At 48.9% G+C, this 122,657-nt stretch overlaps 3 protein-coding genes across 7 annotated transcripts in view; 2 read left to right on the top strand and 1 right to left on the bottom strand.

The window, feature by feature from the left end:
• The first annotated feature begins 5,105 nt into the window (after positions 1–5,105).
• Positions 5,106–64,005, top strand: TOGARAM2 (TOG array regulator of axonemal microtubules 2). The gene is made up of 21 exons (XM_032845855.1): positions 5,106–5,233; positions 20,095–20,249; positions 23,629–23,768; positions 25,647–25,760; positions 27,265–27,546; positions 30,507–30,718; positions 31,745–31,935; positions 34,926–34,972; positions 36,910–37,076; positions 39,511–39,661; positions 39,868–40,029; positions 42,163–42,313; positions 42,456–42,561; positions 43,391–43,626; positions 45,374–45,532; positions 49,615–49,732; positions 50,088–50,182; positions 51,654–51,846; positions 52,691–52,907; positions 59,929–60,015; positions 63,544–64,005. The coding sequence occupies exons 3-21, from the start codon at positions 23,741–23,743 to the stop codon at positions 63,798–63,800; spliced, it is 2,973 nt and encodes a 990-aa protein (XP_032701746.1). The 5' UTR covers positions 5,106–5,233; positions 20,095–20,249; positions 23,629–23,740; the 3' UTR covers positions 63,801–64,005.
• Positions 64,006–73,367: 9,362 nt separating this feature from the next.
• PCARE (photoreceptor cilium actin regulator) lies at positions 73,368–81,892 on the bottom strand. The gene is given in 2 exon segments (XM_032845873.1): positions 73,368–73,684; positions 78,050–81,892. Coding segments are annotated over 2 exon segments (4,026 nt in total). The 5' UTR covers positions 81,778–81,892; the 3' UTR covers positions 73,368–73,386.
• Positions 81,893–92,218: 10,326 nt separating this feature from the next.
• The window catches only part of CLIP4 (CAP-Gly domain containing linker protein family member 4), a 91,561-nt gene continuing 61,122 nt past the window's right edge, over positions 92,219–122,657 (top strand). For 2 of the 5 annotated variants that reach the window (XM_032845879.1, XM_032845875.1), the window contains exons 1-2: positions 109,162–109,313; positions 115,779–115,926. In XM_032845879.1, the coding sequence (XP_032701770.1) occupies positions 115,794–115,926 (133 nt within the window). In that variant the 5' untranslated portion in view covers positions 109,162–109,313; positions 115,779–115,793. Of the gene's footprint in view, positions 92,366–107,605; positions 107,692–109,161; positions 109,314–115,778; positions 115,927–122,657 lie in introns of those variants that run through there. The other 3 variants (XM_032845876.1, XM_032845878.1, XM_032845880.1) reach the window with 3 other exon arrangements.

Raw genomic sequence — 122,657 nt, 5'->3', positions numbered from 1 at the left:
GCATGACCCAGATAGAGGAAATTTCCATCAACCCAAAAATTTCCCTGGTGCATCTTCTTAGTTAATCCCAAATGTCTCCCTCCCTGTAGTCTGAGGCCACCAGTGACAGGCTCTGTGTCACTGTGGAATAGATACCTTTCCAAGAGCTTCATGTAAGTAAAATCATGTAAATGTTCTCTTTCGGTTCTGAGTCTCCAATGAAGGCTACTCAACACAATGTTTTTGAGATTCATTGATGTTGCATGAATCTATAGTTTGTTTCCTTTATTGCTGAGTGCTGTGCCATTGCATGGGTACACGACAATTTGTTTTTCTCTTCTGTTAATAGAGATTTGGGTTGTTTCTGGTTTAGCATTAAAAGCCAAACTTTCCCTTTACTGCAACCCACAAATTTTGGTAGGCTGTGTTTTCATTTTTATTCAGTATAAAACATTCTCTAATTTTTCTTTTCTCTTGTGAGTTCTCCTTTGACTCATGGATAATTTAGATGTATGATTTTTAATTTCCATATATTTGGGGCTTTCCTGAGGATCTTTCAACTTTCAACTATTGCTTTCTTTTTTTTTTTTTTTAGGATTTTATTTATTTATTTGACAGAGATCACAAGTAGGCAGAGTGACAGGCAGAGAGATGAAGGGAAGCAGGGCTCCCTGCTGAGCAGAGAGCCCGATGCAGGGCTTGATCCCAGGATCCTGGGATCATGACCTGAGCCAAAGGCAGAGGCTTTAACCCACTGAGCCACCCAGGCACCTCTCTACTATTACTTTCTGATTTAATTCTGTTGTGGTAAGAGAACACTTACTGAGGCTTATTTTATGGCCCAGTACAAAATTTATCTATCTCAGTGAAATTTTCTTATGCATTTGAAAAGAATGGGTTTTTGCTATTCTTGGGTAGAGTGTTCTGTAAATATCAGTTAGGCTGGGACACCTCAGTGGCGCAGTCAGCTAAGCGCCAAACTCAGCTCAGGTCATGATCTCAAGTTCATGAAGTCAAGGTCGTGAGATTGAACCCTGCATCAGTCTCCCCACTCAGCATGGAGGCCGCTTGAGATTCTCCCTCTCCCTCTGCCCCTCCCACTGATGCACCCTCTCTTCCAAATAAATAAATAAATCTTTAAAAAATATATCAATTAGGTCAAGTTGTTTGATGGTATTGTTCAGGTTTTCTACTTTTTGAGTCTACTTATCCTATCAATTATTGAAAGAAGTCTATTCAACTAAGTATTTAACTATAAATGTGATTATGTTCTCCCAGTTTTTGCTTCATGTATTTTGAGCTTTGTTATTGGGTACATACACATTTAAGATTGCTATACCTTCTGGATGAATGGACCGCTTTGTCATTGTGAAATGTCTCTCCGTATAGCTGGTGACATTTCTTGTCCTAATGTCTATTTTGTCTGATTTTAACATAGCCCCTCCAGTTTCCTTATGCTTATTCTGTGCATGATAGAAAACTTTTCGCATCCTTTTACTTTTCACCTACCTATGTCTTGAAGTATTTTTCTAAAAGATTCATTTATTTATTTTAGACGGACAGAGCAAGCAGGGGAAGGGGCAAAGGGAGAGGGAGCGAGATACTCCCGAAGCAGACTCCCTGCGGAGTGCACAGCCCAACTTGGCTCCAACTCAGGACCCTGAGATCATGACCTGAGCTGAAACAAAGAGCCAGCCACTTAACCAACTGAGCCACCCTGGAGCCCCACAACTATCTGTGCTTTAAATTTTGAAAATGTATGTCTTCAAGGCAGCGTGTAGTTGGGTCTTGTTTTTGCCCAGTCTCTCTCTTCCTTTTGATCTCAGTGTTTAGACGATGCCCATTTACCATGGTAATCCGTATGACCGGGGTTAACTATACCATTTTGCTAGTAGTTTTCTATTTATTTCCTTTGCTCTTTGTTCTCTCTTTCTCCCCCTTTTGTGACTTTTGGTTGAATAGTTTTAAAAATAACACTTCATCTGCTCTACTTCTTTCTTTGTTTTCTTTACTGATGGCTCTAGGTTTCCATGTGCATCACAATTGTGTGACCTTTAGGATTCCCAACTGAATGCTCCTGAGTTACCAACAAAGACTCTCCTTGTTGACGAGGTGGAACTTAAATGCTGTGTAAGTTCTGGGACCTGCTCTGCTCGCTGTTTCTTGGTAGCTCTCCATCTGACCTCCTGGGATTGCACTCTACACCTGAGCCTCTTGGTATTCAATAGACTCAAGGGCATGCCTGGGCAGAGTTTGAAGCTGCTTTTCTACCTACATCTCTCTCCACCAGAACTCTGTCTTGCAACTTCCGGCTGCCTCATCTTCTCTGAACCCCCATCTCCATAACCACAACACGGCCAGATTGGGGTTCCCTTTCCCCACTCTGTGGTCTCAAGGTGCCTCCAAGCAGAAAGCTAGGTTTCCTTCAGGCCTGCCTACTTCCATTTCCTTTCCCGGAGGATTCACAGTGCTGCCTGTTGTCCAGTGTCTGAAAATAATTGTTTCATATATTTTGTCTGTTTTTCTAATTATTTACTGTGGGAGGATAAATCTGGTCTATGTTAGTCCATCATGTTAGAAGGAGAAGTCTTATTTAACCTTTGATTATTGATCTTTTTTATGTGGCTACATAGTCTTTATTATAGTAATTTAAAAATGCATATAAATAATCTGTGTTCATTTGTAGAAAACCTTGAAATACCAATTGAAGTAAAAATCATCCATAATCCCTCCATCATGGAGGAAGCAGAAGTAATGTTTAGCATATATCCTTCCAGACTTTTCTATGTGCATATGTATCTATAAATATAAAAATAAGACCCTACTATCCCCACCACAGCTATGGTTTATAACAGCTGCTTACTCCCCAAGAGTGCCAGAGAAATGGCGTCCATTTCTCGTCTGCTTTATGACAGCTCATGAGTTTCACAGGAGAGCCCTAGTGCATCTCGGAGGCATTTGCAAGACTCTGGACTTGAGAAATTTCACGTGTAGAAGAAAACCATCTTTGTTTTTTAAAGTCTGCAAGTTTGCAAATGTAAAATTTTACAAGAGGAAGACTTATTTAATGGAGCTGGGGGGAGAGAAGTCATAGGTTTGATGTTGCACTGTTAGGCCCCTATGGGGCTTGTCCTCAAATGTATTGTTTGAGTAGGCAAAGGCAGAGAACAATTTTTTAGGGATTGTCAGATTTCAAGAAACTTGTCCAAGTCTGGACTGTTTATCAATCTGGATTATTTATTTATTTATTTTTATAGTACATCATTATTTTGTGATGTAGTGTTCAATGATTCATTAGTTGTATACAACACCCAGTGCTCATCACCACACACACCCTCCTTAGTACCCATGACCCAGTTACCCCATCCCCTCACCCCCTCCCTTCTGTAACCCTCAGTTTGGTTCCCAGAGTCCAGAGTCTCTCATGGTTTTTCTCCCTCCCTGATTTCTTCCCCTTCAGTTTTCCCTCCCTTCCCCTGTGGTGCTCCGCACTTTTCCTTATGGTCCAGAAATAAGTGAAACCATATGATAATTGACTTTCTCTGCTTGACTTACTTCACTCAGCATAATCCCCTCCAGTCCCATCCATGTTGATGCAAATGGTGGGTATTCCTCCTTTCTGATGGCTGCGTAATATTCTATTGTATTTATGGACAGCATCTTCTTTATCCATTCATCTAGTGGAGGGCATTTCCACTCCTACCTCAATGTAGATCTTTTAAAGTTAGAAAGAAAGAAGCAAATAGGTCCCGCTGCTTAAGAACTGTATGCATGAATTCTCTGTGGCCTATGCTGGCCGTCTCCGAGGCAGCCATTGCCTGGCCTGGCATGCCTTTTCCTCTAGAGAAATCGAGTCCAGCAAAAGCTCTGGAGTAGTGCAGAGGACCCAGGCCCCTGGCAAGCCCTTACCTTCCCCGAGTATCGTGTCCTCATCCACAAAGGGAAGGTTAGTGCAGTTCCGAAGGCAGCAGAGAAGATGTAGTAAAATAAAGTTGCTAGTGTGTCCCATGGCCCCGTGTTCAATAAACCCTCAGGGAGGTTATAAAACTCTTCGGACCATAGAGCAGCAGGGAGTCAAGTACCACATCACTTCTTCTGACCCAGAGTACGTTTGTTCCCCCATCTTCATCTGTGGTCCAGTTAGAGACTCTCTTTTCAAAGAGTTAAATTGTTATTTTTGCCCATAAGGCTGCAGATGTCCTACGTGGTCCCGGGCAACCCCCAAAAGCTGGTTTTTGATCCTGGCCCTTCTGCTGCTTGCTGGGTGATGCTTCTGGGCCTTAGTTCCCTTGTCTGCAAAGTGGAGGTGCCTAGAGTACTTACCCCCAAGGAGTGTTGTGGGGATAAAGGAGCTAGAGTCTATAAAGCCCTTGGGCTGGTGACTGAGGGCTGGCTGTGGTTATTAAATGCACCATTACGGGGGCACCTGGGTGGTTCAGTGGGTTAAGCCGCTGCCTTCGGCTCAGGTCATGATCTCAGGGTCCTGGGATCGAGTCCCACATCGGGCTCTTTGCTCAGCAGGGAGCCTGCTTCCTCCTCCTCTCTCTCTCTGCCTGCCTCTCCGTCTACTTGTGATCTCTCTCTGTCAAATAAATAAATAAAAAATCTTTTAAAAAAAATGCACCATTACGGGGCCTACTCCCTGGGGCTTGGTTTCAGGTATTTTCTTCAGGCATTCTGGGAGGGTGTCCTTACAATTCTGGGTGTCCTGCCTATTAAGGAGGGGTAAAGGGAGTTAGTCAGTACCCATCCATGTCACAGTGCTTCTCCACGAGGGCCCGGGTGCACATATGGGCACCGTGTCAGGCCCTGGGCTGCGCTCCCCAAGCAGCTGCCCGCAGGCGCCCCCTCCATCTGTGGACCCGAGCTCGCGTCACGCTGTCCGGCGGATGTGTCCTTGCGTGACTGTGGTTCAGGGCGAATTCGTTCTTTAGAGTCAACGGGCAACTGACAGGCGCCCCAAATTGATTCATATCCATGGTAACCGTCACCCAGGGGAACAGTGAGAAACAAGAGGCTTTTCTTTCCATCCTCATCAGACAGAGCCGGTGCCCAGAGACCAGCAGGCCTGGTTCTCCCTCCAGCCGGCACTGGCTCCACTCTTGGAAGAGGATGTGGGTGTCTCCTCCTCCTCTCTCCCTACCAGGGTGCCCTGGCTGACTGCTCGAGGCTGCTAGGGACCAGGCCTGGACACTGCAGGACGGGGCCTGGGACTTCCTGCCTTTGAAAACACCCCTGAAGCCTGGCACTCCAGGTAATGGGTGGGAGGCTTAGGGAAGTGTTTGTCAGTCGTGGTCTGCGGCGGGCCGAGATTACCCAAAAAAGCTTGCATTTGTGGTACTTTAGAGTCTTGAGAGGAGGTTGGTGGTGATTGTGGGGGAAATCCTCCATTGACTTTATGATGGTAGGAAGGCACATCCTAGCTCTCTTTCATATCTGCTCTGAGGTATCTTTTTCTCTGAAGGTTTTTCCTCCTTTTCGGCTTCTGATGACTTTTCTGGAGGGGAGTATTGGTGTTCTGGTACCAGCTGGTGAGGGAGATACATGCCTTGACTGATCTGAACAACTTTCTACAGCTCTAATGTGTCTTGATGGTCCTGAGGGGTAAAATATGATTCGTATTGAATTACAAATTTGTTATTCAGTTGGGTTCAAGTTCTGGGCTAGTTGCCCTGGAAACTTTGAGACAGATTAGAACCTTGTTTGTAACATGTGTTCTTCAAAATGCTGGTGCTAAGAAATACTTCATAAGTAAATAGATATAAGTTCACATAGATCTAGAAATTGCTTCATACAAGTCTATGGTCATATATATTTAAAAATCACCTCATACTCTACCCCTTATTGGAACATTACAATACATAGAACACATGACAAGTCCTGAGACATAGTCTAGTTAAGAAACGAGTTTGGCATTATTTGAATTCATGTTTCCCAAACTTCCTTTACTGGGATTTAAAAAAAAAAATTTTTTTTTGGGGTATTCACATTTGTTCCACAAAACACAACTGGGGTATAGCTGGGCTGGAATTCCTTATACATTTCAGGCTCATTCTATATTCCAGAATGTAGCTAGAAGGAAACAGAATTTACCTGAAATGCAGGGGGGCTGTGTCTCCCATTTCCCCCACATTCCAGAGTGATGGCGCTATAAGTGTTCTTAGTGGGGTTGGGGTATGGGAGGCCAGGTCGTGGGGAGGCTAGATCCCTACTAGATCCTGAAAGGATGCGGTCTGACTTCTCCTCACACATCTCTAAGGATAGAGAGTTCACTGCTTCCTGGGAAGCCATTTGGTAGATGGTCCAGTAAGTAGCACCCTGGTCTCTGGGGCTATGCAGCCAAGCCCAGTTTACTATGACCTGTTATTCCTTCAGTGGCTCAACGGAGCCCTCATATTCCCCCAAGTTCATTTTTCCTATGTCTTCACAGTTCCTTATATGACGTCATAGCTTCACTGTCATGTTCATGTTCACTCACACGTCATGTGGATGGAGTGTGGTTTGTTGATATCCTTCCCACAGTGTGTAAGGAGAAGCAGATCCGAACGCAGACTGAACAATTCCCTTCAGAGCCTGGAGCTGCACTTGCCCCTAATCTCTGGTCTGGAAGAGGTCAAGCTCTCACCTGCTTGCCTTTCTCCTACGGCAGCAACTTTTTGGTGTCGGATCTTTGATTAGACTGTTCATGCCACATGGTCCACACCACAGATGAGATCTGTGGTCATATGGGTTAAATTAGGTGTCACCCTGATGAGGAGGACTTATCAAGACTGTCCATTTTAGTCATTATGTTCTTAGCACAAGAGTCTTTGGATAGAAAGTCTCAGCAAGCAAGTTGCCTTGTCATTTAGGAAACTGTCAGCTTCAAGTAAGAGAAAACCCTCCTCAAAATGTCTTAACAAAAGAACTTCACACACACACTAGTTGGCATTTGGTAGTAAGGCTTGTGGCTGCTTGACCCATAGCTTAAAGTGCCTCAAACATACCCTTTCACTTCGTCCCTTAATGGTGTCCAATTGTGTGAGCATGTGTGAGGATTTTCAAGGCTTTGGGACACTCTGTTTCACCCCATGTATTTGCCCTGCCCCAGGGAGAATAAGCATTTACCCATATTTTCCTTCTTCTTTCCTTATTCCTGATGTCTCCAGTTTCCTTCTTTTGTCATTTCCGTTCTTTTTGAAGAACTTCCCTTAGCCATTCTTTTAGGGTAGGCTTGATGGTGACAAATTCTCTTAGTTTCTTTTGTCTGAGGATATCTTGATTTCAGTTTCATTCCTGAAGGATATTTTTGCTGGGTATAGAATTCTTGGCTCACAGCTTTTTTCTTTCAAGATTTTTTTTTTTTTATTTGTCTTTAGCGTTTTGAACTTTGATTGTGATATGTCCTGGAGTGGATTTCTTCAGGTTTATTGCATTTGGAATTTGCTCAGTTCCTGAATCTGTAGATTAAAGTCTTTCACTATATTTGGAAAGCTTTCAGGCATTATTTCTTTGAATACTTTTCTAGCCCCACCCTCTTTCTCCTCTCCACTCCAACAGTACAAGCATTAGAGCTCTGGTTATAGGGCCACACATCTCCAAGCTTCTGTTCCTTTCTTTTCAGTCTGTTTTCTCTCTGTCATATGCATTGGGTAGTTTCTATTGTTCTCTCTTCAAGTTTACTGATTCTGCCCTCCATCAGTCATATTCATGTTGAGTGATTTCAGTTGTATTTTTCAGTTCTAAAATTTCCAGTTGGTTCTTCTTTTTATCATCTATTTCATTGCTGAGACTTTCTACTTTTTTATGTGTTTCAAGCATGTTCATCAAAGCGTTTTATTATGGTTGCTCTCAAATCCTTGTTAGATAATCTAACATCCGTATCATTTGGGTGTTGCATCCCTGATTGTCTTCTCTCAGTTAAGTTGATATTTTCCTTGTTCTTGGTATGATCAGTAATTTTCAGTTGTATCTTAGACATTTGGGTGTTAGAGGTGAGACTCTATATCCTACCTAGTCTCCTTTTTTTCAGGCCATCATGCTGTCTAGGTAGCCCACAGATCTAGGTGGGAATGGATTTTTCCTACTGAACCCCGCTGGCAGCATCCAAGCAAAAGTAGGGCCCTGCCCCACACTGCCATGCCTTGCCTCATTGCCCTGGAAGTTCCATTCCCCATTGGACCCTGCTGGGTAGAGCCTTAAAAAACCAAACAAACATATAGAAATGTATACATATCATGTGATGAGTTTTCACAAACTGGAAACATGGGGACATTTTAGGAATTTTCTGATTTCTTTGTATGTTCTTATAAAAATGTATCAAATCATTTTTCTCTATTAGCACCCAGTAAAGGAAGTTTGGGAAACATGAATTCAAATAATGTCCAGAATTATTCATTCACTTACTGATTTCTTTTACCCCTTATCTCTTTTTCTTTACATTCCTTCTTTCATTTCATTTATTTATTTAATTTATTCACATATTGGTTTTCCTCCCTCCCTTCCTTCCCATCCATTATTGAAGGAACAGCTTTCCTCTCTCCTGTGCTTTATGTGGCTGTGGGGCAGTGAGCTTCTCTTCTCTAACAGTCTTTTTTTTTTTTATATATTTTTATTTATTTATTTGACAGACAGAGATCACAAGCAGGCAGAGAGGCAGGCAGAGAGAGAGAGATGGGGAAGCAGGCTTCCTGGTGAGCAGAGAGCCCGATGTGGGGCTCGATCCCAGGACCCTGAGATCATGACCCGAGCCGAAGGCAGAGGCTTTAACCCACTGAGCCTCCCAGGCGCCCCCTTCTCTAACAGTTTTCTGTGGGGTTAAGGAAGGAGGGGTACATCCCATGTGGGGTAAGGGGCTGGCTTTTCTTGGGAGAAGTCCCTGAGGGGCAGCTGGGCAAGAAGCAGCATAATTAGAAAGCTTCAGTCTTGCCTTGTCACTACCACTGATTTGCTTTGAGACCCTCTGGGCCTCAGTTTCCCTCATCTGTAACATGAAGGGCTTGGCTTGGTCCTCTCTTGCACCCTGTGACTCAGGTCCCCTATATGATGTTGGAGTTTCCCAGGGGATGAGCCTGCTCACAGGGGGATATGGATTGAGGGGGGCCCATTCTGAGCCCTTGGTGGTATCTGAGCAGCTGCGCCCAGCCTGCACTGCCGTCAGTACCTCCCAGGTGCTCACGGGCTGGGCTCTGAGGGGCGGACTGGGGTAAGAAGGAACAGGACTGATATTTTGGGAGGATGAGTCAGCCCAAGTGTCAATCTAGAAACAGCACCAGCTTGCCTTCATTGTTCTACTTCCTCGTGTGGGTGGGTGTGTCATGTGCAAGGCAGGGACTTCCAGTTCTTCTCCTCAGCCTGGGGAAGGACCCAGGATACACAAAAATCCCAATGTGAAGGGACCTGGATGTCACTCAGTGCCTGACCCCCTTGTTTCACAAATGACAGTTTGGAAGCCCAGGAAGGATGGGGACTCACCAGAAGCCACACAATGAAGTTGATGACAGAGTCAGGACTGGGACCAATCCACTTGTTTCCTTATCTTGAACCCTTCATCTGGTCATATGCTAATCATCAGTAACCTGGACTTGCTTTATCTTGAGAGTTGGGAACCCAAGGCCCAGTCTGGACATTTGCCTCCCTGGCATTTCCATTAGGAGGGCCTTGCCCCACCTGCTGCATGTAAGCTAACTTCTCTTTGTGGCTAGGACAGTGCTGGTTTTTAATGGGGCAATGCTGCCAAGAGGTCACCCCACAACCCCCTTCCCATCTTCCATACAATGTGTGGTTCTCAGACTCTGGTCTGTGGCCTGGAGATACTATTTCCAATGTCCACTCCTGGGAAAAGCAGTGAATGTTGCAGGGAATGGGAGCTCTTTACCACTAATGGTCCCCTGTCATCATGTCATCAGGGCTTGTGGTACTCCCACCACATGAACTGAGTGTCTACCGTGTACTCTGGTGCTAGGATCTCGGGAACTCACAGACTAGTGTATGTGTGTGGCTGGCTGGGGCAGGGGTGGGCCAGGCGGACCGTCGCAGCTCCATGTCCTGAATGGAGTTTTGATGGGGACGGGCTGGGCTAGGGAAGCAGAGGAGGTCCTGGGGAGACAAGGAGGGCTCCCCGAAGGAGAGCGGGATTTGGCCAGGGGCAATATGTACATACAGGGGGAGGAAGAGATTTGAGAGAGGCTTTTTTTCTCAGTTATGTACGTAGACGTTTCTTTGCATATTTTAATCAGACATCTGGATATTTTGCAATGAGAAGTGTGTTCAGGATACCCAGTCCTTTACATTACTGGAAATAGAGCAGTTTGGTTCATTTTACAGGTCACTAAGGGCCAAGAGGACCCTCGGGGACATTTCCATGGAGGGAATAGGGTCAAAATGTAATCATCCATTTACTGAATCACGCGTTGCAAGTTTCCGGTTATCAGTTTTTGAGATCTTGAGCCGCTTGCTGGGTGGACAAGAGCTGTCGTCCGTGGATGTGATGAGGACTACTTCCGTGGTGCGCACGAGCGCCCTTCTCCCGGCCTGTGATTCTGCACGGTCAGTCCGCTGAAGTCATCGTTTCAAGTATTTACTCAGTGCCTTCTGGGGCGGGCCGAGCCTTGGGCCGTGTCGGGTGTATAGAAATCCTCACTCGTGGTCCTTGTGCTCAGGGAGTTCACAGAACGGGGGGAGGACACAGACCCGGAGTCATCAAGCTTGCATGAGAATTAGTGGGATGATGGGGAACTTAGGGACTGGCAGAGAGAGCCTCATACTTAAATAGGGTGATTGGAGGCAAGTTTTGTGGGAGGGGTTTATACAGATAATGGGCAGGATGTTGAGAAATCACCTCCTCAGGCAGGCTGGTCGTGCTGGGCAACCTCACCTTCTTTGGGCTTGAAGGGAGTAGTTATAGGACCTCAGAAACACAGAGGGCTGCCTGTCAGGAGCCCTGACCTTTGTGTGAAGAGCGGTGACCTTCAGGTGAGGGGGGCAGCCAGCCCAGCAGGACGGACGGGGGAAGCTGGGGGAATGGAACCCTGGCCTCTCTCCTCTGTCTTCCACTGGCCAAGCCTAAGGGAGCCAGAAGGCAGAGGGCCTGAAAGATGGGCACAGAGCAGAGTGAAGGGGAAGGAGAGAGGACGGGTTGTGGGGGGAGTGGGAGAGAGCCTGCACTCAGATTCTTTCTGGAAGGAGCAGGGAGCTTCTCCAGGAAAGGATGCTTGAGCTCTCTACCAGTTTCCTGGGCCCGCTGTAAAACCTACCACACACTGGGTGGGTTAGAATGGCAGAAATGCGTGGGCTTATAGTGCTGAAGCCCACAAGGCTGAAGTCAGCCCTGAGGGCTGGGCCGTGCTCCCTCTGAAGGTGCCAGGGAAAGATGCTCCCGGCCTTGCTCCCAGCCTCTGGTAAGTCGCTTGGCTGTGGCAGCATAACTCCAATCTTCCCGCAGCATTCTCCGTGTATGTGTGTGTGTGTGTGTGTGTGTGCGCGCGTGTGTGAGTGTGCATGCGCTCACGTGTTCAAATTTCCCCTTTTTAGATGAAACCAGAGAAAGAGAGACAAACCATAGGAGACTCTCAATCATAGGAAACAAACAGGATTGCTGGAGGGGAGGGAGATGGAGGGATGTGGTAACTAGGTGATGGGCATTGAGGAGGGCATGTGGTATAACGAGCACTGGGTGTTACATAAGACTGAGGAATCACTGACCTCTACCTCTGAAACTAATATACTTTATGTTAATTAATTGAATTTAAATTTAAAAAAAATTTCCCCTTTTGGTAAAGGCCCCAGGCATGTTGTTTAGGGCCCCCCGCCCCGACTCCAGTAGGACCTCTTCTTGACGGAGCCAGCTACAGCTGCAAGACCTTATGGCCAAACAAGGTCCCATTCTGGGTTATGGGCGCCTGAAACTTCAACGTATGAATTTTTAGGAAACACAATTGAACCCATAACGGAATTGTGTCTTGAAAGATGTGTAGGGATTTACCAGGCACACAAGCATGGGTGTGTGTTTGTGGGTGTGCATGTGTGTATATGCACGTGCGCATGTGTGTGAGTGTATGTGTACATGTACGTGTGTATGCGTGTGTGGGTTCATGCATGTGTACACGCACACATGTGTGAGTGCGTGCGTGTGCAGGTGTGGGCATGTGGGTGCATGCTTGTGTGTGGTGCTCTGTAGGGGGAGCTATTAGGCAGATTCCCCGGGGGGCCTGAGAGCCCTGTGTTTGGGGTCTTCCCGGTGGCTTGGATGACGTTGAGACCAGGTCTCTCCTCCCTCACCGCCTTCTCCTGTGCCCTGCGGGGTCCCATCCCCTGGAGTTCCTCTGCCCGTGCCCTGGGCACCCTTCCCTCAGGGCTTGATCTGGGCTTTGCAGGGCCTGAAGCTTAAACAATGTGGGGGCTTCTCTAAGAAAGAAGACAAAATGCGATCTGGAAGTATTTAGGATGACAACAGAAATCACAGCGAACTGGTGAGACAGGAGATTCAAGTCCCTCCCTCCTGGGATCTCTTCAGGTGAAGGACTAGAAAGCTTCCAGACGGCAGGCTGCCCCTTCAGGCCCCCCACTCTCCCATATAGGAAACTCCCTGGCTTCCGGGGCCCTGGGCTGGGGCTCAGCAATTCCAGCTTTGGAGGCCTCCACCCCTGCCTGCACGTGGCTGGCTCCTTAGCTTTCAGGCTTCAGGCTCATGCCACACCTCCTGGCCCCAGGCTCACTCTGGTCACGTGGTCCCCGACCTGGGGAGCAGGTGACTCACCAAGTGAGTGCCTGCTCCGCACCGGCCTGGCAGAGTGCCTTCTGAGGGTCAAACACCCAGGGGTGGGGTGGGGTGGGGAGGGCTGCGTGTTGTTCCCTGCTTGGCACGCGGGGGATCTGGGGCTCCAAACAGCTTGTGTCTTGCCGGAGGTCAGGCTGTGGCTGGGATCAGATCCCATCTGTCCCCAAGCCATGCTTCTCCGGGGTTGTAAGAAGGGTCCCTGCCTTATTGTAGGTAACACAGTAAAGCACAGGGAGTCTGGGTGGGGGGGTCTCTCTCCATTACTCAGCTCCTAAGGGCAAACCGCCACCTTTCCATGTTTCCAGCATCTGGCAGAGAATGTGATGCATGAAGTCCCCTGGAGAGCAGGCCAGCAGGGTCAGGCAGAGAGCAGGAGGCACAGGGAGAGACGGGGCTGAAGGAGGACAGGCCGCCGGCTGGGTTGGAGGGACTTGTCAGATGTGGTGTCCAGTGTAGCCTTTACCCAAGGACACTGGGAGCCATGTGGGTGTCTGGCTGGAGAGTGATCATTGGATCTGTATTTTCAAAGCTCTGACTCGGGCTGTGATGTAAGGATGGGGTTGGGGGGCGGTGCAGGGACATGAAGGCTGGCCTCATCCTGTCCCCACACTGTCTGGCATTGCCACTGATCATTCTCACTGATAAGCTATGAAACTTGGCCAGGGGCTCGCCTTGCTGGGCCTCCATTATCCCGTCTGTAACCTCAGGTTTCCTCGTGCCAACCTTGATGGGGGGAGTCCAGCGCAAGACACATGGAAGTTTCTTCCTGCTCTTAGCTGGTCCTGGTTTGGAGGAAATGCCTCCTTCCTGGGGCCTCTGCTAAAGGGAGCTCAGGAGCTCAGCTCACCTTGCCATCTTGCCCACTGAGGAGCGATGGAGGGCAGCAGCCTCCCCGTGGGCCCAGCAGGCCTGTGGCATTCTGGCCCCGGGGCCAGTGCCTGCCTTGTGGGATCTTGTCAGTGCTTATGGGCTGGCCCTCCTGGTCCCCTCGGGGAGGGTGGTTGCTGTTCCTTCCATGGTCTCCGGGGAGGCTCCACGGGCCTGCTCTTCGTGTCTCAGAGAAGAGGTGAGAACCCAGGAAGGTGCTGGCAGGGCCAGGAGAGGGTTCAGTCAGTAAGCCCTGGGCATGTATGACTCAGTCGGCCAGGCCTCCTGGATGTGCGACCAGCCTCCTGCCAGCTTTCCCTGCTCTGTGTTATGTCTGTCTGCCTGTTCCCTTGTAAACAGCTTGGGGATCTGCCTAGAAAACTTCATAGCGTCTTTGGGCGAGCAGTTCTTTGCAAGGCTGCGTAAAATCAACGAGGCCCCTGGCTCCCACTGCCCCCACCTTGTGGCCCTTGGATAGTGAGAGTTAGAACGGTTTGGCATGAGGGAGCAGTTGTCACAATGTCAGCCTGGTGCTTCTGCTAGGGGCCTGGGCTCCGTGAGGAAGCACATATGGGCTATTAGTATTCACATTTTCTAAAAGCTGGGATAGTGAAATCTGGCTCAGGAGGAGGCCACAGGCTTCTTGCTATGCCTGTGTTTCTGCTGGGGATGGGCGCTAACAGAGATGTGCAGCCTGACGACAGGCTGGACATAATGACATGCCCGTTACCTGCCCTATTTAATCCCCACAGCTACCCTCTCAAGTCAGTATTGTTATCCCCATTTTATAGATGAGGAAACAGAAGTTGAGAAAAGTTAAGGACTGGCCAGAGGTCACAGCTGGAAGAAACTGGATCAGGATTCAAAGTCAGTTCTGCCTGTTGCCAAGGCCCGGGTGCTCACCCTCCCTGCCCCATCTGCATCTAGAAACAGCTTGGGAGCTGAACCAGATTTGGGCCCACAGCCCCCTGCCGCAAAACCAGGGGTTCACTGCCAACGACATCCCTGCCCCGAGCCTGCCATCCACTCCCTTGCTCTGTGGTCACTGTGCAGCGAGGCCCAGCTGTCTCTCACCAGCAGTCCCACAGGACAGGTTGGCCACTTGGGAGTGCCCCATGCCTGGCGGGACCCCAGAGGAAACAAGGCCAAGGGGAAATGTCTCCTGGTTCCCTCTCTCCCTCATGCAGGAGCTACGGGCTCCTTCGGAGCAGTGGTTGCTATGCAGCCTTGTTTATCCAGGGAGAGCCTGGCAGAGGCCGGCAGCACACTCAAAGCTGGGCCAGGGGCCTGTTCAGCAGCCTGGGGCCGGCCAGGCCTGGGGCCACCTCGTCCTTGTCCCTCTGGGCCCATGAGCCGCATTCTCTGTGGAGAGACACCAGCGCCTGGCTTCCTCCAGTGACAGGGTTGGCCTCTGGACAGAGAGGTAAGGTGGATATGCAGCGGGGGAGGGAGCGGGAGGTCAGGGTCAGGCTGCCTGGAGCCCTTGGAGGGGTGTGGAAGAGCTGATCTGGAGCAAGGACACAGGGCTCCGAGGGAGGAGGCCGTGGGACTGTGGAGCCGTCCCTTCCTCTCTCGGGAGCCTGTTGCTCTCTGAGCCTATGAGCTATGGAAGGGGGCTTCCCTCTCCTCCTGGCCATGGCCTCCAGCAGAGCTCCCTGTTTGGGGGTAAGCTCCACTCCCTGGGGTGCTGAGGGTGATGGTGCCAGAGAAATAAGGAAGGCTCTGTGTTAGGGGCGCTGGGGCGCAGGCCTTGGACAGGCTGGAAGAAGCAGGATTCAAAGCCAGTTCTGCCTGCTGCAAGGCCTAGCTGCTCCCACTACCGGCTCTCCTGGGTCCGGGTTTGAATTCGGGCTCCACCTTTCTCTAGGTGTGCGGACTTAGGCCCTTTTCATTCTGAGCCTCAGTTTCCTTGTCTGTAAAGTGGGGGTTAAGTGACATTTCCCTTGGGACTGCTCGTGAAAGGTGAAGATGGTAAGGAGAGAGAGAAGTGTGTTGGGCCCCGTACTCAACGGAAGTTACTTTTCGTGGTGCCATTATTATTACAGCAGAGGTGATTGTGTTCCTTTCCAGAGCAGATCTGGGGCTCCCCAAACAAGAGGTTTTGTGAACCACTTCTCCAGGACAAGGGCTTACTTTGGCTAGGGACCTTGAAGGGCTGGGTGTTCCCTCTAGAGCCCCAGAAGGGACTGTAGGGCCTGTGCTGGGGGTGGGGGGTGGGGGTTTGTCCATGGCTGCAGAGGGTCATGGAGCACAGTGGTGCCCAGCCCCACTGAGGCGGGCCATGCAGGGGTGTAGGCGGACAGGTCCTTTCCAACTGCAGGTGGGCCAACTCAGCCCCTGCAGCCTTGGCCTGGCTGATATGAAGGAGGGGGAAGGTCATGGAAGCAAATGACGGGGAGGTATCAGGCTGAGCTCAGGAGCATCAAGGTCAGCCAAGGTCACCTGTTGCCCCAATGCCACCTCACAGGCACCTGACTCTGCTCACCGGCATGATGAGAAGTTTATTGCTTGTTTTATATTCAACCTCTTGCCGACAGAAAAATGTATAAAACTCACCAACCATTTAAAGTAGAATTAATGTGTAGCCACCACTGTCCAGGGCAGGAAAGAGACGCTCTCTAGGGCAGCCCCCAATGCCTCCTCCACAGGCCCCTTCCTATCACAGCTGCCTCCTTGCCCCCCAGGGTTGACCACACTCCTCATTTCCCCTGGCTTTTCCATAAAGTCTTACCATCTTTGTGTGTATGTCTAAGCTGTTGAATTTCGTCTTTGAAATGCACACAAACAGAACGGCAGCCTCTGGTCTCTTTCGTGCCTAGCGTCTGTCACTAAACATTGCGCACGGTGCTGAGCAGAGTGGTGTTGAGTAGCTTTGCTCATTTTCATTGCCATGGAATATTCTGTGGCATGAATACTTGTAACGTTTTCTCCAGGTTCCTGTTGGGTGTTTGGGTTATTTCCAGATTTGGGCCATTGCCAACAGGGCTGCTATGAACGCTCTCGTACTTCTGTCTTGGTTCACAACATGCAAAGTTTTCTCGAAGGTAGACCCCTAGAGGTGGTCTTGCTGGGTATAGGGCTTGCATATCTTTAACTTTAGTAGATGAGCCAGAACACTCTCCCCTGTGGCCTTGCCCACGTCCCCCTCACCAGCCCTGCATCGCGTCTCTCTGATACTTGGTATTGTCCAGAGTCTTCATTTTTGGCAATCTTCACAGACTGGTGACAGTGGTCTAATTAGCATTTCTCTGATCAGCACGGGGTCAGGGCCTGCGTTGCCTTTCTTCCTCCTGGCTTTCCTCCTTGGGGAAGCCCCTTTCCCCTGGTTTCCTGGCTCAGCCCCCTCATCATGCTGTTTCCCAACCTCCATGTTCCTCTCTGCCCTCCAGGCTCCTCTGTCCCTAGGCCCCATTCTCTTTCTTAGGGGACAGTCACTCATCCACATGATTCCTCTGTCATTGATCTTGGAGCAGCAGTCCTGGGCTCCAGAGCAGCTCTCCAGAGGTCTGAGCTTCCCATGTGTCTATGCGTTAAAACCTCTGGATTTGGGCTCTCCTTGCATCCCCTCCTGGGTCTTGGCTTTCCCTTCAATAAAATAAGGACAGAAGAAATGACCCTCCACAGAAGCCCTTTCCATTTTCTGGGCAAAACCTGGCATATGTCCTGGAGAAGCCCATGGAAGATTCTAGCTTTTGGTCAAGCAGAGTCAGTTTTCTCCTGGGGCCATTGGAAAAGGACAGAGCTAGTGGTCTGAAGTCTGCTGAGCTTCTTACAGGGAAACCTTTGTCAAGAGCCATTTCCTGGAACGGGACAGGCATTTAGATGCCAGGGGCCGCCACCACAAGTTTCCTGAGATGTTGATTGGAAGGGCTGTTTCTTTCTTTTCAGCCCCTCTGGTCCTGTCGCACCTGTAAATTGCTCCCAGAGTGCAGTTTGATGACCGGAGCTCCAGCTCCTTGGGTGAGGGTCCCCGAGCGGGGAAACCATGCAGAAATCTTTCATGGGGCTGTGGACCAGGCCTCTCTGTGTCAGACTCCAGGACTAGACTCAAGATCTTAGACAAGTCAGCCCTTGATGGTGAAAATGTCAGGGGGGATGGGCAGAAGGTTTCCAAGTGCCAGCCAGTGCTGTGTGATTTCAGGCAGGATTGACACAATGGCGCCCAGCCCCACCAAGAAACGACGTCCTCAGAAACGCATTGTCATGGCTCTGACCAGGCCTGGCAGTCTGAGGCACTGCCCCGCCCAGTGCTGAGGTGACCATTTGGGGGAAACCTTAATGGGAAGGGGAAGGAGGGAGCTGAGGACCTTGTCCCCACAGTACCCTTTGGCTCTTGAAGGCCCTGGGTATGTCCTGTAGCCTCTCCAGGCCCCACATTAACCCCTCAGTTACCAGCCAGGAGACTAGCTGACCTTTGGGGTCTCTTACAGCTGAAAATTCAGTGACAGAGGGAATAGATGAAGGTGTCTCTTGTCCCCACCATGTGAAGCTTTGTTGAGTTACTAGCACATATTCTGACTTCTAATTTATATTTGCACCAAGATGATACACAAAAGTAGGGCAGGCTCAGAGGATTTTGAATTTTGGAAATTTATGGGTATGTCACATACCCTTTTCACTAGGGCTCATCCAGTGCCTCTGTGTGAGTTAGAAAAAGACACCTTTTTATCAAGGCACTTTACTTCTGTTCATTAGAGAAGGGCAATAAAAATGCAAATCTGTAGTGCCTGCAGTGTGAATGTTGTCTCCTTAATTACAAGGCCTTGTGCAGTGCCCAACCTAAGCAATCACACAGGGTGGCTGTGCTGGTCACTTATGGTCATCGTTTTCCAAACAGAGCTTAAATAAGACTTTTTCTCAACCATAGGCCTTCCCATGTCTCATATCAGAATTCCTGGCAGGTAGGGGGGCTGTTTTGAATGTCACAGCCCTAGACATAGAGGCAGCTCTCTCCTTCCTCTCTCTATACCTGCTCTCCTCAACCAACACCCACACTGAACTATTGCAAATGGAAACCTTCCTCAGCTGTGTTGGAAATGAAAAGGGTTGAGAAGTTCCGCTTTGGGCTCTTGACCATGAGATCCACCCTGTCCCAGAAAGTCATTAAGATGCAGGCACTAACTGCCTTCTTAACAGACTCTGCCAGTTCTGGTAAGAAGGGATCACTTGGAGCATTTCCCAGCAAGGTGATACTTGAGCTGCTCTTCTAAGGGTCCTGCCCCAGCCTGTCTGCTGCCTCCTGCTCACCCCGGAAACTTCCGCATTGAAGGTCATCGGCCAGAGGGCACCTCCTTTTGCCACCCAGCCTTGGTCAGGCCTCTAGAGCTTCTTGCCCCAAAAGCTTTCAAAAAGGACACTTTCCTTCTTCTTGCCCATCTTAACACACACGCTAAGATCATTATTAAAGAATAATGTTAATAGCTCCTGTTTGTTGAATTCTTGCTTAGGGGCCAGACGATTTGAGATGCTTTTCATATTTTATTGAATATGCTCAGTAACCTCGTGAGAAAGACATTCTTCTTTCCCTTTTGCAGTTAAACGGAAGCTCAGAGAGGTTTAGTACCGCACCCCGTGGGAAGTCTCCTAGCTGGTAGGTGGATGGACTTGAACGCGGGGCTGTTGCTGGCTATGTAGTACCGCATTCTTCTGCTTCCAGCAGCATCAGGGCACGCCAGACCAGAAGCCTCCGCTGGCCTGCTCTGTGGCCTCCATCCAGCTACCTAGCCTCTCTGAGCCTCAGTCTTCTTAGGCACAACAGGAGGACAATAACATGTGCCTTGTTGCTCTATTTCAAAAGCTAAACGGCATGAAACTAAGAAATGTTAGTCTCATTGCCTTGTTTCTTCTCAACAAGACTGCAAGATGGGCTACGATTTTGTTTTTTACATTCATGCACGCTGCCATGGAGCTCCTACTAGGTGCGGGGCCCCATGTTTGGTACTCTGGGTTTCTTTACCGTCCCAGGGGCCTGCTAGCAGATGCACGTCTTGCTGTCTGGAACCCAGACGGTTCCAGGGACATTGACCCCACCTGACCCCATTACGGCAGGGAGGTGGCATCTGCAGCAGTGGGTGTGGCTCCAGAGGGGGTGAAGGCCCCGCCCCCCAAAGGGGGGGTTTATGGTGGGCGGGGCAAGTCTTCCGTGAGCAGTCGTCAGGCCAACCAGCCTGCCTGTCAGTCACCTACGCAGCCAGGAGCCTGAGTGGGGAGCCTTGGGTGCCTCTTCTGGGGGCGTCTGGTGGGTGTGGGGATCAGTCTCCTGGTTTGGGTGGGGACAGCTCCTAGGGCTACCAGCCCCAGGGGTCAGATAATGTTATTTCTTTCCTCAAAAAGTCTTTAGAGTTGCCTTCCCTCCCCACACCGGCTCTCCGCCGTCTCAGCCTCGGGGCCTCCGGCCAAACCCCAACCTCACAGCCTGTTTGTTCTTCCGCGTCTCTGCGCACCCTGTTTCCTCAGCCTGCGAGGCCTTTCCCGTTTCCTTCCCCATCTAGACCCCGCTTCCCTCCGGGCCCAGCGAGGATGCCGCTCTCCTGTGGAGCGTCTCCAGGCGCCTAGTCAGACAGCACTGCGGGTCCCGCGTGTGTCCATCTCCGCCCGGGGCCCTCTGCGCTCAGCCTGGCGTTCGCTTCACAGCACAGCATCCCGGGTGAGAGCTGCAGGAGGGCCCGCCCCGCCCGTTTGGGCCTCTCACTCTGCAGACACGTCTGTCTCTCCCACGTGAGGGGCACCCGTGTCACCCGGGTCTGTCTCATAGGGACGGAGGGCTCTGGCCCATCAGAACTTTAAAGATGGCGCTTGGGTGGGGACAGGGAGAGGAAGAGTTCTTACGTGATCTATTGACTGTCTACCAGCAAAGGTGCTGACATTTTTGCACATGACTTCACTTCATCTTGACCAAACCCTTTGGTAGGACTTTTTTTTTTTCTTTTTCTTTTCTTTTTTTTTTTTCAGATGAAGAAACCAAAGCTCAGAGGAATTAAAGTTAATATGAGAGGGGCAAGTGGGAGCGGTGCCTATCTGAAACCTCTCTTCAGAGAAGGTTTCAGTCGGGGACATTTTGGGGTTCAAAACCTAGGTTTCTCCACTCTACCATCTTTGCCCTAGTCCCCTTCTCTACCCACCTTGACATCGCACCTCTGTTCCCACTCAGTGGGTCTGAGGAGGCGTGAACTCTGACTTCTTGGAACCCATGTCCTCAGAGGCCTCTAAAAGGAGGAATGGGTAGTGTCACGGTCACACGAGGGGAGCTGCACGTGTGGCAGCCCCTGGGAGGGGGGCAGGTGAGGATGCATCTTGGGATCAGGGGCCTGTCCCCTCCAAGGCCTCTCTGCAGGCACAGGGTGACTGGGATCTTGTCCCTGGGGCTGACGTCCTTTATGGGGCCAGTTCTAGTTTTGTGTCCTTTCCACTTGAAACCTGAGTCCCTTCCGTCACCTTTCCCATTCCTGTGGTGCCAGTCACCATGGAGCCTCTGTAGCCGTAGCTTTAGTGAAAGGGGTGGGTGGACAGCGGTCAGTTAGCTTGGGCCACTCCACTCCCAAAGCTGGAAAACCAAGGCCAAGGGTGGGGGAGCCAGCTACCTTGGGCAGTGCCTCAGGGAAAGAGGACACAATCCTGGTCCCCAGCCCTTTCGGTCAGGGGTAGGCTGTTCCAATAGGGGACAGTCACACCTCCATGCCTAGAACAGAAAAGGGCCAGGTGCAAATGGGGGCTCAATGGATTGTGTCTTGGACGTCGGGTGCTAAGTCCGATTGATGCTAAACCTCAAAGTTCTATCTGCATTGGGGCTGGAATTTCTGATCTTGATTTTTAGAGTTTGTACATGGATTTTTAAGTTCCTACCAGGTCATGGGCCCCCGGGATCTCCCTGGGGAGGTGCTGCCCATGGTTCTCACATACAATATAAGACGTGGTTGTTGGTCCATATGCAGCTGTGGCCGCCTCCCCTGGGGCAGGTTCCCAGGAACTCCTGCACGCAGACCCTGAGGGCCTAAGGGGTCAGAAGTGTTGACACAGTCAGGAGCAGGCCCAAGAGGGGGTCTGCCTGCTGGGTTGCCCTGGCAAGCTGTGACATGGATGAGGGTCTCTTTTCTGTACAGTGGGTGTCCCCAGGGCATGGAGTCACATCGGCTGTCTTGACCAGTGGCTATTCTGCCATTTGACCTGCTGAAGAGCTTGTGGCAAATGGGGAGGGGGCTGTCTTATTCAGAAGACCCTTTCCAGTAGAGCTGGCCACTGAGACTTATGTCATCTGTACTCTCAGGCAGCTCCAAATCTTCTCTTTAGCCTCCTAAAAAGCAATCACTTTGGGGAAACTGAGGCAGCAATAACTACTTTGACAGTGAAAGGTGAGAAGCAAGGCTGAGATCTCATTAGAAAGTGAACCTGAACTGTAACCCATTGGTTCTCAGTCCTTTTTGAACACTGAAATCACACAGGAGTTAAGAAAAAGAAACAAAAAAGATCCCCATGGCCTGCTTCCTAGAAGACTCTAATTCAGTAGGGGCCAGAGGTGGGGCCTTGCAATCTGCCATTTTTATCAGTTCCCGGGTGGTTCTGATCCGCAGCCACAGTCGAGAACGATTCTCAAGAAGGGTTCTCAAGAAGGGCTCTGGCTAACCATCCTTCTCTGTCTATAATTCGCATAGAAAATCGATGCTCTGGTTAGCTGTGGTAGCAGGAGTCTGTGGAGCCTACGGCTCTCACTGTCTACAAAGCCTAGACTCCAGTTTGTTTGCCTTAATTCAGCTGTGGGTGGCCTGTCCCCACCTGGAACATTCGTGCTGGGCTTTGCCAGAAGCAGCAGCCTTGCCAATCTCTTGAGTCTCTTTGCCGGCTCACTGGAGCTTGGGATGGGGTGTTAAGACCTGTGGAGTCATCTTCTGCCGCCTTGCTCAGGAGAAGTGCTGTGTCTCACTGACATTCCCCTGTGGCCAAATACTTATCCTAGTAGTCAGCACACAGGGAGTTGTGAGGAAAATTCTCTTTGGACAGAGAACCCGAGTGCTTGAGGATGTAAGCAGAGAGACCGGGTGGAGGCTGGGCGGGAACCTCTGTGGGGGCCAGGAGTGTTGCTAGGAGCTGCTCTGCCTTCTGGGGCCAGGGTGGGGACGGTGGCAGGCTGCCTTCCAGATGGAAGGCAGGTTTTCTCAGTTTCTGAGTTGGGATTTGGTGCTCAGCACAAGGAAGTTGGCACTTCGTCTTGCCCTGTCCCCAGATGATATCTTGAGGGAGCTACGCCAGAGTAGAGGTTGGGAGATGTGGCCTTTATCCCTGATTTTGTCACCGATGGGCTCTGGCCATCCACCTCACTGTCAGGGTGAAAATGGTTCACCTTTATCCTGGCAAAGACTCTAAAACTGTGTGAGGTCGCAGAGTCTGGGTGAGACACTTGTCACATGGAAAGAGAAGTTAGGTCCTGAGCAAGAGCTGATGACTGAGCCTAGAGGTTTAAGGGAGACCAGGACGAGGCTTGATGTGGTCCCGTAGCTCACCACAGGACAATGAAATGACTCTCTGACGGGGGGAGTGCAGGCCAAGCACGGTGTGTGGATAGAGCCTGGCACATCCTGAGAGGAAACTGGAGAGCTGGTTTCTGGGGAGACCCTGCCACCTACCCGAGTGAGAAGCAGAGTCACAAAGCTTGACATTCTTCAAGAGCTTCTGGGCCAGTGGGCAGAGAAAATGGGGTTTTGAAGAAAATAGAAACTCATGGGGAAAGAAGCCGTCAGACTCCGCCTCGATAAATTCCACCTTCCCCAGAGACCCTAAGGTGTCCTTGTCAAAGCCACAAGAGAAGTCAGCTTCGTGGGTTCGGTGACGGTCTTCACAAATTTCTCTGCCCACCGTGGTGCAGGCTTGGCACCCGGAAGGCTTCAAGCGTCTCAGAGAGGCAGAATGTCAGAAAAGAGATGTCCTTTGGTCCAGCAGCAGATTTCCTCACTCCAAGAATACCTGGGCTCCTGATGGGCTTCCTGCAAAGCCATTTACTTGTACTGACATCCCTCTGCCGCTCCCCACCGTAGGACCGTGGATGATACGGGCTGCCGCCTTCTGGATCCCCAAGGACTGTGCTTACGGCCCAGGAAGTAGCTGCTGCCTCTGGACAACCTCTCAGGCTCCTTTCCCACCCAGGGCATGAGCACCCATGATGCTGTCCCCCCAGGTAAGGGGCTGCCCTCATCCTGGGAGATGGAGCCAGGCAGGTGACAAGGCCTTTCTGCCCTGGTCCAGATCTCTGCTGGCTGATGCTGGCCCTCCATGCTCAGCTTCTTGTCTGGGGGCTCCCGGGCCCAGGGAAAGGCTCAGAGTGTTCTAGAAACTCAGTGGAGCATTGCCTCCACTCTCTGTGCTGGTGGGCCGGCCGAGAAGCTGGCCTGTTTTGTAGTCAGAGGACAAAGGGCTGGGCCCTCAGGGACAGCTGGGTGTCTCTGTCTCCTCAGCGGATGGGGCAGGAGAAGAGGAACAGTGTGGCTAGCTCAGGGTCAGGAGATGGAGTTCCAGGCCTGATGCTCTGCTCTGGGACCAACTGTGTGAACTTCAGTTTCCTCTGGCAAGTGAGGGGATCCACAGGCCCTGCCACAGATGGAGGGGGTGCTGGTGAGGTGGAGACCTGCTTTTCCCTGGCGGGGCTGGAGCCGGGGCCCTGGGACCAGAGTAGATCCAGACATGGGTCATCACCTAGGGACAGAGCACCTGGGGCTTTGCCATATTAATGTGAGGACAGTTGTGTAATTTAATGCCACATCAGGTTCCTGCCGGGCATTAGATTCTTACAGGGAAGTGGGAAGTACTGAAAGCTTAAGAAAAACCTAAAAGTCTAGAAATAGGATGAAGGTATGACCGTATGAACCCCTAATCCTGTCCAATTCCTTTGTTTTACTGACCTGGGAACCGAGACTCAGAGAGGCTAACTTACTTCCTCAGGGTCACACAGCTGATAGAAACAGGAAGGGAACAGACTCCTTTTTGCCTCCTGTCTGGGGACCTTCTACCCTGGGAGTGGGCGTGCTGGGTCCAGGTGGAGGCTTCTCCAGGTGGTGGGGCGGGTCCCTGTGCATAGTCCTGAGCTGTGCTTTGGATGGGGATAATACTAATACTAAAGTGCCCCCCGAGTACAGGTCCTGCAAAAATGGATGGGATGAGGTCCCTGTGCCAGGATGGGGCAGGGCAAGGAGGGAAGAGGCCAGGAGAGGGGAGGGTAAGATGGGGTATGCTTGGGCTGCTGTGGGGGCACAGAGGAGAGGCAAGGCTTCTCAAAACAGCAGGTGCTTTGCTGAAGCTCCCCCTCCCACTTCCCCCGGCTCAGGGCCCCTCCCCCGAGCCACCCTCCCCCTGAGCTCCTCACAATGTCACTGCTTGTTATTCATCGTCTCCCCACACTAACCTTCTGGGTCTCATCAGGGGCTGGGAGGCCGAGTCTCTGACAGGAAGCCTTTGGTAAATATCCAGGGTAGGGATCAATCAAATTGATGTGCTGAGCCAGGGAGGTTTAGGACAAGGTGAAGGTTCAGTGAGGGTCACGCTGATGAGGGGCTAGAGGACTCCCAGGAGAGGGTTGTTGGGCCAGTAATTGGATGCTCTGCTCTGTGGCCGTGGGGCGAGGTCAGGGCCAAAGCCACAGGTCAGGGGGTTACTGCATGAGGGTGACAATGAAAGGCATGGCAGTGAGAAGCAGCCCGTGAGATGAGCAGAGGACAGAAGCAGGGTGAGGGGGTGTGTGTGGAGGAGGGGAGCCCATGAAGGAGGCTAAGAAGAGGTGGCCAGGTGGGGGTGGGGGCGCCTGGAGAAAAGCCGGATGGAAAAGGCAGGTGAGTGTGGGGAGAAGTGGGAAGCCAGGCCGAGAGGGCTGAGAAGAGCGGGGTGGTGGGCCTTGGTGGGGATTGTGGTGCCCTGACTGGCTGGGCTGTGGGGTGGTGGGCCCCCATCCATGAGCTGGGCTCTGGTTTGGGGGTGGGCTACAGAGACCCCCAAGGGGAAGAGTACTGGGGCAGCCTATTCCCTAGTCCTGGTCTCAGTGGGCTTCCGGTGCTTCTGTCCCCAGCCAAGGTTCTGGCTCCAGTGGCCGTATACTGTGGGAGTGTCCCTCGGACCAGTACGGGGCCCCGCGCAGTCCCGGGAGGAAGAAGTGACTCCAGGCTGCAGACTTATGGAGAAGGTGAGGTGGGTGGGACTTGGCCTGCTGACTTGGTCACACCAAATGGCCTTCCAGTGTCCTTGGTGGCCTCCCTGGGGACTGGGGGCAGAGAATCAGGGTTCCGCCGGCAGCTGCCCAATTGGGGCCAGGGACCAGAGAGCAGACCTGGGGCTCCCTCCTGGAGAGAGGATGTGAGTTGTTCTAGAAGCCTGGCTGTGCGGTCCAGCTAGGGCACATGCTATTTTTACTGCAGTCTGCTGCTGAAATCCCTTTTGGTTTTAGGTGGTTCCTTTCAGTTCCATCAGGGGATGGAGGTACACAGAGGAAGAGCCCCAGGAACAAGGAAGTGGGGATCCCAGCACGCCCCTCGCTCTCATCAGAACCCAGGGAAGGCCCCCATGAAGATGGGGTCTGCTGTCCCTCGCTTGGGCGTCTGGGTGGGCCTTCAGCAGCCAGGGCGGTGGTGGGGGCAGGGACACCTGTAGTGGGACAGCTGCTGGTGTGGTGAATTGCAAGCCAGCCATTCAGCTTCTACTTTCCGCTCTGACTTCCAGCTACAGACCCTCTTCTCTGCAGAACCCCGGTTCCCGTGTTCTCGAGGGAGAATATGATTGTTCTAGCTCCTTGCCCTCTTCTGGCTACTCCCCTTATAGGCCTGTGGCCAGCACCTAGGTCAGCTTTTGCCGGGCCTGGTGCCACCCAGGATCTGTGGCCTCCTTTGTGGGTCACATGGCTTAGGTCAAGGCCCTCCAAAAACGCTGTGTGTGTGGCAGATTCTAAAAGCTGGTCTCTGTATTTGTTTTCCCTGGCCCTCCCACAGTCTAGACTCCTTCAAGGACCAGTTCAAACACCACCACTTCATGAAGGCCTTCCAGATCCTTCTCTTCCTCCTCTATGTGCACAAAACATTTTGTTGGCATCTCTCTCAGGGCGTATCTCCCAGTTGACCTTGTAATGAACCCATTGAGAGATGAATCTTTTTCTGTAGTAGATTGAAAGTCCTTTCTTGGTAAAGACTGTGTCTCACCCATCTCTGGGTCTCCACTGCCTGGACAGTGCTGGGCACAGAGGTGATGCTCTCTGAATGTTTATTGAATGTGCGATTGGATAAGCTGGTGTCCGAGTGGAAGCATGATTGAGTCACCTCAACTTCTCTTTTCAATCTGCATTTGGTCTTGTCAGGTATGTTGAATGGATTGGTTGGGACCCTGGAGGTGGCTGGATGGTGGTCCCTGGGCAGAAGACCTTCCCTGAGGATTTACGGCTCATGTCTGTGCTGTCATAGGGCTGCATATCGACTCCCATTTTCTTCCCTTGAGTAGCTCAGGACACACCTTGTTAAGGTCAGGCTTCCCAGAGACTGTTGAATGAATGGATTGACCCAAGATCGATGGTAACATCGAATGACCAGGATTCGTGGGGCAAGGCCCGACTGTTCTAAGGAAGCAGCACCGGAGAGTTCGCTGGGGCCTGGTGCCACCGAGGGTTCTGGGTGCCTAGCCACTTTCGCCTCTGTCTCCCTCAGCCTCCCTCCGGCCAACTCCGAGTGTCCTGCTAGAGAAGCCACTGCAGCTGTTGCCTGGACAAGGGGACCCCCGCAGCCTCAAGCTGGATGCCCCCCTGAAAGGCTGGCAGGCCAGGAATGGCCACCCCAGGGGCCTTGCAGCCCTGTCTCTGGGGTCCAACCACCTGGCACCCTTCTCCTCTCTGGAAGGTGAGGCCAACAGTGTGGCTCGGGACACCACCCAGATCAAGGACAAGCTCAAGAAAAGAAGGCTCTCGGAGGGCTTGGCAGCATCCTCCCGAGGTGAGCCCTGGGCCCTGCCCACCCACCTCCCACACACCCTGAGGCCAGGGACCCCCACTACCCGGCTCTGAGGGTCAGGAGCTGCTCAGGATGCCCCCACGCAGGGCGCTGTCAGCCGCCCTCCTGGGAATGCCCCTCCAGCCTGGGCTCTGCAGTGGCCTTCCAGCTCACCTCCCCATTCCCACCCTGGCCTCCTTCTCCTCCTTCTAGTCTTCTCTCCAGGGGGATCCTTCTAAATCGCCAGTCAGATCATAGTCTCCTTCCTGCTCCCACTAACCATGCTTAGAACCACCCTGAGGTTTTGGGATGTGCTTAGAGTAAGCTCCTGAACGGAGTCCCCAGTGTGTGAGGCCGGCTGCCTTCACCATGTGCCTGTGCCACACCCTCTCCTCTGCTTTCTGCTCCTCTCCCTCCAGCTCTGCTCACTCTCCCCTGCACTCTGCTCACTCTCTCCCCTGCTCTCTGTTGTCAGACACACCGACCCTCTAGTCCTAGAGCAGGTGGGCTCTGTCTGGCCTCAGGCTCTGACAGGCTGTCCCCCCACCTCCCTCCTTTCCTCACGGGGCTAGCACTCATCCTTCCTGCTTGGCTCAGAAGCCCTCCTCAGAGAGGTCTCCTTGACTCCCCCAGTCGGCATCCATCCCGGTGACATTCTCTAATGGAACCCTCTAGTTTTCTCTTTTAGCTCTTCTCACGGTTTGCGTTTGTGTGTTTGCTTGTGTGATTATTTGTCTTCCATGGGGATTCTGCACTTGGCGGAACCTCCACGAGGGCGGCTGCGGAGGCTTCAGTGTGAGGCAGAGTTGCCTGGCAAAGGAGATTCTCCTGAAATCCTTGTTAAATAGATGAGCCAAGAATTGAACAGTGGGCATTTAAAAAAAAAAGAGTTTATTTATTTATTTGACAGAGAGAGACAGCAAGAGGGGGAACACAAGCAGGGGGAGTAGGAGAGGGAGAAACAGGCTTCCTGCTAAGCGGAGAGCCGGAGGTGGGGCTTGATCCCAGGATAGAGCTGAAGGCAGACTCTTAAGGACTGAGCCCCCCAGGCGCCCCTAACAGCGGCACTTTATATTTCTTTCTCATCTGAGTAGTGGATAAACCGGGAAAACAGGCCATGTTCCAATCTTAGCTCTGATACTGACCAGCTCTGGGACTTTGGGCAAGTCAGTTACCCCCTCAACCTCAGTTTCCCCTCAGTGTAATGGAGATACTTATACTTCTGTGTACCTGAGTGTGATGAAAATATCGTGCACAGAATTCTCAGCACCTGGCATTGTGGGTAGAACTTAATAAATTTTCATTTCCTTTTCTCTCTCCTCTTCTCCTGGACCAATCATGTAACTGGGTCCTTTCTGTAGCTCAGTGAATGTTTGAGTAACACCAGGAATAAGAAGGCTCGAGGTCTTTGGAAGGGTGGGGACATTGGGGACATGCTCTCCATTGAGTAAGATACTCCCCCTGCTGAGGTCTCCCTGGGGCTGTGACCATGCCCAGGATGACACGGGGAGGCCCTGTAAGGAGTCCCCCTGTGGCTGGACAGTATGGAGGCAGTAGGTAGGGTGTCAGCATGCTGGAGAAGCTTGCTTAGAATTTCTAAGTGGTACAACTTCTGGAGTTCCTAGACCAAAGGGAGTTCACGGACTCCCTCCCTGAGAGGTCCGAAGTATTTCTCTAGACACGTCATCTCTTTGTACAAAGTTCTAGTGCAGGAGAAAAGGAATAGGAGTTGTTCTGTGCAAGGTGCGGATGGGAAATGATCTTGACTTACCGGGTCCCTCAGCAAGTATGGCAGGACGGGGATCTCTGGTCCCCAGGGCAGGGCTGTGGCTGCCCTCTGCACCCTGAATGGAGGCTGTGTTGGCCTCTTGGTGCCACTACCCAGACAGCTCCACCTGGCTTGTGACCCCTCCTTTCCTCCCTTCCCTCAACACCCCGACAGGACTGACCAGAGGGCAAAGGGGAGCCAGGCTCACCAGGAGAGCAGAAAAGCTATTTGGGACTTTGTGTTTTTTTTTTTTTTTTAAGATTTTATTTATTTATTTGACAGACAGAGATCACAAGCAGGCAAAGAGGCAGGCAGAGAGAGAGGGAGGGAAGCAGGCTCCCCGCTGAGCAGAGAGCGCAACATGGGGCTCGATCCCAGGACCCTGGGAACCTGACCTGAGCTGAAGGCAGAGGCTTTAACCCACTGAGCCACACAGGCGTCCTGACTTGGTGGTTTTCATGCGACCACTTAGGTGTAGCTGGAACAGAAAGGCCTAAGTCTAAGTTTTTTTTCACTGCCACCAATCATTGCAAAGATAATCCTGAGCTCTTTACTGTGGGGATGGCAGGGCGCATGGCACTATTCCAGAGGGCGTGGGCAGGGGGCACCGAATGCCTGTTGGGTGCAGACAGAGCTCCATGTGTCGTGGTCTGCTTTTAGACTAGGTCAGGGTGTCCCCTGTGCCGAAAGAGCAGTACCCCTGTATCATTAGCTGGAAAGGAAGAGGGAACAGAAATAATTTATGGGCACCTGCCATGTGCCCAGTACTTTCTTGGCATTTTACGTAAGTCACCGATCTTTGGAAAAACCCCATGACATAATTACATTCATTTTACAGAAGAGCAAGTGTGGATTCAAAGACTTGCTCAAGGTCCCACAGCTTCTAGCCAGGACCCACTGTCCTGACTCCTACTCTAGGACTGGTGTCCTTCCTGCCCAGCCTGCCTCTGACTTTTAAATAGATGACTTTGATTGGCCCTTTTTGCCAAATTTTATAGGAATGGGAACGGGTCCTTGGCGCTGTCTGCTGCTCAGCCTAGTGGTGGGGTTGGGGCCCGGGGGTGGTGGTGGATCTCTTTCTGTTCTCGCAGTCCCAGCCTCCCCTGGAACCTATGGCCCTGTTGCCAGTTTCTGAATTGCCCCCTTCCCCGTACTCCTGGGACTAACTTATTCCTCACCCCACCCCCCTACACAGCCTCCCTGGATCCTGTGGGAGGCCCCAAAGGGGTTCCTCTGAGGAGCACCATCCCCCGGGCCACCTCTCAGAGGCTGCTGAGGGTGCCCAGGCCAATGCCTCCCATCCAGAGCATCCCCACCACCCCTGAGGCTAGCGGAGCCAAGGAAAAGGGCCTGGACCCACCTGGGAGCAGTCAGGGTCCCCAGGAGCTGAGACCTGGTGCCCAGGAGGTAAGGTGGTTTGTTCTGTGTTGTGCCTTTCTGTCTTATCTTTGTTTCCACTCTTTTTTTTTTTGTAAAGATTTTATTTATTTATTAGAGAGAGAGAGCGAGTGCATGCACGTGAGTGCATGAGCTGGGGGAGGGGCAGAGGAAGAGGGAGAAGCAGACTCCCCGCTGAGCAGGGAGCCCTACCCAGGGCTTGAACCCAGGACCTGGGGAGCATGACCTGAGCTGAAGGCAGGTGTTTAACCAATGGAGCCAACCAGGGGTCCCTCTTTGTTTCCATTTCTTCCTACCCTGGTTCCTGAGCCTGGAGCTTCTCCCAAAGTGTGTGAGCAGCTGCCCTCAGGGATAAGGGGGCCACGGAGGGGAGCATCTTTCCCACAGCACCCAAAACCTTGGCAGATGGCCTGGGAGCTCTGGCAGGCTGCCCCAGAGGGGCTGAGCACAGCTGTGTGACCACCAGTCCCACACTTGGGGGTTCCCTAGGCCTTCTCTGGTCTAAATGTTCTGGAACTCCTCATGCTTCTGACCCTCCCCATTATAGGCAAGGGAGTGTGACAGAAGGGAAAGCTGACTGGGCTAAAACTCAGGAGATCTGAGTTTGCACTCTGCCCCTCGCTGGCTGTGTGACCTTGGGCCAGTCCCCCTCCTCTCTGGGCCTAGTTTGCACATCTATAAAAAGAAGGTATTAGACCAGATGTTTTTGAAGATTGCTTTCAGCTCTGATCTGTAGAAGTTTCTGAAATGAGAAGAATAGAAAAACAAATAATAATAACAAAAATGAGTAGGGACGAGCCTCTCCCCTCCCCCACCCCGCCTGCTGCAGGTCTTCTGTCTTGGAGTGGGAAGGAAACGATGAGCTTTCGTGGGGTGGGGGGGGCGGGTTCCAGGGTGGTGTGGCTGAGAAGAAAAACCAGAGGACACTTCCCAGCACTGCCTGCCACCCCAGTGGCTCCTGATAAAAGGGACCACCCTGTGTAAGGGCCCAGGGACGTGGGCCTCCAGAACTTCCCCCGCAACCTCCACTCCCAGGTGCAGATCTCCAGACAATACTTGCATTGCAATGATGAGAAGATGCACAAGTCTCTGGGGGGCGTTGTGATCCCGCCCATCCCGAAGGCCGCTGTGTCCGCTGGGGCCTCCTCCTGTACTCCTGGCTCCCTGCCCAGCCACTTGCCTCCAGGCCAGGGTCTCCTCACGGGCCTGAGGGCCCCCCGCGCACGGTAAGCAGCCCCCTCTCCATCTAGCTGAGCCTCCGTGTCAGGGCGGAGCTCTGGGGGGCCGGGCACATGGAGAGCCTGGCTCACCCATGGGCCACAGGCCTGGGGACCGCACGGGGCTGATCCTTGAGCCCAGCGGGCTGGGTGTCTGGGCTCAGAAGACAGTGTCTCGGCCTCCGGAGTCCACCAGTTTGCGGATGTCTGTGGTTGTCTCAGTGATGAATAAAATAGGAGCTCTGTTCAGGCTAGCTCTTTGTTATTATGTATTTTCTTAATTAATAGATACTAAAAATACGAGCATTAGCAGGTACAGGTATGGAAGTGGGAGGGAGTGGTCCACAAAAGTTTTGGGCATAATAAGGGGCTTTCATACTTAAAGATGTTTACGAACCATGGGGGTAGAGGGTTGCCGTGCTGTAATGAATCTTGATTTATGGCATGTAAGGAAGACAGATCTCTTCAGATGGCCCAGAACACCCCCACGGTCAGTCCAAACTGATGCTGGAATGTGTGTGTGTGTGCGTATGTGTGTGAGAGAGAGACAGAGACGCAGACACAGAGACAGACAGACAGAGGGAGGATGAGAGAGGCCTCACTTCTCCAATCCTTGGGGGCCTGCTGGACTGAATTCTCCCATTTCTCTCATGCTTCCTCACCTCTCCATCTCCCATGCTACCTTCCCCCCTATTTGTACACATGTCTACCTCCTTCCCAGACCTGCAGGGCGTGGACCTGGGCCTGGATCTGAGTGGCCGCTCCATTGGCCTCTGCTTCCTTATATTGGGCCCTTCCTCCCTTCAGAGGTGGTCCTGGTGGCTGGGGGAATTCTCCAGCCCCAGACCAGCGGCCTTCACTCCACCCTCGTTGCGCTTGACTTCACATCCTGTGAGGTGTTGACGTGCTTGTCGCCTTCTCCTTCCTTCCCTCCTGACTTGAAACCTGCTTCTTGACCTTCGGTGGCAGAACCTTCTAGACAGTGCCCCCCGTGCCCTCCTTCATCCATCTCTTAGATGTGGCTGTTCCTGCGGTTTGGTCCCAGCCTTCTGTGCCCGCTCCGTGTTCTCCCCGGGGGAGTCTTGTCTGTGCCGGTAGCTTCCGACAATGGGTGTCTTCCTCATCCCCTCATCCCCTGCTTTGGCCCGAGGTCTCCCTAGGGTCAGGCTCCACGTGTCCATCCCACTGGTGGACCTCTTCAGTGTCCTCATGGCCGATGTGGATCTGGGGTCAGAAGGAGACAGCGATGCTGTGCCACCATCACGGCCACACCTATGGGCCACCTCACGTTTCCCCAAACCGCCTCCTTCCCACAATCCCCCGACGCCCCCCACGGTGTGTGCATTCTCTTCCATCTTCCAATCTCAGCATCGTCTTCTGCTCTTGCTCCCGTGGCCCCATGGCCCAGCAGACTGCCACATCCCATCAGGTTTTCCGTAAGCAAGAGAAAATACAAAGGCTGCCACCCCTCTCTTGCCCCTGCCTTCTCCGTTTCCACTCACAGGCTCCCTCTTGAGCACCCCGACAGCTCCTAGCCCGGCACCTTGCCGTGTGGGCTCTGCGTTCTCATTTTCCCTTCTTGTGCGCTGCCCTGTGTACCTCTCCTCCATGCGATCCACATTTTCTGACACCCTGTGTCAGCAGCTTAAAGACGAGTCTCGCCGGTCTGACATTCAGGGCCCATCCCTGGCCCGCCACCCCGCACACCTCCTGTGCTACCCTCGGGAGCAGCACCTCCAGAACCTCCCTGCCCCATCTGCATAGCCCCAACACCAGCCTTCAACCCGGGGCCCCCATTCAGCTCCTACTGTTCCTCAAGCCCCAGTTGCACACAGTCCCTGCCCTCCCTGGGGAGGCGATTCCGGAAGAGCCTCCTTTGTGCTGTCTACACAGCATCTAGCCCACAGACCGCCTGACCACACTTTTATTTAAAGCCCCATCTGTTCTTCGACTGCGAGCCCTGCAGGGCAGAGCCCATGCCTCGAAATCTCTGTGGCTCCCACGGTGCCAAGCTTGTACCTGGTGTGGTTTAGTCACACAATAAATACCTCCCCGTTTGTCAACTTGTTGTGACACGATTCCTCTCCATTAACTCAGGGAGGCTAGCACGGAGGTGGGAAGGAGCCTCCGTCAGCATTTCTTTCATCCCTTCACTATTCACCCATCCGTCCACGAGTCCATTTACTTACTCAAGAGCTATTAAGCACCTGCTACGTGCCAGTTTCCTTAGAAACAAAGCCAAACAAGACAGTCTCTGTGTCCTAGGAGCTCATGAGAGAGATTTATTAGTAAACCATTGGTCTGAAGTCCAGTGAGGTAAGTGCTAAGATAGGAGGCTCCCCATCATTCTGGGGAGCCTGCTGGGAAATGATCTCAATCAGGCTGGGAAGCCTTCTTGGAGGAGGTGAGACCGGAACCAAGTTTTGAAGGCTGAGGGAGAGTCTGGGAAATGAGGAGGGAGAGACAGGAGGCATTCCCGGAGCTATAAGGGGTGTGCACTGGTTTTGGTGTGAGACAGGTAGGCGAGGTTAGTAGGACTGCATGGCCCCGTGGGCTAAACTGAGAACCGTGATCTTTATCCTGAACTAGCCAGGTGCCACTGAAGGCCTTTGGCGTGGAAGTGCCATCAGATCTGCATTAGAAAGGCCACTTCAGTGACCAGAGAAGGCTGTGCACGCTGGGGCAGAGACTCCTGCAGGAATGGCGGGGAGAAGCTACGGACCCCTGAGCAGGGCAGAGACAGTGACGTGTGGTGTGTGTCTGGACCCAGCCTGGTCTGGTCTGGTCTCCTGTCAGCCTGCCCTTGACTTTGCAGATGGAGCTGCATCTCCTGCAGCTTTGAGCTCCGAGCTGAGAGCCTCCTTACAGAGCCGCCCACAGCCCCTCCGTGATTGCCCCTATCTCGCCTGTTGTCCCATCCAGGAACCCCCCTGCTCCTCGATGAAGTGCTTCCTACTTGCCATCTCTCATGGTTCTTTTCTCTCCTCCATTCTTTTAAGATTGGCTCGGGAGAGTGGGCCTCGGGAGAAGACCCCTGAATCTCTGGGTACGTACTCCCCACAAGCACCCCCACTTGCTTTCTTCCTGGACTGGGTAGGGGATCAGAACTAGGGTTGGAGTAGGTGTGAGCACCCTCGGACCTGAGCTCCTCATTTCACGGATGGGGAAGCTGAGGCCATGGACCCTGCCACCTCGGAGGGCAGCGGCCCCTGCTCTGGGCCAGGCGTGCGGAGGTGTCCCGGCACACGGAGCCTCCCGGTAACCCAGCTGCGAGAGGGGCCTGACGACCTAACTGTGGGGAGGAGGGAAGCTGAGCCCTGGGTTGGGTGAGGGGATCTGGATGGAGCACCCCAAGGCTGGGGAGGAGGATACCTCAGTGGCCGTGCAGACCGGCAGGCGGGGGCCCACGCCCAGTCCAGCTTTCCAGCAGGTCCCTCTGGCTTAGCAAGTGGGCTGGTTGGTGAGGGGGAGGCGGTGGCCCAGGAAGCCCCAGGCTCAGCACTTGAGCTGAGCTCAAGAGGCAGGCCTGGCATAGAAACCTCGGGGGCGGCCGCTTCCCCTGCTGCTGTCTGGCTGGGCTGCAGTGGGGTGACCTCGGGCGGTCTGGTGTGACCCATGCTGACAACCACAGTGTCCCTAACGGCTACCCCTGAGTGTGCCAAGAGACCCCAGTTTGTAACTGTTCCCTTGTTTGCATCACCTTGTTTGCATCTCATCATGCTGCTTGAGAACCAGGTCCCTGGGGGCTTGGGGGCAGGGGCCAGGCTGCTCAGACAAGGCTTTCCAGGATGTCTCATGGAGTTGGGGGTGAGGAGAGGGGATGCACAATAGTGAAGTCCTTAAAGGGCTCTCTGATCTTCCAGCCATTAACTGGGGATAACATGGCCCAGTACGTGTAACACGCCTACCACACAGAAGGAGCTCACGTGGTATTTTCTGAAGCTGGGGGCTTCCTCAGTCTTGTGGCATTCCTGCAGTCCTTGTCCTCATTAGCTGGCACCTGAGCACCTGTGTCCTCTGCCCTGCCCCCTTATTTTTGAGCAAACGAGGCCTTTACCCCTCCTCTATCTTGGCCCTCCATCTTTCTCCAGCGATCGAAGCAGAGGGATCCTTGGCAGAAGGCATGGGCTGGGCAGAGGTCAGAGTAACCTGGGAGCCCTCCTGGAAGTCCCAGATTCGAGGTGTCCCTTCCAACCTCACGCAGCCCCAGAGGTTGACCCCCATTCCAGCGGACCCCTTATTTGCAGGTTCACCCAAGAGCAGTGTGCTCCAAACACTGTGAACAGGAGAACCCAGTTAACACTTTTTTCATTGAAAGAAAGCTGATCTACCCCTTTCCTGCCTCCATAATAAGAGAAGCTGCTTTTGAAGTCTATTGATTAGGAAAATCTAGAGTGACTAAGAGATACTATTGATTTTATGTCACTTGGAAATGAATACTGTACCAGTTACAAGAGCGTGTGAAGGTTGCTGGGTCTTCTCTATCAGTAAAACGAGGGGATGGGACCAGCATTGATTAGTTCTCTGGTCCTTCCATACTGTGTGATGATGGGGCTTGGTTTATTTTCTCTCTTCCTGAGGTGCACGCCTCTCAGGTAAGACAGACTGACATCCTCAGGAGCTATCTTAAACTTCTAGGTAACAGCCCACCCCCTGTTTCTTGCCCAGTCTCCTCCCTTCCCTATCTTACGATAAGGTGTGCAGTAATTGTTGAACGAATGGGTATATGGGTGGATGGATGGGTGCACACATGAGAAGAAGAGAACGCTGGTCCTCGCGCAGCCCGCTCTATGCCCAGCAGTGTTGTTCTGTAGACTTCTGCCACCAAGCACGCACTGGGCAGAACAGCAGAGGATGGCAGGCTTAGTAGTAAAATGTTACACCAGCCGCAGGGTCACAGAGCCCCAGGGGCAGCCCAGAAGGGTGAGAGCTGCTTCAGAGTGCTGGGTGTCCTCAGCTCCATTCTTGTTCTTGACTCCTCAGAGCCAAGACCTTCAGCCCTGCCTGTCAGAGACAGGTCTACCGCCCCTGTGAAGCACCCCCTGCCTTCATCTCAGTCCGCTCCTACACTGACAGCCTTCTCCTTCGGCCAGGCCAAAGAAGCCCACCCCTCGCTCCAAGACGAGGACCAGAAGGAGGGCAGTATCAAGGTACCTGGAAAGTGAGGGGAGGAGAAAGTGGGGGTCAGACTGGACCACTGGCTGAGCACAAACCTGTTTGATGAAATTTATAAATGTGGGGCCAGTTTGAGGAAGACAAGAAAGAGTCAGCTCCCCGGTGCTTAAGACTGGAACCTGAAGATGGTTTGGGGGTGAGGATCGAGGAAAGGAAGAGAAAAAAGAGAGAGGAAGAGAAGGATGGGGGTGGGGGCTAGGGGAAGGGGAGTATAGAGGGGAGCTGAGGGAGGAAGGGAGGGCACAAGGAGGTCACCCGAGGTTTGGAAGGAAGGAGGATGTGGAGAGTGGAGAGGAGCTTAGGTGAACCAAGCCCAGTAATTTGAACCAGCACCCAAGATAGAAACTGAGAGGCAGCTGACTCGGGCAGATCAGCCAAAGGCTCTGCTTGACAGGCTGGCAGACACCTTGCGCTTCTAAGGTGACCTTGGTCCAGATGATTCTCTTCCCTGGTCTGGATGTGTTTACTAACACTTGAAGAGTCACTGCTGTGGGAGCTCCGGGCTCAGTCTCTGAAGCGGAGATGGAAGCGTACAGGAAACATGCCTGGAAGGGCTGCTGGGTGCCTGTGCTGTGTTAGGGTCCAGGGACGGTGACGATGAGGTCCGGGCATCACAGCCCTCCTACTCCAGCCAGGGCATCAGAGCCTGGAACGAAGGAAGAACAATTAAGGGCTGGGAGGCTACCCCACTTCCCAGCCCACCTTGGTCAGACCGAGGACCTTGTGATAACTTCTCCCCCACTGGCATCTCGCTTTGAAGCCCCCCTTCGCTCACTACCCATGTCCTGTTCTTCTGGCTTCGTCCAGCCACACCCCGGCCCCCAGCATTTCTAACCATTCTTGCATCAGCAATATCCTTCCTGGAATCAGACCATTCCCATCAGCAACTTAGCTGTGATTTCTTTTGTCTAAAAAAACAGAACGACTGCTTTGTCTCCACCCATTCTGTCCTGAGTCCACTGCAGTCAGGTTTGGGTCCCACTGCCCTCATGGAAACTGCCCATGTCAAGGCCACCGATGACCTCCAGCTTCCCATGAGCAGCACAGCTCAGCCCTCTTCTAACTGCCACCCCCATCAGCAGCTTTGCTGTTTCATTCTTCTTGAAGTCCCCACCTTGGGAAGGAGGCGAGGGGATGGCTTCCTTCCTAGTTTTTCACCCCTATCGGATTTTGTTCCTTCCCAGTCCTCTTAGCTGACTCCTCATCTTCTTGCCCTCTACACGCTGGAGGCCCCAGAGCTCGGATCTCTGGCCTCTTACCTATTTATCTGACCCCCTGTGACCTGTTCTGGTCCATGGCCTTGAGTGACATCTGTATTCTGAGGACTCCCAAATGTCCCTCTCTGGCCCTGACCTTCCCCTGACCTCCGGGAGCATTCAGATTTTGTAACTAAGTAGGTATTAACTGATACTCTGCATTTCCATTTAGGTATCTAATTGTATTTCAAACTTAGCTCATCCAAAACTCAGCTATTGAAACTTTACCCCCAAAAACTCTTTCCCCAGTAAATAGCAAGAAAAGGCCACTCCAGCCTTCCAGCTACTCTGGCCAAAAACCTTGGGCCCGACCTTGCCTCCTCTTTCTCTGTTGCCCCACACCTCATATATCAGCAAAAGCGGTGAGCTCTACTTCTGGGACCTGTCCACAATCAGGCCTTTCTGTCATCCTCATTCTCGCTACGCTAGTGCAAGCCCCACCACATGGAGACTCTTGGCTCTGTTTTGCAACTTTTTGTGAGTCTTAAATTATTCCCAAATATAAAGTTATAAAACAACAACACTTGGAGGGACCCCTTGTCTCCCAGTGAAAGTCCAATCAGGTCACTCCTGTGTTCAGAACATCAGTGGTTTTCTGTGTTCTTTAGAGGACATGTCTGACCCCTCACCATGGGCCGCGGGGCCCAGTGCACGATGACTCTGCCCACCCCTGCCACCTCTGACCCCGTGTCCTCCCATCCTCTGACTTGGGGTGCTCCGGCCAGTGTCCTCACCACCCCCAACCATACCCAGCACCCTCCAGCCTCAGGACCTTTGCATTCTCTTTCCTCTGCTCAGCACCCATCTCCTCTAGAAATCTGCATGGCTTCTGCTCCCTTATTCCATCCATGTCTCTGCTTCAATTTCCCCTCCTCTGGGAGTCCCTCTGGGCCTTCCTACCTAAAATGGAAGCCCCGGTCACCCTCTGTCCCTCCTTTCCTTCTGGTACATACTGCCTGACATTAGAAATTGCTCTGTTTGCTGTCTCCCTGCTCCGTGGCAGTCTTCTGGGAGCAAGTTCTTGGTCATTTTGTTCACTCCCAGAAGAGCAATGGCACGTAGGAGCCACTCACACTCCTGATTGAATAAATGCAGGTACAGAAGACACCGGTGGGTCCTCAAGGTAACAGAGTTTGCCTTGACCTTCTGCCAGATCCAGGTGACCATCTCCAAGTCTGCCCAGGAGAAGATGCGGCTGAGGCAGATGAAGGAGATGGAGGTGCTCCAGAGGGCAGAGGAGCTGGAGAGGAGGAGGGAGCTTGCTTCCCAGAGCCTGGCCTCCCGCAGAGTCCTGATGAAGGAAGGTACCTGGGCACCCAGGGGCAGGATCCCCTCAGGCTGGGGCGATGTCTTGGCCAACCCCTAGATGAGAGAGGGGTTAGCCACAGCTCCTGATGCTACCCATCTGGACAGTGGACTGGGAGCCACTAATGGGCCCACATCCAGAGGAGGACTGGGGCCAAGGACAGGCAGGACCAGCGCCGTTCTAGGACTTCCTCTGTCTCCACAGGCCTCCTTCCCCTCCGGGGCAGTGGGACCATATCTGTGCCCACGGGGCTGAGCAGCCCACGCAGAAACATTGGTGGTATCCTGAGGAAGCGGGCCAACCGGGCCTCGCTGCCCAGCATCCCTGTCAGCAAGCGGGAGCCCAGCTTTGCCCGCCATGCTTCAGGTAGGGCCCAGCTGACTGGCTGGGGGACATGTGTCCGTCTCGCTGTGCAGCCTTGGGATGCTTTGAAGTATGGAAAGGTGACCTGGGCCACTCTACTTTTTCCCATTACCTGTGTTAGAGTAGACGGCAGCCTGAGGTGTGATCACCCTGCCAGAGAACTAGGGATAGTGTGGGAGTCAAAAGTATCAGTGGGCCAGACTGGGGGTCTGGGGAATTGCAACTGGAATTACTGGTAGAAGAGCAGGTGTGCCCAGCCCAGGACATGTCCTAGAGGCCTCACTAGTGCACCAGGACCAGAGATGACGGGGAGAAGCATTCCCGAAAGTGGCTGGAAACATCGGAAAGAGGAAGAGAGGGGTCCGGGAAGACCTTGGGCTCCTGAAGTTTGCCTCGTGAAATGCCAGGGTTGGATAGGGCTGATTCCCGCTGGGGATCCCAGGATCCAAAATTTCTGTGGGATGGTGCCAAGGCACAAAGAGGCTCTGACCCCATTCTACCAGAGAAGCTTCGATTTTGCCTCATTTTTTAATATATTGGGCACCCACCTGACCTTTCAGTTGTGAAAGATTTTGCTACTAAAGGACATTTGAAAACAACCAGTCTGACTCAGAGTTTCTTTAAGCGTGGGCCGTGGTGGGACTATAGTGAGAGAACAGAACATCATTTTAGTGCCAGAAATAATACTGACTCATCCTTCTTTTCCGTTCTCTTTCTGTCCCTTTGATTCTGTCAAGTAGAAAGTCTGAATTCAGTGTCAGTCGTGAGCAGCCCTCTCAGGCTTGGAAATCTGCTTTTTAAACAAAGAGATCTTCCTTCCAGCTTGAGTCATCCGAAGCTGGTTACAATTTGATCACTGGAGTTTATAAAGTCCTTTTACTTCTATTGCAAATATCCTGTCCTTTGACAAATAATATTTGTTTGCCAGTCATGGTAGTGACATAGATATCCCTTTACGATAAACTTATTTAAGTCTTTGAAAAGTGGATTGGCTTGAAGAAAAATGCCATTAAATAAAATTACAGGTAATTAAGAGACATGGCAAGAGGTCGTGAAAGTGGTGATTGAATGGTGGCTACTCAGGAGATAATGGTCTGTATAATCTACCCCACTCATTTTAGAGTCAACAGAACTGAGACCCAGAGACCCAAAGTCACCTGAATTTACTTAAGGTGATGTTGGCCCATGGGGCCTAAGATTGTGGCTAATGACTCTTGTCCAATGGCAAAGCTGAGAAGAGAATCCGGGAATGAGGTGTTCGGTCTTGGCTTTAAGTAAAGGATTGCCCTGCCTAGGACCTGCTGTGTGGGCTGCCTGGACCTTCATGCTGGTGGAGAAGAGAAGTAGCCAGGAAGCGAGGTGTGGCAGTGATAGCTCTGGGTTCAGAGGAGACCCTGTTGTCATGGCTCTGGTGATGGAGATGCTGAGGGGCTGTGGGTGGGGACCCCCACCCCGCTGTGCCTCAGAGGCCTTGATGATGTGTTTTGGGCACTGGAGCAGATAGATGGCTAAACTCCCTTCCTGTTCCACTAGGATTTTATGATTCTAGCACCTGTCCCCATAGAAGGGGAGCCTAGAAAGCATGACCTGAGTTTTAAACAGCATCCCTGCTTGTTGGCAGTCCCTGCCACATCTTGACCACACAGCACCCCCCCTTAGCCGCGTTGTCTCTTTCGAGGTTTCGCTGCCCCCTCTTCTTCCTTTGGGCCACTTCCCTGCCTTGCCCGTGGGCGACTTCACAAAGGATAGAGAGTGGGGAGGAAGGAGAAGAAGCCGGTAACACAGGCTCCTGGGTGGGGATGAGGTTAGGACACCACCAGTGTGAAGAGGGGTTCCCTCCTTGCAGACTGACAAGCCTCACCCAACCACAGATAGGGCATGGTGGGCTTTGTCACGTGGCCTCAAGCAGCGTATCACAGGTGGGCTTGTTTAGAACCATCAGGATGGCAGGGCTGGGTGGAAAAGGCCAAAAAGAGCTAGAACTTTCGAAGGTGTCTGCGGCTCTGCAGCAGGGGACGCACAGACCCTGCCCTCTCAGCCCCAGCCAGTCCCTTCTCTGAGCACACCTCGTGTCAGGCCAGGCCTGAGTCTTCCTGCTGAAACATGCCGTGTTTCTTTTCTTTTCTGTGAGGGCAGCCAACTCATTACCTGCGGTGCTTACCTTGGGGTCTCCTGAGTGGGAAGAAGAGGAAAAGTTGGATCCTAGAACCTTTAAGGAGTTGAGGCCTTTCTCGAACCCTGAGCTGGGGCTGATGGATGCTCTCCAGTGCCTGGAGAGCAGCGACTGGTGAGGGGACCCCTTCTCCTGACCCCAGCTGCCTGCCTCCCCTGTGGCAGGGGAGGGGTGGCAGGGGCACCCCTGGTCTGCACAGGGAGCGGGGCTCCTCCCTCTGCAGCTGCCAGTGACGGGCCTGGAACTCGCTTCTCAGGCAGACGAAGGAGAAGGGCCTGCTGAGTGTCCAGCGCCTGGCGCTCTGTCATTCAGACGTCCTTGCTGGGAGGCTACACGACGTGTCCTTGGCTGTGACTGGAGAGGTGAGTCCACCTAGACAGCCTGTGTCCTGTGTGCTGTCCCCACCCTGCAGGGCAGGCAGTCCCCCCTTCCCAGGTGCCACTGCTCAGTGTGGTTCACACGGCAGTCACGGAGGGGCCATGGCTCCTGAGAACGTGGTATCCCCTGCTTATATCTTAGCCCTTAGCCATGGACGTGGGAGGTAGCCGCCCATGTCTCAGATTGGAAAACTGGGGCTTGGGGTTTCCTTGTTTCTAATCTCTGGGCATTGAAACAGCCAGAGTCCTGTAAGCCTGTTTGTCCCAGCCCTGTGCTGTCCTCTGCACTCAGATGCCGGACGAGAGGGGCTGCAATGTTTGGGGCTAGATCTCTAGCTTCAAGGAAGTTGTAACATTTCCCAAGGATTTTCTCCCCTGGGGCTGGGGCGGGGGACCTAGACCAGCCAGAGAGGCACTGAGATGCATTTTCCCACACGTGGAGGCCAGGCCCCTTCTTGGGAATATTGTTCCAGGGGTGGGGATGAGGTTGAGCGCGGGGCGGCTTGTGAAGACTAAATCCAACATTATTTGTAAAAATACTTTGAAGACAAAATGTTGCACAGATTTCAGATGTTCAAATTTTAAATTTCAGGTAGAATTAATAACTCTGGTGATGACAATAGCATTTTTAAAAAAACGGGACTATTTTGTCCAGAGCTACTGCATGACTTTGTTTCCAGTCCGGCGAGGCCTTGGCCTGCAGGGAGGGCGGCGGCGGCAGGAGACCTTGGGGATGTGGTCCTTTCTTAGATGTTCTGGAGCCCTTGGCAAGGTCCAGCAGTCCTGGATGCTCCCTGTCCCATCTCTTTCCTAGGTCACCAACCTCCGTTCCAAAGTGTCCCGCCTGGCCATCAGCACCCTAGGGGCCCTCTTCCGGGCCTTGAAGAAGAACATGGACCAGGAGGCTGAAGAGATCGCTCGTTGCCTGCTTCAGAAGATGGGGAACACCAGCGAGTTCATTCAGAGAGCTGCCAACCGCTCCCTGGGGGCCATGGTGGAGAACGTGACCCCCGCCCGCTCTCTGGTGGCCCTTACCTCTGCAGGCATCTAGTATGTGGTGGCTTGTTGTCAGAGGGGTGGGTTGGGAAGGTAAGGCATGAGGAGAGGTCTGGGGCTGGGAGAGGAGCAGGCAAATGGGGCGGGTCCTCACACATGTGGCTGGCGGGGAGGAAAACCCCTGCTTCCTGGTGTGCTTCTCTCCCACCTTTCTTAAGCCGGGTTGGGGATAAGGAGTCGAGCTCGGGGCAGCCCTAAGCCTCAGCTGCAAGGGGAGAGCGCTGTGTTCTGTTCAAGGCTGGGGAGTTCAGAGCGTCCGTGGTGACATCCCTCGAGACGGGGCTGAGAGCCCACCTGCGGCCCATGTGCCTCTCTCAGGCGACGGGCGTTCTTTCTGATGAAATCAAGGTTGTGAGCAGAGCAAGGCCCACAATCTCGCTCTAGCTCACACCTCTTGGCCTTTTTCTGGGGAGGAGGAAGGTGCTGGCCTACTGAGGGAACCTTTCTGCAGCCAGATTTGCTTTCACCTTGTTGAAAAACCCAAACTAAAGGAAAACCAAAACCATTTCCCAAAGCCTTTATCCCACGGGGCCACACCACCACACCCCAGAGGCAGTCGTGATACAGATGCAGGAGGCTTCTGGGAAAGACCCCAGGGCACGTGACAGCAGCTGGCCAGACTTCTCTAGCTGCCCTGCAGCCCAGTGGGAAGGGTGAGGGGCTCTGGAGTCACGTGGCCTGGGTTCACATCCTGGATTGTTACTGAACTCTGGACTCAGTTTCATCATCTGTAAAATGGGAATGATAGGGGTGCATTCCTCCTCCAAGTGTGAGGAGTAAATGAATTGCTTCATGAAAGGGCACTAAGAGCTGTGCCTGCTTTTACTGTAACATTTATGGACCGTTGACTGTGGCTGCCACTAACTGGGGAGAAATTAACTGTACTTTTTTTCTGGATTCCTCCCTTTACTCAGCTTCCTCACCTGCAAAAATGACACTAACAGTGGCATGTGGGGTCGAACAGCTGGCAGATGGGGGTGTTTGGCCGGGCGCCTGGCTCTGAGGCTATGCTCATTACAAGCTGAGGCAACTGATCATTGTTGCAAGAAGCAGGGTCAGGTGTCTAATGAACTGTTGAAAGGGGTGAAAAAGAAACAAGTGACATTCTGATGGGTTTCTCTTGTAAGATTTCAGGTTCTTCCTGTTAGGGTTACCATATCACCCATGGATCCCCTGTCTCTCCTTCCCGTCTCAGTTCACTTCAACAAACGCAGTTAGCTCCCACTAAGTGTGGGCTTGTGCCTGGCACCCACAGGGCACAGGATTCCACGGGGTAGGGAAGGAATCTTGGTGCCAGCTCTCCAGGAGCTCCTTGCCTGCCGGGGAGCCCCAGGGGCACACCTGTACTTCTCAGGGGACCAGGACAGCACTAGCCCCAAGTAACATTCTGCCGAGGGGGCTGGGGAGGGCAGAGAAGGAGATGGGGGTTGGATAGGATCTTTCTGGGTGGAGAAAAGTTGGGGAAGGCAAACACAGGCTCAGGAAGGCCCAGAGGTGGTGAGCACCTGTGTGTGTGCCGAGCACCACGAGGCTGTAGGAGCTCCTTCTTCCTTCTCCCATCCTTACATTGTCATCCTGGGTTCTGTGATTAGGACATGACTGCTCTTTCTTAGAAGATCCCCTGTGGCCCCATGAGAGATTTTGGAGCCCATCATGGCATGGAGCATGGAGGCACAATTGTAGGTCCACGATTCCTGGTCTGAGCCAGTCCCTTGACTGGGATTGTATTTTTTTTTTTCAGCCACCGAAACCCCTTAGTCCGGAAATGCACTGCTGAGCACCTCTCAACCGTCCTGGAGCAGATAGGCGCTGAGAAGCTTCTCTCCGGCACCAGGGACAGCACAGAGATGCTGGTGCACAACCTGGTGAGGCTGGCCCAGGACTCCAACCAGGACACCAGGTGATGCGGGCTCAGGGGTCCGGGGGCTCCTACCTGCCAGCCCAGGTCATGTAAGGTGACCAGCCAGCCCCAAGGGCCCCGCCCAGTTTGGTGTGGCCATGGGAGGGACAATCAGACAGACCGCAGCTGTGTCCTTCCCTTATGGCCGCCATCCATCTTTCTCTGCTGGCATAGAGGAATGGCCAACACTGCCCGCCTCTGGTTCTCCCTCTGTCGCCGCTGCTCTCACTTGGTTCCTGACCCGCCTCAGCTCCATCCTCTGAAAGGCCATTCATTCTTTTCAAGGGTAGTGAGCTGATCATGCTTCCTTATTACGGACAGTGCAGGGAATAAGGATTAGGCCTCTGCTACCCTAGGTGGGGTGGACAGATAATAAACAAATAAATTATTAGGATCATTTCAGAGAGAGAGATAAGGGGTCTCTTAGAGAGAAGAGCACCACGGTGGAGAATGGGGTGACAGGGACTGTGATTGAGAGTCAGGGGAGATCCTCCGGAGGAGTGACATTGGAGTTGAGAGCAGGTGGGCGAGCAGGAGCCAGCTCACTGGGGGTCTGGGGTGCGAGGGTCCCAGCAAAGGAGATGTACAAAGGCCCCCCTGGATGGGAGCATGCTCGGGGCTCTGGGAGGAGGAAGGTGGGGCTGCATGGCACCCGGCGAGTGCCGCAGAGCAGATAGGCGATGCGTGGGACAGGGCAGGGCTCAGCCGGGCAGGGCCCCTTGGGCTGCGTTCAGGAGGGAGGATTTGGCTGGGGTGTGACCAGAAGCCACCAGAGAGGATCTTCATTCAGTAGGAGTACGAGGAGATGTTCAACAGTGTGAAGCAGGAGAGTGCTGGAACCTGGTCAACAGTCTTGGAAAGCTAGGGTTACGGTCCAGTCAATTACACCCATCAGTTCCCGGGACACTACAGCCTCATGGCATCCGGTAGTGCTCCTCGGGGGCATGTCCCCCTTGCCTGCTGGGCTTCCACACCGGCCCAGGGGCGCTCTCCCCACAGCAGCTGTGCTCACACGTGTGCTCCCTGGCGGAGCCCAGGAAGAATCCCTGGGTGTATTCCTTGGGGCAGGACTGAGGTCAGGGGCCTGTGTCCTACTAAGTGGCCTGAGCATCATGGGGAACTCTTGAGCTCGCCGCACCCCTCCTGCTAGGCCAGGGCCCGAACCCGAGCGACCTTACAGTGTCGGGAGTTCTGATTTTTATTGATCCAATGGGTAAAAGTGCCAGCTCATTATGATTTCTGAGTGTTTCTTCCCCCTGGTTACTAGAGTTTGTGCGTCTTTTTTTCTTTTCTTTTCTTTTTAAAAGATTTTTATTTATTTATTTATTTATTTGGCAGAGAGAGACAGCTAGAGAGGAAATCCAAGCAGCAGGAGTGAGAGTGGGAGAGGGAGAAGTGGCTTCCTGCAGACGAGGGAGCCCAGTGTGGGGCTCGATCCCAGGACCCCAGGATCATGACCTGAGCTGAAGGCAGACGTTTAATGACTGAGCCACCCAGCTGCCCCTAGAGTTTGTGTGTCTTTGAATGTTTGCTGCCTTCTTGATTTAAAAAAAAAAAAAAAATCTTTCTTGTGGCTCATTAGAGGATTGATAGTCAGGGAGGGGACCAGGAGGGAGAAGGGACACCAGACAGATGGTGACTCTCCCGTCCCTGCCAGGGGTGCTGGAGGCTAGCAGAAGGGAGGGGAGAGCTGGAATGGGGTGTCTTCTGAAGGCAGAGCCAACAGGATGTGGGTGGTGAGGATTTCAAAGAGAAATCAAAGATGATGCTTGGGCTTTTAAACTGAACAAGTGGGTAAATGACAGTGTCATTTACTGAAATGAGGAACATTGGTGGGGAACTAGAAGGTCCTGCTTGATTTCTTTGTAGTTGTTGGGAGGGGGATGGACATCGAGATCTACTGTCTCTCCAGCTGGAGTGTCCCCCTCCAGTCTGACCTGTCACTTTGCTGGTGTTGACGACATTCCACTTTCCTTCTTGGCACCTGTGCTTCCAGTATCCGTGGCCCTACCGTCCCTAGTTCCTCTCTTTCTCTGTGGCCGCCTCTCTGCCTGCCTGCCCTCCGGATGTAGATGGCCACAGGACTGTCTTCATTCTTGTCCTCCTCTTACAACTTTCCCTGAGTACTGTTACCACTTTGTGGCCCCGGCCACGGCAACTCTGATGCTTCCGTAGGGTCTCCCTCCAGCCCACCCCTTCTCTGAGCATCAGTGCTTCTCCTCTAAGGCCTCTGGAGGACCCGTCCCTGCTATCAAATGTCCCACTGTCATCTTCGGTGCAGAGTTTCCCTAAATGAACCCACTGCCTTCTCCCCAAGCCTGTTTCTCTGGCTGTGTTCCTTCCACTGTTAAAAGTCACTGTTATTTACTGAGTCATCTAAGATGCAGAGCAGGGACCTTCATACTTCGTTGATTCTAAGACACACAATTCCCCCCACGTTTTAATATCTTACAATCAGAGCGTCTCACAGTGGCTGCTGGCCATGAAGCAGTTTTGATTTGGGTTTTACTCTCTGCACATTCTCAAACCCAGTCATTACTGCTCATAGCATAAACCTTCAAATTGAAGTTTGCATCATAGAAACTAAACTAGGAGCCTTTCTTTGCTCGTTAGTCTTTTATATTTATTTTAAGAAGTCACTGTGGATGCTCTGTGGGACTTGTTGAGTTTAATTACTCCCTAAAATGCCTCAGAAATATTACGCTATTCTTCGGCATTGAAATGAAAAGTTACAGTGTATGAGAAGAGGCACAGAACCAGAGTGATGGGATGTAAATTCGATATTAATGCAAATAGTCACAGAAGGAACAACCAAAATTCTGCACTTCCTTACCGGGCAACCACCAAGTAGATTAGCCAGCCTAAGGAAGGAGGGGCACTGCCCACGAGTGACGTTATCTCTGTTTCTGAGATGATACACGAAAGTGTTGTCTTCGCAATGGGGCAGTGTCATTGAATGCAATGGAAATTGCCAGTGCTTTCTATTTCTGTTTTTCCTCAGGGGAAAATAAATCAACGGTGCATTTTATAATCAATGGAGTCTTGGGTTGAGGGAAATATGACGTAGATATATGCTTCCTGCTTCACTCAGCTACCAAGCCCTGCAGTTTCCACTTTCTTAGTAGGTCCTGAGTCTGACCTCCTGTTCTTCCTCCCACACTATAGTCTGATTTCAGGACTTCATCCTCTCTTGCCTGGACTATCCTGGTGGCCTCTTAGCAGGTCTCCTGGCCCCCCACCTGCTGTCAGAGACATTTTCACTAAAGTGCGAATCTGGTCATTCCACAGCTTCCCACTATCTGCACGTTAAAGCCCAGCTTCTTCACATTTCCAGAAATTGGGTCATACCTTCTCCCTTTCCTCTCTCACATCCAGGCCCTGCCTGCTGTTTTCCAAACACACACTTGCCAACGTGTCGGATTATCTTGCAGACCCTGGAATGAACCCCCACCTCCACCCCCTTACTCCCCGATCCCATCCCACTTGGGAACTCCTACTCCTCTTTCAAGTTCCAATGTAAGGGTCACCTGTTCTATGAAGCCCTCTTTGATTTCCTCCCCCAGCCACTGCTGTTTGCTATGTGGAGCTGATCACTCTCTCCCATAGTGCCCCCTTGCCCCCTTCCTCAGACTTCTAGATGCCCCATACTAGAAGAAGTTAAGTACATCTTGGTATAGTCATCTAATGGAATAAATCCACTAAAAAGGATGACATGGGAAGATGATGAATGATGAAGTGAAAAAAAGCCAGAGGCAAGTTATATGTACGTTCTGGTATCAACAAAAATATTTATGCATCAAAAAGGCTACAAGAAAATGTGTAAAAATTAATAACTTTTAATTAATTTAATTAATAATTAATAAAAATTAATAGTGGTTTTCTCTTGGTAATGGGGTTATGGATGATGTTTATTCCTTTATGTATCTAGTTTTTAACTGTCTTAATTAGCAATTATTGTCTTAATTAGAAAAAGTATTAAAAAACTCTTTTACTACAATTACAAAACCTCTGTAAATCTGTAAAGCGGATTTATGATGCACTTCTATGGCTGTTTCTTCATCCCTCTCTTTCTCCTGTGGCAGGTTTTATGGCCGCAAGATGGTGAATATCTTGATGTCGAATACGAAGTTTGATGCCTTTCTGAAGCAGAGCCTCCCGTCTCACGACCTGCGGAAGGTCATGGTGGCTATTAAGCAGCGGGTGAGTTGGTGGCTTGAGCAGGTAGGGGGGGGTGTGGGGTGTGGGGGAGGTCAGAGCTGAGCCGGTCAGGGGAGTGGGCTGTGCATTCCAGAGATTCCAGCCAGATGGGATAAGGGTGATTTCCTTCGCCTGTGCTTGGACCTGGCTCTGTCCCTCTCTGCCATTGTGCCTTGAGCCATCCTGGGCGTCCACACTGTCCCCCGTTAAATGGGGATCTTGACCCCTGCCGTGACTACCAGTGGTCTGGAATGCTCACTTGTGCCCTCAGAAGCTCTTGCTGTGGTCTAGCCCGGGGTGGCCGGCAGTTCCCCAGAGGGCCACCCCTGTGGCTCATGTTCCGTGTGCCTTTCTCCAGGGACTAGAAGATAGTGACGGACTTCCATCTGCCAAGGGCCGCAAGGTGTCGAGGAGTCTGGTGCTGAGTGAGAACGGGCTGCGCGGCGAGGACGGGTATGGCTGCTCTTGTCTCTCTGGGGCTCCACATCCAAGGCTGCCGACAGAGATGGCCCGCTGGCCCTGGGCCAGGGGTGCCTCTGGGAGTCTCTGTGGATCTGGGCTACGGCGGAGACCTAGTTGGGTCTGCAGCACTCATCGGTGAATTTGGTCTCAGGGATACCAAATCCTGGGTTGGGAGGCACTTGCCAGCAGAGGCTGGTTTCTGCAGTCCTGCGGAGTGGGAGCAATGCCGTTAGTCGGTGCGGGCGCGCTGCCGGCCAGGCTCCCTGCCTGAGCTCAGCGCTTCTCCGCCCACTTGGAGCTGCACACACATCCTATGGCCATCAGTGCGGCCTGGGGTGAATTTAGAGGCAGAGTTGGGACAAGGCGGATGCAGGGAACGGGCAGAGAGGCTGGAGGATGTGTGCTGGGAGGAGCAGAAACCAAGCAGAACCTCCGTGGTCACCGATGTGCCTGAAACTCAAAATTCTTCTCTGGTGCTCGGGGAGGACCCCTCTGAACACCTTAGCAGGCGCCCAGGGAAGCCCCCACCACCTGCTCGAGGTTAGCTTCCTGCTCTCGCCCCTACACACAGTCTCCCTTTGCTTATGCTACACCGCCTGCACCCAGAACATGCCTATTTATTCTGCAGGATTCCCCAAGACTCACATCACTGTCGCCTTCCCCCAGAGGCTGTCTCTGACACTCTGTGCTCTGTTCTTCAGTCCTCTGTCAGCCCCCTGGGCTTACCTGCCTCTGTTGGTCTGAGAGCGCCTTAAGGCAAAGAATGTGTCTCTCACCTCACTTGTCCTCAGTGCCCACGACAGCTCTTGGCACTCAGTGGGCACGCCGCGGGGACTGGAGGCATGCATGACAGCATGGTTGATGTTGGGCTCTGTCAGAGGGGACTTGCCATGTAGGCCACGTGCTCGAAGAGCCAGGTTCTGAGCTGGTTGTGGGGGGTAGGCGTCCTTTATGGAACCGCTCTCTTGCTGGCTGGACTGGGCCAGAGGCTGTGGTAGATGTGTGCTCTCAGCGGGAGAGAATAGGGCATAACCTTTCCCTGGTCCCTGGAGAAGTATGAACAGGCTGAGGTAACTGGGGATCAGGATAAAGGCACGTGGTGAAATCCTCCCTCACTCTTAGCTTAAATGTGTGGTCACCCTTCGGTGGACTCCCACCTCTCACTCCCACACCAGCAGCCCCCCGCTTCATGTGTTTTCTGAAAAGAGAAAAAAGGCAGGAAGAGAGAACCCTGTCCCCTGGCAAAAGGACAGGGCTCTGGACAAGCTTGTTGTTGTCCCCGGAGGAAAGGGGATTTCCAGAGTTCCAGGGCCGGAGTCCTCAAGCGGCAGGTGGAGAAGCTGGGGGTGGGCCAAGCTGCAGGTGACACTCTTGTCTGGTCTCACCTTCTGTGGGAGGAGCATGGGACAAGAGGCACAGACATCCTCTGGGTCTGCCTGGGTCAGAAGTCCCTTCCCCACAGGCTCAGCTCCAACGGCCCGCGGCTGGCGGGGCTACGCTCCTCCGTGCGCAGTGGCCTCCAGGTGGCGGAGAAGCTTCGGGAGCTGACGAGGCTGCTGGAGGCCAAAGAGTACCAGTCTCGGATGGAAGGCGTGGGACGGCTTCTCGAGCACTGCAAGACCACGCCAGAGCTCATCACCGCCAATCTGGTCCAGGTGAGAGCTGTCCCGTCTCTCTCCTGGGGGTGCAGCTTCAATCTGGAAAACTCAGGACAGAGTGGGACATGGTGCCAGATGCCTCCAGGTGCACCTGCTATCTAGTCGCCTTGGTAACGCTTTGAGATTGTCTGGAAGCAGCCGAGGGGGCAAAGGCCCTGCCTCCTGCCAGGCACCTGGGATCACCCAGAGATGTCTTGGGCATTTCTCATCCCTTCAGCACAGTTGTAGCAAGGAGGGTAGAGGTAGAGGATGCCACGGTTGACGGCTGCTCCTGATCCAGCCAGGCGCATGATATGCTGGGTGGTGGAGTATGTGGTTGCCAGGCGATGGGGCCAGGATGGTTGGGCAGGTGGGCTGGGAGGCCGGCCAGATGCTTGCTTCTTCCAGGATCGAGGCTGAGGATTGTTAAGCCATGTAGCACAGTAGTTCGGACACGGGCCTGAAGTTAGCAGACCGGGGCGTCCTTCCAAGTTCCCTACTAAGCTGTGCAATCCAGGGCAAATCACTTACCCTCTTTCTGCCTCAGTTTTTGCTTTGTTTTAAATGGTAAGCTGGGGATGGGAACACATGCCTCACGGTTAAGATCATTCCACCAGAGTGCAGGGAACCCCTAACGAGATGTTCTAGAGGCTTCGATGCAATGAATGCTCAGTACGTGGTGGTTCTTCCCCTCTTGCCCTCCTTCCCTTTTGAGCTCCTCATCACTGAGAATGTTCTGGTACAGGCTGGATGACCCTGTCGGGGAGGCAGGAGGAATCCCTGCCGAGGGTGGCTAGTGGGGTCATGGGCTTCCTGCCCAGCCTGGGTTCCCACGGGCTCTTGGTTTCTGTTCCCTCAATAGGTTTTTGATGCTTTCACCCCAAGGCTTCAGGATTCCAACAAGAAAGTGAACCAGTGGGCCCTGGAGTCCTTTGCCAAGATGATCCCCCTCCTCAAAGAAAGCTTACACCCCATGCTGCTCTCCATCATCGTTGCTGTTGCAGACAACCTCAACTCCAAGAACTCAGGGATTTATGCCGCCGCGGTGACGGTGCTGGACGCCATGATTGAGAATCTGGGTGAGCCTCCCGCCTCAGCCCTGCTTGGCTCCGGTAGGAGCAGCCTCTCTCCCTGAGCTCACCCTTCCTGCTGGGAATCAGCAGAGTGCAGATAGGCACTGGGGGCTCTCAGGCCAAATGTTTCTCTGAAGTCTACATAGGACAGGGGTGGGCAGCCCAGGACCTGGCTGGCAGGCTTTCCCATGTCACATCCACCCAGGTGTCCTAGATGGCAGTGTGGAGGAGACGTGTAGACGATCTCGTCTTCCCTTCTCATAGTACATGTGACAGAAATGACTTCCCCAGGGTCACACAGTCTCGCAGTGATGGAGCCAACCGAACACTGAAGGAAAAATAAGTGCAGATTTCAGGGAAGAAGCTGGAGGTGTCGCCAGTGGTGCTTTTAGACATAGGGATGATAGCCGTGGGGGTGGCTTCTGTCCTCACAGCAGAGCAAGCCTGCTGGAGAGGACAGAGTGGACGGGCAGGTGGGCCACCTTGAATGTCTGGTATAGGGATCGGGCTGGGATCCCATTGGCTTTTGAGCGTGGAACAGATGAGAGCTGTCTTTGAGGAAGACTGTTTGGGGCCAGGGCTCAGGGTGGGAGGAATCTGGGTGAGGAATAGGTGGTGAGGGTTGGGGGTGGAATGAAAAGGGAAAAAGGAGTGAGCTGGGGGGGAGACGTGAGGAACGGCGAGAGCTTCTCAGATCCTGTGTGCTTCGCACTAACACATCTTGGTTCTCCAACATTATTAGGTGGGATTTGGGAGCATCTACTTTTGCTCTTCATTTCTTTCTTAGCTGCTCAGAAGGTGATACTTGGTATGTCTAGGACACAGGCCAAAGTGCAGGTGCACATGGGACATAGCACACGAGCAGTCGTGTCCAGACCAGAGTGACCCTGAGTTTTCAAAAACCCCCCTTGCCACGATGTAAGGTTCTCACATCTGAGAACCGCCCATGTTGGCCTTGTTGCCGTGTGTCCCAATGAGCACAGAGCCACATCCTGCCTTTAGGACCCACAGGGCATCCCCGTGGTGAGGCTGCGAACCTTGCCAGGCACCCCTCCCCTCCCAGCGCCCACGCCCCTGCAGGAACCCAGCTCCCTGGGGCTGGATGGCAGCTGTGTCCTTGGCTGAAGCTTCCAGAAGCAGCTTTAGTTACAAACCAAAGGCCTGGTCAGGCCCTTCTCTGCCTTTCAGAGTTCATAAATACTGTCAATTTCCTCTCTTCATCTCAAAGGGAATTTATGATTTGCTGAGTTTGTTGCTGTAGAACAAACAATATAAATCCAGCTTTAAATTACGGCTTGTTCTCAGTGTTGCTCTGGGTAAGTGAGATTGCTGTTGCCAATAACCAAGGCTCTTGGTAAATCATTGCAGGCCCTGGATTTATTGGGAAAACCTGCACCAAGCAAAACAGGCTTTAACTGTTTGAAGAAGCTAAGCACCCTTGTTGGGGCGAGGCACTTTTAACCCTTCCTTCTCCGGTGTTAGGGGTTCCAATTTCTGCCACTGGGCCACCATCCTAGAGCACGCTGGAGCTCTGGAGTTTTGGGCTGCAGAATCTGGTGTCTCACGTTGTCACAGGACTTGGGCCTTCCCTACCTGGGCCCTGCTGTACCCACCTGGGCTGGCCGCCCTGGAAAGGGGGTCTGGGGCTAGCCTGCTTTGGGGATCTGTCCACACCTTGAGTTAGGCTGTGGCTTCCAGGAAGATGCCTTGATTTGTCCCTTCCTCCTGGGACAGGATCTCCTTGGAAATGGCTGACGATGCCCCCTCTGGACCCTCAGCCAGAGGATCTGATGTGGGGAGAATGGAGGCAGGCAGGAGGGGCACTGTTTTCCTCTCTACTCCTTAGGTCAGTATTAGGCTGCAGTGGAATGTTGTTGGCCTCAAAGTGTTGGAGGGAGCCCAGTAAATCCCTGGCAAAAAGCACCTGTGGGGCCCAGAGGGTAAAGCACAGGGTCTTGGCTCTTGGTTGTTTTGAGGAGGTGTTGCAGTGGGCTCTTGGGGCCACGTGGCTGTGCTCTGAGCCATATCCACTCCACCCAATGAGCCACCTGGGTTTTGGAAGTTTTTTTTTTTCTTAAGATCTTATTTATTTATTTGCAAGTGAGAGCATGAGTATATGGAGGGGGTGGATGGCAGAGGGAGAGGGAGAAGCAGACTCCCCACTGAGCAGGACACCCCCCCCCCCCGCCGGGACCAGGGAGCTCCTAGGACCCTGGGATCACGACCCGAGCCAAAGGCAGACACTTAGCTGACTGAGCCACCTGGGTGCCCCTGGAAGTGTTTTTAAACTATGAAGTGACTTGCTGGTTTATGTATCCATGAAGAGCAGAAGTGGAGGGGTTTAGATTGCCAGGAAGTACCATCACTGCCAAGGAGTACCTAGGGTAGAATCAGGCTCTCTCTGGGAATGGTTCTCATCTGCCTGGAATGATCTGAGTCTGATCTGCAGAAGGAGAAATGGATTAAGTCACTAAACTTCCCAGTGTCCCAGGGGATTGGGTGGTAGAAGCAGAGATTGGGGTAGCAGTGGCAGAAGAGAAGGGGTGTAAATCTTTCTTCCCATTTCACCCAAAAGGAGCCTAGTGGCTCCAGTCTACCCTCAGCCTCCTGAGGCCCCTCCTGGAAGTGGCTTGGAGCCCTTTGAGCAGAGGGAGTTTCTCTCAAGCCTAGTGTCATCCGCCTCAAGGGATTCCAGCTCCAGACTGGAGAGGAACCATGGAAAGCTGTGAAATCTTCAATGTGGAGAGTCACAAAGGAATGGCTCAGCACGCCATGGTTTGTTCCCCACTCAATGGGGGCCATGGGGATCAGGAACACAGCCAGGGTAGTCCAACTTCTGGCACAAAGTCCAGATGTCACAGCCAAATCATGAGGTTGGCTTTCTAGGCGAGCTCTTACGGTCCCTCTTGATTCTGGATAAGATGACTCATCAGCCACCCCATCTCTTCCAGTTCCGTGGTCTTCCCGAGGTTTATGGGGCAGGTGGTGTCGTGGTCCACAGAGCAGGTGGGGATTTCTGCCCACATCCCATTTTTGGGACATGGTAAGGAAGGAGATATGTGGGTACCTTGCTCCCTGACCTGTGCCCTTCATTACTGCCTGCCTGGGAGCCTCTCCAGAAAGGGGCCGGGAGGGGCATCCTTTCTACTCAGCACCAAGATCTTCTGATTTCAGGGGAGTTATTCTGGGGATCAAGACATTTCCTGAGCAGACTGGCTGGTTCTGTCTTTGGGCCCTGTTACCAGGTTAGCTACAGAAGAAACGTCACTAATTAAAACTTCAGGCTGCTGACAGCCCACCCCCTCCTGGTCAGACTGAGCATCAAAAGGAGTTCTCTTAATTTAGTGCAGCCCTCCACCAGTGCTGGAGAGAGCAGATAAGCTCGGAAATGGGCAGCTTCAGATCTACTTTTGCTAATTTGCTCTGCTGTCTCTGAATTCATTATCTTATACAAATCATATGACCAGCATGGTATTGTTCAGGGAATTTAGAAATTCATCCATGATGCCCCTCTAGTGTACCAGCTGTTTAAAAATCTCTCTTTTCTTTCTTGTCTACATGTGTACACATTTCCCTGGTTAAAGATTGGAATGTAAATACAATTTAGACTTTGCTTCTTTCATTTAACTAACCAGTTTTTCATGCTACCATGCAGACTTCCTACTTAGCTTAGAAATAGAAAGTTTGTTTTCCACCACGTAAAAGTCATACTTGTTCATGACTGAGAAAATGGAACATACAAAGCACTGGGAAGGAAAAATTTGAAAGGCCCTCATCTTCAGTCTCAACTTCTGGGAGAGACCATTATTAACGTTTGGCACTTTTCATTTCAGATATTTTTTCTGTGCCTATTTGTGTCGAGTCGTGATGATATCACACGTTTAAATTTGCATCCTGCTTTAAAAAAAGCAGAGCGCAAGCATTTACATATGATTACACACTTGAGTCACTTTGAACAGCTCTGGCCCATGCCTAGGCCTTAGTTTGCATTTTTCTGTTTAAATAGATCGTTTCCACTTCTCCTGCAGTGAGTGGACCTACTTTTGGCGGCTGTGTGACAGATTCAGAGTCCTGTGCTTATTACCAGGGGTCCACTTGGACCCCAGTTTCTTTGCTGTCACTATCCACGCTACCATAATTTTTACTCTTTTAAAAGTTCTTCTCTGGCTTCCCACGAGCCTGAGGATGATGTGGCCTGGTGGCTGTAGGGCTTGGCTGCATGGGGCAGGTGGGAGGCCCTGTAGACCTCTCCCCACTTGCAGAGAGGGAAGGCAAGGCTCAGGGAAGACAGGGTGTGTGGCCTGCAAGGCGTGGCTGTTTTCCCAAGGTCTCATGGCTTTGCTTGTCCTTGTGTGTGGGCAGCACCAAGGCCAGCTCTTGTTCCCTTGGGGCAAAGAAGAGGAGCCCATGAAAAAGCTGGGCAAACATAGCATGGATTTTTAAGGTTTCTGAAGTTAGATTCCAGCCCTCTTTTTAAAAAAATTTTATTTTATTTTTCGGTGCTCCAAGATTCATTGTTTATGTGCTACACCCAGTGCTCCATGCAGTATGTGCCTCTTAATGGTCTTTCCACCATTCAGGTTGCTGGGCTTTGGGAGCATTTTGGGGAAATAATAGTAAACAGGGGCAACAGTAACTCATACTTACATAGTAATTATACTCAGGGCACTATCCGAAGCATCATGACATGAGAACAGCTCTAGGAGGAAGATATGCATATTAGCATCTTTTTTAGATGGGTAAACGAAGGTAGAGGTTTTGTCCAATGTCAACACAGAGAAATATGGAAGAGCCAAGGATTCAGTCCAGGCGACCCGGACCCAGAGCCCACACCCCTCACCGTATGCTTTCCCGCCACCCATTAAACCTGGGTGTGACCTGGAAGCAAGCCATCACTGCAGAAGCAGGCAGAGGGAGAGAGGCCAGTAACTCGGGGCGTGAAGCTCTGGGGTTTATAAACGAGCTCGGGCATGCTTAATGTCTCTGCTTTAACACTCCCTATAGTCCTGGAGCATTTATTGAGCACTTGTTGTGTGCCAGGCACATGGGAGCACGGTCTGGCACAGATGTCTGCTGGATGTGCATTTTCAAGTAGTCCCCAAGTTCTCCACTTCCCTCTGGCTCTGCGAGGCCACAGCAGCCACCAGGAGGCGGGAGATCCATCTGTGTCCAGAAAATGTTCTGGACTGAGTGTTGTTGGGGAAAGCAAGGAGGCAGAAGTCCTTGTCCTTAGGGGCGAGCTTGTGGCTAATGATGGGCGTGGGACAAATAGAAGCACCTGGAAAAAAATAATGCAGGTGATGTTGATGTAAAAACCTATTCTTACATAATTACAGATTTACCAAGGCACCCTGAGACTGCTTCCTGCTGACTGCAATATTCTAGAGTCTGGCCTTCCTTTTCTTTCCCAGAACAAATTATTTTAAAGTCTATTGCCTAACTTATGGATGATGCTTTTTTTCTTTTCTTTTCTTTCTTTCTTTCTTTCCTTTTTTCTTTCTTTTTTTGAGAGAGAGAGAGAGAGGATAAGCAGGCAAAGGGGCAGAGGGAGAGGAAGAAACAGACTCACTGGTGAGCAGGGAGCCCGACGCAGGGTTCGATCCCAGGACCCTGAGATCATGACCTGAGCTGAAGGCAGACGCTTAACCGACTGAGCCACTCCGTGGCTCCCTGTGGATGGCACTTTTGCAAGCAGCAGGGATGTATGTGGTGTACACGGGGACATTTTTCTCCTCTGTGCTCCTTACAGCTCTCAGGAGGAGAACAAGGGAAGTAGGGATGAGCTCTTAGCTAGAATTGTTGCCTGGCAGGAAAAGGGAAGTTTAATTGCAAATCCAGGGGGATGCTGAGATATTTGAGGGATCCAGAGAAGGGGGAATTTGCCTGGAAAGGCTTCCTCAGGTGGGTCTCTAATCTCTGTATCCTGCTGAGAGACACCTGGCCTTGAGTGGGTCAGCCCCTGGGGTCCTAGGACACACTTTCCGGGGGGGCATCTGTGGTAACGCCCACACAGACCTCCATGACAGGTGTGGGGAGGCCCCACGGCCACATCCCTGAAAAGTGGTTTTATTACTTGAACTCACTCCCATGGAGTTGTGCGGGGATGGCAGTGGCAGCGTCAGGAGTGGGTGTATATCCTCTAGGTGATCTTGCCTTCCCTAGGTAAAGAGCTGCTTTCCTCACCTTGTATGTCTCTGTGAGGAATGCGGGACTTCAAGTGCAATCGTTTGAGAAACCAAAAGACATCAGCCAGAACGGGGAAGAAGGAGTCGTTCCTAAGTTCAGCACCTATGGGATCCTGCTGGAGTTGGCTTTAGAAATACAATCCAAGAATGCCAGGGGGCTTCATCATCCCCCACCCTAGTTGCCTGTGGTTTCACCATCGGTGGTTCATTGTAGTAAGCGCTTCTTCAACATCGGAGTGGGGACATCCCCAGGCCTTAGGCTGAGCAGCAGGGAGAGCTGGCTCCTGGGACTGGGTGTGTCTGAGTGCCGGGTGGGGGTCGGGGTGTGGTGACAATTTAAAAAAAAGGGGGTAAAAATCCATCTTTCCCCCAACCCTCCTGAAGCGTGGGGTTGAGGCATGTGGAGGGTAAACTTTCTTGTCCTTACAAGGATGCGGTCTGGACCCAAGTCTCACGCAGGGAGGTTACATATAAACTATTGAGAGCTAACACATGCCCCCTGCGAATGTCCTCCTCCTACCCAAACAGAGCCCACCAGAAGCTTCTGCTGCTGGAAGGGTGACCAGCCTCCTGGTTTGCCCAAGACTGTGGGCAAGCCCTGTTTTGCCCCCAAACTCAGCAATTTTGAGGAAGGACAGACAGTAGGAACCAGACCTGTGGGAGTAAGTGAAACCCGTTTGGGAGCCAGGGCAACTGTCCCGGGCCACTCACGGGTCCCCAGACACCCCACTGTGACCCAGAGAATTTAATGCAGCTCCATGACGGACCTCCTTCCCTGTGTGGGTAGGGACCGTCGCTTGGGCCACAGCATCATGGCCACTGACACCCTCCTTCTCTTCCAGACAATCTCTGCCTCCTACAAGTGTTTGCTGGGCGGGTGCGCTTCCTGAGTGGCCGCTCGGTTCTTGATGTCACAGATCGTCTGTCCGGTGAGCGTCCCCGAAGCCTCTTGCCCCAGCCTTCTAGTCAGCCTCCTGGCATGGAGCTGAACCACCCAGTCTCTTAGATGCCCCCAAATAATCCAATAATCCTCACAGGCCTTTTAAAAATTTTCTCTAATCTGCTTTTTAAAAAATAATTCCCACATTACCAGAAGATAATCTTTGGTTTGGACCGAAATGGGGCAGGTTGGTACATACACAAAACAGTTTTTAAGAAACGAGGATGCACTTCTTTGCAAACAGGACTTCGGCTAGCCCATAGGGTACCTTTGTGTGAATCAGAAAAATCCTCAGCTCTTCTGGGTGGACCCTGGCTTACGGGTGTGGGGCTTGGTCAGCGGCAGCCCCATGGTGAGCATGAGCGCTGCCCTTTCTTGGGTGTGCACAGCCCTCAAAGCAGGGCACAGCCTGGATGCCAGCCCTACCTGGCCCCTTTGCCAGGCGCCCAGATCCGTGCGGTGCAGGCCTGGGGCTCTGGCCCGAGTCTGCTCTGCTTTGTTCAGGCTTTGGCTGAAGAAAGCTTGAGCTGATGTCTGCTCTGAGTTTGCAGTCTGGAGTGATTTTATTCCAGGCCTGAAACCTCCTGTGGCCCTTGAGGGGGGTGAGATGGGATGGACACAGGCTTCATGGCGGACAGACCCATTTGCCGCACGTGAACTCTGGTCTTGGGCAGGTTACTTAACCCGGCTTTCTCATCTTTCCTGCCTCCCGTTCTTGGGAAGGTCCCATCCAGGAAGGAGGCAGAAGGACTCTGTTCTCTAGACTCTGAGTGCCCCTCCCCCTAACAGGCAGACAGGTGGTGTCACCCCCACGCATAAATCCTTGCATGGGTTGTCTTCAAGCTTGTGTTCAGGCTCCTTGGAGTGGCCCACGTGGCCTGTGGCTCTCCAGGCTCTGCTCCTTCCCCCTGCCCAGTCGTAGGCACTGGGTCATTTCATCCTCACAACATCATAAGGATGGTGTGGGTTCTCGGATTATCCCCTTAAAAAAAGATTTTATTTATTGAGCGAGAGAGAAAGAGTGAGAAGAGCATGAGCAACGGGGAGGGGCAGAGGCCACATAACTGAGACCCCGGGGCACCAGACAAGGAACCCTTTACTGTTGCTCAAAATCTGCACTCTCTGGGTGAAACCCTTACCTGTCCTTGTACAGGTTGTGTGTGGGCCTTAGAGGTGGATGGGTACCTCACTTTAGATTATCCACGTAAATGTAAGAATTTTCCACCTGTTTCCAAGAGACCTCAAAGGCAAGAGTTTCTCCGTAGCTCTCCCAGTGAGTGGGTGTCAGCCAGGAGTCGAGAAGAGCCTTTCAATTGACACAAGGTGTGCACTAATAATAGCGCAGCTTAACGGGAGTAAATCTTTTGCTAATTACCTCAGCTGCCTTGTAAGCTCCAATTTAATGGGGTTTTCCTCCTCATGAGGACTCCCAGAAGGGCCATCAACTGCCTCTGCTAATTAGAGAAGCCCACCGCTGTCAGCCAGGTGACCTCGGCTGCTGGACCCGGGGAACCTCAGGCCTGACTGCGTGTGGCCGCCTGGCTGCCGGGAGGGGGGCGTTCAGGTGGGAGGGCAGCGTGCGGGCACGGGGGTGGTGAGGTGGGGTGGGTTAGGGGCAGGTGAACCCCTCACCCTTTGGTGGGCACGGGGGAGCCCTGCCTGGGCCTGGTTCTGGGATAGTTCTCCCCTTGGTTCGCAGCTGAGATCCCATGGAGGTTTAGGAAGGCTTTGAGTTATAGCTGTTCACTGTAGGCTGCTGGTCAGGATTGCTGGTTTTCTTTTGTTCCCTCTGGCCAGCACCTCCCCCCCCCACATCCCTGGCTCCTCCTCACCTCCTACCCCAGCCCTTGGGGCGCCCTGCTGGCTTTCCCGCTACCTAGCCCTCCTCCAGCTTCAGCGTTTCCCGCAGCTCCCAGCTCTGCCCCGCGCGCGTTATGAAGCGGCTCACCAGCCATCACGGCTGGGCTGACTCCCCGGGTGCCAACCTGTCTTCCCTGGGAACAAGGGCCACCTTTACTTCTGAGGGTTTGGTGACATTGGGGAGCCCCCGAGAGGCCCCACGGTGTGGGGTGCAGGAATCCTGAGGGTGTGGCTAGAAAGCCAGTGTGCGCACTCCACGGGCAAGGACACTGCTCCAGTGCAGGCTTCGCTGAAGGCTGCTGACCTTCTCTGGCCCCCTGTTGTCCCAGCCTGGGCCTGGAGTCCGAGGGGCCCTGGGGAAGCATCCTGGGGGTGTTGGAGGATGTTATGCTGGTGAAGGAAGGACACATTGGAGGTTTTGCTAAAAGTAAAACTCCACACCAGCGTCTGACATGTGGAACCCCTGGAGGCTTGGGGGCAACAAGGGGGGCAGAGCATGAGCCTTGGAGTTGAGGCAGGCTTGGCCTCAGCCCTTGTTAGCTGTGTGGTCTGGGGCAAGTTCCTTGACCCCTGAGCACTGGCTGCCCCCTCTGCAAGATGGACCAGTATCCTGCCTCTCAAGGCGCTGTGAGGACAGTGGAGTCACGCTGCAAAGCTCTGAGCCCCAGCCTTGGGATTCCGGAGGTCTTAGCTTCCTTGGTGCATCTCTCCGCCCAGGAAACCTTCCAGTTTCTTTGCCTCATCAACAAGTAAAGGTCGTTTGCTCTCCTCAGCACTTCCTCGGCAGGAGGACAGGCGGATGGCGCTCAGCGTACAGAGCAAGCATTGTTGGCATGGCTGAAGGCTGGAGTGGCCCTGGGAAACGACTTGGGGTCACTCTTTGACTTTGACCCCGGCATTTACTCGGCAATGGAAGCCTTGCTTGCTGGGGTAGCCTGCGTGTGGGTTTTCTGGGGATTAAAGAAGGTAGAGGGCCTGGGAGAACCAGAGGTGGGGGGGTTCATGACTGAATCGAGGGTCTGTGCAGAGCTTGGTGGTTGACAAAGCACATTCATCCTTCCCGCATTGCTGCTGGTCTCGTTGTGGAGCTTGGCATCCAGACCCTGGGGAGGCCACACTGGTCTTGTCTCCTGCTGGCTGCTTTATTTTTCAGAATGCTTCATTTGAGAGAGTGTTGACTTTTCTCCCTGGTCCGGGTTTTCTCTGTTCGTATGAACTCATGTAGGTGGGAACGTGGGTTAAAGGAATGCTAGATTGCAGTCCAGTCCAAGTGTGTCCGCCTCTGTCCTCTCCCCTGGGCTGCAGGGACCAATGACGGCCGTCATGGGCCCTGAGCACTTTGGCCTTTGCATACTCGTTCCTCCGTTAAAAAACAAAAACAAGTTAAAAATTGTATTTTATAACTGGTTGGTATAAACATGAATATAAACAAGGTTGGATATCTTCCCATTTTTTTTCTTTTGATTTTAAAAGAAATACAACCATTTTCATAGGCCCCAAAATGTGTCCCGAGCCCTAGCTGGTGCGTCTAATGGACCAGTTGGCTCTTCTGGGCTGCCTGACCTTTTTAGGGATAGAGTTGGTGTCCCAAGAGAGGGCAGCAGGAGAGGGAGAGAGTGCCTGCCTCAAGTAAGTCTCCCCGTTTTCTGTCCAACAGCGCTAGTGGCCTCCGTGTACCCCCAGAAGCCCCAGGCTGTGGAGCGCCATGTCCTTCCAGTCCTCTGGTGTTTCCTGAGCAACATGACCAGGAACAGTGTCCTGCCTGGGCACGGTGGGAACGTCCGCAGGGTGGCGCACCGGCTGTCCCGGAGCCTCCAGGAGCAGATGGGCTCCCGGCTGCAGGACCTGGCTACTGGCCAGCCACAGCCGGTCCTTGAAACGCTCCAGGGACTCTTAGACGCAGCATCCCTGTGAGGCAGCCCCAACCAACGTCACCGACAGAGGGATGGCATCGGAGAGCACGACAACGGGCAGCTCACGCCCCTTTCAGCTGGGTTAAAGACAGATCTGAAAGGGGCAGTTGTTATTTTTTTACCTTATTTTCTTTTTATGATAGAATCATCTCCCGGTCTACTTTCTCTTAGAGTTCCAGATGTACATAGTATATTTTGAAGTAGAAATAAAGGAAGTACTTATTTTTCTAAGGTTTTATTATCTTGCACTTTTTTAACCTCAGAGAATATTTTAATAACTAGGTTTGTCACAAAGGAAATGAGACAACAGCAGAACCAGTGGCGGGTGGCATGGGAGGATGAGTTCGGGATGAAGAGTGTAGCACAGACCCGATGTTGCAGACCGTGTGTGGGGATGGTCCCCATCCACAGAGGCTGGGGCCAGCCCTCTACTACCCGGAGACCGTGAGTTGGCTGTTCAAATCCAGTCCAGCTGTTAATGAGGCTGATTCAAGGTGAGCAGAACAACCGTCTCCAGGGTCATCCTTCTGCCTTAACAAAATCTTCCCAGGGAGAGTTTGACAGTCGCGTTACTGAAAGCCTTCTCTGGAAGCCGGCATTCTGGTCACTTCTGCAGAGGACTAGATGAAGCTTCACACTTGAGACCCCAGACGTGAAAGCACTTGGCTGGAACGGGAAGCTGCAGGACCTGCAGAGGTCACATGGGAGCTCTGGGATTGCACAGGTGCCCCCTCCCCTTGGGCTGGATCACGAAGCTGGAGGGGTGTGCTGGACTCAGGATGTGCCAGAACACGAGCAAACTGAGGGAAGGTGTTGCCCATGGGTGCGGCAGCCGGAGAAATGGAGTCCTACAGGAAGACGGGGACAGCTTGGGCTGTCGCTCTAGACACAGTAGAGTTGGTTTTGCTTTGCCTGGGGCCAGTGGTTGGTTGACTATGGTGTGACCAGGCAGAATTAGAGGTCTACTCATGACCTCAAACACAAGGGTAAGGTGAAGGTCAAAGGGGCAGAGGCCGCGTGCTAGCCAAGGAACCCAGCCAGATCCGTAACAACACTCTGGGGCAGATCCGCATAGCCGAGGCTGTGAGACCCCAGCTCCCTGCCAGCAAGTTTTCTGGCAGACCCCACCAGTGGACCCCCTCCACTGTCACCCCGCAGTATATCACTTCCACATCACTGGTGTGACCATCTCCCGAGGAGGATGACCCAGAGATGCCAAGGAGCTCCAAATCAACTCCCATATTTCCAAGTTCATGGGTACCCCTGGCTGAGAAAGCCACGTCTTTCTTTCTTTCTTCCTTCCTTCCTTTCTTTCTTTCTTTCTTTCTTTCTTTCTTCCTTTTTTTAAGATTTTATTTATTTATTTGACAGAGAGAGAGATCACAAGTAGGCAGAGAGGCAGGCAGAGAAAGGGGGTAAGCAGACTTCCCGCTGAGCAGAGAGCCTGATGTGGGGCTTGATCCCAGGACCCTGATACCATGACCTGAGCCGAAGACAGAGGCTTAACCCACTGAGCCACCCAGGGGCCCCGAGAAAGCCACTTTTTCACCTTGCCTGTGTTGCCAGGTGCAGCCAGGCCGGGTCCCCCACCCTCCCAATGCCCTGGGGTGAGCTGGGGTATAGCACCATCATCCTGGGATTTGAGCTTTTAATAGGTGGCTGAAGTGTGACTTTGAGTAATTCTAGCCACAGCAGGAGCCGCTTCTCACTAATTGTGACCCCAGCAGGGGCTTCCCAGCTGATTCTGACTGAACCAGGTTAAAGGCCTGCTAGATAGGGGATCATCAGCGATGCCCAAGAGGCTGATTTTTAAACGTTTATGAAGTTTTACACAATTTAATTAATTGTGTTTGCTTGGAGTCTGGGCAGACTTTTTGGGTTGGGTGGGGAGACGGACATTTTCTGCTTGTCAAGATCCTAGAACCTGTAGGAAACCAAGGGCACAGAGTCTGGCAGGGGTTTTGAAAGCAGAGACGAAGCTCAAAGTCATCGTCCTGTCTTCCAAGTGCATCTTCCCCAAGATGGAAGCTTCCCACCCCCTGTGCTCCAGACCCACCCTCCTGGGTGGAGGTGTTTAATACAGCTAGAACAGCTGAAAAGCAAATAAATCTGCAAGGTTCTGTTTTCCTTCACTGTTTTAAGTTTAAATCTAGTCTCTGGGCAGCTGGGCTCTGTGGGCAACGCCTCTGGCCCAACCCCACTGGGGAGGGGCTGGGTGGTTCTTGTTCTGGGGCAAGGGTGTGGGGAACCTTAGGAAATTTCAGTCTCAAAAGGTTTCTCACATCATTAATTTTTTTTTTTTTTTAAGATTTATTTATTTGAGAGAGAGAGAGAATCTCAAGAAGACTCCCGCTGAGCTTGGGGCACGACAGGGGGCTCGATCTTATGCCCCTGAGATTGTGACCTGAGGTGAAATCAGGAGTTGGACAGTTTACTGACTGAGCCACCCAGGCGCCCCCCACATATCACTTCTAAAGCAAAGGGAAAACAACATATTAGCCTGGGCCTGTGAGAAGGAGGCCTCACGGGTGGCCAGTGGTGACCAATGAAGATGGAGCATGGGGGGTGGGGAGTAGGTCTGAACCGAGCCCCCATCCTTCGCTCGGCTGTATGCGCAGCCGGGAGCTCTGCCTCCTGAAGATGCTCTCGGGGCTGGGCATACAGCTTCTAGCTGTGGAAGGTCTCCGTTCTCCCTCCAGCGGAAGGATGGAGGACTAACTCGTCTGAGAATACTTAAGCGCTTCAGTTTCTGGGCCTTGAGGAGAAGGTGCCCCCAGGTCAAGCTTCCCGTCTTGTTTTCTCTTCCCTCCTTCATGTTTCTCCACTCACTCTGCCTCAGCATCTTCTGGGGAGACGGAAAGAAATACTGATGTCAGGGCCTTACCCCCAGGGATTTTGATTCCATTGGTATAGGGCAGGGCCCAGGGTGCTGTCTTTCCTTTCTATTCTCCTGCCTCAGCTTTACTGCCGCATAACCGACATAGAGCCTTGTGTGAGTTGAAGGTGTACAATGTGTTGATTTGATCCATTTCTGTCTTGCAAAGCAATCACCCCCATAGCCTTAGTGAACTCCCCCGTCCCATCACATAACTACCATTTTTTTTTGTATTGCGTTTTATTCTCATAGCAACATTCGAGTAGATAATATAGATTTATTAGCTGTAATTGCGAGGCCATACATTAGGTCCCCAGAATTTGTAGATCTTCTCATTGGAAGTTGGTACACTTTTTTTTTTTTTAAAGATTTTATTTATTTATTTGACAGACAGAGATCACAATAGGCAGAGAGGCAGGCATAGAGAGAGGGGGAAGCAGGCTCCCCGCTGAGCAGAGAGCCCGATTCGGGGGTCGATCCCAGGACCCTGAGATCATGACCTGAGCCAAAGGCAGAGGCTTTAACCCACTGAGCCACCCAGGCGCCCCCAGGAAGTTGGTACACTTTGATTATGTCCCCGTTTCCCCCTACTGGGCAGCTGGCTTGGGGAAGCAGTGCCCTAACCCCGTGCTCCCAGCTGGGCTCCCGCAGTCCCCTGGGCGTGTGGGTGGGCCGGCATCCCCGTGGGGTTGCTCCCGGGGTGAGCGTTTCTGCGGCTGGGTCCAGTAGGGATTCCAGTTTGGTCCTTATCCTTCCAGGGGCTTCTGTGGAGGGGGCCGGTGTTCTGTCTTCTCTGTATCCCGTCACCTGGTGTCTCTGTGAAGAAGGCTATAACATTTGAAGGTTTTGTTTTGTTTTCATCACGGCTTTATAATTACCTCTCTGTGGGTTGACAGCTGCTATTAGCGTCACCTTGGGTTCTCCTTGAGAATCTTTACATTGAGAAAGAGACCCAGCACCTCTGTGGCTGGTGTCAGCAGCCATTAACTAAACAATAGCTTTAAAAACTCACCAGGTTTTGTAAACACAGCCGATCCTGTCCCCTTCCAAAAGAGAGGGGGGAAAAAAAAGCTAGATAAATAATTTTCATTAAGGCAATTTTTTTTCCAGGGTCTATATTTCCCTCTGTCTCATCTGATGTTTTTTACTACTTTGGGGCACTGGCCATAAATTGGGAGAGAGCGGTCTGCTCAGGTGCCATCTCTCCCAGCCCCGGGGGGGTGGGGGTTCCCTTGAAAGCCCACTTTGGGGGTTCACAGCAACAAGGAACAAAGACTTTTTGGGGATGGGGAAAGACTTACCTTTTTTTCCTTCCTGCCAGGGGCAGTATTATATGTGTGTGCAGGGGAGGGGATGGGGGGTGGTTTGAGGTGCGTAGAGGTGATTATAGTAAATAATTCTCCTGGAAATATTGTTCTGAATTTCCATGCAAACTAGTTTCAGAGGAATGGCTAAAATTACAGCTGGCCTTTGGCTGGATCTGAAAAACAAGTTCCTATTTGTAAGTGTTGGAGAAAACTGAGCGTTTTTTCCATGGAAGGTTGTGGTATCTTTTGGAATAACCTCATTCCTGCTGGCAGTTGGTATTAGAACCAAGGCTGGGCAGGAGCTGGGGAGCCCCACCAGCCGGCCAAATGTCTTTGACATCCCTCAGCCTTCTTTTTTTTTCATTTGTCAAAGGTGCTGAAAAAAAAAAAATAAGACTTGCTTTTCATCTCATGGGATTTTTAAAAAAATCTAATAAAACAGTATAGATAAATGCATTTTGAAAATGTAGAGTGTTACACACAAAGAAAAGGCATAATTATTATTAAGTCTAGCCTCAGCCCAGTAAGACTCTCTGTTCAGATGGCAGTGAAGTCAATCCCAGCATCCCGACCGGTTACCCACGACTCAGTGTGCAAATAGGTGGGAGATTCTGAAGCTTAATTTTTTTCCCCCCGTTTGGAATATTTGACATTTGTAGTCGTGATGGCAAGCAAGATGTTTTAAAGTCTTTTCACTTCGAAAGACATGGAATCCTGCAGAGAAGGAAGTCAGTTCTAGCTGAGTTTGACAGCTGTTTTTAACTTTCTCCAAGAATCAAAGCCCAGATCTGGAACGAGGGGGAAACCGCACTTTCTCTTCTTGCTCAGAATCTCGAAATGCAGAGATGGTGGAGATGCACTTTACAAACAGAGGTAGTGAGGGATCGTCAGCTCCGTTCTTCCAGAGGGCTCGAAAAAGATGGTTTCGTAGAAGTGAGTCTGCCCGTGTCTTGTAGATGGCAGGGTATGGAGGCTGGCGTGCCCATCACAGCTTTCTGGATGAAAGAACGGGCCCCCAGGAGCTGGATTGCAGGGCTGAGGGATGGAGCTGTGGGGCATCAGGCTTCTGGCTCCCAGTTCCAACCATTAGGAGCGGGAGAGACTCTGGCTCCCCAGGGTGACAGACACATTCATCACGTCCTCCTCCTGTCTCCTCCTTCTCCCTGTTTCTCCCTTCATCTTCTTCCTCCAATGCAGGCCCACCCGGCTTGTCCTGTCCAGGCACTACCTGACTCCTGCTGGGGCTGCCATTCCAGCCAAAACAGGTTGTTGACTTGTGTGTGGGACTTCGGGGCTGTCTGGAATGACGGTATTCAGGACCCAGACTGCTACCTGGCTGGAATTCTGTAGTCACAGGGTCCATAGGCTATCGGTCAAGTTACTTTCTGAAGTCCATGAGGCTTCAGTAATCAAGCCAGCAGTGTCCAGGGTCCTCCATAAAATTGAATTAGAGTGCGGAGTGAGTGAACCGTTTGCTCCTCTGTGTGTGCAATGAATCTTTAATTACATTTCATAAAAATGTCGGGATGGATTGATGGAAGTTTGTTGAAACTTCAGGTAGGCCCAGGGAGTGAACCACGGCGCAGCATAATGTGTTCTGTTAATGGAGGCCCAGAACGCATTTACCTTATGGCGGTTCAACAGCTTATCTGATGTGAGGCTACTTAAAAATATATTACCTTTGCAAGGCTTTCCTTGGGAAGATGCGGTGGGTGTGGGCAACCTGTAAGCCGTCGGCCGAATGATCGATAGACGAACGTGTTGACACTTCGAATCCACGGCACCGGCTCCCCTGATACGTGCAAAACACTGGTTTATTTCAGAAAAAAGAATGTATTTCTCAAACCCCTTTCATTCACGTTGCAGGGTGGACGAGACAAGTCTTGTCAAACGTAAGCTTTTCACAGCGCTGGAAAAGTCTCTTTGGTCGTCTGCCCTGACTTATCTACTGACACAGATTATTTCAGGTTCTGAACGGGGTACACGATGTAAGGAAAGAACTAGGTGCTGCTTTGGGTGAACCGCCGCACCCAGGCTGTGGACAGATGCTATACGTCGTCTTGAGGATTGTATTTATACTTGAAAAAAGCTATCACTGTTGCACCAGAATATTATATCTGCTTTTCCCCCCATGAGTCCTTTTGATGGAACTGGAAAATTGTGTTTTTCCCTTGGGGCAGAGCTGTATGCTGCGTTCCTAATGGGTTAGCGGAAGAGGGGAAGCACTTCCCCCTCCTCGGCTCTGGGGGTCTCCATGGGTGTTGATGGTGGCCGGGCACCCCTGGAAGAGAGTTGGCCCAAACAGAAATATGGGTATAATATGCACATCTTAAACTGATCTCCTTTTCCATGGTGGGCTCTCATGGGCCTTTATACCCAACATTCCTTCTTGGTTTCCAGCTTTGGGAAGGAAAAGTGCAGACTCATGGGTCTTTAATGGGTTGGGTCCGTTGGTGACATTATTTGAAAAAGACAAGACAAAAGGGAAACCCTGTTCTTCCTACTCCTTTGAGCGTAGGAAGTGGGTTGGGCTCAGCAAGGACGAGGTTCTTGGGTGGAGGGAAGGTGGGTTGGGTGAGAGTGACCCATCTGAGAAGTTGTGGGATTGGGCTTGTCCCTCGTGGACACCAGCGGTGTGCTTTCCAAGGCAGAGACATGGGTTTGAGTAAAAGCCTGGTCTTAAGGAGGGGGAAACTGAGTCAAAGCCACACAAGTTGCCTGCTGTGGTACATTTAATTTCTTTTGCATAGTGTGTAATTCACCTGTAGTTTGGCCTAAATCTGGTGGTTGGGATGGTAGCCAGAAAACATCTGTGACCCACCTGCTCTGGTACTAGCTGGGCCCTGCTTCACCTTTGACCTTTAGTGCCTCCTAGCACCTTGGCCTTGGAGACCCCTCTGCTTTACCCCAGGGAGAGCTGACTTGAGGTTCTTAAAGCAGCTGGGTCCTTGGCCAACATGATAGTCTCTATCAGCTCATTGTCCTTCATGCTCGGACCTGGAGGCCTCTCACTGCATCACGTATGGGGATATATGGCAGGAGCCCAGCACTGCCCTGGTCTTAGTAGGTGCTCAGTAAATGCGGAGGAATGAGGAGGAGTCCTGACCCGCTCCAGGACTGATGCAGGGACCCTGGAAACCCGGTGTTCCTCTACCACTGCCTGCCATGGGGAGAACGGTGGGTGTCAGCCGCTGCTCAGCAGCCTAGCTCAGGGGAGGGGGTGACCTCTGCTCTCAGAGAGCCTCCTGCCAGGCACCCTCAGGGGAGCTCATTCCAGACTCTTCCAGGGCATTTTCTCTGATGCTGACTCCTTCCGGGAGGGAATAAGCTGCCTGGCGCCCAGCCACTCACACCTACTTTTGTGGCTGCAGCTGGGTGCACTCGGCCCCCACCTACAGACTCAAACCAGCCCCAACCCTCTAAGAGGGGACGCTTTTATAGGGAGCTCAGCCTCGCTTCCGCCTCCTACAGATCTGGCTCCCACTTCCTATTCTGGTTCCCAGAACTCGACTTTTTATTGTCCCTGTGGTTACACTCCCACGTTGTCTCACCATTTCATGAATGGTGCCCCCGGCCAGGCCCCCTGTGTTTCTCTGTTTCTGCTGTGTTTCTTCAGACCTTGGGAAGTCTGCCCCTAAGCCCTAGCCCAGGGCAGGGTCTGCTTCTCCCTGAAGCCGCTTATCCGTGAGCTGCCTCTCTCTCTGCCTGCTGGCTTCTCCTCTGCTCGGCTCAGTGCCCAGCCCACCCGGGGCCCACCGCAGCTGGCCTGCCCAGGTGGGCAGACTGTGTCCTGAACCTGGCTGTTCTCACACACTTACCTCAGCCATGCCCTGCCTGCCCCGGGAGCTGGACTTCCTCCCATTTCCTGTGGCCACTAACTCACCCCTGTGTGTGGCTCGGCCCGGGAACCCACCCTGCTAATGCAGAACTCTGCTGGGACAGTTAGCGCAGCCCCACAGCAACCGTGTGGGTGGGGACAGACACCTCTCAACAGTGGGGGCGGTGCGGCCCCTCCGGCAGTTTAATCATCTGTTCCTTAGGTGCCTTGGAAGAGATCATCCTTGTCACCCCTACTTTAATAACCGGAAAAGTCACAGTGAATTCATTTACAGATGGCATCTTCCCCAGGACCCAGAGGACATCTTCTTGAGCCAGGATCTATTTCAACAAGAAAGGATTTGAAGTCTATAATTTCCCCAAACTTAAAAAAAAAAAAAAATCAGCTTTGCTGCAGATCTGGGGGCTGGCCCCTTAGCTGTACCCCGTGGCTGAGAATTCTTGAGCCGGTATTGAATCACCCAATTACTGCAAATTCGTTTCTAAAAAGAAAGCCCTCCACAGCCGCCCGTGGAAACATTCCAAGATCTGCAGCAAATATCTAGCGCATTGGCAAAAGCGGTTTGGGCAGGAGCAGGAGTTCTTCACCTCCCTTTCAACCTCGGCAGAAGTGCGGATGACTGGGGAATGAAGCTGGCGGAGAAGCCCCCCAGGGAGACCGGCGTGCGCACAAGGGTTTGTGTGCGTGCAAGTGTGCACATCCTCGAGCTCCAGCCCCCGCGGGGCGTGCAGGGCAGGCTGCGTATTTGCAAGGCTGGGTCGCACCCAGCCCGTCAGAGAGGCATGGGGATGTGCAGGGTAGAGCACCCGAGACACGCCCCTGAGACAAGATCCCGGGCCGCTCAGCTCAGCCGCGGGAGTGGGCTGGGAGCTTTGGGTGGAGGGTTTCGGTCTATGCTGGGGAAGGAGGAGAAAGAGGAGGGTGTGTGTCTCCATTCCTCCTCAGTCTTCCTGTCTCTGGAGCGATCGGCTCCTAAACAAAGCTCTCAACAGTGGCGTGGCGGCAACCCTGGGCCACTATTTAATCTTAAAACAAAAAACCAAAAAACAAACCACCACGCTTTCCAACCATTTGTACAACTATGGTTTCGTAGAAGTGAGTCTGCCCGTGTCTTGTAGATGGCAGGGTATGGAGGCTTTAGGCAGATGGTGTGAGGGAATAGTCATAGGCAACGAAATGGAACAAAAAACCAAGGGATTCTGGTGCCAGGCACACCTGTTGGAATTTTTGCTCTGTTCTCTTCCTGGCTGTGTGACGTCAGGCACAGGCACGACACTTTGGGGCTTGGGGGTGGGGGAGGGGCGCTATCTGCTTCATTCTTTACTGTGGGGGTTAAATAAGTCCATGAAACTCACCCCAGCAACCCCTCCCACCCCAGCCCACCAAGCAGCCTGCGACAAATGCATTTTTCCCCTAAATTAAGGCCAGTACTTAAAGGATTAAAGAGCGTCAGGGTCCAAGGTTATAGTTAACCTTTGTACCCCAATGCAAACCAGAATCTGGGACCGAAAATGGCAAAGGTTTAGAACTCAGCAAACTCTCTGGGCAGTGCACCTTCCAGATCTTTCTAGGATGCTTCAGTAGGAGTTTGGTTGGCCACCCTCCCTGGGACAGTCTGATGCTTGGCTGTCACCCATCGCCTTGTGGGGTGACTGGCATCCGTGTGACCCTGCTGGTTAGCCGGTCAGGCTACTTCCCTCTGTTGAGGCTTGTCCTGGGTGTGGCTGGCTCAGGCTTCCCGTTGCAGCCCTTGGCCCAACACGCAGAGCTCTGGGGGAGATGCGCCCCTGCCACCGCCCCTCAGTTCTGGGGCACAGGGGCTGTTCCATGGTTCTGTGTCCTTCTTGGGGCTCTCCTCACTGCTGCTGTGGAGAAAAAGGACAGCTGCCGATCAAACGCTCCTCAGTGGTTCCTTCTGCCCCGCCCCCCGCCCCCTCCACCCCCACCCTGCCTCTCTCAGTCCCTTGCTACCTGTCTCAGCCACAGGCCCATGGACTCCCGGTGCCCCGCCTCCGCCCTCCCTCACCAGGTCCGCCTGGCTGGTGCCATCCCGGTGTGCACCCGCCCGCCGTGGTTGGCACCGTGGGAACCGAGCCCTGGGATCTGTGCGGACAGCAGGAGTCCTATTCTTCCCCTCACGCCCAGGATCCCGCTGCTCTGAACAAAGCAGCTCCCTCAGGAACTCTGGGAGTTGGGCCTTTATTTTATTTTTGTTTTTAAAGCACTTCTTATTTAATAAAGGGCTAGGCTTAGCTAGTTGAATTAAAAATAACACCAACAATAACAGCAAAAAAACCCAAACCAAACAAAACCCCACCGCACCCTGCTTTGCTCAGCTGCCTCCCTTTTCCTGAACGGAGTAAAAAGGAAAGTGCCTGGCCCAAGCCTGGCATCTGGCTAGAACAGAGCCTCCCAGCTGCTGAGTGACACCAAGAGAGGAGGGGCTTTGAGGGGAAAGGGACACCGAGTGTGCACTGTGGGTGCAGAATGGAGAAGGACCACAAACGTGGAGCGAGCTGAGGCCAGAAGGGGGACCAGCTCTGAAGGCCACAGGGGCTGTGTGCTGGTGGGCTGGCCTCATTGCTCCTGCCTGGAAGTGGGAGTCTGGCTGTCCGGGTTCAAGTTCTGCACTTACTAGCCGTGTATCCTGGAGCGTGTTCATTACTCTCTCTGACTCCCAATCCCTTCTTTGTAGAACGGAGATGATAAAAGTGTGCATCTCATGGGGCGCTCGGAACGAGCACATGGTAAGCGCTCAGTAAACGGCCCGCGGTCACTCTGCTTGCTAGCATGAACAGGAAGTCACCCCTGGACAGGAAACGAGGAACCACCCTGTCGCATGACGGGTAGGCACCTGAAGGTCAGAGCCCCGCCGTCAGTCATCTCAGGTCCAGGACTGGACCCGGCTCCCCTCGTGCGGAGACCAGAAGGTCCTTCTCTCCGCCTGTGACAGCGGGTTCTCTGCCATCCCCGGAGTTTTATCACGCACTGCGCTTGGCTCTGTGGTTAGGCTTCCCCGAGCTGTCTGACCAGCGGAGGGCGAGTCTGAGTTTGGATCCCACTAGGATGGGGGTGGCCGGAATGTGGGGCGAGGTAGGGTGGGAACTGAGATGGGCATACCCAGGATTTTTCCACCGTGAGCGTCTCCCTGTGTTCCTCAGAGCCAGCCTCATCCGCGCCGGGCTCGGGCCCCATTTCTGGTCCCTGCCTGATCAAGGGTGATTCTGCGCTCAGGACCAGCCTGATGCACCTCATCCAGGACCCTTTGCTGCTCCGCGACTGGAGGTGCTGGCAGGAATGGGAGGGGCAGAGCCAGTGTCTCCGGTCAGTGGAGGTGACAAAGGATTTTGTCCTAGAACTGTGTCTTCTCTGACCCCAGCCAGGTTGAGGCTCAGGCTTGGAGGTAGATTTTCCTGCCTGCCACGTGGCAACTGTGGTTCCACCTGATCCCAGAATGGCTGGGGAGGCAGGCTGCCTAGCCACTGCCCGGCTGGTGGGTTGGGAGCCTGATCCAGGAAACAGGGTTGGGGGATTGGGCTGCCAAGAGCCCCTGCCTGGGTGGTCCAGTCCAAGCAAAGGCTAAAAGCACTGTACTGAGGGGAGAAAGTCTGGACCCTTCTTGAATGCACCCCAGTGTGCTAAGACTTAGAGACGGCACCTCCATCAGGGGATTCAAAACATAAATAATAGCTAAAGCTTAGTGACTGAGCTTCCTGGGTGAGCCTCCTAGGACCATTGCCAATCCCCTGGGCCCCAAGATCGGGAGGATATAAACATCATCATTTTTTCTATAAAAGGGGTTTGTGCCTGGCACTGGATGACGAGAAGTAGATCAATGCCAGGGGTAGGCCAGGTCATCCCGCCTCTGATGCAAGATACCATGGGGCGGTTGCATTCCTACAAGTCCCTGCTTGGGGAAACAGCCTGTTCTGAGTCTTTCTGCCTCTCTCCCACTGGCCTGTTGGCTAGTTACACGATCTCAGGTAAATCATGCCTACCTCCTCGGTCTGGTTTCTGATATGCAGGAGGGCAGGTAAAAAAATGCATCTATAGAGTGAGAAACACTCCATGCTGGCACGCTTCTGCTCGCAGATGTCAACTTTACAGGGGTTGAGAGGTAGAGGGATAGGGGGATGAGCATTGTCCCATCACATTCAACAGGTGCTCAGTTTCAGCTCCGAGTGGCTTGGAGGTGTGGTCTTGCCAGGAGGCAGGGGGAGGAGTATGAGCCATTATTGAGACCTTTCAGGCAACCTTGGGAAGTCTCCTGTCTTTCAAGCTATAAGCACTTCTCGCTGCCCCACCCCCTACCACCCCATCTACCCCATCTCCCTAAGTATTGAGATTTAGGACATAAAACAACATTTTAGGCTCTCCTATTCTGCGGAGAAGCCTGAGAGAAGGGCATTATTTTCTTCTTGAACAATTTTATGTTACTTTATTATAGCTACTGCTGTTTTAAAATGTTAGTGTTTTTAATTAATGCCATTTTATTGTCCCTGTTCTCCCGAGCTCTTCTCCTGAAGGGCACGGTTTTAGAAATGTAATAAGAGAGTAAGTGGCCGGTGCGAGGAGTAATGCATTAACATTTATAGAGGTTCTTAGATGAAAAGCACTGTGCTGTAGGAAGTTCATTTTAGATTTAAGAAAAGAGCAGCATTACATTAAGATTCTTGCAAAAAATAATCAATATTTCATTTCTTTCAAGTGGCTGGGGAAGTTTATATAACTATAATAATGCACAACTTTCCCTAGATAATAACTTTATTTAAAATCGGCTGCTGAGCACTTTGTAAAAAATTACCATGTATGCCTCAGCGGACTGTGAAGTCCGTAACCCATGTCACTCTGGCTGTGTCACTCTGGTTGCAGCAGGGGGCCTTTCAAAGATGGCAAGGACCAGGACGGTTCAACTTTGTCCCATCTGATATCGAGACACATTGATAAGAGAGTTCTCCAACAGGTCTCCGAGTTTTCTCTTTATGCTGCATTCTGGAAAAGATGCCATTTCCCCATGTGTTCTACCCACTTGGGCACATGTGTCTTTCTTTCCGTGTTTAGGCACTGGCTCTACCATGATTCATGATCGGCTACCATCCCATGCCCAGGCATGCCTGCATGGCTGGGCCAATGACATGCAAGTCAGCTACCCTCACAAGCAGCACACACTGGGAACTCAGTCTGCCAAGGGTAGTGATGGCCATCCTTCCACCGATTCTGGGACTCAGTGCCCATGAAAGGGTCTTTTTCTTGCTCTACACACCTCCACACGGGGAGATGGAGGTGAGGCTAGAGTGGAAGGGAAGTAGAGGCAAGTCTTTGGGGTTGTGGGAAAGCTAAACCTTTATATTCCATACCTCTAGGACATCTCAAGGCATGTCCCCTGGGTGTCCCTGAGAAACTTTAGAGGGGCATCTATGAGGTCAAAACTATTTTCAAAATACTACCAAGATATTATTTGCCTTTTCCACTCATTCTTTCATAAATGTAGAGTGGACTTTTCCCGTCTACGTTCTGTGTGATATCACTCCAGATGGACTGCAGAAGCGGTTCTGAGAAGGCCGCCCTCTTTTCTGGAAGTCAGACATGAAAAGGATTTGCAAAAAATAAGACTATGACTCTCTTTTCACTAAATGTTTTGGTTGTGGAAAATATACCTACTTTTTAATGGTAATGGATAATGGGGGTCATTGAGAAAATGAATTCATAGATATTTTAGGTATCTCTCAACTGTAATTTATAATACAGTAAAAAGTGAGAGATACAACCCACCTACACAAAGGTTCTTTTGGGTTCTCCATAATTCTTAAGAGTTTTAAAGGGGTCGTCGGGCCTGAAAGGCTGAGAACCTCAGTAAACCAGAGACAACAGAAATCAGGTTGCTGGTTCCAGACAGCTTGACTGTGGCTCAGTGGAGGTGGATGGGTGGGACCTCACTTCGGTCTCCTTTTCCTCAAATGTAAAATAAAGGGGAGGGTATGCTTGGATTAAGGTGATTGTTTTAAACTCCATTTTTAGCACAGCAGAGTTTCTCTCAGTTAAAATCTTTCTTGGGAGCCTGAAATAAGTGACAGATGAAAGTGCGGCTGCTCAAGGATGGGTCCGATGGCAGGAGGCAGGTCATATCGCAGCCCCCTGTCCTCGGCCTCTCCCCTTGGAGCACAGTCTGGAAACTACTGACCCAGATGATCCCAAGGGCCTCTCTGCTCTGGCCCGAGGACCCTCCTTACCTGCTCCTGCTGAGTGCGGGTTGACAAGCATCGCTGGGGGCGCCGGGGACAGGCAGCCGAAGGCAGACACTTGGCCGGCGGTCAGAAGCTGTCCTTCTGATGAAAGGCTGAGGGTTGAGGGCACACAGAGCCATGCCCCGCTGTGAGCCTGCCCTCTGCCGGGGCCCTGAGCTCCTCCAGCCCGCTGCGGGGGTCCCGCGAGGGCTACCAGCTTCAGGGGGCAGCGATGCTGCGGCAAGTGGGTGGGCTGTCGAAGGTGGCAGGGCAGCCTCAAACAGAGAGGAGGTGGCTGGACAGAATATGGAACGTGTGTTCCCAGACGCTTTGGCCGTGGCTGCCTGACTGTCCTCAGAGTCTCTTGTTTGCTTGTGCCCCAGAGCAGGGGACACTGCGGGGGAGGGGGAGGTGGCAGAGGAAGGGGAGCTCACTTCTGTGTGCTGGGTAGCGGGGCTGGAGGTGTGCTGTACAGGTGGGCTCACCGGGGGAGTGTTGGGAGGCCTGTGCTGGGGTGGGGGGGAAGCTCCTTCCTTCATTGTTGGGGAGCTTAGCACCGTGGGGCTTATCGGAGGGCTGGCCGGTGGGCTGGGGGAGCCATGCACGGGGGGAACACTTGGCTGGGCAGGTCTGTGAGAGGAGGGCTGCCTCCTGTCCACTCGGGGTGTCCAGTATCTCCTCGTGGAAGAGGCCTTCTTGACCAGCAGGGGGCTTCTCTCCTGGGTCTGCCTGGGGGCTTCAGGAGAATGCGACCCTCGTGTTGGCCTGGCCAGGCTGGGTTCCAAGGTCCTGTTCTGCCCAGATGCGTGGCTGGAGTGGTGCCAGGGGATGACCTTCTGGGGATGCTTGGACAGGCTGGTGACCCTGTCTGCAGGTGCCTGACTTGGAGCCCCTCTGCCCTCCACCTCTGGGTTTCTGCTGGTTGCTGGTGGGCGGCTCAGGTCCATGGTGAGCTTTCTGGTACCGCAGCCGCTCTTGCTGTCCCCTGGCCCTGTGCTGTGGGGCTTGGTGGGGGCAGTCGCGCTCTTGCTGGGTAGTAGGTCAGTGGGGCTCATGGAGGCTCTTAGCTTCGGGGAAGCCCACGTTCTCCGGGCAGGGTCAGCCCCTCCCAGCCCTGACACACGGGTCCCCTTGGGAGAGCTCCCTGCTGGCGTGCTGCTCTCTGGGGGCTCCAGAGAGGTGAACGACTTGTCCATCAGGATTTCCAGAGGTGGTGGAGGGAGATGCTCTGGGTCATCTTCTGTTTCACTGTTGAAACTGAGGTCCTCCTTCTTGGGTGCTCCTGATGTCAGCAGACGGGGGAAGATAGGCGATAAGGGCCTCCAGCCTGGGCCCTCCTGGAGAGATTCTCTACTTGCTGCTGGAGAAATTTGGGGTTTGGGATACAAAGGGGCAAGCCCCCTGTAAATGGGAAATCTGGGAGGCATGATGGGGATCCCCCACTTCCTGAGGCAGGGGCTTGGCCCAGCGTCCTTGGAGTCCCCTAAGGTCCTCAGACTCTTGGCAGGACTGAAGGTTTCAATGAGTTTCTTGACGGATGTTCTGCTGGGACAACCCCTGACATTCCAGTCCTCCGCCCCTGGAGCCTCACTGGTCTTCTCACCCGAAAGGGTGGTGATTGGTCCCCCCTCCCCCTCCCCCGGCCAGGGCTCTTCACCCTCAGGACGGGGACCACATTTCTGCAAGATGCTCTTGTCCTGACTTGGCAAAATGACGAAGTTCTTGGTGAGGGAGGCCTTCAGCTTGCTGATGGTGTTGTTCTGGGAGCCCCTGCAGGTGTCGGGCCTCAGAGCCGCAGTTCGGGGCTGCTGCACCTGCTCCGGGCTCCGTCCCTGCTGCCGTGCACCCAGGGTGTAAAATGCCTCCAGCCTCCGGCTCAGGTCTCTCTGGACCCTCCGCAGCTCCTGGAAGGTGGGGTCCTCCATGTGGCTCTGCAGACATCCCTCTGACTGGGACCTCCTCTGCCTCACAGGGGCCCTGCTGCTGCCGCTGGCTGTGCTGGGTCTTGGGGAGACCGCTGTCCTCCTCTCCTCCTCATCGGCCCAGTCCTGGGTCCCAGAAGGCACAGGGACAAACTTGATCCTTTCACTGATTGCTTCCTTCATCTTCAGAATCATTTCCTGGGCTTGGGGGCTCTCGAGCCTCCCAGGGTGTGGCTGAAATGGGCTCCCTGAGCCACCAGGTGAAGAGCGTGGCCTTGGAGGGGAAGACTTTTCCTGCCATGGACATGGACTCATACGGCTCACCTGGTCTTCCTCCCCCTCTGGGCTACCGTCCTCCCCTTCACTGAGGGAAGGAGTGTCCATTAACCTGGAACCTTTAGAAAAATCTGCTTCCGTGGAGACCCCGATCCCAGGGGACTCACACAGAGTACTTTCGCCCATCCCCAGAGGCCTGGCGGTCATCGTTTTTGGGCTTGGGCTTGAGGGGCGTGGGCTACCTGCTCCCCACTGTGCCGCGGGCTGATCCTTTGCAGTCGGAGGCCTGGAGAGGGGGCAGTCCTGGGGTCTGTCTGCACCAATCCAGGAGGGACTTTGCTGCCAGGTCTTTCCTGACAGCCTGGCTTCCCCCGTGGCTGAGTGCACTGGCTTGCATTCTGCGGGCTCCGATCCCGAGTCCCAGCTGGCTTGCTTGCCCAGCCTGTCCCCCAGCTGCACAGACTCGTTGTCCCCACCGATGCCACTGTCCTCAGAGCACAAGGGTCCACCCTGCATCCCAGGGTCCCCCTGGCCGCTCGCCAAGCTCTCCAGCTGCCCCAGAGCCCTTAGGAGGCATTCATCTGCAGCCCTCTTTGTGCTCAGCTTCTTTCCCAAGTGGCTCGCAGTGGCGTGGTGGTAACTGCTGGAGCCCTCCAGGAAGCTGCCAGTGACGGAGGCCACCGTGCCACTGAGCCCCAGCAGCTTGCTGACTGTGTACTGCAGAAGCTGCTGCAGGAGATCTGGCCGCTCCTGGGACTCTCCTTTCCTCAACGGCCAAGCCAGATCCTCCCGGACTTCCTGGAGGAGCGTTTCTCCATCCTTGGAGATCTCGCCCAAGAGCCGGTTGACCTCATCAAAGCACAGCAACAGGAAGGTGACCATGGGCTGCAGCAGCTCTTGGGTCTGGGTGGCCTGATGGGTGAGGCGCAGGATTGTTTCGTACTTGGAGAGGCAGGAGTGGAGGTAAGTGTAGGCGTGCTCGTGGGCCTTCACCAGGGGCTCAGGGAAATCCACTTTGCTTTCAGGCTCATGAGCAGGAAGGATGGTTTGGCAGCAATGGTCCCGTTGGCCACATGTGTGGCATCTCAGCTTCCTTTGCTGGGTATTCCTTTCTTCGTTCTCTTCCCCGGAAAAGCCTGCCCCTTGTGACCCGTGGGAGCGCTGCGTCTTGGTTGGAAGGTCCTTAGCCCTGTGGCTTTGTGACTTGTCCAGCTGGGGCGGGGAGGTTTCGGTTTCTGGGGGCATTCCCTCCATAGCTTTCCCTTGGCCTGCTGTGAGATCTCTTGTGAGCCGATAGAGACCTTTCGCTGGGCTTTGGGTCCACCTGGTCCTTGGCTGTTCCTCTGCCAGCCTCTGTCCCTGGGACGGGTCTCCCCCAGAGTCATAGCAGGTGCAGCTTGGAACCAGCAAAGGGTTAGAGCATCTTTCATTGGCCCCCTGACATCCTGGCAGAATTGCTTTGGGCTTTTTAAAAAACTGGATGCCACTCTTAGCAACGCTATTAACAATGTCACTGTGAGAAGGTGTGCACCCCATGATTTCAGCTTGTAGTCCTCTCCCACCCACAGTCTTCACAGTTTTCAGAGAACTGTCCTTGAAATACGAGTGAAAGGCAGCCTTACGAGTCGGTCCAGGCAATTTCCAGGCCAGAATGCTCTGAGGTCCATGGCGCCGGGTCCTCGGAACCCCCTTTCCTTCCTTCCTTGGCCCCACCGCGTAGAGGCGGCGGTGCCTGTGGTCTTGTTGCTCTGTGTCTCGAACCCTCTGCTGTGAGTGAGCAGCGGGGCAGTTCTCCAGGACCTCAGTCTTGTGGATTATGCGCCTGCGTTCTGCTCTGGTCCCGACAGATGTGGATGGCAAGTGGAACTTTAAGCCTATTAGGTTAATCATGGCCTAGCCAGTCAGCACTCGCAGTGTGTTCTAATATAGAACTTCTCAGCATTTACTATCTTGGGAAGCGGATTATTTTTGCACGTGCTTATGCTTTTAATTCTGTTCAGATGCCTGCCATATGAAACCTAGAGAAATGAGCCCTAATTGCAGAAAGCTCTGGAAGAGACGTATTTGTGGAAGAGAAGGGAGGGCTCGCCGGCTACAGATCCAGGCAGAGAAGTGACCTTCACAGTTTAATAAGGGCAACCCAGCCAAGTGTGTTCCAACCTGCTATTATCAAGGAGACCCCAAAACACACAATAGACAGTAATTGGAGCAATTCGTTGTTGTTTGTGTGGTTTATACAAACACAACGACTCTAGCGTTAGAGAACTTCTCTAAATAAGACAGGGAATAGAGAAGGCAATGTGGCTTCTCTTTACACTAGAAAAGTGAGTTTGATAGCCGTGGAGCCGTCTTCCCTAGTTTGGAGGGGAAAGCAGAGAAAACTCACTATCATGTAAAGCTCAAGGCTGGTCCCTGTGGAGCAGAGGGGCTCAGAGAGGCAATGCTCTCAAAGAAAGAGGCTTTTAGGGGTGCCTGGATGGCTCAGTGGGTTAAAGCCTCTGCCTTCGGCTCAGGTCATGATCCTGGGGACCTAGGATAGAGCCCTGCATCAGGCTCTCTGCTCAGCAGGGAGCCTGCTCCCCCCCACCCTCTGCCTGCCTCTCTGCCTACTTGTGATCTCTGTCTGTCAAATAAATAAATAAAATCTTAAAAAAAACCCACAAGCAAACAAACAAAAAAACAACAACAACAAAGAAAGAGGCTTTTAATTAAATCTTTCTCATAGGAGAGTAAGCCAACCCTAGACAGTGGGGAACCATTGGTCATTAGGAGTAGAACATTAAGGAAAAATGTATTTTCCTTTTTGACCACAGCTTTTACACAATCTGAGCGTGGAGAACTTGTCCATAGTGAAGGGTAGAGTCTGCCCATTTTAGTATTCCTTTCAATTTTGTAAAAACTGCCAGAAGTCTAGAGTGAGGAGTAGAGAGACTTGGGTTCAAATCCTGCTCCTTTTCCTTTGAGTTGGGAGAAGGGAGTCATTTAAATTCCCTGAGGTCAAGACCATCTTTGGAATGGGGATAATGGTACCTACTTCATGGAGCTGTTGTAGGAATTAAGTTAACTCTTGCTTGGTAAGTGCCTGGCCAGTGGTAAATTAAAAAAGAAAGAGGAAGGAAGGAAGGGAAGGAGGGAGGGAGAGAGAGAAAAGGAAGAAAAGAAATTCTTTATTCCTTTCCTCCTGGCATCTAAGCCACTTATAATAATAAAAGTCATAAGAAAATTCATGAATTATTCCAGGACCAAGCCCCAATCCTTTCCTGAATTACCTGGAAATAATGTAGCTCTGGATCTGGGTTTTGGCCCTTCTGTGGGTGTAGAATGGCCCTTTGCTCAGCAGCACACTGTGGCCCCAGGATTTCCTCCTCATGTCATTACTCTGCCCTTAAACACACAATTCCCATCATCTGCATTCTAAGGGTTTTTTTTTTTTAATTGTACCATTTCTCATTTTTGCTGGTTGCCAATTTCTAATTTTCCTAATAGGAAAAAAAAAAAGATTGCATTGAGTATCTTCTGAAGTTACTTGAGATTGGACTTGATATTCTGGCTGTTTTCATTCTCTCTTACAGAGCCCTGTACAACTGATGAAAATAATCCTGTGGGCGTCAGGCTGGTTTCAGAACCAGAAAGGACATAGAGACACCTCCTATGCCGGGAGCAAGCTGGGGACAGGCTGCTGGGGCTGTGCGCGGAGCCTGAGCCTATCACAGCTCTATGCCCCAGAGTGCATAATTATTAAAGTTAGCCAATCTGTTTATTTGAGGCTGAACTCATGGGAAACACGCAGCTTACTCAGTGCCTGGGGGCGAGCTGTGTTAGGCATCAAGAAGTTGTTTCATTTGTCATGGTGCTAGGCAGGCTCAGTAAACAAGAGTGCCATGTGGGAAAATTCTTTCTTCCATTTAGCAGAGTTGGAAAGCTCATCTGAAGGTTTCTTTATGTAAAGTCTTCTCTCGGGATTTGGAGCCCTGGTCAAATCATCTTTATGAACACCTTTGGTCTAAGTGGCTAAAATGATGTCCAAACCAACGATAAAAATAAAAATATTTGCCCAGAGGGTCAGCTGTCAGAAGCTCTGTGCCTTGGGGAATGGTTTTCTTGACTACTCCAAATAATTTAAGAAGCTCTTTATTTATTGCCACTCACTTTTCATCAAGACTAACTTTTGTTTTTCTTTCTTTTCAAACTGAGTTTGCCTCAAATGGAAAAAAAAAATTACTTTGAGTGGAAATGTAAGATGATCCAACTACTCTAGAAGCTTGTTTGATAGTTAAGCGTACGTCCACCCTATGACCCATCAATTCCACTCCTAAGATTTAAGCCAAGAGTATTGAATTCCTAGGTCCTCAAAGGAACAAGAATATTGACAGCATTGAATGCCTAGGTCCTCAAAGGGACAAGAATATTCCTACTAGCTTTATTCATAATGCCCTCAAATTGGAGATAATCCAAATGTCTGTCAGTAGGGAAATAAATAAATTTGGGATAATTGTACAATGGAATACTTCCCTGGAATAAGACTAGCAACCTACTGAAATATGTAACAATATAAATTTAAAAACTATTATGCTGAGAGAAAGAAGCTGGGCATGCAGGAGTACATACAGAATAATTCCATTTGTATAAAGTTCAACAACATACAAAACAATCCAGTTATAGAGCTCAGAAACGTGGCTATGGGGGGAAGAGTTATTAACTAGATATGGGCATGGGGAATTTCTTAGAGTAGTGGAAATGTTCTCTATCTTGATCTGGGTAGTGTTTACATATATGTACAAATTCCTTGAATTGTACACTTAAGTTGTGTACTTTATGTATGTTAACATATATACACAACTAAAATGCAACTGTATGCTTTACTTCGTGCCTAGAAGAGTCCCAGTATAATGCTCTTGATTCATGGAAAAGTGCCCCTATATTAGTTGCCTATTGTTGCATAACAAATTACCTCAAAATTTAGCAGCTTAAAACAGCAAACATCATTTCATTATGAAACACATTTCTGTGGGTTGGGAATTCAGGAGCAACTCACAGGGTGGTTCTGGCTAAGGGTCTTTCATGAGGTTGCAGTCAAGACATTAATCAGGGTTGCAGTCATCCGAGGACTTGACTGTGGCTGGTTGACTTGCTGCCAAGGTAGTAGATCATTCACATGACTGTTGACAGAAAGTCTCAATTCTTTGCTTGATGTCTACAGGAATCATCAGTCCCTCATCATGTGGACCTCTCCACAGGCCTGCTTAAATGTTCTCACAACATGGCAGCTGACTTTCCCTAGAGTGAGGTGTCCGAGAGAGCAAGGAGGCCACACTATCCTCATCTCAGAAAACATACACCTTCACTTTCTCCACATTTTATTCTTTGGAAGATAGTCTCTAAGTACAGTTCAAACTCAAGGAGACAAAAATTAGTCCCCACATTCCAAAGGTCACCAGAAATTTAAAAATCTGGACATATCATTCATAGGTCAAACCGTGACATTGACAAGATAACTGTGTATGGTAAACATTAACTTACTAAGGGTTATCCTTGCCCTTCAGCATGTTAAATAAGTTCTACCCCATTTTTAAAATCATGTGCCTTTCAAGCAATTGATCAGTATAAGAAGGTTCTATTATGGCATCAATTTTGAGCCAAACTGTAGGTCATTTAAGCAATCTGATAAGATGTCTTATTTCTCAATTTCTGTCAGTGTCACAAGTGAGCATTCCTGAACCTTAAAAGCTAAGAAACATTTCCTATTACCCAAGGCCTTGGGCGTATCTGGTCCTTCAGATCTGAAGGGATGATCTCTGCACACAATTTCCTGGTCCAGATGTGGGATAAACAGGCAATACACAACTGTTGTGGTGAGCTGACAGGAAAAAGGAGCTAATGTTTGTGTTCCAGGTGTGGTGTTGGGAACTTGACATGTATCATTTCACTGGCTCACCTCTCCTGCTTTGCTGAGGAGAATCACTACCCATGATTAAAAAATTAATCTGGTTATTGTTATATATGTTGGTGTAATCCATCCAGAGTTGCTCATGTGATAAGCAATTTTTTAAAAGGGAGAGAGAGACCAACATGGGGCGTAATTTCATGACCGTGAGATCATGACCTGAGCCGGAACCAAGAGTCAGATGTTTAATGGACTGTGCCACCCAGGTGCTCCCATGTGATAAGCAATTCTATCAGAAATCACGATCTGACCTTCAAGTGTCTGCCGTAAGTGGCTTCTCTTTTGGTGATCACATTAGAAACCCTATTTTTACCCCACCTTCATATGTGTGGCTTATGGTCTTAATCAGACACACAGTCATTTTACGGTATCTCTGGAGGGGGATTGCTTAACTCTTTGAGATGTCTCTGAGGATCCACCAAAATAAATTTCATGTATACTCTGTAGACTATATTTGGAATCAAAGTATCTTAAATGTACCCTCCATTTATATGTTTAATGGACATGGACAGAGAGAGAGAGCGCACATGCACAGACAAGGAGGAGGGGCAGAGGGAGAGGAAGAAGCAGACTCCCCGCTGGGCAGGGAACCCCCCCCCAACAACAGGGATCATGACCTGAGCAGAAGGCAGATGCTTAACGACTGAGCCACCCAGGTGCCCCATGTCAACAGTTTCAATCATGACCTCCAAGGCAGAAGGGGGAGAGTGTGGGGAAGGCATACCAGATACTCAACCGTCCTTGCTCAGAGTTGACACCCATCATTGTTGCTCACATTTTAATGCCTAGAACTTGTTCCATGGCCTCACTTAGATGCAGAGGGGCTGGGAAGTGTCATCAGTCCCCGGCAGGACAACCACTTTTCAGCAACATCTCTATACCATGGAAGGGGAGCCCAAAGTTTTGATGGCCAAGTAGTGTCCTTTGCCACACCCATGTTTCCAGATGAGGACACAGAATCTGAAAAGGGTCAGATAATTTGCTCAGGTCCTATAACTAGCATATAGCTGATGTGGCATTTGGACCCAGGTCTCTCTGATTTCAATGCCGGTGTTATTCCTATGGCATTTTTTTGGATAAATATCTGTGTTTTAAGCTTCACTTAGGATTGATGGTTCATCTCCTGTTGGACTTTTCAGTCACATCCTCAGATTCTGGCCCCACCAGGAGGAGGCTTGCAGTAGTCTATGAGAAGTAACTTCATATTTGCTCTGCAACCAAAAGAAGTCCTGCAGGTTGCCCTTCTAAACTTTCTCTGTCTCTAATCCCTTTGGATTGATGACTTGGCTAGATGACCATTGATTTTGATTTTGTCCCCGAATGGGGACTTTCAGATAACCCCTAGCTCTAAATTCTAGATCCCACAGGAAATCCCGTGCTTTGCCATCTCTGACCTCAGCCCAGATTCCAGGTCTCTGGCTCTCAGCTGGCTCACCTCCTGGGATGCTGGCTATCCAGAGTGGTGGTTGGGGCCAAGGAATCAAAGATGTAAAATAGCTTCATATTAACTACTGAATAGAGTCGTTAGCAGAGGAAGACGAAGATTGGACTTCTATTCCCAGGGATATTTTAAAGTAAAAGATGTTGATTTCAGCAAAAATGTTTGCATTTCATAAACATGCTTGTATTTCACAAGCATTGTAATTTTATTTTTGCTTATTACCTTCCGCTCTCTTCTTCTACTTAAATATACATCTTCTGCAAATCTGTTAATCATATTGTACACGCCATTATATTATCCTTGTTCACTAAAAACACATTATAAATATTTTCCATGATACACTGCTTCAAAATACTTAAGGGAAAAATCCTGTTGTATATAATCAACAATCTCTTACTTTAATGAAAAGATGAATAGCGGAGTCTGTAAGTATATATCAAAGTACAATTCATGAATTTGTTAACTTTTCTTGCCCCATGCAAATGTTTCCTAGAGCGAAGTCTTCGCAGAAATGCATATAGACGTAACTACACATTCCTCCTCTGTGGCATAGCTGGATTGGAGACAAGAGACGGTGACCAGATGTACAGGATACGTCTGAAAAGCCCATGCCCAGCAAGGATGCACATCTTGAAAGTGGTGAGATAGGGACTTGAATCTCAGGTCTGGCTGACTTTTAGGCTCCTGTTTTTCCCACATTTAGGTCAGCTCTATTTTAAATAATACTGAAATATCCTTGTGGGGAAATCTTTGACCACATTTGTGATTATTTCCTAAGGATGGTTCCTGGATGTGGAATAGCTTAGCCAAAGAATATAAACATCAAAATAATTTAATTGACTCACTTTTTCTAGAGTAGCTTTAAGTTTACAGAAAAATTGAGCAGAGAGTTCCCATATAATCCCGCTCAACACAGTTTTCCTTATAATAACAACTTACATTAGTGTGGTATATTTTTATAATTATTAAACCAATCTTATTAGCTGAAGCCCACACGTTATTCAGAATTCCTTCAGTGTTTTTTTGTTTTTGGTTTTTAAAAAAGATTTTATTTATTTATTTGACAGAGAGAGAGAGAGAAAGCACAGCATGGGGAACAGAAGGCAGAGGGAGAGGGAGAGGCAGGCTTGCCAAGCAGGGAGCCTGTTGTGGGGCTTAATCCTAGGAGCCTGGGATTATGACCTGAGCTGAAGGCAGATACTTAAAGATTGAGCCACCCAGGCACCCCCAGAATTCCTTAGTTTTTACCTAATGTCATTTTTTCTGTTTCAGAATCCCATCCGGAAAACTACATTACATTTAGTCCTTATGACTTCTTAGGCTCCTCTTGAGTATGACAGTCTCAAACTTCTCTTGTTTTTGATGACCTTGACAGTTTTGAGAAGTACGGGTCAAATTGTTGGCTGTCCCTCAGTGCGGATTTGTCTGATGTTTTCTCATGATGAGATTGGAGTTATGGGTTTTTGAGAGGAGGATCGTAGAGGTAATGTCCATTTTTATTACATCATACCAAGAGTACACACTATCAACATGATTTACAACTGTTGATGTCGACCTTGATCTCCAGGCTTATGAGGTATGTGTGAGACGGCTCAGCCATGAAGTTATTTCCCCATCCTCCTTCCCTACTGTACTCTTTGGAAGTGGGAGGGGAAGCCACACTTACGGAGTGGAGAGTCATGTTCCCCCTGAATATATATATTTTTAAGGCTTTTGGTACAAATTATGGAAGTCCTCTCCAGGAAGAAAGATTATACCAGTCTACATTCCCGGCCAACGATGGGCATATGTATCTGCTTTATTACAAACTTGCCAGCATTGGATACTGTCCTTTAAAAAACCGTCGATTTTAAAGAGGAAAAATGACATCTTGTTTCTATTTGCATTCATGAATTTATTGGAGAGCTTGTGTATTTTAAACACTATATGCTCTGTTGGCCACTAGCATATGTTCTTTCAGGGATTACTTGTACATCCTTTGCTCGTTTTTAGAGATTGGGGTATTTAGCCTTGCTTTGTTAATCTCCAGTATATTGGTATTTCATTTGGTCATATACATTGCTATGTTGCCAGTATGTTTTTTTTTTAATTTTCCTTTTTCTTTTTAATTTTATTTATGATATTTTTTGGAGTATGGAAGTTTTCGTTTCACATGATCACCTCTTCGGTCTTTTCCTTTATAATTTTTAATTTTGTTGTCATGTTTAGAAAGGTTAGATTTATACCTTGTAAAATATCTGAACAAATTTAAGTTTGGGAAGTTATTAGTATTATTATTTTAGGAAGTTATTATTTTTAAATATTAGATTCCCATGAAATGGGGGTTATGACTTAATAGATTGAGTTTTGTCTCTGGAACAGTTAGCATATTTCAAGGACACATTTGAAATGGACACATTTGAGGAAGGATAACTGTAAATCATGGCCTCTTGAGAATTTCTGGGACTGGTTTTAATGTATTAAAGAATTCTTAAAATGGTAGTGAACATGATACTAAGTTCTTTGGGGCCACAAAATGGCAAACTAATGGGGTGACTTGAAAATGTGTAACGTGAATTTGGTTAAGGTTAAGAGGCGAATTTTATCACCATCATGCTTCAGTAGTTTGCATATCCAAATGAGAAGTCAGAAATGGAGAGAGGGGGCCTCGGGATTGGTGGGGTGGTGGGCATGTCCAGAAACATGTATTTCCACAAGTAGCTAATTCCAAAGTCCCCAAGTTTTTAGAATCGTCTCTTTTAGAATTTTCTTCTGAGCCAACATCAGTCATGAAGTAAAATTAGTCTAATTATGGTTAGTTGTGCCTCACAAGGTAAAATAGTCCATGGAAATAAAGCAGACCACGTGGTGGTGGACTGAGATGTGGAATGTTAATTGATGTGCTTTTGTCTCTTTTTAATACTCCTCAGATCTTTTCAGGGTATCTCAGGCCCCTTTCCTAATGCCCATGGTGGGGAAGCCTCTCAGTGAAGCTCTGACTGGAAGTTCAAAGGCTCCACTCAAGGATAGGAGAGAAAAGATCTCCAAAGGGATTGGAGGAGACAGACAATGCCCCCTCCCTCCACCTCTTCCAATAGTTAGAGAATACCTCCTGAGCTAGGAATGGGAAAGATGTTGGGAGAGAAGCCACAGGGTTATGTGTGAGTGTGGGACTTCTGATCGCAAGGCCTCATCTGGAGGGGCCTGAGAGAAGAGGTTCTCGTGCCCCCTTCCTGGGCCATAGCCTGACACCAGGAGATAGCAAGTCAGCAAGCTTTAGGGAGAAGTGCCTCATGTCACCTTGAAGTGACAGAGTAGGAAGGCCGGTGTGGCATGTCTACGTACAAAACGATGGGAGACTTGCCCATCCCATCTCCCACAGGTCATACTGGTGTAAGAGGAAACCTACAATGTCCTGAAGTCTTCCATGTAGAGCAAATCTACTAGATAAAGAGAGAAAGCCAGGGGGTCAGCCAGCCCAGGATGAGGCTGAAAACCGGGTAAGGATTGAGGTGTCCTCTCAACAGAGACAACTAATGGGAACCCCCTTATGTCCCACAGACCACCCAGGTCACCTCTAAAGGGTGCTGGACAGGACGGATTAAGACCAAGATGTGGAGTTCCTCGGATAAGCCCTTGAGAGCTGAGATCAGTTCCAGAGAAGAGAAGCAGAGGGAGAAAGGGAGAGAGAGAGTTTTAAACCTAATTGTGACTGAATTATAAACTTGAATTGGCTAAGAAATGACTGAATTTGAATGAGTTTATTTGAGAGTGACTAGATTAAATTTTCTCTGCTTTGAGGAGGAATGGAGGCTCAAGGCAGAAATTACACTCAATTATAGAAGAATAGAGAAAATTACATTTTTGCACACTCGAGTCAGTGACTGGCTCCAATAATTACAGGCAGCCAGGTGTCAGCAAAATCTCCAGAACAGACCATGGAATCCGTAGGCTGCTTTTCCAAGTGATTATTTTATCTGTTGGCTGCAGCTCAAAAGGTAACACGATGTCTTCTCATCAGAAATCATGACAAAAACCCATTCAAATTTCTGTTCAAAATGTTCTCTTGATAGCAGAAAGCAGAGCTAACCAACACATGTTGATGGGGAAAAAGAACAGTTTCTGGAGTTCTGAGGAGGCCCAGCCTGGGTTGTAATCTTCTGACGCAGGCAGCGCTTGTATCTGGCTTTCCCCCCTCCAGATCTATTCTCCACAGTCCTTTGCCCTTGCGGGCCCCTTGGGAGGCGGTTCCCTGGCCAGGGACATGGAGGAGGGGCAAGCAAGTATGGTTATTGATTCCCCAGTCTCCCTTTGGGAGAGTCTCCTCAGCATCCAGACCTCTTCCTGGCCGTGAAGTGAAGGGCCAGACCGTGTTAGCCATTCTTCTTCTGCCGCCATTGCTCCCCGCAGCCTCAGAGGTAGGTTCAAGGTCATAACTCTGGTCTCTGGCCCTTTAAATCTGGTATCCATAGCACCACAGACAATGTCATTATTATGTGTCCGCTACCAGTAGAAAAGCCTGGCTGGGGTGCACTCTAAGGAGGCCTCCACCACCGGGAGTCAAGTCACAGCCAGCCACCACCACGCTGGCTTTCTGTAATTGGGATCTGCATATGGGCCCAAGGGGGTCCATTATGAAAACACCTATTTTCATAGACTCCCATCCACTCCAAACAATTGGTGCTCTGGCTGAGGAAGACCCATGAGAAATTGACATTTTTCCCCCCTGGGTGACATTGAGAAGACAGTATCATGACTGGGTAAGTTTCATTATAAAATGAGTCTCAGGCCCACCCAGGCCTCTGATGACACCGCGTCTGTGCTCAGGCACAGGCGAGCGTCCGGAATGAAGCACACTGTTATTTCGGACGAATTAACATGGGTTGCAGTAGCTGGACATAAGCTGTGAGTCGGTTTAGACACATTTCACAGGAGTGTATCCTTTGCTACGTAATAACCCCAATGACCCCAAAAGGTCAGGCATTTCAGTGCTGAAAACGGAATGAAATATTAAAAATGCTTCACAATCCACTCTTTTTAAAAAAAATTGTTAACAATTGATGAGCCAATATTGATACATTACTGTTAACTGAGGTTCTTAATTTCCATGACAGTTCACTCTTTGTGGGGTATATATATTTTTTTAAGATTTTATTTATCTGACAGAGAGAGAGATCACAAGTAAGCAGAAAGGCAGGCAGAGAGAGGGGGAAGCAGGCTCCCCACTGAGCAGAGAGCCCAGTGAGGGGCTCGATCCCAGGACCGTGAGATTGTGACCCGAGCTGAAGGTAGAGGCTTAACCTGCTGAGCCACCCATGCGGCCCTGGGGTGTATATTCTTTCGCTCTTGACAAATGCGTAACATCATGTACCCACCTTTACTGCATCTTACAGAATGGTTTCACTGCCCTTAAAAATCCCTCGTGCTCTGTTCATCCTTCTCTCCCTCCCTCCCCAGCCCCTAGCAAATACTGATCTTCTTATTGTCTCTCTTCTTTCACCTTTTCCAGAATGTCATACAGTTGGAATCATATAGTATGTATCCCTTTCAAAGTGCCTTCTTTCATTTAACAATATATATTTAGGGGTCCTCCATATATTTTTATGGGTTGATAACTCATTTCTTATTATCACTTTCAATATTCCATTGTATAGATGTACCACAATTTGTTTATCTGTTCCCTAACTGAGGGACATGTTGGTTATTTGCAGTTTTTGGTAATTATGAAGAACTCTGGTAAAAACATTCATGTGCAGGTTTTTGGAGACAAATTTTCAAATCACCTGGGTAAATACCTAGGAGTGAGCCCACTGCATTGCAAGGTAAGATTATATAGTACATAGCTTTGTAAGGCACTGCCAAACTGTCTTTCAAATCAGCTGTACCATTTTTCATTCCCACCAGCAATAAATAAGAGCTCCTTTTTCTCCACATTCTTGCCCAAATTTGGTGTTGTCACTGTTCGGGATTTTAGCCGTTCTAATAGATGTGTAGTAGGATCTCATTGTTGTTTTAATTTGCAGTTCCCTGATAGCATATGATTTTGGGCATCTCTTCACATCGTTTACCTTCCATCTTCTTTGCTGAAGTCTGTTCAGATCATTTTCCTAAGTTGAGTTGTTTTCTTACTGCTGAGTTTTAGGAGTTCTTTGTATATTTTGGGTACAAGTCCTTCATTAGATATGTGTTTTGCAAAGATTTTTCCCCCAGTCTATAGCTGCTTTTCATTCTTTTAACAGGGTCTCTGTAGAGCAGAAAATTTAAGTTCCAGTGAAGTTCAGCTTGTTTTTGGTATTGTATTTGATGGTGTATCTTGTATTTGGTGTTGTATCTAAAGAGTCATTACCAAATGCAAGGTCATTAGTTTGTCTTTTATGTTATTTTCTAGAAGTTTCATAACTTTGCATTTTACATATATACCCACAATCCATTTTGAGTTAGTTTTTGGGAGAAATGTAAGGTCTGCATCTAGACTCATTTTTCTGTATGTGAATGTCTGGTGGTTCCAGCCATCATTTATGGAAGCATTTCTCTTTTTCCATTGAATTCTCTTTGCTCCTTTGTGAAAGAGAGGTTGACTGCATTTGTGTAGGTATATTCTTGTGTGGGTATATTTTGCTCTGTATTCTATTCCACTGATCTTTTTGTCTTTTCTTTTGCCAATACTTTGCTCCCTTGAATACTGTAGCTTTATTATGTGTTTAAGTCTCATCTGTCCTTTGACTTTGCTCTTCTTCAACACTGTGCTGGTCATTCTGGGCCTTTTGCCTTTCCATACAAGATTTATTTATTATTATTATTATTACTTTTTAAGATTTTATTTATTTATTTGACAGAGAGAGATCACAAGTTGGTTGGGGAGGGTGGGGGTAGGGGAGCAGGCTCCCTGCTGAGCAGAGAGCCCAATGTGGGGCTGGATCCCAGAACTCTGAGACCATGACCTGAGCTGAAGGCAGAGCATTAACCTCTGAACCCACCCAGGTGCCCCAAACTTTATTTATGATTTTTTTTAAGATTTTATTTTTTTATTTGAGAGTACTTTTAGGTTTATAGAAAACTATAGGTTTATAGTATAGTATAGGGGGTTCCTCTAAGCTCCTTCTGCCCCTTGGCAGTTTCCCCTCTTATTAACATTTCACATTAGTGTGGTACATTTGTTACAACTTTCAATTTTAAATTTAATACAGCAAGTAGGTATGGAGTGCTTTTAGGCATACAAAAGAAATGTTCCCTGCCCTCACAGAGTTTGCATATGCTATTCTGTTTGGACAGAATAGCATATAATTGGGTTTTGAAATGTGTCCTTCTTTAGTGAAATGGGAGAAATTAGAGAGCTGCCCCCCATCTCCATAGATGAGGTGAGATGTAGGAAGGTTCTGGAAGGGTAGTAGGATTTGGATAGGTGGAGGTAGACTACAGGCAAAGTGTAAGCAGAAAGAATGGCCCATACAAGGATGCAGAGATGGGAATGGTTTATCACATTGGGCAGAGTTGGGATATGACCTTGAAGAATGTCAGTGTGAGTCATCAGAACTTGATAATGTGCTTCAAGGCAAGTTTCTAAGCAGATCCTTTGGGTCTGGTTCTTTTAGGACCATTGGGTTTTGGTTTCACATATACCTCAAGGCAGATATTCTGAACCACTTGTTTCTTCGAATCAGAATTACAGGTTCACTCCAGGAAGTATTTCTAAAGAGAAGTACTGCCCTTCTGGGGAAAAACTGCCAAATGGGGCTGTGGGTTTTTCATTTGTCCCAAGACTAGAATTTCGCATATGCACCTCAGGGAAGAAAGCAACTTACTGGGGAGTTCAAAAATAGTGATGCAGGTGCCGAGGGAAGTTCTCCAGTTCCCCAGGCCCCTCACTGGCTGGCTGCATTGAACTCACTCTCTTTGAAGAACTCGATCATTACTGGGGGGCAGGAGAACCATGTGGGGTCTTTCAGGAGGGAGGATAAGCCTATGAGGGAATTGTATGAATTCCAAAGCTTTAATCTCTTCTTACAACTAAGGGAAGAGCAAGGAGGGCATTAATGCCCTAATTTTTTTTTTTTTTATTTCTTTTTCTTGGTCTGAGTTAACTTACCTCATGAGGCCTCTCTAGAGTTACATGTAATTGCTTATTCAGTTCACCAGTAATGTCACTGCAGGGATTCAAAGAAGTGTTCACAGGGAAAGGACACATTCATATCCAGAATTCCAGTCATGCCTTCTCCACAGACCTTACCTTCCTTCGCCTCTCGTCATCCGACTCTTTTTCCACGCCCTCCCCACCCCCACCCTGAGTTCAGACCAGGCACCTGACTGTAAGGACAGCCACATACCAGATCTCCTTGAAGATAGGGTCCCTGTCATCCGTGCCTTGGGGTCAAAACCTCAGATCCATTCTTTCCCTTCACAAAGGCTCTTTTGTTCTTTATCTGAAGCATCCCTTCCTTTTGATCCCTACCTCATCCCAGGCCCCGGGCACCTTACCTCCAACTCTCCCAGGAATTCTGCCTCAAATCTAGGCTCTTTGGCCTGGATCTGAAGGTGCTCCCTCTAAAAACGCACAAGACTATCTCATGCATTGCTCTTGCATTGGGTCCACTGCCATTCATGTTCATCCCTCTGCCTGGCATTTTTCTCTTCTTGCTTACCATTTTAAGCAAATAAAATATTCAGATATGTCCAGCCAAATTTGAATTTCAGATAGATAATTAAAAAAATAATTTGCTACATACTTATACTAAAAAAGTACTTACCTGAAATTCAAATTTAATCAGGCAGTCTGTATTTTATGTATCAACCCTACCACTATGGAACCTTTTCTTATGCTCCAATTCTTCTTTATGTGATTTTTCTTTTTAGTTGCTAAAATACCTAATTGAGCCTCTCATTATATGCTATCTTATAATTATTGATTATACAGTATTCACACTTCTGGAGAAACTATTCAGCATCAGGCCCTGTGTTTAGGTTTTTTTTTTTTTTAATACAATAGCTTATTGAGTTCTTATAAGAAATATGTGATAAAGTAGGTCTTATTATTGGTGTAGAAAAGATATTGGGGTTCGAAGCTGACATTCAAGAAGGAATTCTTGAGACAGCTTTGGTGTGAGAAGGTGGTTTTATTGAAGCATGGGGACAGGGCTGGTGGGCAGATAGAGCTGCACCAGGGTTATGAGGAATGGCCCATTATAGACTTTCAAGTTGGGAGGGGATTAACGATAGCATAAGTCTCTAAGGAATTTGGAAGCAAGGTTTCTAGGACCTTGAGGAGGCTCGCTGTTGTTGGGAAAATGTCATTTATTACCATCTATTAAAACCCTAGTCATGAAAAAACCTTCAGATATATATCAGTGGGCCAAATGCTTGGGACATGATTGCCAACACGTATCTTGGAGGGTTTAGAGATAAAAGTAATTTCCAAAGAATTTTTTATATGTTGAAGTAGGTTTACAGGGTCCTGGGTTGGGGGTAGGTGCAGATCGGTCTAGGATTGCCTTTTGCCCTTAGCAAAGTGTCAACATCCTGGCAGTTGAGTCCCTAGAGGAATGTCACTCTGCCTGTTTCAAGGACTCCTCCATAGACTGTAGGCAGTAAGGAAATTTAGTAATTTTTTCTTCTGCCTTTGTTTCTCACATCACTATGATACCAATTCTATAAATGAGAAGCTGAGTCTTTTTTTTTTAAGATTTTATTTATTTATTTGACAGAGATCACAAGTAGGCAGATAAACAGGCAGAGAGAGAGGGGGAAGCAAGCTCCCTGCTGAGCAGAGAGCTCAATGCAGGGCTGGATCCCAGGACCCTGGGATCATGACCTGAGCTGAAGGCAGAGGTTTTAACCCACTGAACCACTCAGGCACCCCAGAGGAAGCTGAGTCTTGAGAGGTTATTTGTTCAAGATCCCACAGCTCATTAAATTTGAACTTTGATCTGTCTGTAGGGTGATCAGCTTGTTCTGGTATCTTTGGCAGTGTCCTGGCTTTTAAAATTGAAAGTGCCACTTCCGAGAAAACCTTTCAGTTCCAGGCAAACCCTGTATGTCTGACTTCAAAGTCTGGGAGTCTATCCTGTTCTCCAGTTTTTTGAATTTTAATTTCTTTCTCTCAGAAAGTCCCCAAAGACAAGGTGATATCTAATGGTATTTACTGATACCAAGAGTTATTTAGTAAATGCTTGACAAATGAAGGCCAGAAGCTCCTCTCAGAGGCCACACCTCTTTTCTTGAGCCTCTTCAGACTGCAGGAGCTGAGGGATGCGTGGACTGTGCCTGAGGCTGGCTAATCTTACATGCAACTGAGACCTGAGCATGGCCAGTGGCCTTTGCAATAGAGGCACAAAAATGACTATGATGTCACTGGCCTTTGCTTACAAAAAAGTTCTAGACTATTGTTCCTAGCAACAATGCCTCTAAATTAGTGAAAATATAGCTCCTTGGTAGGTGTGTGGTGCCTCCCTTGACAAGCTGAACCTTGAGAGACTACCTGTTTTGAAGTGTGAGGTAGGGTTTGGGTGAGGCTGGAGAAACAGAAATCGTGGTGCAGAGAAGTGGAGAGTAATAGGGTGGGAAGCAAGTCCGTCAGCACCTTGTGGTTGGACAGCACCCAAGGAAGCAAAGTGGAGTTCCCCCCAGAACTGTGCTTTTGTGCAATGCACACATATCCAAAAGATCATTATGTTATTACATTATTATATAATAACCAAGTGGTAACCAAGTGGTGATATGTAGGTGTTATTGTTATGCTGCAAAGTGGTTAATGGGGTGCGATGGGAAAGGCAGAAACAATAGATTTCCATTCCCCAACGACATCTGTATAACTTGTCTCAACTTCATTTCGAATGCAGGTCATTACTGTGCATATGTTACCCTAAGTTAAATTAAGCTGTCTGTGGAGAAATCATTTGTGAAAATAATTTGTTATTTAAAAGAACTAGTTAAATTGAATTGATAAAGGCTAACACTCTTAAGGCAACTTTATTCTTAGTTGTTAAATTTCACTTCAAAATGCTTGAATTTTTAAGTGTGCTTTTGTTTCAAGCTTTTTATTAAGAGAGCGTAACAGATATGGGCATAAAGTTTTGGTAAGAGTTTCTGTTTTGAACATTGTTGGCAGATTCTATGGTGGTTTTTCTTCAACCCCACAACAGTGTCCTAGCCTCCTTGTGTGACATTCAAGGTCATCCTTGGTCAAGTCTCGAGCTCCCTTTCCAGCTCATCCTCTACCAGTCTATACCACAGGCTCTGTGCCTTTCTATCCTTTAAACATACGGTTAGCTTTTCTGCTTCCCATCCTTTCTCTTGCAAAGCATCATGGTTAAGTGTTTAATCTCTTGAACTAGACTGCCTTGGTGCAAATCCTGATCCTGCTATTTACTGTGTGACTTTTTTTTTTTTTTAGATTTATTTATTGCGGGGGGTGGGGAGGGACAGAGGGAGAGGAGAAACTTAAGCAGACTCCATGCTCAGTGCAGAGCCCCATGGGGGACTTGATCTCACAACCCTGAGTGTAAACCAAGAGTCAGGCGCTTAACCCACTGTACCACCCAGTTGCCCCTGCTGTGTGATCTTGAGCAAGCTGCCTAACTACTCTATGCCTTTATTTTTCCAACTGGAAGGTGAAACTAAAATGATATTTCTCCTTCAGGAGTAAAATAATTCATGAAAGTGCTCAAAACAATGCATAGCACTTACTAAACTCTCAGTAAATGCTGGTTCCTCATTTCTGTAATGGGAGCTCATCATCCTCCCCACTTAACTCAAGTTAAGAAAGGCTTAACTTGAAGCCTTCCCCCGGATCACCTCCTCCCGCAAAGTGCTCTCCCTCTTGGGAAATCCCTAGGACTAACGCTGTTTCTTTGACAGGTTGTTGGTATTCTTTTCTCCTGCTCATGATTCATGACCACATGCTATAGTTTTCATCCAGATAGTTACTGAGTACCCACTTGGAGTCAGGCCTTGAGTGCATGACACTTGGAGGCAGGTATTTTTTTTTTTAAGATTTTATTTATTTATTTTAGAGAGAGCTTGTATGCACAAGAGAGCTTGTGAGTGGGGGGAGGGGCAAAAAGAGAGGGAGGGGGAGAGCATCTCAAGCAGATGACCCTGAGATCACGACCTGAGCTGAAATCAGGAGTGGGATGCTTGACCCACTGAGCCACCCAGGTGCCCCAGAATTAGGTATTCATGATCTCATTTTACAACAGGACAAAGGCTCAGTGAAGTTAAGTGGTCTGCTAGGTTTACAGAGCCTGGGAGAGATGGTTCTGGGGGTACCAACTCAGGTCGTTGCATAATTGCAGCCCCAACACTCTTCCTCTTCTCCTAAAACACACAGGGTGGATCTTATACTGTGGTAGAGTCCATACTTCCCTTCTGCTGGGAGGCATTCAGTTTATTTCTGGTGATTTGATGGACCAGTATGGCAATTTGGTTGCCTTTCTAAGTGTCACTCAGTGCTTATGGTTCTGATTGTTTTGATGATGATAAAGACACTGCACAGGATTTTTTGATGGGCCTTAAAAAGATAAACTGTAACTTATTCTTCTTGGGTTGAGCCCCATGTGAATCTAAAAATGCAATTCACATTTATTTTTGCCTTAACTATTCCTTGCAGTTGCAAATATGGTTAGATGAGGAATGTCAGAACCCATCTCATTATCGATGCAGGTGTTAGTCACCACGGAGAATTTCTCATGACTCAGTACCAGCTAATTGGTCTGTCAATGGCTTTCTTTGTTAGGTGAGTCATTTGATACATTGTTGACAAGACCCAAACTTTTCTCTACCCATGTGGGGAGCTCCAGCGGTCTGACATTCTCTTACCCCCTAATCAAGATGCTATTAAGCAGCCGGTGGCTTACAGTGAACAGGGATGAATCTGTATTGGTTTTGTAAGCAGCTGCTGGAAAGACAACTTGATAGAGCTTTAGAGAGGTATGAAAACTTCCCATTTTAGAGTGTGTGCATGCCTGTGATACAAGGCAACTTCTGTGATTTCTAAACTCCTTGGGAATAATAGTTACACATAGTTATGTAATATATAACTTACGTAGTTATATTGAGACTGAGATCTTAAAGAACTGGGCGCTTCTATCAACAATTACTTATTGAATTCTTATTATGTGCCAAGTACTGTTCTAGGTACTGAGGATACAGCACTGACAGAAATAGACTAAAATCACTGTCCTCTGGAGCTTTCTCTTTTGAAGCTTTTTATTATGGAAAAAATTTCAAATTTATGCAAAAGAAGAAAGAATAACATGCCCATCATTCAGCTTTAATAATGATCAACATTTTGTCATTCTTTCTTCATCTATTCCTCCCATCATGCACACATTTTTTAATTGAATAAATTTTGACATGTAACATTTTGTTGGTTTAAGGTGTTGTTGGTTTAACATGTTATTTTGATACATTTATATATTGTAGTATGATTGCCAGTTTAGTGACATTTATCACATTACATAATTACAGTACATTATTGTCTAGATTCATTGTATCTGTAAGACTTATTTATTATTCATTGTAAATTTGTGTCTTTAAACACCATCACTCTTAACCCCCCACCCCCCAACTCCATCCCCTGGTAATCTCTAATTTTTACAGTTTTAACTTTTTTAGGTTCTACATAAAAGTGATATCATATAGTACTTATCTTTTTTTGACTTCGTGTAATTGCTCAAAATCCACCATATTGTTGCAAATGGGAGGATATCCTTGCTCATGACTATATAATATTCCATTGTGTATATGTATCACGCCTTTTTTAATCCATTCATCCATTGATGGGCATTTGGGTTGCCTCCATATGATGGCTATTGTGAGTAGTAATGTTGTGATAAACATGGAAGTGCAGATATCTCACCGAACTCCTGCTTTCATTTCCTTTGGGTATAAACCCAGAAGTGGAATTGCTGGACTGTATAGTAAACTTTAAATTTTTTGAGGAACCTCCATATTGTTTTCCATAGTGGTTGGACTAATGTGCATTCCCAATCACACAGTTATTTTTGACGAGCCACTATAAAGCAAATCCTGGACATTAAACATTTTATCATAAATACTTTAGCATGAATCTCTAACAGATAAGGACTTTTTGATAAAAACATAATCACAAAGTTATTCTCATACTTAAAGAAATTAACAAAAATTTCTTGATATAATTTAGTGTCCAATTCTGGTTAAATTTCCCTCAACTCTCAATATATATATATTTTTTATTACATTTCTCTGCATGCAGATTCAAATGCTCTGCACATTATAGGTTGTGGATAGAGCTCTTATGTCTCTTTTGATCTACACCAGTGTCCCTTAGTTCCTTTTTGACTATGCAACTTAGGTTATCTGCCCTGTAGAAGTTCCCACATTTTGGATTTGGCCTTATTGCATCCTAATGGTGGGGTTTACAATATTCCCTTACGTTTCACGTTTTCCACAAGTGATATATCTAGAGGCTTGGTTAATGAACATCTTAGGGGAAACTGTCTTGATGCCATTACTGTGTGCCAGAGATGTTTCTAGAAGTGTCTTGGTGTCCAAAGCTTTGAGCAGTCAGTTTGAAAAATTTAGTTCTTGGACTGGCAGTTTTAATCCTGAAACCACAAAACATTCCCTTTGTTCCTTCTTCCTTTATGTAGGCCCATAAAGACGACTTTTAAAAGTAGTTGTGTCACATGGCATTTGGGAGTGGCACCAACAGGAGGGCCTGGGAAGTAGTTTCCTACACAGGAACCGGTTGGCTTTGAAAACATCATTTGTTAGTGTCTTCTGGGGAGTCAGACTAACAAAAAGGATGGTAAACCTTTAGAATAGCATGACTCTTAAATCAGGCCAGTTGAGTTAGAATATTTGAGGGATCCTCTAGGGTTTATTTTGCAATATTTAGGGATTCCAACAGACAACTAGGAATAAGACCTATGGATTCAGATAATGAGGCTTGTAGGGTCTTCTGTTTGTGGGTCCTCTTCAGCAGGCAGGTCCCTACCTGAAGCTTTGAGAAAGAAAAGGAGATGGGTCAGAGGATAGTAACACTGGGTGACAGTAGGAGGAAGTTCCTGGGTCTCTGGTAACTATTGATTTGTAAAGACTTCAGTGGTATTGATAAATTTCTTCAACAATAAATGATGTCATGGGTAGGGGCATCTGGGTGGCTCAGTTGGTTAAGTGTCCACCTTCAGCTCAGGCCATGATCCCAGGGTCCTGAGATCAAGCCCCACATTAGGCTCCCTGCTCAGTGGGGAGCCTGCTTCTCCCTCTCCCTCTCCCTCTCCCTCTGAAGCTTCCCATGCTGTGCTCTCTCATGCTCGCTCAAATAAATAATAATCAAATATCATGAGCTTTTTTAAAAAATGGAACTTTGGTTTGGGAAACCAGAACTATGAAGGAAAGGAAGGATGACTCCAGGGAGCAAACAAAAGACTCCAGCTGTCATTTACTGATAAGGGAAGTTCGTGGGGACGTGTTCTATTCTGAACGTGCTATATTTGAGATGCTTACAATACACTACAGATTAGATGTCGAGTAGGCAGTTGGAGATATGTCTGAAGTTCAGGGCTAGAGATAGAAATTTTGGAATCATGAAAATAGAGATGGCATTTAAAGCCATGGATTGGATGAGATCAACTAGTATATGAGAGAATGGCTTTCTAGAAGCCACGTGAAGAAGGTAACACAGAGGAGCACCTGGGTGGCTCAGTTGGTTGAGTGTCTGACTCTTGGTTTCGGCTCAGGTCATGATCTCAGGCTTGTGAGATAGAGCCCTGCATTGTGTCGGTCTCTATGCTCAGTGGGAAGTCTGCTTCTCCTTCTCGATCTGACTCTCTCCCTGCCTGAGCTCTCTCTCTAAAATAAATAAGTGAACCTTGAAAAAAAGTCAGTTTCTCAGAGGCATATCTAGGAGGGTGATTGCCGAGTCATAAAGCATGCTGATGCTTTTTTCACCAAATACCACCAGACTGCTCAACGGAATGTATTACCAGTTTAAATTCCCATCAACAGTGCATGAGGATTCCCATTTCCCCGTATCTTTCCCAGTATTTGGGACTATTGGACTAATTTTTGCCAAGTGGATGGGGGAAGCAGTGGCGTGTTGGAACGGGCTCACGAGAGCAGACTGAACACATTTCTTCGGAACTCCTTGTTCAATGGCCTCATGCTGGTGGTCTGAAATTGGCAGGGGTGAGTGTATTGGCACCACAGAAGTTGGCAAACCCTAAAAATGAGGACCACCCCCACCCGAGCCCTGACAGCTGTTTTTTTCAATACACCAGCATATTGTGGCTATAGGTAGTACCATATCCTTTGCATTTCTATTCTCTCTCTCTTCACTAGTGGTTTGAGCATCTCTCCTAAGCTTGCCATTCTGGCTCTTCTGTGAACGGCCCATTTCTATCCTTTTCTCATTTTTATATTGGATTTTTCTGACTTCTTTTTGTTGACCTGCAAAATTTCCTTACATATTTTAGATATTAATCCCTAACTGCTTTTGAACATGCATATCTTCTCTCAATTTGTCAGCTGCTGTTAACTTTTTCTATGGTATTTTTCATTGGAAAAAAGCCTTAATTGTGATATAGTCAAATCTCCCAGGCTTTTGTTTTAAAGTTTGTGCTTTTGCAATCTTGTTGTAGGAAATAAATCCCTACCCCAAATTCATAAAGATATTCTCCTACATTTTTTCTATCTTTCAAATGTAGGTCTTTAGTTCACCTTTGTATATGGTAGCCATATAACTAAGCAAGTTTCCCCAACAATATCTTCTAAATAATGTATATTTTTCTCATTGATTTGTGGTACAGCCTTTTTATATATTGAGGTCTCATGGGTCTGCTTCTGAGTCCTCTGTTCTATCTGTTCCTTTACTAGGACCACACTATTTTTATTACTGTGGTAATAACAACATTTGGCAGGCCAGGTTTCCTCTCTTGGCTCTTGCTTTTCAAAACTGACTTACCCATTAGCATTTTATTTTTCCTTATGTATTTTATAAATGTACTGAAGCTCCTTAAAATTTGAATTCCTACTGGAATTTTGGTTGGTAGAATATTGAATTTAGAAATTAAATGGATTTTTACAATGTCCAGACATCCGATGCACGCCATAGCTTCACTTATTCAATCTTCTTTTATGTTCTTAAATAGAATTTTAACATTTTCTCCGTAAAGTTCTTGCAAGCTGTTAGGTTAATTCCTGGATATTATGCTTTAGAGTTTTATTGTGATTGTGATTCTTATTGTCTAATTTATTTCCTGGTTACTTACTGCCGATATAAAAGAAACTACTTTTAGCATTTGATCTTGCACTTGTCAACCTTCTTGAACTCACTTATTACTTCTAATAGTTGATTTTGTTAGCTTTTCTACGCTGATGATCATAGCATCTGCAAATACGAAGATTTTAGGGCATCTACTCAGTGCTCTGATATTTTGCATTTAACTACTTCTGCTAGCTGGTGTCAGTGCCTACCTGACATCCCAATTCTGATAGCTGAATGTCTCTTATGGTCCCAATGCCCTGTACAACCAGAGTCTGGAAACTGAGCCCTTGTCGTCTTCTCCTGTGAATGATATGATATCCTGCCCGATATCTCAGTCCACAGAAGAGCACTGAATTGGTCTATTCCTGCCCATGTCCCCAACCCTTTTCTCATGGTTTGGGTCCTGTTAGCTGTTGAAAGACCTTTTTAATGGTGAATTTCTTTTTATTTTACTTCTTTAAGTTAAATTAAATTTAATTTATATTCAGTTAATTAACATATAGTGTATTCTTAATTATATTATAGTTATATTATACACTTAATTATAGTGTATTCAGTTAATTAACATATAGTGTATTCTTCAGAGGTAGAGTTCAGTGATTCATCAGTTGTATATAACTCCCAATGCTCTCCTTAATATCTATCATGTGTCCTCCTTAATGTCTATCACTCAGTTACCCCATCCTGCTCCCTCCCTCCCCTCTAGCAACCCTCAGCTTGTTTCCTATGGTTAAGAGTTTCTTTTGGGGGACACCTGGGTGGCTCAGTCAGTTAAGCATCTGCCTTAGGCTCCGATTGTGATCCCAGGATCCTGGGACTGAGCCCGAGTTGAGCTTCCTGCTCAGCAGGGAGTCTGCTGATTTTCTTCCCTCTCCCTCTGCCCCTCTCCCTGCTCATGTTCTCTAAAATACACATTTTTTTTTTTTCTTAAAGAGAGCCTCGGGGCGCCTGGGTGGCTAGTGGGTTACGCCTCTGCCTTTGGCTCAGGTCATGATCTCCGGTCTTGGGATCGAGCCCCATGTTGGGCTCTCTGCTCAGCGGAGAGCCTGCTTCCCCCTCTCTCTCTGCCTGCCTCTCTGCCTACTTGTGATCTCTGTCAAATAAATAAAATCTTAAAAAAAAAAAAAGAGAGAGACTTTTTTGGTTTGTTTCCCTCTCTGATTTCATCTTCTTTTATTTTTCCCTCCCTTCCTCTAGGCTCCTCTTCCTTCTTAAATTCCACATACAAGTGATATCATATGATAATTGTCTTTCTCTGATTGACTTCTTTCGTTTAGCATAATACCCTCTAGTTTCATCCATGTTGTTACAAATGGCAAGATTTCATTTTTTTGATGACTAATATTCCATTGTGTGTATATGTGTGTGTGTATATGTGTGTGTGTCTGTGTGTGTATCACATCTTTATCCATTCATCTGCTGATGGGAATCTGGGCTTTTTCCATAGTTGGCTATTGTGGACCTCGCTGCCATAAACATTGCAGTGCAGGCGCCCCTTCAGATCACTGCCTTTGTGTCTTTGGGGTAAATCTCTAGCAGTTGATGCTGACTTTCTGACTGTCTGCCTGAATTTCTGAATGATCCATGCTGTGTGACACAGCATTTCTGAGTCCCGAATGCACAAAAGGAGACCCTGTGCAGGTAATACAAAATACAAAACACAAAATCCTGTGGATCAACACAGGACCCTACATCAGATAGACTTAGGCTTGAACCTTTTTCTGCCCCAGGGTGCACTGAGCAAGTTCTACAATCTCCTGGAGTCTGTTTCTTCATTTGTAAAGTGAAGGAAGTAAAATCCCACTGGTGAGGGCCATGTAGTAGTCAGTCAGCATTGCCCCTTCTCCATGCTGGTGCTGATCACCAATGCTGATCACCTCTTGGGCCATGATCACCAATGCTGATCACCCTCCTAGGACAACCCTTGTTGTCCGGGGACCTTGCTGGGCCTTAGATATAACTGCATCTTAGCAGGTGCAGCTGGACCATATCCCCATATGCCTACATCCCAGTAGATGGTTCAAGTTCCAGGTTCTGGTCCTATGTCACTGCCCAGTCCAACTATTGTTAAATGGGCAATACCCAGTCATACTTGTATGACCCATGGGGTGTTCTAAGAAGTATTATCCCATGAACCATCTTAGTGATGGTTTATGGTGTAAACTCAGTTTTGTGTGTGTGTGTGTGTGTGTTTTGGACAAAGGCAACCAGGTGAGTAGGAGAGTCTCCCCCTAATGGCTTGTTAACCTGGGAAATTGCCTCTAACTATTTTGTATTTAGGTGTAGCAGAAAAGGCCAGTGACCTGGCTGGTTCTAACAGAAAGTTTTATTATAGTTAAAAACAACTCAGCTAGCCACACCCTGTCACCTACTAATAGTGGTGTCTCAGAGGGAAAACTTAAATCAGCAATAAAAGTGAAGTGTATACCTCTGGAAACTTCTGTTACGCACAGATCTTTCTGATTTTTTGTGGCTCATCGACAATAAGACTCATTTAAAGTTGCTGAAAGCCAACCAAAGGCAGATTGCCTTCTTTCAACCAGTTTAAGAGGTGGGTGGGGTAAGATGAGATCAGGGAGAGGGAGGTGGAAGCCCCAAAGGGAGGAAGCATCTGTGTCCCATTATCATCCCCGAGAGTGCATGAAGATGCTGAACTTGCAGACACGGAGAAACTGGCAGCTGACCAGAGACTGTGGGATGGTCACGGTGTTTAAATATTGCACAAGTTCTACGGATTTCAGTTGACAGTATGTTCCACCCCATTTAACAATGTAATGGGACTCCTGCAAACAAGTCTTTTGATATTTTGAGCTGTGCTAAAAGAAGCATAGGACCTAGAAAGAGGTAAGAGTTTCTATCCTCTCTGCATGCAACAGGATACTCCTGTTCATTTGTGAGCTCTAGACAAGCTGGGGCTCATCTTAGAGTCCTTTAACACGCTGGTGGATCTTGACTGTTTCTTAAAAGGAGCAGCTAAGGGATACGGAATGCTTGTCCTGGATACCTTGAATTGGAGTCAGACATGATCTGGAAACTCCCAGGCTAGAAACCCAGTAAGAAGGAGATGCAGAGAGCTGGGTTTAGCTCCAGGTAAAAGAAGACCCTGTCAACAAGGTTGATCTGTGATAAAATGGCTGTTTTCAAAGGAAGTGAGTTCCTGGTTACTAAAGGCATTCAACTATGGCCATTTGGTAAAAGGATGCCGTAAGGGAGACTCGAGCGACTGGAAGGGAGCCTTTTCTAGTCCCTGGAATGGATGATTCAAACAGGCAAAGATGCTCTGGTGGGCCCCCAGCACTTACCTCTGCTCCTGCAGACACAGAGACATTCATGTGTTCAACATCTGCTATGGCCAGGCGCTGTGCTTGGTGAACACAGAAGCGCATTGTACTAATCTGTACATCAGAGCCAGAACAAAAAGGCCTCAGAGAGAGTTGTTATGGTGTAACACTAGTGATTCAGTGTTACAAACCTCAGTCATGGGGAAACAATGGACTCATTAAGTTCCTTCATTAAGGGGACTCATTAAGTGTCAGGCAACACCTTTCCTTCTATGCATGATGGAGAACCAGGATGTCAGCATTTAAGTCTGTTAGTTGTCACAGTTTCACCACCTGCTGGCTCTTGGGGGATGGGGCCCTGGGACCAAGAGAGACGAAGGTAAGAAATGAGCAAAGCAGTAGGGGAAAAAAAGTTCTGGGATGACTACTCCAGTTTCCTCTTCTGCCTCTACACTGACACCTTCAGGGGTAATTATTCAACCTGGGTATACCACGGAGTAGGCTTTTTACGGTAAGACCTTCAAACAGGTAATTGGCTGATGGACCTACCCTGGGCCATGCACAGAGTTAGACACAGGGGAGCCCCCAAACAGGGAAGACGCCATCGCTGCCCTTGAGATGCCCGTGGGGGCGCTCCTAGCCCCAGAGGTTAGCTTAGGGCTTCGGGCTTTAATGGAGAAATACAGCGCGCCAAGGGCAGCTTTCCCCGCTCACTGCCCTGGGCCCGGCGGGGTTCCTCCGAGAGCCTCCCTCGAGCTGCGGTGGAAATGTCACAGCAACACCAACTCCACGCAAGCTTAATCCCAGACAGTCCTGACCTGGAGGCCCCCCTTGCGTGGGCTGGGGGGCCGCGGGGGCGCAGACAGAAGACGCGCGAGCACAAGGGCGCGCTCCCCGTCTCCGCCCCCCCCCCCGAACCCTCGCGGGTCCCGGCGCGTGCGCGGGGCTGGGGCCGAGGCCTGCGCGCGGCCGGGGCGCCTGCACTGCGCGCGCGCCGACCCCGCGTGGGGCCCGGCTCGGCGCGCGCGGAGGCGGCAGGCGGGAGGGGCCGGCCGAGGTCGGGCAGCGGCGCGGCGGGAGGCAGCGCGGCGGGACAGCGGAGACCGGCGGAGGAGCGCGCCTCTCGGCCTTGCCTCCGTGTCTCCGCGTTCGCGGCCGGCCGCCCCGACAGGACCGCAGGAGCAGGTGGGGCGGGAGCGCGCGGGGGCTCAGGTTCGGCTGGCCCGCGGCGCGGTGGCCGAGGGGCGGTTGGCGGCTCCGGGAGGGCGTCGCGGAGGCGCCGGGAGCCCCGTGGCCGCGTCCTGTGGCGCAGGTGTCGCGGGCGCCTGCAGGCCTCCTTGGGGCGGCGCCGGGGGCGGGGGCGACGCGGCCCACCTTCGGGGAGGTGGGCTTTTCCTCTCCGCTCCAGGCGGGCGCTTTAACTGTCGGATGAGGTGCGGCGCGGGGTCTTGGTTGCGCACCCCCTACTCCCCTTCCGCCGCAGCCCCGGCCGCCCGGGCGCCCTGGGAGCGCCGCCCGGGCGTCCTGGGAGCGCCACCCGCGCGCCGAGGTGCTGCGTGCGCCGCCCTCCGTCTTTTTCCTGCGGCGGGCCTCCTCCCGGCTCTCGGGCCTCCCCCGGCTTCGTAGATTGTTGGAGAAACCTGTGCCAGTGGGAATGCGACGCGAAACCCAATGACTTTGCTTCCGGTCTTTGGCCGTCCCGAGATTCCTTAATTCTAAGTCGTGGGAATGGGGAAGGGAAGTTGGGGGGAGCCCTTGCACGGAGACCTGCTCTACACAGAGACATGGTTGAGACCTCATCCTTGTAGAGTAGATTGATGGGTTTATAATGTCAGCTTTCTTTTAGATGTCAGGTGGTTCATTCATCCAGAGACTCAAGAGGCAGTTTGGATTTAAACTGAGACAATGTTTTGATATGTATCAGAGGATGATATTCTCCTGGGATAGTAACTTACTCTATGTTCCCAGCTCAACTGTGGTTCATATTGTAGCAATATCATAGTATCAATCGGTGCCTTTGAAATATTTGAGTCAGGAAACACTCTCCTCCTTGGAAACATCCCCCAAATACTTGTACTTCATTTTCACATTGACATTTGTGAATCTTCTGCAAAATTTGGAGTAGGTCGTCTAGAAGACAGGAGATCAGGCGGTGCGGGACATGTAGCAACGGTGGACGAAAAGCAGGGAATTGAAAATGGCAGAAGTCTAGCTTTCTGCGTTTCTATTATGAAAAACCATCCCGGTTCTATCTTACTTTGCTAACATTAATATGCATTTTTAATGCCTTCGTTTGATAATGGACTACCAGGGCTGTAAGATCAGATCTGGAAATGTAATGAAAAATTTTATTTCGATTTTATAGAAGATTTAGCAAGTGGCATAGTATTTGTAATGTTTATTTCAGATATTTCAGATTTACCAGACAGTTCCCACCAGCAGGGCCTTTTTAAAAAGTGATATTTATATGGTGTCTTCTATTGTTTATAACGCCTCTAATTTTGAAACATGTACTAGTGATGTTTATGTTATAGAATCAGCTCTGTTTAAACCTACACATATCTGGTTACTTTTAGGCTTACTGTTCCCTTGTTAATTATGTATAATCAGCTGAGCTGCTGTTGGCTTGTTTTGTTTGTTAACCTTTATTTGTTTCTTGCTGTTTATTATTTTCTTATCTGGAGTTTGAGCAGCACTGCTTTGCTTCAGTGATATTTAATAGAACTTTCTTCAAGGAGGGAAATGTTTCTGCCCTGTTCTAATGGGGTAGGCACTAGCCACTTGTGGCTTTTGAGTACTTGTACGGGGCTAGAGCAATGGAGGAACAGATTTTTTAATTTAAATAGCCACATGTGGGGCGCCCGGGTGGCTCAGTGGGTTAAAGCCTCTGCCTTCGGCTCAGGTCATGATTTCAGGGTCCTGGGATCAAGCCCCACACCGGGCTCTCTGCCCAGCAGGGAGCCTGCCTCTCTGCCTACTTGTGATCTCTCTCTCTCTCTCTCTCTCTCTCTCTGTCAAATAAATAAAATAAAATCTTAAAAAAAAAATAGCCACATGTGTCTAGAAGCCACCTGCTTGGACACCCCAGCTATAAATTTTTAGTCCTTCAGGAAGCTTCCACTGGCCTTCTGGAATCCAGCACTTGTTACAACTATATAGTACTTACAGCTTTCTTATAGGAATCCTGTACTAGGCCCTAATCTGTGTGAGGACAAGGGCATAGCTATTTTCTTTCCCTTTGCTTCAGCCTAGAACTTAGAAATTCTGAGTAAATGTTTGTTGAGTGACTAAATGAACTTCTTGAGAGCAGGTGTCTTTTATAATATCTCTAGGGCCCAGAGTCAGCTAAGTATTAAATACTGTAAATACCTGTTTAGTGATTGAACAGATGCATGTATATAAAAAATAAATGGGTAACTGGAGATTCTACATAAATCATTTTTATCATCTTTTATTAAAGTATAATTAACACACAGTGTTATATATATGTGTATATATATATATATATACATATATATATATATATATGACTCAACATTCGGTATATTATTCATTGCTCATCATGGTAAGTATATTCTTATACTTTATCCTTTTCACTCACCTCCCACCCAACTCCCCTCTAGCAACCACTGGTTTGTTCCCTGTATTTAAGAGTTTTTCCTTCCTTCCTTCCTTTCTTCTTTTTGCTGCCACCTCCCCGAATCTTCTTCCCTTTTTTGTTCCTTTGTTTTGTTTCTTATATTCCACATTTGAATGAAATCATATGGTATTTGTCTTTCTTTGACTTATTTCACTTAACATTATGCCCTCTAGGCCCATCCATATTGTTGTAAATGGCAAGATCTCATTCTTTTTTATGACCAATATCACACACACACACACACACACACACACACACACATACACACACACACTCATCCATTCATCTATGGATGGACCCTTGGGTTGTTTCCACATCTTGGCTATTGTACATAATGCTTCAATAAACACAGGGTGCATATATTTTTTTTGAATTAGTGTTTTCATTTTCTTTGATTAAATTCCTAGTAGTGGAATCACTAGGTCATGTAGTAATTCTATATTTTATTTTTTTCTATTTTTAATTTTTAAAGGATACTTAGAGACAGGCTTGAAATGCTTATTTCAGTTATAGTACTTTCCTGGGAGGCTAGTGAATGTAAAGACTCATGGCAAGATACAATATGAATTTGAATAGAAAGGCCTCATGATTCCAACTTGTGTGGACACAGCTTAGATACCGTGTTCGTTGAGTAGCTCAGAGATGCTGCCTTTGAACCATATTCCAGATAAAACCAAGAGAGTCTCTTGACCTCAGTGAGGTTCCTTAGTGAGACCTACTAGCCCCGCACCACTCTGAAGAAATTACAGGGCGTCTCCACTCACCACCATTCTGTGTTAAGGAATGGGCCAGGAATCCTTGGAAAATGAGCTACTAGAGCCATGTTACAAGTTGCACTTACTCAGAGCTGGTTTGGGGGGTAATGGTGTAGGATGGGATTCCTGTTTGAATCAGTTTGGAGAACTGGATTCTGGTTTGACTAAATTTGCTCCAGATCCCAGGTGTCCTAGATCTTCAGATCCAGAGACTGCTTGCAGAAAGGATTCTAAAACTTGACCAAGGTTTTTAGAGGTGTGCAGTTTTCTTAAGTGGGCAAAAGGTAGAATTGTGAGTTTTTCATAAAGGAAAGGAAATGGGACTAGGGAAAAATGCAATGCAGACACAAAGTACAAAGAATGTTCCATACATCGATCAGGTGATATTGTAGCTTCTCCGGGCTTAAAGTACCTAACATATAAAATGATGACATTTATTACATCTTGTTCAATGAGTCATCTTTCCACCCTGAGTTGAGGATTTGAGTGATAAATAGGTGTAAGACACTAGCTAAGTCTAGCTCCTGTGGCGAGTTGTAGTTGTATAAGATACAGTTCTTTAAGGATCTCCATAGCCTGCAGGGAAATGACAGGTGATCTCAGGATCTCGTTCAAAAAACATTTTTGGATGAGAAGCTCTACCCTTTGAAAGGGAGGTTTTTAAAGGTGGCTTCCTCTTAACCAATTCAGAAACATAGCCACTTAATCACTTGGCTGGAGAATTGGGAGTATTAAAAAAACACACCTGAGTTCCAAAGTGTGATTGCAGTCAGATTAATCTTCCTAAAACACAGTTTGAATCAGGACACTCTCCCTTTAAAAAATCAGGGGTTTCCAGTGCTTATTGAGTTAAGTGGTTTGGCCTTCGATCAGGTATATAAAATACTCCCAACTATAGTCCTAAAAACCATTACAGCCTTCCTGCCTAACGGTGTGCCTAGACTGCCCGAGTTCCAGCCCACAGTTTCTTCAGCGTGCTCGTCTTTTAAATTTCCTCCCTGGTGTCTGCCCACTCATCTTTCAAGACCCATCTGGGGAGATGCTTTCTTCATTGGACCATTTCTGATTGTCAGGGCCCCCCATGGCAATTGTTCCTTGCCCTTATGTTATAGAATGTAGCCCATTCTCATTGTCCATGGTTATTTTATTCATTCTAGTAGATGGTAAGCTACCGAGCAAGCATGGGCTCTCTGTTCCTCACGTTTGTATTCTCTGAAATATCTAGAACAGTGTGGTGCTTTGTACATAGTGGTTCCTTAATAGTTACTGAGCTTTGTTTCTGTCCCTTGACTTTTTCTTATTTTTATTTACTTATTTATTTTTGGTGCCAAAGAGGTAAGTTTTATTAAAGCACAGGGACAGGACCCATGCACAGAAGAGCTGCCTCTGTTCCTTGACTTCAAAGGAAGCTTCATACGCTGTTTAGAGCATTTTGCCCAAATTTACTGCCAAGGAAGTAGAGGCCAAAACGTAGAAATCCCAAGTTACTTTTAGCACTGAGAAGCCGTAATATTGAAGAAGGGCCGTCTTCGGGGTGTGTGTTACTTTTTGGAATTGAAGTATTTGAGGAAGATCACCTTGCTGTGTGGTACCAGTTCCTTATTGTCTCCCTGTTTATGTGGCAGAGTTACCATCAAAATGATTCAAAGTATTGGGCGGCAAGTAACTTTAGCATGCAAGAGAACTCGAGTTCCTTTAACATAGTTAACACTGGGTTAGGTCCTTTAATACAGAATATCCACACATCCATAAAAATGTGTACTTTATGAGAAAAAGAAATCACCGTACTCTTGACCAGTTCCTGCTACTCTCAGAAAACAGATGAGTCAAGTTGGCAAGGAACCAGCTGGCTCACACAGGTGGCTGTTCTTTGGTGCAGCATGGTGATGGTGGAGTAAAGATGGTTACGTTAGATACAGTACTGGCGAATGAAGTATAATTGAACACACGTTGGGTAATATGTGGCACGGCATTAGCTGGTAGAGTAAGCTAGTAGTTAACTATCTTGATTTATTCTTTCTACTAAGATGGTTGAAAATAATTTTTATTTAGTTTTTGAAATATGGTTTTTTGCTTATATTTAAAACATATACAGATTCACAATACTTCAGACTTTAAAGATTTGGTATAGAAGAAACTGGATGCTTTTTTGCCTTTCTCGTTCAAGTTTACTAACACTTTCTCTGCTTTCTGTGCCATTTCCAAATGAGCTAGGCTACAACAGCGGACCACTTTAGAGTACATTGATTCTAAGCTCTCATGCTCCCTGGGAAGAAGGTAATATAAGTGATGTGGTTTACAAAGCATGGCCTTCCAGCTCCTGCTGGGGTAGACTGAAGAGGTCTTGTACATTGGTAAGAAGTGAACAATACCAGTAAGCTCTTAGGTCTTGTATAAGTGAAGTAATTCATTTTCAGTGAAGTTTTCTGGGATTTCAGAAAACAACGAGAACATTCTAAAGTAGATGATTTTCATGTGATGAGCATACAACAAGAGCTATTACTGGATGATAGGTAATATAACATGTGTCAGATCCTGTGTCAGATAGAGATATATCTACAAGGGATATTATGTCCCTACGTTACTGTGAGTAAAGAGAACTTCACCCATTTAGATTAACTCAGCATTTTAAAAAAATTTCACCTATTATTGGGTAATACATAGCTTTTTATTACTGCTGGGCTTTGTCTAAAAAGATTACATGTCTGTAAGAGAGGTAGGAAGCAACATATATTCAACAGTTTGCTAGAAGGAAGTTTTGTTTTCCCCTTCCTCTCTAAAAGAGATTCTTTTTTTTTTCTTTTAAAGATTTCATTTATTTATTTATTTGTCAGAAAGAGAGAGGGAGGAGCACAACCAGGCAGAGAGAGAAGCAGGCTCCCCGCTGAGCAAGGAGCCCGGTGCGGGACTTGATCCCAGGACGCTGGGATCACGACCTAAGCTGAAGGCAGTGACCCAACCAACTGAGCAACCCAGGTTTCCCTCTGAAAGAGATTCTTGAAGGTTGAAGTGTACGGTGTCAGTAGGTTGGGGATGCTTGGCTGGCTCAGTCGGGGACACATGTGACAGTTGCTCTCAGGGTTCCAAGTTCGAGTCCCATGCTGGGTGTAGAGATTACTTTAAAACATAAAATCTTAAAAAAATGTCGGTAGGTTATATATTAAAAGAAAGTATGCTTTTATTGTGATAGAAGTCAATCATTCTAAGCTGCATACAAATGTAATAGATTGACTTTTTTTCTCTCTCTCATTAAAGGTGGCTTTCTAGAAGATGACCATAGAGGACCTTCCAGATTTTCCAGTAGAAGGAAATTCTTTGATTGGAAGATACCCGTTTTTATTTCCAGGTTCTGAGACACCAGTTGTTTTTTCCATTTCTGCAGCACCAATGCCTTCGGACTGCGGTACGTTGAGTAGCTGTGTGTATTTCCTACAGCCCGGAGACTTGACTTCTGTCTAATGCCTTTTTTGTATTCTTAATCTTTCCTAAAACCCTTTGCCATGGTTTTCATAAAATTGCTAGTTTTCCTTTCTCAAAAATACAATTGTTTATTGCTTTTTTCTGCCTCTTAAGCTAAATGCTTTATTTTGCTGTCAGCATTTTTATTATGTAAAAATGTTCATTTTAAGCACCATGATGGATTTAGAGGATCTTATTTTTAGACTGCAGTGGTGCTAGACATCTTGCATTCTTTTGCTATTGATGTATTTATTTTGGTTAAATATACTGACTTGCTTAAAAAACCACGTATTAAGACACAGCAAAATATTATGAGCTAGCCATCTCTAAGGTCCCTCCTGTGTCTGAAATGCTAGGATCTAATTTACCAAATAATCACTGCTGAAATTATCCAAATTTGGGGGACGATGTAACAAGTTGTGTGTGTCAGTACATAAGCAAGCATAATTTGGATCCTGTCTCACTTGTCTTCCATTGTAATTATAATGTATACACAAATATGGTAAAACTACAAAAAAAAAAAAAGCCATGTACTTAGGTAGAGAGTATGAGACCTTTCCTTGGAATGTGGAGTAAGATTGGTTTGTATTTAAATCAGTTACTTAAATCTCCTTTGTAAAATATAAATTTATAGCTATTCTAGCTTTTACCCATTTAGGCTTATTTCCCCAGAACTATATTTTATCAGATCATAGATAAAGGAATAAAAGAAAACCAGGAGATAAATTTAAAGGATTTGTTACATTTCTCGTATAGTTAGAATTTTTCAAGTAAAATATTGGGTCATCATTTCAGATTGTTTTGGAGGCAGAGATCATGCAATTTCTATTTTTTATTATTATTTTTTGTTCAGAAATACAATTTTTAAATGTTAGTAGATTTAAAATTATTAGGTGGGGAATTTATCTCTTTAGTCATATCTACTCTAATAATTACTCACCTGCAAGTTCAGGTTCTAAAACAGCTTGCCTTGCAGTCATCAAAAGTATTACATAAAACCTGTGCCTTGACCCTGGGAGTTATTTGCAGGTTTTATAACATGTGGACTGGGTTTATTTTCGGATATAACAAAATCAATTATGCAGGAAAAACCTTAACTAAAGCACTTTGTGCCTTACTTATGGCACTTACTTCATTCTATCCTGAGTCATAATTGTCTTATTTCCTTTCCTAGGCTATAGTTCTTCGGGATGGAGTAGCAATCATGCTTTGTTTTTGTTTACCTTCATAGGGCTAACTAGTGATTTGTTGATTAGTTGCTCAGTCTGTGTTTGTTGAATAAATACATTAAATGTAAGGTGATAATGGCCATTGACCCCTTTGTAAACTGAAATTAAACATTGCCTCTATGCTTAGAATTATACATTCTTGGAATCTGAATGGACCTGTAGGTCAACTTTCCCTACTCATAACTTCTTAATATAGAAGTTCTATTTTCAGGATCTCTGATGAATAACCACTCAGCCACTTGGATAACTTCAGTAGTGGGGAACTAATGAAACAGTCCATTTCATGGTTAAAAAGTTTTAGTTGTGATAAAGTTGTTTTTATATATAGACTCAAAATATGTCTTCTTGAAACTTTGGCCGATTGATGCTTGTTTTTGATATGTGGAACATACTTCTTTATATGAGAGCATTCAAATGTTTGGAGATAATTTGAATATTTTTATTTAGCCTGTAGTTCCTTAGGCTCCATGTTTCTGGTTCCTTCATCAGTCCCTCAGTGTCAGGATTTCTAGACCCTTTTCATTCTAGTTGTCTCCTTCTTGGTACAGTGTAGTCAGTGTCCCCTTGTAAAGGGGCATCCTAAATTGTATTTATTATTTATTGAGGGCCCATTATGTGCCAGGTACTGTCCTAGATGCTGGGGATAGCACAGTGTCTGAGGCAGACATTTTAGTGGGGAAAGACAATAAACAAATTAATAAACAAAACAAATATTATAATGAATTTTGTGGAGAAAAGAAGCAGGGTGCTGTGAGAGGGAATAATGATTCAGAGTGTCTGTTGCAGATGGGGTGGTCGTCTGGAGTCAGAGGAAGCTGGTCACAGGAAAAGCCTGGAGAGAAGTATTCCAGTCAGAAGAATAGGTTGTTAAGGCACAGGGCTGGGGAAGAAACTTTGGTATATCCTAAGAATTAATGGAAGGCCATGGTGGCTGAGAAGCAAAGTGTCTGAGGGGCAGAATGATAGGAGAGGCGATGGAGAGGAAGGCAGGGGGCAGATCATGTAGGATTATTGAGGCCTTGGTAAGGAATTTGTATTTTATCCTGAGTGTGATGAGAGCCATTGAATGTGAGACTGATAATGAGATTAAAACAAGAAATAAGGTGCACAACTGCACAAACCAGAGGTTAGACATGCAGGTCAGTGTTGATTCTCCAGGTGGTTACCCTGCAAGGCAATATGAAGATTTTTGGAATCCAGATTACACAGAATGCATATCATGTATGTTATAAACCCCATGATACATTGTTACTGTTTTTCCTTAAAGAGTGAGTTACCTCTTAAAGGGATTTAAGTAATGGTAACATATCTTATTTGCCCATTTAGTTATCTTTTCTAGTGTTCTTTATTCTATTGTGCAGATCTAGATTTCCAGGAGATACCATTTTCCTTCTCTCTGAAGGGCTTCGTTGAACATCTCATGTGGTGCAGATCTGCTGGTGAGGAACGCCTGCAGCTTTTAGATGTCTACGAACATCTTTATGTTACCTTCTTTTTTGATAAATAGGTTTGCTGAGTGTATAGAATTCTAGGTTATTAGTTTTTTCTTTCAGTGCTTAAAGATGTTGCTCCATTGTCTTTTTACTTGCATTGTTTCTGATAGGAAATCTGCTGTAATTTTTGTTTTTCTAAATGTAATGACTCTTTTTTTTTTTTTTTTTTTTTTTTTTTTGGTCCCCTGGCTGCTTTTAAGATTTTCTCTTTATCACTGGTGTTGAGCAATTTTACTATGATGTGTCTTGGTGTGATTTTCTTTATGTGCTTCTGTGTGGGGCCTGTGAAGCTTCTCAGACCTGTTGGTTTCAGTTTTCGTCAAGTTTGGGAAATCATCATATCTTCAAATATTTTTTTCTGCCCCATGACCCTTTCAGACAATCCAGTTTACATGAACATTAAACCACTAGAAGTTGTCCCACAACTCACTGATGCTTTTTTTCGTATTTAAAAAAATTCTTTTTGTGTTTTATTTTGAATAGTTTCTGCCGTGATTTCTTTAAGTTCATTCATCTTTTCGTCTGTCATGTGTGATCAGCTGATCTCATCCAGTGCAGTTTTCATCACAGCTGTTGTTCTTTTCTCTCAAGTGCGATTTGGGTCTTTTTCATGTCATCCATGTCTCCACTTAAAATTTGAACATTTGGAATACAGTTATAATGGCTGTTGTAATGTTCGTTTCTGTTAATTATAGTTTTGTTTCAACTCTAGGTCTATTTCAGTTGATTATCCCTGATTATGGTTCATGGTTATCCCTTTTTTTGCACGCCTGGCAATCTGTGATTGGATGCCAGACATTGTGAGTTTACCTGTTGGGTGCTGGATATTTTTCTATTCCTGTAAGTATTCTTGAATTTTGTTGTGGGATGCAGTTAAGTTCTTTGGAAATAGTTTGGCCCTTTCAGGTCTTGTTAGGTGGTTCTGGAGCAGTGATAATCTGTGGCCAATTATTCCTCAGTATTCAGGATTCTACCCAGTGCCCTGTGAATTGTTTCCCTAGTCTTTTTTGTGAGTAGAGGCACTATTTTATTTTTCTTTTCTTTCATTTACTTATTTTAAATTTAAATTCAATTTAATGAACATATAATGTATTATTAGTTTAAGAGGTAGAATTTAGTGATTCGTCACTTGCGTATAACACCCATTGTTCATTCCATCTGGTGCCCTCCTTAAAGCCCATAAGCCAGTAACCGCATCCTCCCACTCATCTTCCCTCCAGCAACACTCAGTTTGTTTGCTATAGTTGAGTCTCTCTTACAGTTTGTTTCCCTCTCTGTTTTTGTCTTATTTTTCCTTCCCTTCCCCTGTGTTCATCTGTTTTGTTTCTTAAATTCCACATATGAGTGAAATCATATGATATTTTTCTTTCTCTGACTGACTTAAGCCACTTAACATAATGCCCTCTAGTTCCATCCATGTCATTGCAAATGGCAAGATTTCATTCTTTTTGATGGCTGAGTAATATTCCTGTGTGTGTGTGTGTGTGTGTGTGTGTGTGTGTGTGATATCGTCTTTATCCATTCATCTGAACAGGTACTGTTTTATGCCCTTTATGAGCACTGGGCTCTAATCTTCTTAATCTGTTGGGATGGTTCTTTCTCTTATTTCAAGTTTTCCTCACAAGCATGTATTAAACATTCAGTAAGACCTTTCATAGATCTTTGGGGTTCTCTTGCTGTGTATCTCTCTCCTCTCTGATATTCTTTTCTGTGAATTCTAGCTCCCTGGATTTCCTTGGGTCTCAGTGTTGTCTCCGTAACTCAGGGAGTCTTCTGTGCTTCTCTTGGTTTCCCTTCTCTTTGCAATGGGACTTGGAAACTCTCAAGGCTGATAGTTGGGGCAATTGTAAGACCCACCTTATCTGTATCCTGTCTCTTATGATTACTGTCTTCCATTGCTTTGATGTCCAGTGTCCTTGAAAACTGCATTTTATCTATTTCCTTTGTTTGTTTGTTTGTTTTTGATGTTTCAGGTGGAAGGGTAAATCTAGTCCTAATAACTAGATTTGATTAGAATTGAAATTATGTCCATCCTGACATAAAGTGGGACAATTCCCAAAATTAACATTGTAACAACATCCCTACCTGATTCCTATCTACGTTTATGTTTGGAAAACCCTGCTACTGATGAATCATAGAGTAATTCTGTATCTCCTCTCACAAATAAATCCTGGTGAGATATTGATTAGAATTGAGATTATTTTAAATAATTGTTCTTGGTAAAATTGGCAGCTTTAGACATTTTTTAGTTCCACAACATGATGTGTCTCACTCACTGAAGTCAACTTTCCTCTTCCAGTTTTCTATAAAGAAGTCTCACACATTCATTGGCATGTTTGCTACTTCCATTGATACTGTGTATGGGATGCTTTTTCCATTGTTTTTCCTTTTTAAAAAAATAGGAAATCCTGTAAAAATGCACAAAATATAGTAGCAAACATATAAGCCACACATATCCACCATCGGAAAGGATAAATATTAGCACTTCTGTCATTTTTTCCTTTAGCTCTTATTTTTTAGTCACAAGAAAGCCTTAAAGTTGAAATTGCCCCTATTTTCTTTTGGTCCTATTCCCCTTGCTCTCCAGAGGCAACCAATATCATATATATAGTATGAATATTCCAGACCATATTATTAGATGTTTACTACATAAATGGGTATACTTAAGTGATATGTAGTATTGTTCTGTGTATTTGTAGTTTTATGTAAATGATAGAAACTGCATATTATTCTGCAGCTTAATTTATCAATCTGTATGTTTTTTGAAACCTAGCCTTATCAACTCATGATTTAGATATCTAATTCATTTCTTTAGTTGTTAAAAAGCAAAAAATAGAGTATGCCAATTCTATCCATTCCTTTATGGAGAGAGATGTTTCAGCCCAGCTTTTTTGCCATTATACTTGATGCTAGAATAAAAATTCTTGAACATGTCTCCTGTGGACACATTCCAAAGAGTCTCTAGGTATATATTTAGAAACTTCTCCCCTATCAATGCCCAATGCTTAGAAAAGGGACTGATCCATAAATATTTATTGAATAATCAGTTAGATACCCCGACCCCCACCCCATCTAGTCAGTTGCTATTATAAGAAATTTACCCAAATCTGTGTTCAAGAAACCATGCAAGGTTCTTCTCTCTATTGGATACCTGTTCTTTTCTAAGTCTTCCTTTCTGAACCTAGAGGGCCATTCTGTTGTCAAAGATTTTAGATAGTATGTCATTTTAGTTTAGTTTTTCTGATTCTCTCCTAATGGACTGCTACTCTCCTTTCATATGCATACTTGGTTTTGTGCTTTTCCACTCACCTTTTAGTTATCCTGATTCTATAGTATGAATTATATGTATATAGTATGATTTTGGAAAATATATAAAAATGCAAAGAGCATTAAAAAAAAACAACACGAATCCTGCTACTCATGTATGCTATTAAAAGCTGACTTCAATAGTGAATTCTCTTACAGAGTCAGCACAATAGAGACTTTGGATACAGATCTGGTTTTCTACCCCCAGATGTGCCACTTACTAGCTGTGTGACTTGGAGCAATTATGATTTAGTCTGAGATTTGGTTTCTTTACCTGCAAAGTGAGAATAATAGTACTTCCCAGGTAGGGTGCTTGTGAGGATGTGTAGGGTGTCTGGTAAGTTGTAAGTACTCAGTGAATGTTGGTTCTCTCATGCTTTCCTCCCTTACATGCTTCTGGTTTTTTAGATTCCTTGCCTGCTTCCCCCCACCTTTTTTTTTTTTTTTTTTTTTTTTGGTTTGTTCGAGATAGTAGAATCTGATTTTCTTCCAGTCTCTTCTTTAGCCATAGGCTGACCAAAGTTTTCTGTGAATCTTAGAGAAGTTTTAAGACGTATTTCAATCACGTTCAATTTTGCTAGTATTCCATGTTTTTACTAATACACATCCCCAAATCACTTCATCACTCTGGCCCAGGGTTTCACTTC

The sequence above is a fragment of the Lontra canadensis genome, unplaced genomic scaffold, assembly GCF_010015895.1.
Source record: "Lontra canadensis isolate GAN:19392208 unplaced genomic scaffold, GSC_riverotter_1.0 scaffold170, whole genome shotgun sequence".
Classification (NCBI taxonomy): Eukaryota; Metazoa; Chordata; class Mammalia; order Carnivora; family Mustelidae; genus Lontra; species Lontra canadensis.
Note: the sequence above shows the minus strand (reverse complement) of the source record. Positions and strands in the feature narration are given on the sequence as shown.

What these genes read in the sequence shown, in the direction of transcription:
- TOGARAM2 (XM_032845855.1), top strand. Translation starts at nt 23,741, where the DNA reads ATGAGCACCCATGATGCTGTCCCCCCAG. An exon ending in TGAGACCTGGTGCCCAGGAG is followed by an intron (nt 30,719 to 31,744) that starts GTAAGGTGGTTT and finishes CTCCACTCCCAG; the next exon opens with GTGCAGATCTCCAGACAATA. An exon ending in CTTTGCCCGCCATGCTTCAG is followed by an intron (nt 40,030 to 42,162) that starts GTAGGGCCCAGC and finishes CTGTGAGGGCAG; the next exon opens with CCAACTCATTACCTGCGGTG.